Here is a 109,737-nt window from a genome sequence, read left to right on the forward strand (position 1 = left end):
AGCCTTTAGTTCAGAAACGCATCAAACCCCCAGAGTGCTCGTCTCCCAAAACACAACAGTCAGTGCACGTTTTCTTAAGACACAAAGATATCAGAGCCGGCATTGCCAAACATCTCACAGATCTGCTATGTCACCGAAGGGTAAAGCTTCCATTCTAAAGAGAAAAGGAAACCTTCTAGAAGAGATCTGTGCCTAGGTTGACAAAGAGGTTAACTGTGCGTAAACAGAGAGCAGGAGCCGTGTCCTGCTTTGTTTGTTGACACATACCCACTATATCCCGTTATTGGTTCTGACCAGAAGATGCTGGCCCAAAAAGGAGCATCAAAACTGATTATAGGCTAGAAAAATAGCCAAAAGCTAGAAGTCATTAATTTTGTGTTACCAACAAAATCCAGTGACAGAGCACCACATAAGGGAGGAATCCATGGTCATAATTTTGGGATGCAATGCTTTGCCCCTGTAAATATATCTGTGGATCTTTTCAAGGGCTTCTCTGTGGCATAGGGTGTACACCTTGAGCAATCGATGGAGGTGGTGTGACGAGTTTAGGCATTTGGCCACAGCCAGTGTTGAACTGGCCACATCCGTAACAGCCCACAAGGAATGACGGTCACCAGGAATGCCATCATTCCTTGTAGATGAAGGCAGTCACGAAAGGGCACAACAAGTGTGGGAGGTGCCAGGCAACTGACCGATTCACTCCAAATCCCAGACAGTGATTGTGTGAGCGGATAAGAGTGTGCACTGCCACCAGCTTGTATGACTCTACTACTATCAGTCAAAATATGCTTGCACTATGATCCCTGTGAGTTGCATTGGAGCTAGAGCTCCCCCGACCTTTTGTGGAAACCTTTTGGGGAGACAGGGAGAGAAAAGGTAGTTTTAGGCTACTGAATATAACCTGAGATACTTTGTGGGGTTGATTGGTTCAAGGTAGCATCCTTCAATTTGATTGAGGTGAACCACTCGTTGGGCTGAATCAACTGTAGTATTAAACGCACAGTGAGGATTCTGAACTTGAACTGTTTCAGAAAACTTAAGCCCAGAATAACACGTAAGGAAGTAGCGGCTGTAAGAATCACATAGAACAACACGTACTGGCCACCATCATCGTAACAGATGAGGCCACCAGCACACATTCCATTTCAGCGGGCTGGTCGCGTCGTTTGACAGGTCCATTTCTCCCACCTTACACTTTGGTAATGTGTTGGGTGCCATGCTGTAGGCGAGTTAGAGACATGTCCTCCCCACATGCCTTCCTCAGTCCCCTCCTTCTGGTTGGTGATTTCGGAGGTCTACCCCTGGACCTTTTGATCCATCTTACCTACATGTTTACCCGTCTCATCTCTCCACTGGCTTTTCAGACTTTCAGGCCTTTGACCTCTACCTTGTTCTGTGCATCTTCCACATCTTGTCAGCCATTGTGTCACCTGTGGTAAACCCAGCCCTTAGTGGTTTGTTCCACCATGAGCCCTCACCACAGAACCCACCCTCCAGCAGTCCAGCAGTCCAACAGTCCTTGCATAGAAAAACAATAAATTCCTCAAAGCTTTTTAACATAGTACTCAGTATTGAGTTTATATTTATATAGATGTCTTTTCCCCAAATATTGGATAAGACTTTGTGGCTCAATGGTTAGACGGGCCCCTTGATAAGAGGAATTAGAATGTGGTGTTCAAATCCCATGTTCTTCCTACCTTTCCTGTAGCATTCTTTTTAACTGTGCATCTGTTATAATTTTTTAAAAGATAAAGGCAAGAGTTTCATAGGATGTGGTTAATATAATAAATTATTTGAACAACAGTGTTTTCTAAATACAATCAGGATTCGATCTCATCCCAGTACCAGTTACTTATAAGTCCCTGATTCTACCTGCTACACCACCACTGATGTATATAGAGTTGAAAACAGAGTCCAGTAGAGGTCAGTATTCGAAAGTACCGAGATATGCTCTCATCATCTGAGAACTGGGGAATTCTGCATTTTGCCACAAAACTTTAGGACATCACATGATCAAACAAAGCTTCAGACATCATTAATCACCTGCTATTGTCACTTTGAAAGGAGCCTCGGTAGTGCTTTGAAAACTGAACAGTGTGTCGGAGTTTGCTTAAACGTGTCAATCTCTTTTAGATTTAAAGGTTGACTTAGGATAGTGCCTGTTCTGACCAACTTTATGCAGCTCCCCCGTTATGATAGCTGGGTGCTCACCAATCACTGGGTGTTCAGGATCCTACTAACATTTATTATTGGGTCAAAATAATACACTTTGTTTTCTTTTGAGCCACCAAAATTAAGAATCTAGAGAATTTAGCATAAACCATTAAAATGGATAGTAGCTGCAATAGGTTTCCAAAAAAGCAGTCTCATCACTATGAATCAAAAGGTTTTTGATTAATATTGATAAGAAGTAAATGTATTTACTTTATAATGTTTTTATAAAGTTACTCTCTCTTCAAAAAGAAGATACAAGCACAAAAACCCTCTCAGTAATCTTATTTTCTAAATCATGTCATTTCATTGACATTAAGAATGTTGCCTTATTTTTCAATGATCATATGCAAAGAAAACAATTTCATTACCTTTTTGATATTACTAAAGTTTTATTTATAGTAAAATAAAAGTTTGAAATATTATTTATGTCTGTGCATAGTCTGTATGAAAATATTTTTTAAAGCAAAAATTGTTAGCCATTTCATAACCAGAGCTACCTGCATACAAACATGCTATGGTTCAAGACTTCTTGAAATGCTGCAAAATGCTCCTGCCACGCCAACAAGTGAGCAACTCTAGATGATGCTAACATGTCTATCCAGATGTTTGTGTGTAAAATAGGGGGTGGACAAAATGTGTAGTGGGACCATTCCTCAAGAAGAAAAGCCTCCAGTTCTTTGAATCTAATTCACACTCTGTGCTTCAAAACATCCCATAAATGCTCAATGATGCTCAGATCAGGTGACAGGGGAGGCCATGGATGACATTTGACGTCATCCTGGTGTTCATAAAACGTAAACCCATACGAATGTAGGAAATTGGATGAAAGATTGCTCATCATACCACATTAATTCTTTCCATTGTACAGGGGTCCAGGTTTTGTGCTCCTTACATCCATTTATGAGTCTTTGTGTGTTGGCCTTTAGTACAAGCACTTTCTGAATAGCAGAACTGACATAAATACCAGCTTTCTGAAGCTCAATACGTAGAGTTTTTGTTGAAATGTATGTTTTGAGGCTCTAATTTTGGGGCATTTATCCTGTTAAGTGTCTGTTGATCCATGTCGGTCAGCTATGACTTGTGACAGCTGTTACTATTTGCTGATGCAATTTGTCCATGTTGGGCATATGTTGTCATTATTTTTTAGACTGTCCTCCTTGACTTATTCTATAATTTTACTATTTTAATTTGCACATTGACTATTTGGCCTCTTTGGAACACTATTAGTGGCCTAATGTTGCTTTGGAAACTAAAATAACAATGTGCTTCTGATAGCTGACACATAATTCGCAATCAGCCTAATGTGACTTCTGCAGCTGTGTTTGTAATTGTGATTTAGCTCCTTCAAAGCAACAGTCCTTTCCATGCTGTGTTTCTGTTATTTTGTTCACCCCCTCTAAAAAGGCAGCATAATGGGGAGTTTTACTTAAACATGTCATGGAGGCAGATCTGCCATGAAGAGGCTGAGCTAACACTCCAACTCAACTTTAATTATAAAATAATTGGTCAAATATCTAGCATTCAGACCATTTTAAATGCAAACGCAGCCTGGGCTTTACTGAGTAAAATAATCTCATTCATTTAGGCCTTGGGGGCATATCTGCTTCCAAGGCATGTTTAAGAGAATCTCCAACGTGCAAACACTGCATTATTCTACATTTAAACTACTTCTGATGAAAGCGCTGGAGCATTGGAGCCCTTTTAATTTCCTGCGTTATTATGTCTTGGGATGACACTTCTTATATATCACAAACCACATGGCTCTGTAGCAGACAGAAAAGACAAAGGACATAAAGTGACCCGGTGATTCTTGGCCCTACAGGACTAATCCTAGGTGAGGCACCAGACGGGCATTGCCAAAAATATCAGCTCTGACTTGTCTCCTATAATGTTTCAGGAGGTGGGAGAACACATAGTAAGGGATATTAGACCACTCCTCGACACAGAAACTCTCCAGAGCCTTCAGAGTACACAGTCCTTACTAATGGACTTTCCTCTTCAGCTCACACCAGTGTGATTTAGGTTAAAAAAAAAAAGCTTTATTTTATGGTTTTCATTTTGATTTGGAGGAATGCTTTGGATTGTTGTCTGGCTGGATGATCCAATACAGAACCATTTTTTGCCTCCTGGCTGAGTGAGACAGGTTTTGGCCTAAAATCTGGTACTTAAAGTCCATGTTTCCATGTATCTTAACAAGCTTCACAGGGTCTTGGTAAGTATAAAAGCCCATAAAATGCTCTTTTTATACCAAACCCAGCTCTGGTGTATTGCCAAAAACCTTTTAGTATGATCAGAATCATAGAACCTGGTTCCAATCAAAAACTGATGAGCCTAGACATTATGACCACCTGCCTAATATGGTGTTGGTCCTCCTGCCGAGGCACGGACTCTACAAAACCTCTCTACAACACCTTGAACTCCTTATCATGTTCCTCAAACCTTTCCCAAACAATGTGTGGCAGGGCACATTATCCTACTGAAAGAGGCCACTGCCATCAGAGAATACCACTGCCAAGGGGTGTACCTGGTCTACAATGATGTTTAGGTAGGTGGGACTTGTCAAATTAACATCTACATGAATGCCCGGACCCAGTGTTTCCCAGCAGAACATTGCTCAGAGCATCATACTTCCTCCACCGGCTTGTCGTCTTCTCACAGTTCGCAAAGACCAGGAAGTGCCCATTGTAGGCGCTTTTGATGGTGGACAGGGGTCATCATGGACACTGACTGGTCTGCAGCTATGCTGCCCCATACGCAGAAGGGTGCAATGCACTGTGTGTTGTGACAGATTCCTCCCTTAACATCATTAAAATGAGCCTTCCTGTCGGTTAGCCTTCCTGTCGGTTCAGACCAGATGGTCTAACTTTCGTTGCCCTCGTGCATCATTGAGCAGCCCAACATCCTGTCATCAGTTCGTGGTTCGTCCCTCCTCGGATCACTGTCAATAGGTACTCACCACTGCTGACTGGGAGCACCCCACAAGCCTTGTCGTTTCAGAGATGCTCTGGCCCAGTAGTCTGGCCATATTAATTTGGCCCTTGTCAAAGTTGCTCAGGTCTTTACTCCTGCCCATTTCTCCTGCAACCAACACATTGACTATGAGTAGCTCATTGTTTGCTTATCATCTAATCTACCCAGACCTTGACATGTGCCCTTGTTAGGATGATAAACATTATTCATTTCACCTGTGAGTGGTCATAATGTTTTGGCTCATCAGTGTAGTTCCAATGGCAATAAGCAAATTCCAGGCACTTATGTTTCTGGTTTGGTTACAGTGGTTTTTTTTGTCGCAACCCTTCCAAATAACTTGTTGGCATAGAGGTGGCATATACCTTTAGTTTTGGAAATTTGGTGACTCCAATATGGAACCAACTTCTGCAAATCTCAAACTGTGATTCTTGGTGATTTTTGTGCCACTTGAGCGTTCCTTCTCACTGGGCGAAGGGCAAAACACCCATGCGTCCTCTTCCAGGCAGGTTCATCACAGTTTCAGTTGTTTAACATTAATTAATATTGGCCTAAGAGTAGAGATGGGTATTTTCAAGTGTGTAGCTATTGTTGTAGCCATTGCCTGATTTGTGAATATACATCAATTAGATTTTGTTCATAAGATTTTCTCGGTGTGCCAAGAATTGTTGCGCGCACACACCTTGCATGGTGTGTCACCATGGGTCCCTTTGCATTCCCTCATCACTGAGTGCTTTTCTCCTCCGCTTGAATAAAAAATATTTCTCGATTATGATTTTGTTTTTCATATATAGCATATTTCAATGATTCAGCCTGCACAAGCGCAGTGAAATCCCATATGACACTTAATTTATATGAATATCATTAAATATTGTAGTTATCAGCTAGCCTGCTAGTTTAAACATTTAAGCTAACATAGCTCAACTGACTTTAGAACAGTCTGAATGGCCTGAATGTAACCTATGTTGTGCTTACATATATAATACACATACACAAACAACCGTGATGCAAAATCCTGCTGGGCATGCCCACAAGCAAGAAACTATGGGTGAATCTAGCGTGGCTATCCAAATTTCCTCTTGTAAGCAGCACCATTAAACTCCACAAGTAGTCATTTTTGAAAGCTACTGAAAACTATGCTTTGTGCAGGTATAAGTCACATGTCTCCATGCAAACTTTGAGGATATAATGCACTGCCTGTCCAGACAAGCCAGTATGAACTCAATCCTCTCAATTTTACAGTGACTTGATTAAATCCAACATATGCCTGTCCTGTCAATTATATTAATATTCAGTAACTTCACTAGGAAGAATTATGCATATCTTAAATGTGTGATCTTCACACTAACAGACAACCATGATTACATGCATGTGTAGAGTGCACTGTCGGCCTGTTAAAAGTTTTCATTTCAACTTCAAGCTAAAGTCTGTGAAAAAAGCTTGAGGACACAACCAGACAGGCCAGTATAGAATAAAAACCAAATTAGAACTGCTTCATTTTGGTCAGTGGTCACATGTGGAGTGTACTAACTTGTGGTTCAGCCTGGTAAAAGTTTAACAAAATGTCAGCATTATCTGGATAGGATGCCTCATTTCAGCTGATCACCGATGTACAAATAGCATGTGGAAAGTAATAGTCACAGATAAAATCAATGTTCCAGTGTGGTTGCCACCTGAGACTATTCTGAACTCTTTTGGATAAACATTTTCTGAAAAGGGAATCGTGGAAATGCAAACTGACAGTTAATCTGCACCTTAAATCTTAAAAGTTACTAACCTAACCAGTGGTGACCCAAATTTTGATTTGTAATATCAAACAATTTACTTCAATAGGAAACCTGGCTAAAACGAATAAAGGAAACCACTAGTAAAAAAAAAAGCAACCCTCTCTCTTTAAAATACAGTACATTCAAATAACCCATGCCCCCAAACAATGGTAAGAATGCAGTAAAGTTTTTTTTTTTTTTTTTTACAATCTTCAAGTTCTCCAACCTCAATACATTGTTGCTCATCATGTAGCCTACTTGTAAATATCAATGTAGTGGACCTTTTTATGGTATATTTGACCATACAGCCCCATACACAGACAACCTACTTAAGTAAACAATGTGTCTTACCATTGACAATAAAATAGATAAATGGAGGATTGTGCCAGAATAGGCTGTAACCACAGATGCAGCAAGGGGCATCTATCACTTTCAGTAGCACGGGTTTGTTAATGGACCTTTACCTCCATTAAGATACTGGTTCACATACACAATGTGTACTCAGTGTAAAGTCATGATAGTAAACCACCAATCATGAATGTATCTAGCTATAATGCAGTGTTTACATGTACATGACACTTCAAGCTGCCTGCTACTGTATATTGGCAACACATTACTGTCAAGATTCTCCTAATGATGATACCAATTCCTTTGAATTAGCAACACCAACTTTGTTCTTCATTGACACCACCCCCCACAGCACCCAACAGCAGTTACAAAAAAAGATTGAAATAAGTTGAGGTCAAAAGCAAATCTCAGATTTATTATGCCATGTCAGTGATCACTTAGTCAGCCACATCAACAGTTTGTCTTTGTGGTAGGCCTACTACTGTATGCACACTGCTCAGATAAGTGACTGTTGATTAAGAACTGAAAGAAAAAAGTAAAGCTGTGATTTGCATTTGACCTTTGTGTGCAAAAGTATACTCTTTATTCTTATATATCCAACTTTATTCTTACCCAATTTCCCCCATTCAGGCCCCGTTCAGTGGCTTAATACCACCGTTAACTGTTACATTTAGTCAATGCCCAACTTTCACCTGCAGGAAGAAGGCAACCAAACAAAAAACAGCAGAAAACAAGTTAATTTTCTCTTTTTTCTTGTTAAATAGTAATAAATACATGAGATGCAGTGGTTTATTTTTCCATTTTTTTTTCTGAAGCAGGAGGGTTAAAAAGTTTATCCATTTTTATTTATTTATTTGTCTGTTTTTCTTTAGCAGCAATCCGAACATGGTTGAAAGTGGAGATAGCAGCCGAGAGTAGTAGTTCACTTTTTCTTTTACTTGATGGCAAACAGCACTCACAGAGTGTCATGAAGGAGGGAGGGGGAGAAAAAATACAGAAGAGAAAGAAAAGAGGGCAGAGTCAGAGGGGCGTGGAAGGGGTAAGGAGGGCATGAAAGTGTCCCCTCAATGTACTCCTCCCTCCTGCTATAAATTGCCCTACCCCCCCAACAGAAACATGGGGCAGAGAGAAGAGAGCGAGAGATCGAGATAGAGAGGGGGATAGAGTGAGCAAGGTTTGGCTTAGCATATCCAGAGTTAATCCAACCCAAAATGTGTTACATTTCTGTAGTTTACTGTCCAAAACAAAAGTGAATAAGAAAAGACAGAGAGAAGGAGAAAGAGGGTGAAAGAGTCTGGTTAGATGGTGAAGTAGAAGGCAGACTATTTTTAAACAAACAACAGGGAAGCATTTTGGTTTTCCTTCTGGCAAAATGTTTTGTTGTTTATCATTCTTCTTTAATAATTTCCTCCTTTTGTGTCAAAGTTTCATTCCCCCTCTCCTCGTGAAAGCGGCTCACTTCGGCAAACGTTTCACAGCCTCCATATCATATTGTTTTTCTCACCGTGGTGACTACGTTTTTTGTCATTTCCTTTATTTTATTTCTATGATCTGTTTCATAGTTTCAGATATATAAGCCTGTGTGTCAAGCGAGAGAAGATTGGAATAAAAACAACCCAAAAAAAATTGTGTGTGTGTGTGTGTGTCAGGGGATGAGATAAACTGAACTAAAAGTTATGTTTGCTTGCTTGTTTCTCTGTGTATGCACAAATGTTGTCTGTCCATCAGTTAATAAAAAACAAACTTGTATAAAAGGGAAAAAAATGAACAAATAAACCACCTCTCAATTTAGCTCTCTTCTGATCTCCCACTTACCCTCCTCATGTAGTGATTTTTAATAAATTAAAAATGTACAATTAAACCTAGGACTTCAAAAAAACAACAAAAGAAAAATAAAATAGCATAAGGGTACTCGTGCCTCCCTATTCTTAACCAATTTTCACTTTTCAATCCATTCTTCTACCTCTGTGGTCTCCCTTCCAAAAAAAAAAAACAACCAAAACAACAGAAATCTCGCTGCAAACCTGCACTTAAATCACATAAAATCAAATAATATAATAACAATAATAATAAAAACAAACTTCTCAGAAACTTTCCATTTCAACTACTAAACCTTGTTCCTTTCCTTCAACAAAAGAAGAACAAAGAAACTGAAAAAAGGATAAAAATGGTTTCATAGCCTTCCCCCTCTTGCCCTCCCTTGACCTTCTCCCATGCAAAAAAAAATAATCCTTTGATATTTCAAAAGTATGTCTCTGTAACTCAGTATGTGTGGCCATACTTGTTTTGAACTTGAGTGTGTGTGTGTGTGTGTGTGTGTATCACGTATGCATGTTGAAATTGTAATGTTGTTGTTAAAATTGTATGGCTTTTGGAATTTGTTCAAGATTTATCAAGAGTTGGCTGCATTCTGACCGCCACCTCCTCCACTGCCGCACACACCTATCATGGCAGACTCCTCAGAATCCGGCCTCCCCACACCACCCCCTACTCCTCTGGGTGTGGGCCCCCCTGTGAGCATCCCGCCCCCAACCACGCTACCCTGGGGAGGGTTGTTATTGTTGTTACTGCCCGGGTAGCATGGGGGGATGTATCCAAGCCCAGAGGCAGCGACCAAGCTGTCCTGAGAGGCTGGAGGCTGAGCCAACTGTTGCTGGGAGCCGGCGGGGGGCGGCTGAGGGGCCATAACCGTCCTAGTCCGAAAGGCAGAGAGGCCCAGGTGGAGGTTGGAGGAACCATACTGGCTGGAGTCCAAGCTCGATGGGGGTGGCATGATGGAAGACGGACCCAGATGGTGGTGGTGGGTGAGGCTGAGCTCGATGCTGTCTGGCATCTGAGGGGAGGAGATGGGCATCAAGGGTTGGCCCTGCGAAGCCTGGCCCTGGGGCTGGTTCCCCTGCCCAGTCTGCCGCAGACCCCGCCCATTGCCATGATGACCGCCATAGATGGGGTGCGGATGGTGGGGTTCCATCATGCCCCCGATGCCTCCACCTCCCAGGAAGTGGCGCGAGTGCTGTGTGGCCGCCGGCTTGTGCAGCAGCAGCTGGGGATATGGGGGGTCGCCACCGCTACTGCCACTGTTGGACAGGGGACCCATGCCTCCCTCTCCTCCTGGCCAGAGGCGCAGCTGCTGCTGAGATGGAGCCTTTGAGGTGGGGGAAGTGAAGAGGAGAATATGAGTAGTTGAACACAGCATCTACCGTACACCACTTTATAAGGTACACTGGTTTGTTATTGCAAACAGCCAAACAGCAAATCATGTGGCTGCAAGTCAACATACAAAGAATAATTCGACCAGACATTAGAATGGGGAAGACGTGTGATCCAAGCAACAGTGACCGTGGATGGTTTCTGCATCTCAGAAACAGTGGACCTGGGACTTTCATACATGGGACTTTATCTCAAGAGTTTACAGAGAAAGCAGATCTAGATCAGAGGGCAAAAACCTGTTAATAACAGAGGTCAGATGAGAATGGCCTGACCAGTTCAATCTGACAGAAAGGCTACAAATTGTCCAATAACCAACAGTGGTGTGCAGAAGGGCATTTCTGAATGCACAAAGGGTTGAACTTTGAAGAACAGGAAGATCAGGCTACAGTGGGCATGTGATCACCAAAATTGGAAAATTGAAGACTGGAAAAACATTGCCTTGCCTGACGAATTTCAGTATCTGCAGCAACATGCAGTTGGTAGGGTATGAATATGACGTGAATCCATGGAACCATCCTGCCATGCGCCAAAAGTACAGTCCTATGGTGGTGGTGGTGTCATGATGTGGGGCATGTATTCTTGGCAAACACCAGGTCCCTCAATATCAGTTGAGGTTCATTTTAAGGCCACAGCGAACCTAACCATTGTTGACCATAGGCAATAGTTTATGGTCACAGTCTACATGTTTTCAAATAGATTCTTCCAGCACAGGCAGGAGGAGATGTTCAAGAGATGGAAAAGCGCATGGAGAAGGTCCGGCCCATAGTGCAACACAACCTGGAGGAGGCCCAGCGCCTTCAGCAGAGGACATATATCCGGCCCAATCTCATCTGGGGGTTCCAGCCACAGGACAAAATGCTTGGTTAGTGACCACCACTGCTTGCAAGTTCTTCACTTTCTGGCAGAGACTCTACACAATCGTAGGGCCAGTGAACTACAGGGTTCAAATTTCGCCATGAAGAACCGGTTGACCATGTAAACCTGCTCAAGCGCTGGGAAGAGGTTGCCATGGCAAGAACCTCGCCCCACACCAAAAGCAGGAACTTCGGGAGCTGGTGGACCGGTTTTACAGACATCAACCCACATCATCCAGCATCACATTCACACAGAAATGGGGTACTGGTCCACCAGTATCCTTACTAAATTTCTGAAGCCGGACAAAAAAGCAGCGAAAGTGACAAAATCTGGACATCCCAGGATTGATCGGCAGCCTACAGAACAATCCCATTGTGGTGGTAACAAAACCTGACGTCTCTCTCCAGTTCTACAACGACTTTAGCAGGCTCACTGATGTCTCCAGATTCCACGGCTACCCCATGGCCCGGGTGGTGAACTGGTACAGTGGCTGGTTGGACACCAGTACACATGGACATCTGAGGTAAATTCCATCCAGTCATTAATAAAGGCAACCCAATTTAACAAATCCCACAAAAACAGGTGCAAATTATTACAAAATCATCAGAGTAACTTCGGAGGGTCCAGCGTTCCAAAAACACCAGAAACTTGGTCTGTTTTGGCCTTAACCACAGGGTGTGTGCTAACAGATCACTTTACAATGGATAGCAGACAAACATGTTGAGAGATTGAAACCTCTGCTCACCTGTGGACTCTGCATCTCGTAGTCTGAGTGAGTTACTGCACTGTTGTAGTACCGGTTGCTGTACCGGTAATTCCGGTTGTCATTAGAAGAACCACTAGATCCACCTGAAAAGAGTGAGCGGGAAAAGACACCCGTCATTAGGAACAGATCACAAGTAGGTTATTTCAATGTACTTACAATCTATTACAGCTGGGACCATAACCTGTTGATGTGCTGCTTAACACTGTGCTGAAGCTATGGTGACTATCAGCTGTTACCATGGTGACTGGGAGCTGTAGCTCTGACAGAGAGGCTGCTGAGGCTGAGCTGTTGCTATGGTGACGGTGCACTGCAGGCTGTAGGGACAGAGCTGCGGCTGAGACTGAAATGACTAGGAGCTTGTTTCTGTGTAGCTGTTGCGGAGAGGGGCTGTGTGGTACTGGCTAAGATAAGTGAACTATCACCACTACAACACTGTACACCGCAGTGTTCCCCAAACAATATGTAGGTAGGAGGGATCTCCCTGACAGAAATTATTCACAGTGCTGTACTAACCAACGTAAAAGAAGAAACCAAACTACAAGAGGATTTCAATGTCTCTTAATCTAAGGAATCTAGTTGTTTTACAAAACAATAGTGGGATTTATACAGCGTACTTTAGAAAAAAGTACAGTGTACTTTTGCTGAGAAAATGTGCTTAGGCTGCAAATGTTTGGAAGTTGTTACATTTAGGTTTACCTCAGCAATGGTTTCTGATAGATCTTTCCCTATGAAATGAAGTGTGAGGGTGGTTTCTGGTAATGTATACTAACTGCTGTGTCCCGTACCGGAGCTGGACACTGAGCTGGTAGTGGAGGTGGAGTGGCTGTGGTCCATGGCTGGGCTGGTGGAGGTGGAGCTGCTGGTGTTGGTCCCCTCGTCCGTTGTCTTCTTGAAGAAGTTGTGCTGCAACGCGTAGAAGGGCGTGATGCGCGTCTTGGGGTCATAGTCCAGCATACGCAGGATCAGGTCCTTAAACTTCAGGTAATCGCAGGGAGCGTGTCCCTGCTCTCCGGCCCGCCTCCCACCAGGTCCTCCAGTCTCCACGCCCAGGATTTCATGGAGCCTCCGTGTTGCAGGAGGTTTGTACTCCTATAGAGAGGGACAGAGAAGGGAGAACAGAGAATATTGATGTAGTGTATGTACAGAGAAATGTTTTTATCCCTTTTTTCAACGCAATTAAGGACTTTGACACATGCAAACAAGCAAAGGATTTTGTTGAAATGGGTGATGGTTGGTTGAATACATTATCAATGGATGGACCTAAATTTACTGGTAAGATCAAATGAATAAGACCTCCCACATGTTCCTTACATAGTCTCCAGTCTAAGGACCGTGAGATCCTGGTCCTACAGCTAATGATTGGTTGGCACTGAATAATTCATCCGACTCCTAATCATTCAGTGAAAAGATGCATGGATGTAAACCTATATTGTATGTGCCTGTCTCTGAGGTGAGAAAGCTGGGGCCTCAACATCTCTACTCTTTATTGGACAAAATTAACTAAGTTCTGATCTACATTTAATTTAACTCCCATCCACCATCATCCAGGCTTTGCTTATCCTTTGTTCAGCCTCCATCTTTCATTTGCCTTAACCCCTTAATTTCATCCCAGTATCCCAGATAGAATTTTTAGAAAAGCTTCTAATAACGAATAACAACAATAAGGAGAATAACATAACAATAAGGACCATTGTAAACAATTATAGAGATGTTTCTGACGGTTTCTATGGGGTTCTAATCGATTAGATGATTATTGGAAAGAGGCTGAGGACATGTTTAGATTAGTGCAGAGTATGTAAAAATAGGTTAGAAATGAGAAGAGTGAGAAAACGCCACTTTTGCACTAACCTCGGCTTGAATTTCTACCACATAGAGAAACAATGTAGGAGCTTTTGGAACTTAGAAGGTGAAGATTTACTGCGAGACATCACTTCATATTCTCAGCTACACACAACTATAAGGCGTGGCTCCAAACTGAGCCAGAGGAGGGAGACAGCCTGCGACATTTGCACTCAAAATAAATTATCACATTTACCATAGTATTTTTTTCATAGTAAATCATTTTATTCTGAATTCAGGTATATCAAGTGTATGGTGAGGAAATTCTGCCAGTTCTGGGGTGGGATTCTAAGGGTTATGCTGGATATAGACTGAGAGACATGCCAAATAAAAAAGAGGTTTCATCTTAGGCTTCCATTCAGATTTACTTCTGCACAAATTACTTTCCAAAATCAACCTACCCCTGATTACTAGGATCAGATATTTTGCCTTCTCCTGCAGTTAAATTTAGGTTTGGGATTAGGAGTAAGGTAATATAAACTTCTTATATAAAGATCTATGGGGTGAGAGGGAAACCTGAAACTACTTGGTTGTGAGTGACAGGAGGGGTGTGTTTCAGAGATGAGATGAGACAAAAAGGTTAAGTAAGATCAGAGTTTTACTCACGGAGGCCGAGGGGTAAAGTACCTTCTTTATGTCCTTGTTCTTCTTGACGGTCCAGAGGCCGTCAGACAGCTTGTCAAAGTACTTCCGTGCTTTGGGAGCCTGATCCAGCATGTGATTGGGAGGGACTCCCAACACCTCCACTATCTTATTCATCTGATCCACCTGGAAAGACAAACACAGGGCAGGTGAGGGTCAAGTTATGCAGTAATGCCTGATGCTGTGTGTGTGTGTGTGTGTGTTCTCACATGTACCTCATTTGAGCCGCTGAAGAGGGGTTCTCCCGTGTGCATCTCCACCAGGATGCACCCTAGGGACCACATGTCGATGGCCAGGTCATAGGGCATGCCCAGCAACACCTCCGGAGACCTGTAGAACCGACTCTGGATGTACTGGTAGATCTACGGCAGGATAAGGGTGTAAAAATAGAGCAACAGAATGAGGTGGGGAGGAGGGTGCATATTACTCTAAAATTAAAAAAAATGACAGAAAAAAAAGGCGAGGTAGGAAGAAGAGGCGAGGACTGATGTATGTATGCATTAGCTGTGGTATGTTGGTTCTAGCAGCAGCTTCTCTGCTTTTTCCTCTTTCAAATTTGAGAAAAATCCACTGCTGGAAGGAGGCAGCATTGAAATAAAGATGGTGCAGTAACACTGTTCATCCACACAGGGTCAGGACAGTCTGAATATAAATATCTAAACTGGGTGCAGCAGAGCCGCTGGGATTCTATTCTTGAGCACTGTAGTGAGGCCCATTTCTTCGTCTTCCCAAGAGTCTTCAAAGACGGGCTGTAAATGTCAGTTCCTATTCAACCTGGCAACAGCCACCCTTCATAGCTCCTCTCCGTGTCTATTTACCTTCTACGGTAAACTGAGCTCCTTCTCTTGTGAAACAGGAGAGAGGGAAACATCATCTATGGGCTATTCCTGCTCTCTCCCTCATCCATTCATTCATTCATTCATTCATCAACCCCGCCCATCTCCCTCTTTCAGAGATATCCAGAGGCATCATCACACATTTATAGACATGTTACAGAAAAGGTTCAAATAAACAGAACATTTAACTGGTTTACAAGCAAGCTCACTTCCATCATTCTGCCTCTTACTATTCCCTTACTTACCCTGCGTCTCACTATACACAAATACCTCCCCACACACCCCAGTTACCCCCCAGCTGATGCCTTATTCAGGGGTTTAAGTGTCATGTGCTTGGTAACATGTAGTCTTCCAGCTCATTGCTTTCCTAAACATCACTACTCTCTGACGACCCCCCAGCAAAACACATTGGGTTTATTAGGATCCTATACATCTGTGTGCTGGGTTATAAAGCTGGTCTCCTCACCCTCTGGCCCAGTTGACAGGAACTGCCAAAGTCCACGATCTTGATGGCACTCCTCTTGGGGTTGCACAGGAGGATGTTCTCAGGCTTGAGGTCGCAGTGGATGATGCTGAGCTCGGGCGTGGCCAGGAACAGCAGCGCCGTGCACAGTTGCTGGGCAAACTTCCTGGTCAGGTTGAGAGAAACGCCACGGAAGTTGGTGTTGCGAAGGAGGTCGTACAGGTTGTAGGAGAGTAACTCGAACACCAGGCACAGGTGGTTCCGGAACATGAAGTGCCTCTTTAGGTGGACTAGAAAGGAAGATGGGGGAGTTGTTAGGAAAATCAAGCTGGGTATTCTGCTCTACATGGGTAGTGGTTGAGGTGACTTCCAGGGGGATAGTGGTCCCTTACAATGTAGAGCTAGGTGCTTTGACCACATAGAATAACATTTGGTCATATCAATTTCACTAATATTATTGTAATAGGTCAATCATCTTGCCCAGTGAAAAATAGGTAATTCTGTAATAATTATGAGAAGGCTACTGGATTGATGAGATCTAAGAGGGACAGTACCAATACATTTTAGTAGTTAGTGCAATGCAAAATTGCTAGATATGAAATAAGGACTTAAAACATAGATAGGAGTGTGTCTGTATACTCACCTATGTAGTATTTCATCTCAGTGTCGTGTTTGTTCATGAGCTCCAGCAGCCGCAGCTCTATTTGGGCCTGATTCAGGAAGGCTTTCTTGTTCTTTATGATCTTGATGGCCACCCACTCCTGTTCGTGGTGGTCGTAGGCTTTCACAACCTGGTAGTTGGCAAAGGTCACAAGTCAAATAGTATTTGCGGGAGGGGGGACAAAGGCTAAGCTCCTTCACAACATGTATTACTGTGTACATGTATTATGTGTATAGCACAGTGTATTCAAGAAAAGGAATGACCTTTTTCTTCTTACATCTGCTGAGACATACAGTACTTTAACCAACGATTTACACCTCAAACCATGTAGTTTTTGCACATTTCACAAGACGCATGTGCCACTATTTATTTGCAAGTTATTTTGCGCCAGTTAGAATGTGTTTTGTTTTCCTCAGTCAGCAGAATGTGCAGCGTTTGGAGAGGTCATAGAACCATGGTTACATGAGTAACCTTATTAGTGGGCAGGGACAAACAGTGGTAAAATCAGCTTCTAGCATTTCTGTCGCATCAAGCAATTAACTCTAGATTTTGAGCTGTTGGAACTATTACTGATTGTGACCCCTCCATAAAAGTTATTACAATCAGAAACTCATACATCTCTTCTGTAACCAAGCTGTGCGTTATTTAGAAGACTGATGAATCTGCACAGAATAAGTAAGGGAAACCATTTTTTATATTTCTTAAACAATCATTGACTGCATGAGATTGTCTGATAATTCCTCATGTTTTCTTGAACTTTCTGATTTAAACTGACATTCTACAGTATTCGATATGCCATGTCTTGCCATATAAAGTGATTTTATTTTTAAAATGTGACTACAACTGCTTTAACCAATAGATGTTCTTCTCCTCTACTTTCTTACTCCATGCGGTCCCCCTTGTCCTTTACTCTACCCTCTCTCCCCTATGACCACTGACCTGTCCAAAGGAGCCCTTGCCGATGAGCGAATCGATCTCGTAGCGGTCCAGCCACTTCTCCCCATTCTTGACGATATAGTCATAGTTATCGTCGTCGTAGCCGTCATTGTATACCTTCCGCTCCTTTTTAGTGCTCGAGTCCTCTGGGGGCACCTGCTGGGCCCGTCTCTTCTTCTTTGTGTAGTAAACCTAGATAGAGGGTGTTATTATAATATAACACTTTTATTTACTTTCTGGACACAGAAAGTGCTTTATATGGTAAGGATGAAGCTCAACTCATGAACTACATACATGAAGCATCAGGAACGAGGTGTATGTGCCCATTATGCATCCATAATGTAAATAGGACATGGTTTTTTAAATGAAGAATTTTACTTTTTCAGCTTGTTGTTAGATGATTCCTCACCCTGTAAGAATTATGTGGGCCAGGAGAAAATGTTATCCATGATTCAGTTCTTTAAGCAGAAAATGTTGATAACTTTATGCACAGCTAACAAAAAATGTACCGAAGTAATTTACGGGCGTGAGAGCATGTTTAGATTTCAATGGCAAAATCAGTTTTAAGTCAAAACCAAATATAGAATTGACTTCAGGTGATTTTGAGATTTTAAAACTAGTCCCGATTACATTACATTTTTAGCTACTGGTGGCTTAAGTTACCTGAAGTTTTAAAAGAAAACTGAACCATGCATTACAGTTTCTCTATGCTCATATACTTTCTTGGTGGAGACCCATCTAACATCAAGCTGAAAAAAGTGACATGTGATTTTTTTGGTGACAATAGGACACTTGTTTACATCCCATTCAAAAGATTGTACCTTAAGCAGGTCCTATAAAATTCTGTACTTTTTTGGGACCAATTCCAACTTTTTTTCCCCCTAATTCCGTGATATCAGTTAAATTTTTTTGCGATTCCGTTTTTAATATCACATCTTTATATAAAATGTCCTAGGGCAGTAGCAGTCCCGATTTCAGCAGTTTGTTTTTTTACATACACTGGCCCATAATTCCAAATAAGCCATCTACAACTGCCAGACTATATAGATAAAGTGAAATTCCAAAGCCACAAATATTGAAAATGTTACTGTGACATACACTTCACACAGTTGAGTGACAGACAGGCGGGCTGGTAGTTGAAATTAAGGGGCATACTATGCCCTAGTTCTCATAGATAGTAACAAAACAACAAAAAAAGTGTTAGGCCTAGAAATGTAATTCGACCTGCCTGCAACACACCCGCCTTTTAGACAAACAATATTTTATAACCCTAAACCTGCCTGCACCATAGATATAACTGTGGGGAATGGGGGTTAAGATCTGAGTCAACTAGCACATCACTACTGGCAGGTGGACCTGTTGGAGTGAGTTCTTGGTTTCTGGCAGCAGACTCTCGTGCCTGGAGTGCATGAGCATTTGTTTGTGTGGGATATCAGCCTCGACTCACATCGCAACAAAACATTAACATTATGCAGTAGGTGAGACAAGTTCTGCAAAAAGATCCACGTGGCACTGTCACACAACCACTGAGCAATAAGGAATGCATAGCCTATTGCACAAAGACCTCAAAGTTCTTCCAGATTCACAACACTTTTAGGAGTAGGCAAAATGAAGTAGTAATTATTATTATTACGTGACTATGTTAGGCTTTTTTGTTGAATTCCATGTGTATGTCTGGATTCCGTGATTAAGTCCGAGATCTCCCCAAGAAGGAAATTAGACAACCCTGCTTACTTTTTTAATTCAAGTCGTTAATGCATGTTGCAAAATACATGGGATTTCTGAAAATGAAGGGACATTTTGGAAAGACACATTCATAACTTTTTACAGACACATCCCTCCCAGCAAGTTAGCTGTCTGGTGATGTTGCCGTTTTGTGGAGATTAGCAGCCGCGCCCAGTGTGACCTGATGGCTGGCTGATAGACACACTCCACTCACCTCATTGATGTGCTTGTAAGTCTTGATCAGATCGACAGAGAGTTTTCTAAGCGGGGCGATGGCGGGATCTCGAAAACTTGGGGGGATCCTCCTCTGCAGTATGGTCATATCAGACAGCACCTGGGGGCAGGTGATAGAGTGGACAGGGATGTGAGATGTTTTCAGTAGGGGTTATAAGAAGAACACACAGGTCACTCTAGTAAAAACACAGGTCACTCTACAGTCTGAGTGTAAGGAGACATGTCTATCAACATTTCAGTGCATGCTCACTTGCAACAGACAAAACACTGTTGCCTGGCCACAGAAGGATTCAGGAGTGGTGGTGGTTGTAGCTGTTCATATTACAATCCAACAGGTCGATGCCTCGTCGAGCCCATTCAGTATGAGATGCTACTACTCACAAGTGTGATGAGTTGGCAGCGTTGGGGAATAGGGAACTGTAGTTCAACTAAATGTATATCTAGATCGTTTTTTTGTAGTCTATGACATTCAGATATATGTATGATACTTTTCCCCATAGTAGTTTTGATGTTATGAAGTACCGGTTCAAATAAATGTTCTTAAAGGTAAGTGAAGTGTAGTTATACTTTTTCCAGTTTGAAGTGATTGATAGTTTGTAAATTATATTTTCAGAGTACCTTCCCCAACTCTGAGTGTATGGCCTCTGTACAAAGGTGTGTGTTTGTTTATAGGGTCATTAAAAGGTCTGTTTCACTAAACAAAGCAGGTGACTTGAGTGACATAAAGGCGTTAGCTGCTAGGTACCTGCTGCTGTTCGGCCATGGAGTGGATGTTGCTGAAGGAGGGGTGGCTGTGCTGGCTCGACATGGTTGGCTCAGCGGGGGAGAAGCCCAAGGCGGCAGGCTGGCAGAGGGTAGAGGAGGGGGGCTTGCATCCTGAGCTGCTTCCACCTTCATAAGAGAGACGGGGGGTGGGGGGGTTGCAAGAGGTTTTCTGATGAGCACATCAAGGGATGAAGCTTTTGCATTCATCATGCAAAACATACACTGGCCCTGCTATGGGTGTTTGGCATTAGCACTGTATTGCAGGACACTACGCTTACACACACCCCATCAACAATGTGGAGCAGGCAGGTAAAGTGGGTACTCGGTAGCAGGGTACCACTCCACAAGGCCGTTTGACAGAATTGTGAACTGAAATATCTGTGCAGGTGTCCTTCTTCAGAAGTAACAGCATTAGCTCAGGTCATCCTGACCAGCCCAGAGGTGCTGTGTGCGTGCGCGCGCATGTGTTCCACACCTATGTCTACATTATGGGGACCTGATAAGTTAGGTTATCAAGGTTTTTAGAGTTAGGATTAAGGCTAGATGATTGAAAACATGGATTTCAAGTCCCCACAGGGATAGAACGAGGAGACCTGTGAGGAGATCAGCAGGCCACATTGTGACACAAACCAAGCAGAAATGTCTTTAGAACAACTGCTTTTAGAGGAAATTACAAGAAGTTGCCTCTTAAAAGACCAAATCACACTGTTGAACATTGAGCACTAGAATCTTCTGATTCTGTCAAGGGAGATACCAAAGATGGACAAAGTGGGTTTGGGCTCCAAAAGGCCAAATAGCTTTATCACAACACTATAGCACTATCCTACAAAAAAGGTCAAAGTGTTGCTTTGATTTCTCTTCAAATGACACCAGATGTGTTATTCTATCTGTATCCAAAGTTTGGCTAAACTTAGATTCACAGCAGTTTTGACACTTTCTTTTGCAGTCTTGACATTTTGCTTTGACTGCAGTTTGAGCATCAAGCTAAAAGCATGGTTGAAACACAGCAGGCTTGGTAAAAACAGTCCTGTGTGGTGGTGACAGCGTTGTGCACTCAAGCTTGATTTCCACCAAAGCCCAGACACAGCAGTTTGGAACGCTGGCTCTTGGGTAAACATGGGCCTCTGCAGAATTTTGACCTCACACACACTTATTTACAGAGGGGCTGGTCGCTTGCACATAAATATCCACCAGTTGTCTCAGCCAAACACCATGAAAACTAATTCCACTGGCATATAAACATACCACGCTTTGGCCCAGTTGTGGATGGTAGAATTTTTAAAGTCATCATCACCATTGTTCCATATCACTGTCCGACCCTCACTTCCCCCTTGTGACTGAGAAATGATTTGTTTGACTGATGAATCCACAGATCACCCTGCTAGCCTCCTGTACATGTGTCAAAACCAACAAATGAAATACATGTCTTCAGTAAAGTGCATGAAGAGGAATATAAAATGGCATGTATAAAATTGCAGAGGTACTTCACTGAAAATTATTTTATCACTGGCTTTTAAACCATGACAAGTAAGGAGTAATGGAGGTGAAATTCATCAACGACACAATACAACTTGAAATAGCCCACCAATCAATGGCCCTAGCTTAAACAAAGTGCAAAATGGCACATCTGAGCGCCATCAATTCTGAGTTACTGTATACATCCCCTCCCATCATAGGAGTCCCAACACTGGCAGGAGGGGGTTGAGAAAGGGAAGGGAAATATTACATAGGTGACTCATCTCAAACTGGTTTCTTTCAGATACACACACATCTGTATCAAGGGCTTAGAGAATTACAGTTAATCAACCTTTCAGATAAATACAACAATGTTTAGCTAAAACTGCTTCATATATGTTTATCAGTATTTGGCCATGCTTTGTGAGAGTCCAACAACACAGCATAGCTTTAAAAGGTCAAACTAAATTAAACAACACCTGTTATGTTATGGTTTTATGCTATACTAATGACAATAGGTGTACTAGCGCAAAGAAAATGGTAGAAAATCTCATAATGCACGGAAACTGCTGTTGTTATGAGAGGGCTTGTTCTGCCCTGGCCTCAGTTGGAAGGGATATGACGATAGTTATGAAGGCTAGCTGCCGAGCACTGAGAAATGTCACACTGTGCCTTTAAATGCTGAAGTGAACACATTGAGAACTTCCTGAGTGTGGCACCCCCCCTCCTCCTCCGTGATTGGCAGAGGCTCACTCCCTATCTGGCTGCTCATTGGCTGCTGGTATCCAAGGGCTGGACGGTGAGGTCTCTATAAATAAACCTAGTAGCTTATGCTGTATCAGCAACCCTTCCCACAATGCCACTCTCACCCTCCCTCTCCCTCACCCTGTCTGCTTGTTACCTCTTTCCCTTCCCGCCCTCTTTCTCTCTCTCTCACACCAAACCGACCAAAGCACTAACACAAATGTAGACTCTAATGGGGCTGGATATTAATTAAATACAGGCCTAGTAGGTAAGAGCACAAAGTCATCTATAGACAGACCCCCAGGTGTAAGGGTTATGCAAGTGTCAGATCAGAGTGGGTTAAAACCTGGCAGGGGTGTTAGAAATAATTATTTGCACCAATTAATCGACACCCCCCCACCCCAACCCACACCACACACACACACACACACACACACACACACACACACACACACACACACACACACACACACACACACACACACACACACACACACACACACACACACACACACACACACACACACACACACACACACACACACACACACACACACACACACACACACACACACAGCTGACCAAATAAAGCTGCCAGCTGCCAATCATTGTGTAACCATGGCAACAGACCAGCCCACTCCCTGTCTCTAAGGAACATGAAGGCAATGGGGTGGGGGTGTAATGCCAACAGCTGAACCCCTGTCCGTCCCTCCCCTCCTACCCGCCCCTGTCCCCGACCCCTCTCTTATTCCCTGTTAGGGTAATGGGAGCAGTGGTGCCATCGAGCTAAAGTTGGACACGGGAAAAAGCGGGGGGGAAAGAGATATGGCAGGGAGGGATAGAGGGGAGGTAGAAAGGCATGCTTCAAAGAAAAAGGAAGCTTTTCACCCACTGTACCAGTCACTGCTGTCCATTTGCCTCCCACTCAAGCAATGACACACTGTTAATGTCTGGCTAGTACACAGACACTAATAACACAGATTTACCACCACAACTATAAGGGCAAGAAGACCACAGCCACCTCTTTACGGTCTAGTCGGGGTCTCCCAAGCTCTCACACAGGCACACACAGCCTAGCCCGGTAAGAGCAGGGTAAAGCGGTACTACTGTCAGAAGTCCCGCTGTGAATGAAAAGATCACATTGACTTGGAAGACAGCTAAGATTTTACTTTTACCTACATGTTACTTAACCATTCAAAACAACCATGTAAGGAGTACTTTGTCTTGTGTCACTGCTGGCTATTCTTCTTCTGGAGCCGTCTCTGAGCCCAGTGAGTCAAGGGCATAGAGTGCAGACCAAGAAAGGGTAAGGGAGTGTAGGGAAAGGGCCAGGGGATATTAAGCCCAAGCCCTCGTGGTGGACACTGTCTGGGCCAGGTCAGGTCACTGAGGACAGTCATGCTCCGCTCTCCCGATTCTTCGGGGAGGCCGGCTCGCTGGCACTGAGGGACAGGCACAGCTGAGACAGAGGTACTACGTACTCTGACACTGTGCTTTTTTCACCCAAGCTGTGAGAGGGGAACATGTAAGAGTGAGCAAAACAGTGTGATGCTTGTCAGGTGTTTTTTAGTAAAAAAAAATAAAAAATGGAGTATCACAATGTCAAGTTCCATCTATTATAGCTAATATACTTTTATGTTCTTCCCCAAGAAACATCTAATTGTCCAGAAACTTAATGTCACTCAGTGTAAAGACATATGTACTGACCCTGAGTATTCTTGGGCTACTTCTCAAGGGTGAAATTCATACTCATGCTTCCACGTGCCGGAGCAATCCAATCAGGCATAGGGTGATGTCCATTTCCTGCCTGCAATGCCTGGCATGAACAGTGAAGATAACTGTCATGACAATTGGGGCTTGTTCGTCTGGTCATTGAACAATCTCAGCTGTTTCATTGAAGGGGCCATTTTTATTTGCCAATGCCCAGACAACCAGCTATAACTCTAACCTTCTCACTGGCCTGCTTACGGCGCTGGCGGGCAGCGACAAAGTGTTTTGTTTATTTGAAAGTAGTAAAGGCTCTTCTTAGTTTCCTCTTGACCACCCACACAAACTGACTGTTCCAAACTAGTCTATAAGCAAGGGGTAGAGCAGGGAGGAGAAGGGAAAGATGGGCTTGTAGCATTCTCGTAAAGAGAGACAGCCAGCATCTACCCTCCCCGTGCCTGGTAGAGTCAATGTGGAGAAGGAAGTGGAGTAAAAAGGATTATTTCTCAGGAAGGGAGCAAGAAGAACATGAATGAAATGATGTCTTGTGCTGCCAAACCAACCCACTGACCTCCCCAGTGATTCACAGAAAGCTATGAGTGGGTCTCCAGAGTGGAGGCATCTGTATCTGGGTGGGGAAGTGGGCAAGCTGCCAGGGAAGGTCCAACAGTTCATAACAACCGTTGACATAATGTGTTAAACAGAACATTACATAAGTCAATGAAACATCCTCTACTTCTTCAAGCAGCAGGTTTGTGACTCAAAAGGTTGCAATCTCAGGTGTGATTTCTCACTGCCATCAAAATACTAAAAATACAAATTCCCCATACTTAGTCGCCTGGCCACCGTGAACTTGAGACTCCCTAAAGTGGAGTCAATCTGGGTCGATCCCCCATCAAACAGGGACAATGGTAAACTGAGCACTCACATGTTGCATACAAATAAAAGTAAATTGCCTCTGCGATCAAACAGAATGCAAAAGGGATGATGACAGATCAGTTACCAAACAATTTCTGGCAGTGGTACCTCCTGCGATCTGGCTATACAACTTTGACTAAAGAGAAAGAGCTGATGAAGATGGGCACAGCATTTAATGCTTCATGTCTAATAGTTCATGTCCATCTTGTTCGACTGAAGCCAACTCTGCAGCATTGACAGGCTTGACATCCCCGATGACAAAGGGTGATACAACAGGAGGTACACATCAAACCCACACAATCCATGCAAGCTTTCCCATGACTGCTAGATAAGGTGGTCATGACTGAACAATGTACACTCTCGCAGGGCTAAACTGATCCCCATTTCCCCTTGAGTTTGAACCGTGAGCCACACCCCAAAGAAGCTTAGGTGCACATCTTCTCGTAAAAGGGGACTGTTCACAGCTCAGGGTGGCTGCGGGTTCTCTTCATTTACGGACTAACTAATTTGAGTGACAAGCTCTAATCAAGCTGAGCCCCAAGCTCCTTTGGTGGGCAACAGCCTGAGCAAGTCAGAGGCAGCAACAATCTTGTTCTGCATGCCAACAGGAACAGTTGGTCTGATACCTCAGGTGGAGACAGAGGGAAGAGTCACAAATCACCACTCAGGTGTTAACATAGCACAGCCTCACTGACTGCCTACTTTCTTTTTTTTAATACAAAACAATAATAATGACAGCGCTGTTGAGAGCCAGTGAGCTAGAAACAACGAAGAAAAACAACAGAGAGCCAGTAAACGAGAGAGAAAGAGAGCATGAGGGGTGGGTTCACTTGCTAAATGTTTAATGTAGTTTCCGTGATGGAAGTGGCTGTGTCAGCGTGGATACTCCTGTGAGCGATGCCCAACAAGGGGAAGCCGGGTGCAGAGAGGGGATTTGTTTAGCAGCCTGGAGATGTGGGACGGCCAGGGTTAGGCCACCACTTGGTCATGGAAGTACAGGCTACAGCACATTCATCTCTCTGACACTGCTGCTTGGCTTTATACTTTCAAACCTGCGTAATTGAAAGAGAGTGTCGGGGAGGCTGAGAGAAGGTTAAGATTGTATACCAAAAGAAGGGAGGTATTAAAGAGTAACTTAAGTGAGAAGCTGAACACCACAAGCACCGAGATTATTTCTGGGTCATCACAATCACTTCTACTGATTGCACCATTTCAGTTACATTCTTGGAGGAAGTTAATGATAACTTTAGTGTGTTGTTTACAAGTCAGGGGGGAAAAATTACTTGGCTGTATGCTAAACTCCAGTAAGCAAGCGGATGAGATGTTTCACCTTTAGACCATAAATTAGCACTGGAAACAAACAAGATCAAAGGGCAGCGTTGAAAACGTGGTGTTTGTGTGACTGCTTCAGATACTGCTGGTTTCACAGAGTCTCACACTCCAAACTCCAGTAACGGAGAACCAAACCAGAGATGTTTTATTTCTCAGCTATGATCTGGTCCTTGACTTCTCCTCATGTTTCTCTAATTAAGGAAGCAGAATAGTTGTTAAGCCTATGTGTAATTTCAACACTTCCATACAGAAAATGGATGAACCAGAAAGGACAAACTGGTTGTCAAGCATGTTGTTACATTTGTCTCCAACTTCAGTCAGTTAGTTACTCAGGGCCCTGAAAATAACTCAGTAACACACAGCAGCTAGCCGTGAGGACAAAAAAGGCAATAAAAAAAAGTTTGATAATTACATAAAACTAATAATAATGAACATATAAAAATACTACACTACCAACCACTATACCATTGGTAACAATAGGGTGTTAGTTAGGTTTAAATGTAACCCCTACACACTATGGCCACTTTTAGGGACAGCTCACTGGGTCATGAAAGGGAGTATGTCAGCAGGGGGATGGGACAGCAGGCTGGCGAGGGATACAAACAGCTCTTTTCTGAGCAATGCTGCAATCCAATTTAAGGCTTATGGGAGTGATTGCGCATTGCACTATTCTACACAAAGTTGTCTACCCCGAGAAACCCACCGCCATAGAAAGCCAGGAAGGTAAAATGTGCCCTATGTTGCACATCAAGGGCCCAGGCATGGAGAAAGTGCATTACTTCTACCTTTCCGCTGGCCTGAGTTCTAAGGCAGTGTCAGGGGTGGCGTTCTGTTACCATGCTGCATCAGCTCAGCATACTAGGATCATTGGAGGCGAGAGATGGTGTGTTCCTCCTCATAGAAACTTCGGATGGATTGAATGAAAACTTTCTTAAATGGGTCCAATAAAGTAATTAAGAGATCTAAAGAGGATTAAGTTGATAAATGATGGAAGGATAACTAAATTCCTTTCTGGAGCCTGTGCTAAACTGGGCAAGAATGGGGAAGCCTTGTTCCAAAGAAATCAGAAAATGTAAGGATAAACACTGCAAAATCTAAGGTCGTGCCCAAACTCATTTGAATTCACCGCGTTCGCCTCCCCTCATCGGCGGTTCGTCTTCTGTTTCTACCTTCAGTCTTCCATGCATTGGATAGCAATCACCATATCTACAAGTTATTTCCTGCCCTAACACAAACCTGGCAATTCACAGACTAAATATCACCAAAATTAAGGCATTTCTTGTCATGCTACTCAAACTAAATAGGCTACATCCTCTGTAATAACACAGCAATACGCTTGGTATTCAACAGTAGGTGTTGCTTTTGAGTGACCTGTATTGAGCAGTTGAGACTGTTGAGTATCTTTATCTTTGACAGATTCAGTGAAACCTGATAGGACACACAATTAGTGATTCCCCTGGAAGGGAGATTCCATCCACAAGTTGACTTAAACAGCTAAAACATGAATCTGTAATACTACTCATAAAATAAACTTTGAATTGCCCAAATGAAAAATGTTATGTAAGCCTATTAAATTTGAGGGGTACTTTCACTACAGTAGCAAAATAAACATAATCTAAGCCCTAAAAATAAGACACCAGTCCCCTAGAAAAGGATAGGACACATGGAGGTGAAGAAGGAAGGGCCCTATCACAGGGTTTGAGGAACAACATGCTGGTCAATCAAGCGGTTTTGCAACCTCATGCAAACACTCATGGAGTGTGAAACTCTCAAATTGTCTAGGATTTGCCAGTCACAGGGCTGTCATGGTAAACCACGCCAAAGTGTGAACCACACGACTCATACAAGTGAAAAACAGCTGTGCACAACATATCAGGGCTCCATCAATGTAAACACTGGGACCAAAGATCAATTAATTGCAGTAATGTCTGGGCAACGCTGACTTTTAACAAGAATGTATCTATTCCCACCACTGTTTGAACAAGTGGATGGAGAAAATGTGGGTCTGTAGAAGGGAGAGAGGGAAGTGGCCATTCTATATCTGGAGGGAGAGTGAACGTGTGCTTGAGTTTCTGTGATGAGTATTCCTGGGAATTGCTGTTCCTACTAAATAAATTAAAAGCTACATTTCTGGAAAAGATCAAGATTTAAGTTTTAACATTAGTAGGGTTGAGGTAGATGATAAAACAGTTTTTAAAACTTTTATTTAAGCCGGGAAATCTAATTTTTATTTTTGGCTGGGGAGACTACCAGACTTTTATTCACAGTGTTGCTCTGACGACATAAGTACATGAGGACCAAAATTAAGTCAGACACAGCACTTCATGATAGTTACACTGGATGAATTTGTAATTAAATAATTTCTATGTCAGTGCCAAAACAATTACAAGATAAGGTATCCATATTAGCCATGTTCGATTCTGCTTTTGTTAACCATGCATATGCTAGTCCGCCAAAGCACCCTACAACAATGGCAATGTTAAGTTCACCCAATGTTTATAAATCACCATAGAGCAACACCTATAACAGCTGGTCTACTGGTGCATCCTCTGACTTTATGGAAAGAAGTCTAGGTCTTTCCCCGATTCTTGCCCTTTTTATCGTTACGTCATTACTATAAGCTCAACTACAATGTCACAGTTTTATTGCCGTTCATGGCTTTTACTAGCATTGCAGTATTCTCCACCAAAGATCGCAAACTATGCAGGAACAGCAAACAAGTAAAAACTATGCATGAACAGCATATACTTATTTCTCAGCCAAGCGCTTTCAGAATATCATGTTACAACATTTCCATGACATCATGAGAGAAAAAGAGAGAGGGAAAAGCAGGTGTTTAAGGGCTAAGACGGTGTTTGTATGTTCAAGTGTGAGTACTTATACTCACAAACTAACAATATATGTGTACTAACTTTTTGTTGGTTTCCGGAGTAGGTGTGACTGAGTTGGTAAGTAGCGACTTTGCTCCGGGTTGTTAATCCAAGATTCGGTTGGCAAGTTTGCAACCATTCTGTTAGAAGGCTGCGGCTTCTCCTCCACTGACGAAGTGATCACCATCGGAAACTCTTGTGTGTTGGGCCACTATATCCCAGAAATCAAGTCAAATGTTATATGTTGGGAATCGCAAAAATTACTTTGGAAAACTTTGAGGATGCATCAAGTGTAACGTAGAGTCTAGGGGTAATCCGTCCCACATAAATCTTCATAAAACTCTGCAATCCAGCAATATACATCCAACAACAATGAAACTCAAGTTTAAACCGGAAAGGCAGGTATACATGAGGGTTTTCCACAAAAATATTTCTTAGTCATCAACAATTCAATCCTGAAGTGGTGGAGAAATTAGGAAACAACAAAACTAAAAAGGCACCATTAACTTCTTTCCAAAAAAGTTTCACGTCTTCTTTCCTCTGTTTTCCCTTTATTACTGTTTCTCTAAGGCAATGAACTGGGTTTCAGGCAACAATGCTTATTTCTGACGTAAAAATATAATATAATTCTTTAAACTATGTATTCTAATAATATTTATAGATATATTTCTTATGCAAGATATATGCTTCTCTGTATATATTGGGAAAATATTTGGTTACTCAAGTTTGCTTCCTAAGTGCGGCAGTTTCATGCATTGCTCCTTGGTGCTGAAAAGTGTAATTCCAGTCAAAGATGCAAATTAGTTACAGTCAAGTTGTAGACAAGGGTGAGATGTATAGCTGGGAGCTTGGCTGAGACAGGACCCCCACTTGGATTTCCAGTTTGGATAATTCAGCAGCTGACAAGGGCACCAGAGCTAAAGCTGAAAGTGTTTGTGGTGTGGGGGTCTTAATTTCCGACTACCACCATTTACCCCATCACTCTCCCTATAAATAGCATTTGCCTCTTATATTTCTTGTTTGTGTCCTACACTAAACTAATCAGCCAAAAAAGAACAATGTAAAACCAACGCAAACATCTGTGCAGTTTTCTTTCCCAGAACTTGAGGCTAATGACACCAAAGGTACAGTTCAGAAAGATAATTCATCCACAGTTTAAGCACTTTGTCTTTGTCTCCTCCAACAGACGCACAACACGAAAATCCACCCTTCCCCCTTGAACCCAACTAGCAATGTCCGTAGATGTCAACTGCTGACCTTAAGCACTGGCAGGTCGGAAAGGTGGGAGGAGTGGTATGGAACTAAAAACACGAGCGCCAAAACCATTAGTAGGTTAAAATGTTATCGTGTGCAGGAAGAGGAAATGAACACGTGCCTGAAAAAATAAATATGAAAAAGCAAAGTGCTGATGTGCAAGCGTATTTCCAGGCACAACAAAAGTAAAAAAGACAAAGAAAATACGTTCAATTTCTAGACGAGTGCTATCCGAAGTCTCTAATCAAAGGAGTGTTGGACGTCTCAGTTGATTCTCAAATAGAAAACTCAATTTTGATTTGCTTTGATGAGTCAGTACGCAGCAACAATGTATCCTTGTTCGCCTCTTCACTTAGATGGCAAAGTCTAGGTTAACTACAGTAGGTCGAAAACAATAATTATCCAATAGATCCAATCCGCACTCTCCCAGAGAATATTTTCTTTTAATTGACGTCTCCCTTCGGACATGACACTTCAATATTCCTGTTTTTGAATCCCTTCGTGAATTTAGATACAAAGTACATGTAGCAACTGCTGAAAAGGGGGGGTTTCCGGAAGTCCCAAAAGCAAAACGAAGCCTGCCTTAAAAACAAAACCCTATACGTTGAAGTTCAAAATAAACAAAAGCAAACGATTTTAATACTGTCACCTCCCTCTCGTATTCTACGCAGTCGTTCACTTCAACTCAGTTTCGAGCTTCCGTATGGAGCTCAGCGCGCTTCCTCTCGCTCCTCACCTCCCGTTCACACAACGAACTATATTTTCATTTAATCCTCTGCTTTTTTCGCAGAATATTCAACTCCGAGGTGGTGTCCTTCTCTGGCAGCTTTAACTCATATTCGCCCCTCACCCGTTTATTACTCCCTGTTGGCTATCCTTCCTCGCCGGCTTCGGATCCACACCCTGCGATGAGGATTGTACCAACAGCTATTCGAGCGAAGGGTGGTTGGTTGGGGGGGGGGGGGGGGGTTTGGGGGGTTGTGAGATACACTTGGAGAGCAGCTGAGCTGACGCAGCTCCAAGCCTAGAAGAATGCTTAACACCTAAACTACCCGGGCTACCTGGAGTTACAGTATAGCAGGGATACAAGACGCAAAGTTTGAGTTCCCTGATTATGCGAAATTACACGCGGGGTACATAATTAACGAGCATTCACAGTTGCATTATATAAGCCCTGAGACTTTTCGCATCCCCATTTTTCAGAGTAATTGCGCCACCAAGTCGATCCTCTCCATTTATAGTAACCCGGCATATTTATGTGTGTATCACACATACGTATACTGTATATACATACACACACGTCAACATATATATACACACAACCATTCATATGTTCATATACAAAAGGATTGCACTGATGTTAAGCCCCTAGGTGAACATGCCCGAAAATTTCTGCTAGCAATATTCACAGTTTCGGAAAAAGCCAAGAACCATACTCCTGAACAAGATTTAGCCTACATACTGTGGAGAGAAAAAACATGTCGAGTCATCTCAATAAAAATATGCAAGTTATAACTAAGTTATTGAAATGTCAAGCTTCTGACCATATATCCAGTAGGTATGTAATCAGTAAAGTAATAATTTTATAATATGAAATGTAACAGTACAGTATATAGTAAACATTAAACTGCAGCCTAGTGTTACATTTCTCTCAAAAGGCCTACTGGAAGTCATGATAATTTCTGAAAAATATATTCCTGTTCCTCAAGTTTAATCAGAAAACAATAACTAAGACAGCAATATGTTTGCTGTCCTTAACCAGGTCTCCTATTTCTTTAAGCACCACTATGTTCTACCAATCCTTGAGAATTATTTCAACTTCTGTGCTAAAGCGCGCACACTGGCAAAGCCCTTCCTCTCTTCTTATTGCTCCCCTCCGTCACTACACTCCCCCCTCTCCCTGACGCGCCTTCCTTGATCGTGAGCTCTACACACTCTCCACCCCCAGTGTGCGCGTTCGCAGGCTCTGTTGCTATCCGACGCGACGGCAGCTCGAGCGCGATTGGTCAGACAACGTCCCTTCAGCTGCTTGAATTGGTCAACTTGGATATGTGGGGTGGAGATGGAAGAGGAGGATACCCTGTCCCCTTGGCTCCTAGTCGACTCTAAACGCATCGTAGAAACAGAAGGACGCGCCCGCGGAAATAGTTGAAGACCTCAGGTAGAAAGATGGGGGACAACTAGGAAAATGACAAAAGTGGTAGCTCATGAAGTAATGCAAAGAAATGTGATACGGAAACGTTAAAGCATTTTATACCGAACCGTTTCCTATAGAAAAGTGACGAATTGCATACCTAATTGGTCACAAAACTCCACACTTGAGAATATCTGACACATACACTGCACACACTGTTGTATGTTTCCTATTATTGTTTAATGTGTTCATTATTTTTAAGTCAAATACATTTTATATATGTCAATAAAATATTAGATGTTCCTGGATATCTGAAAAGTTAACTAATCATAAGTTACATTTAAAACAATACTACTTAAAGTGATGTTGAGCTTTGTGACACAATTCAGTAAAGGGTAGGTTACAGGAGAATTTGACTTTTTTACAACTTTATGTCAGATGGTTCCTCACCCTAAAAGAAGTATGGCAATAAAACAATTTAATGTTCAACTTTCATTAAACAGCCTTTCCAAACTTCACATAAGTTTTGCAACTGCTACCAAAACAATCCAATCTAAGGACTAATCAGGGTCTGAGAGCTTATTCGTTTTTTTAAGTGGCCAGATCACCTTGAAGTAACATCAGACCAAATATGGACTTTATTTCAGCTGCTTTGGGTGTTTTAAAAAATATGCTTACACTGATCACATAACTTCCATTGATTCTTACCTACAATAGCTGTAGCTGAATTAAGCAGAAGTTTATTATAGTTGTTTAAAGAAAAGTGAATAAAGAACTTTCAATTGGCCATAGACTGTTATCCGGGTAAAAAAACAATCTATTTGAAGTTGAAAATTTAAATAATTTAGTTGTAATTATTCTATAACTAATGCTGTGATAACTTAGCCTTGGTATTTTAAAAGCTCTGAAAATAATTCCCCAAGACGTGTGGATCTGAAACAGCACTGGCTGTTCTCATGGAGATTGAGGGGCTGTGAATCCCTGCGCGTTCATGTTGCTTATTCCTTTCTCTATTCTCCCTGAAAAGAACAGCAACTGGAAAGATGGGAGGGGATTGTACAAAACAAGGTTAACCATGCCGTCATTCATCCTCCACGCTAGCCAGTAAATGTGCGTCTTCCCTCCTCAGGAAAAAAAGTCAAACTTCAATGCAGACAACTACTGTCGTCATGCAAGGCTTAGGATAGATTTCAGCACAAAACTTTATCAAACTGTGCTGGTGCTCTTTGAATGTCTCATTTCAATGAGAGCATGTTGAGGCAAAAACTAATCCCAATTACAGGCTATAGGTTAGGGATGTTGCTAAGGTGGTGGGTGTGCTTTCAAATCTAAAACAAAAGTAGAAACTGCATGCAGTATGACTCTACAAATACCTTTGTCGTAATTTAGGTTTATTTGCATTTTTACTGTTTATGCATTAGCTATGCTAAAGTGAAAACTTGTAACTAAAATGTTGCATAGTTTTGTTCAAACATGAATGTTCTCTAGGCCACAGATTAGGACATCAACCACGATTCCATTTTCTTCTGAACAAGAAAAAAATGTTAAGTGTTACTATACAAACATTGAAAAACCATTGTAGTCTAAAATATCGTTTTAACACACACCACACACACACATTTGTAACGTTAAAAAAAACGTGTACACTGCTTACAACGTAATTCCAAAATGCCAGGGACTTGACAGTCTATTTACTCTGATCTGGAGAAACTGACACCACAGTCTATTTATGGTTCTTCCGAAATATGACACGACTAATATGAATTACGAACATAGCCACATCATAATAGTATACTAAGCTTGGTTTAGCAATTAGCCAGCAAGTTTTCAATCTCCCCTTATCGTTGAACTGAGGCACAGCAAGGCAAGCACCCATTCCAAACCGAGCTGCTGCAGCCTGCTTGTCATTACTATTTTGATTGTATACGCACAAATGTATAGATACATGTGTACGTGTATGTTAGCTGGCTCTTGGGAGGGAATGTGACTCGATTCCAATAAATCACGTTTGCAAAGCTCCCAGACACCCGAGATTAAAAACGCAAGGCGAAGACTCCGGGACTCACGTGCCTTGCAGCAAAATTCCACCCGGCAACTACAAGCTGTACCATGGTAACAGCCCTGCCATTGGTCCCGGGTGCGTTTTGAAATGACCAATGGGAGGGCCGGCAGCGGGTGATGCGTGTTGCTAGGTAAACATGATGCAGTGGGAAGATACGGTAGTCGAACTCGACTGAAGAAGCTAGCGAACGCCAGAGGTACGGAGGGGTAACACAGCAGCGAATTACAATTACACTGCGGAGAGGTTGCTGGGTTGCGTTTAAACTCCAATAAAGCGAGTGAATATTTTTGATACGGTGTGTATACACAGTAGAGCTACATTTAATTTCGTCGATGCGTAGACAAAGAGACATGCACTGATTTTCCCCACCATTGCTCATTCTCACCCAGTGTAGAGTAGGATGGAATGCTTAGATACCAACAACGAATCACATGCTTCTCTGCTGTATTTTCAACCTCCCTATCTACAGGCAGAATATCCAAATATATATCATAGCTCTCATAGCCGATGCTGCCAACCCGCCTATGCGCCAGTAACATTCTGTCAACTAAATATGGTTACATGCCTCTATTTTTTTTATAGCCACCACATTGTCGCTGGAATGGATTACAATTAGCTAAAAACGAAGTCACTTTTAAAAACACCTAAAAGTTGTGCGGAAAGGGATGTGAATATTTATGTAAGTTATGTAGAACGTTTGCAGTATGTTAGACAACTGAAGGTTTTACAGTGTTACATCAAGCTGCAACTGGTACAAGCAACACACTGAATAGTTATCAACGTTTTTTTTATACGTTTCCTTTATACATAATGGCTCATCTTCTGGTACAACATGTTTCTCTGATTAACACAACAGGTTAGGATTAATGGGAAATGCTGTGGCAGAATTCCACCCTACAGGCATTTACAAAACAGGCAGCCTGCATTTATCATAGACATCAGTGATCTTGTGAATCTGAGGGCCAAGAAGCTCTGTTGCTCCTGTTTCCCAGTGTGTTATATATTGTACAGGAAAGTTTGGAATTACATGTGACAAATATGTCCCCCATGTTGCTACTGCCACAAAATATAAAAACAGACAGTCAAGCTGAAGCCTGAAATAAGTTTGAGATCCCTTTTCCATAAAAAGGACAGGTGTAGAGGTGTAAAAAGTGGGACCTGTTATTGGGAAAACACGATGGAGAAATCTGGGAAAAGATTGTCTTAAGGCAGTGGTCTTAAATCTCTCTTGGGGATGCCAGCCATTCAATTGTATTAGCATTCCAAAGCTAGCAAACCTGAATCAACTTCTCAAGTAATTATCAAGCCCTGTCTGCTTAATTCATGTGAGATAGTTCATGGCTACAACCGACCTGTGAGACTTCTGGGAGTCCCCAGGAGGTTTGAGAATGACCGTTATTATTTTGAGTTACCAGGTAACTGCAAATACAACATATATAATATTCAATACAGAAAGAATTTCAGGACGTCTCATAAATTATGACTTAATTTTAATGGAGAAGGGTAACCATGTTTTTGTTAATCACACACAAACAAAGAATGAAAATTGTGTTAAGTCAAACATCGCCTTCAGTGTCTGGTAATGACACCTAGAGGTCTCTGTTCTCCAGTAGGAAACCTGAACATAACTGAGGTTTCAATGTCTCCTGCTTAGAGTTAGGCTACCAGGATTTAATGTAAATTCCAATCAATTAAGGACAATTATTCTGTACTATAAATTATAATTTGTATCCCAATTTAATTATATTAATACTTTTTCCCCTTATTTTCTCCATCTTTTCCTTGTTAATTTTTGCCAGAAATGTGTAGCCTGCTATCAAGCACAAGCTGATCAACCCCCATTTGTGGCCATTACTGTATGTGTCTGTGTGCCTGTACAAAAGTGGGGAGGGACAATGACAGAGACAGACAGCTTATGTGCATCGCTTTGCACGTGTCTGTGCGCTTATGCCTGACTCTTTTCTAGAGAGACAGAGGAGAATCCCCACTGTTAATCCCTGATGAGTCTCTCCCTCCCCCTCCCGCGTGACCTTTCACCTGAAAAGCAAAGGACTATTCCTGTACAGAGAGACAGAAAGGACTGAAGAGAATGTGAGGTAACGGTTGCACATACCACTAATTGTGTCACACAGAGAACCCAATGCACTGGATACAATGTACATATATTCAATATTTGCCAATGTTCTGTTTAGGATATTCCCATAAAATGCAATGGCACAGATCCAATTGTGACAGTACGTCTTTGTGCAAAAAAGGTCCTCCTACACAAACTAAATTAACAGAATACAATTCACTTACAAATCAGACTACAGTCAAAATTAAATTATGGTAGTAGGAGGAATTTAAATAAAGACTTTGTGACAGTACCGGGAGTCAATGACCAGGATGAATATGCAGGTAAGTATATTAATTGCTAAGATACAGGCCAGAGGTGGCGACAATTGAAGAAGGCCTGGTGGGCTCTCCTTTGATGCCCCTTGTGGCCAACAGTAGTTACTTAACCAAACTACTAGCTGGCCACTGCCAGAGCAAGTGATGCCTTTTCTGACTACTACCAACAAAGTTTGTGTCTTGTAGGACAGTAACTCATTGTTCAAATTGCAATTACATTCACATGGATATCACTTGCATAACATTGCACAATGCTTTTTTTTTATTAATGTAGGGCATTTTGTTAGAAAAATCCTTTTCCTTTTTTAGCATAACCTGCCTGTGTCTTGTCTACAACTGAGTGAACAAACATTTTATATGGGTCCTAGGCTAGTGGTGTAGGACTGATAGCTTCCTAGGTTTTGCCTTAAGGGCGAACTAGATACAACTGAAAACACGAAGGTGAGTGTTAAGTGTCATTGTGCACATCATTTTGAACTTGTCAATTCACATTATGGTCGCAACTATGCTGCACACGCCAGTCTTTGTTTACCTATTTAACTAGTTTGCCTACAATTATCTTTAAACATATATTTGTTAGCCAGCTAGCTGTCCAGCTTCTTTCTGATAAAATTTGCAAAAAAATGACACCACTTTAAAAAGCTATAAATCCAAGCTGTATATTAAAAAGCTATAAATCCAAGCTGTATAAGAAGAATAGCTTTTTTTTTTTTATCAGTCAGGGTTCTTACAGTTTTCCAGGCTGTGTAGGCTCAAAATCAAAGCAGATAGGAAAGCTGTTGATTTTAACATTCAGCCCAAAACAATAGCTTTAAAAAAAGTCATAGGAAAAAACATGTGACATGCGGAATGACTCTACTTATTGTTCTACAAAGATAGACCCACTCAAATCTCTATAACATGTGTGATTGTTCTCACTAACCATGAACCTTTAATATTTGCATTGTCAGTTGACCAGATTTTCACACGTAGATGCGTCAAAAATTAGGTGCACTATGATGCCAATGACATGCACTGCCATTTGTTCTCTTTCATTCACTCACATGTATGAGTGCAAGTTATGTGTTTTAAGTTCAAGATATACTTTACGCAAACATAGTTATAATACATTATTGAAAGTATTCATAGTATTTTAATACACTTCCAATATACTCTTAATATTTTTCAAATGCATATTTGAAATAAATAATTTTTTTGTCATACAATTCCAAATAGATAAACATCACAATAAACAATTGGCATAGGGATTTCCAGTAATTTTAGTGTCCAAACTAGTGTATTAAAAATATATTGGGCAATCCAGTTGGATAACACACTGTAGTGTTTTCAAATAAAGACAATTATTAACTTGGAATATTGTCATGTGTTACTGAATTTCACCTTACAGGTAAACAAAAGCACAGGAGAGCATTTACACAAAAAAATCTATCACTTTCACATGCGCAATAGCTGACAATGCAGCTGGTTCATGTGAGAATAATGAAGTCTGCAGCTTTTCTTAGAGAAGTAACAAATTAGTGATGATGATTATTTAAGGTACTTGAACTCATCCCTCAAATACACATAACACAGCTATGTAAAATGTAGGATATGTTCTGTGTTGGACTATATGCCTGAAGAAACCAAAGGGTTCATTGTAATTTAAAAATCACATTTTTTTATGTTATGAACAGAACCAACACAAAGGCAATACTGAACACAGATCTCTTAACTGCTGCTGCCAGATCTCTTAACTTAACCCAGGAGAAAGCACTGACCACTCTTGCACACCCCAGCTGCACTTCTACTCACCTTGTCTACCCACTTCTCTCTAAAGAAAGCAGACAGGCAAATAATGAATAAATGTTAAACTGCTGTTAGAATGCTGACCAAATAGTTAAATCGCTTATTAACTGAATAACATCCACCTTCCTTCATTCAGGTCCGCTCACCTCAATGTGTCACGTGTATTTTCACTGAAACATCTTTGAGGATTAATAAGATTAGTAGGTAAGTGAAACATTCTACTTAGATGGTCAAAAACCTGTGTAGGTCAGCATTTTAAATTCGGAATCTGTCATTAAAGATACGTGGGAAGGTTGTGTCCTATGAAGTTTTAATACTTTTATACACTTAAGTTTAGCCAAATAAAAGCAATTTATTCTGGGGGAAAGACCGCACCTGGATGATGCAATTATTATGTGGTCAGGTGACATGGCGATTGCACATTACTCCGAGTAGGGCTGGGCAATAAATCGATTTAATCGATTTATCGATTTTGTAGTGTAAAACGATTTTTATTTTGCAAACTCGAGTTTTTTGCCACAATAGTTTTTCCGGACTTTTCCGCGTTTCGTCCTTGTGCGTTACCATAGATACTAAAAGAAGCGCGTAACACACAATCAAAACAACATGGCAGTGTGTAGTACTAGCAGAGAACTACTTCCAAAGAAAGGCACAGGAAACTCCGTAATTTGGAACTGGTTTGGTTTTGATGCAGCAGACAAAACACAGACGAAGCCTTGCTGCAAAATATGTTTCAAGGCAGTTGCTACTGGAAGCAGCAGTACAACAAATCTTTTCCAGCACCTGAGGAATAAACATCGCGAAGAATGGGAGAAGTGCAGCCGGCTCCGTAGCGAAAACGGCTCCTCTAGCACACCTGCTAAAAAGCAAACTACACTTCCTGAGAGCTTTACAAACTGTGTGCCTTATGATAAGAACGGAACGCGATGGAAAGCGATTACAGAGGCGATCACGTTTTATATTGCCACAGACATGCTGCCAATTTATTCTGTCGAAAAGCGAGGCTTTAATCACATGCTAAAAATATTAGATGCGAGGTACGTTGTCCCCAGTCGCAAGTATTTCGCCACTATAGCGCTGCCTCACCTGTACAATACAACTCGGGAAAAGATCCGCAGTGAGCTGGAGGAGATGCAGTTTTACTCAGCCACAACGGACCTTTGGTCCAGCCGGACGATGCAGCCATATCTGAGTCTGACGGTTCACTACATCAACACTAGTTGGACTCTGCGCAGCATTTGCCTTCAGACAGCGTATTTCCCCGACAACCACACTGGTGAAATAATTGCCCATGGCTTAAAAGACGCTCTCAGCTCCTGGGGACTTTTGGAGGAACGACTCGTCTGCATGACAACTGATAGTGGCACCAACATCATTTTTTTTTTTTTGGGATTCTACGCATTTTAACTCTTGAGGACAATCATAGCAATAAAGTTGCACTTTTGACACTATATCTGATGTCTGCAGTCATTTAAGTGCATTGAAAAAAAAATCGGAAATCGAATCGAAACTCGAATTTTTCTTTAAAAAATCGAAGATTTTTTTTTTTAGGCAAAATCGCCCAGCCCTAACTCCGAGTAGATTATTTAATTCCTTAATCATGACTCATGCCATAAAATTTTATAAGTCAAACTACCCGAATATTTGGGCGATTTGAGTCACTCGTTTATGCTCAATAATTTTGAAATATATGCATAGGGTGACACGTGAGAAACGGGACTGAGAACACCTAGTGTACTTGCTAATGGCAGTAAAACAATGTGTTTGATTATATTGTAAATGGAAAGTTAAATAAGACAAACAATTTTTTTACATCTGCATGCAATGTATTACAAATGTATCTCAAACATAACTAGCAATAACTTGACTCCTTTCACTCTTAAATAATAATTTACCAAAAGCTAAGCGCAGCCGGTGCCCAAAAAAAGTAGGTCTGATCTTTGTGTGCACAAATTTGTTTACAATGTTAGGGGATATTTCTGCTTTACCAGGATAGTTCATCCAACTGATCTGCATGGCAAATCAAAAAAGCTGATTAAACAGCATGATCATTACATAGGTTCTCCTTAAAACCCAGCCTACTTTACATTTGATGATTGACAAAGACACATAACATGGAGTGTGAGATTGTTCATGTGAGTTATTTTTTATATAGTAACAGCCATTTTGTTTTTGATTGTCATCTTGCATTTTAACTAATGACATTTTTATGTCTTCATTCAAGTCAGCATTCAGATCCATTAGTCAAGATTAGTCTATGAGGAGGATGCATGATTGCAGAAAGTTGTATCCCTGTGAGCAGATAGACATTACTGGCAGACATGATTGAGGAGCTAGCGGTCCTAAATAAAATGCTCCAGAGAAATAACCTCACCCTGCCCAAAGCAAACTGTGCATTGAGGTAGATCATGAAGAGGTCGGAAGCCCTGACATCCAGGGCAAAGATAGGTGGCAAGCTTGAGAGAATTCGGGGCCTAAGGCTCAGAATTGCGTCAAAACTATCCTAAATTTGTACTTACAAACAGAATTTTGCACACATCAGTCATTGTTTTTGGCTCATGCCATCATTATTTATTTGGCTCACTCCGTAATAGTAATAAAGCGTTGCTAACGAGATCACGATTACGACAATATTTTGACACTGGAAAATATGTTTTGAAATGAGTATTTGACAATCAACACTAGGCCTCCCATTGTCAACAGCTATATAGAAATGCTATTAATTTGGTTCTGCAGAATGAACGAATCATGCTGTGTTCACACTCAAGCATCTTTTTATGCATATCACCAGCAAATTAAGTGGACTGTTCTGTTCACATAATATTCTTGGGATGGTGATTTTATGTTGACAAAAGCACCATTCCAAGGTTCCCTTTTTCATCTGAGCATTTTAGAAACCCATAATTGGCAAATAAACTCCTATTGACTCCAACCTGTTGAGGGATGTGAATGGAAAGTATATAAACATGTCTGTTTTGCAGGCATTCCTAGGCTGGCTCATCCTGGGTGAGACTCTGCACTGACAATATCCAACTGAAAAGTGCCTGTTGCACGAAACCCTAGGGGGGATGGCAGCTGGATGCCCACTGAAATTGCATTTATCATCTTATTTTGCCTCTATAAAATGTGTTTAAAAGTAAGAAAACAGCAAAATGACATCTGCCACAACATTGCTTTCTGCAAATAAGTCCTATCTCTAACAATGCTCTTTATGAAATGCAACATATGGTTGTCTTGCATCAGAGTCAGCTTCCCATTAAATTTACCAATTTCTGGTTTTATGTTTAGTTATATTTCACAAAATTCTGCTTTATATGGATTCTTATCATTATAAATTAACTTGCATAGTGAAATTACATGAAATATTGGGAAATATCTGTTAGGAAACAAATGAAATGGATAATGATAATAATGGAAATAATAAATAATATATTTTCCAAATATACTAGTCTACATTTCAGAAGAAGTTCCCTTATGCCACCACTTGGCATGCTCACAGCTGCGTGTGAATTTATGAACATTCTCAAGCAAACATTCATATTGATAAATCACACACTTAGTGTAGACATGACTACGCGCAAGGATGACACAGATTTGTGCTTATGCACATTTAAAAAATGAGCCCCAAGGTTTGTTAGGATAAGAAACATACAGGTAAATTTAAGGACAGCGAAAATCTTATTAGAAGACATGTAATTCTCAATGAATAGACAGAATGTTGGTCAGAGACATTTGAAGGGCATTTCACCAAACATAACTATACTTAATGTACACATGATTAATATTAGCAATGATACATTTGTGTCATAAAACACAAGATCTCCACACAATCTTGAATGAGAGAATTTGAATCTGTATCGGTCAGTTCATAAAATACCACAACTTCCAGAATTCATTGCAAACATAGATACCGCCTCCCTAATAACATTTTGATAATTTTTTGATGACAAGAAATACACTTTTTAAACAATAGTTATATTTCGAACACCAACATTGAGCTGGATTATATGATGTTTTGTGCCTGTATGTAGTAAGTACAAACCAACAAAGAAAAATGCTCTTTCGTTTGCTAGGTGCAACTGCCATTAATGCACCCATAAGTAACTACAACATATATCACTTGTAAACACCAAATGTACATTTACCTAGCTTATAGGATACTGACTAACAATAATATAAATACACTTAACTGTAGAAAGGACCGTTTGCAATGATAACTTCCTTTTGACAAGCTCATTTTAGATATAAATTAGCCATATATAAAACTATGCTATACACCTTTGCGTCATATCCAGCCAAAACAAAAACATTAACATACATTCACAAGTAGAAAGGGCTAATAATTCATGCTATTAACCTTCCTCTATATCTGGTTGTTCTATAAAGGACACCACCATTTGTTGTACTAAATGTTTAGACAGTAGTTGGAATAACAGCAATGTAACTTAATTTGCATTTGTTAATACATTATGCAGTAGTACGCTGATCCCATATCTCAACAGTTACTTCCACAGGCATGATTTTTAATAAGCAAAACTCAAATCATTGGTAGTTATAACAACAGTAACTAGCCATATGTAAAAAAGTAGGCTGTACGTTTTACAGTAGATTACTAGCTACAGTTCTCAATAGGTAGCTTCTTAGCTTTGCTAAAATAAGCAGTACATTCCCACTGTTTGTTTAGCAAGAAGGCACAAATCAATAGAATTAAAATACTGCTTTTGTCCTGTTAAACCGTGGTGGTCCAAATGTGTTTAGTATATACACTCACCTAAAGGATTATTAGGAACACCATACTAATACTGTGTTTGACCCCCTTTCGCCTTCAGAACTGCCTTAATTCTACGTGGCATTGATTCAACAAGGTGCTGAAAGCATTCTTTAGAAATGTTGGCCCATATTGATAGGATAGCATCTTGCAGTTGATGGAGATTTGTGGGATGCACATCCAGGGCACGAAGCTCCCGTTCCACCACATCCCAAAGATGCTCTATTGGGTTGAGATCTGGTGACTGTGGGGGCCATTTCAGTACAGTGAACTCATTGTCATGTTCAAGAAACCAATTTGAAATGATTCGAGCTTTGTGACATGGTGCATTATCCTGCTGGAAGTAGCCAATCAGAGGATGGGTACATGGTGGTCATAAAGGGATGGACATGGTCAGAAACAATGCTCAGGTAGGCCGTGGCATTTAAACAATGCCCAATTGGCACTAAGGGGCCTAAAGTGTGCCAAGAAAACATCCCTCACACCATTACACCACCACCACCAGCCTGCACAGTGGTAACAAGGCATGATGGATCCATGTTCTCATTCTGTTTTACGCCAAATTCTGACTCTACCATCTGAATGTCTCAACAGAAATCGAGACTCATCAGACCAGGCATCATTCTTCCAGTCTTCAACTGTCCAATTTTGGTGAGCTCGTGTAAATTGTAGCCTCTTTTTCCTATTTGCAGTGGAGATGAGTGGTTCCCTGGTGGGGTCTTCTGCTGTTGTAGCCCATCCGCCTCAAGGTTGTGCATGTTGTGGCTTCACAAATGCTTTGCTGCATACCTCGGTTGTAACAAGTGGTTATTTCAGTCAAAGTTGCTCTTCTATCAGCTTGAATCAGTCGGCCCATTCTCCTCTGACCTCTAGCATCAACAAGGTATTTTTGCCCACAGGACTGCAGCATTCTGGATGTTTTTCCCTTTTCACACCATTCTTTGTAAACCCTAGAAATGGTTGTGTGTGAAAATCCCAGTAACTGAGCAGATTGTGAAATACTCAGACCGGCCCGTCTGGCACCAACAACCATGCCACGCTCAAAATTGCTTAAATCACCTTTCTTTCCCATTCTGACATTCAGTTTGGAGTTCAGGAGATTGTCTTGACCAGTACCACACCCCTAAATGCATTGAAGCAACTGCCATGTGATTGGTTGATTAGATAATTGCATTAATGAGAAATTGAACAGGTGTTCCTAATAATCCTTTAGGTGAGTGTATGTTTACCTTACTAAATTGCATGTTCTGCGATGGGACTATTGCGGATGCATACATCGCAATGTCGATGTTGAAACGATATATAATGCAGCCCTAATTACTGCCAGAAATTTCTGAAGAACCTTTAATGTTGCTGTTGGCCTTTTAATACCCTCCATGCTAAGCTTCCTCCTCGCAATGTCATCAGTTTTGGAGGGACGTCCTAATCTTCGCAATGCCTTGGTAGGGCTCTATAGCACAAACATTTTACTTTAATATGCAACTATAAGATGTGCACAAACTCATAAAATAAAGTATTTGCAAGTGAACTAGTACTGTTTGTTACCCTAAAAACTAGCTGCGCTGCAGTTTCATAGGCGGTGGCGCCCACACCTAGGGCGTATTTGCATAACAATTACATAGTATTACATATTTTCAAAACAGTTTGTGATAGAGCGATTCTGTTCTCTTTGCTGTTTCCACGAGACGCCGATGAAAATGCAGATGCGCTTTGTGTTTACATGGCACATTTCCTTGTTGTCGTCATCCTGTCCAAATGCAAACCCTTGTGCACCTGACCAATGGATGGGCTGTTGGGTGACAGCATCCAATGGAAGGCTGTTGCTATGCAGAATAGCTTATTCTACTTAATCAGGGGAAGGTATATGTGGTTTATTTGAACAAATCATAAGGTTGCTGGGTGGGTCATAAGTTTTGTTTTCTTCATTTGCTCAATCTGACTGTAGAAGAGGTTGTAGCAGTATGTCAGCTTAGCTAGCATGCTAACTTAGCATTAGCGAACGTTTTAGCATTGTGTCCTTGTGTAACGCTAACTTGTCAAAGACAAAGAAAGGATGTGTTTTCAACAGTTTTAGAAGGATTTTTATTAGTATTAAATGGCAAAAAGAAAAAAAATATTTACTAAATGTAGCCATAGTCCGTTACGGTTATCAAACGCTAGATAGCTGAGTTACCGGACAACAAAGGACGAATGCTATCAACAGGCTAATGCTAACGCAAGAACAGTCTGGTAAGTAACATCTAATAACCTATTTATCATAAAATAATGTAATACAAATGTGAACATTATAGATATTGTCTGCTTTGCGTATTTGGAATGGGAGAACTGTTCCACATGGCTGTGTGTGGTCTGAATTCAAATCATAAATAGAAAAATAATTATGGGTGTCATAATCATATTGTTCTGTATGCACATAAGGTGAATTATTTAATTGTTCTGTTCACTTTTATTGTGATACAATGCATATTTGTGTAAGAAAAAGGGTTTGAAAAGTGTTTTTGGAATGGCAGAACAGTTCCACAAGGCTGTTTGTGGTCTGATTTCAAGGATGAATAGTGACATAATTATGGCTGTCATAAACATATAGGACTGCTTGCACAAAAGATGACTAATTTCATTGTTCTGTTCACATTATTGTGATACCATGCATTTTTGTGCAAGAAAAAGGGTTTGAAAAGTGTTGGTGTAATGGCAGAACAGTTCCAAAAGGGTTTTTGGGCTGATTTCAATGAAAAATTGTGTCAAAAACATGTTGGACAAAAGGCAAATTATTTCATTTTTCTGTTCACATTCATTGTGAAGCCTTTTCTTACACAAATGTGCCTTGTGTTTGCACAGAACATTTGTATTGGGAGTATCACTCCGTATGGGTGTGTTATGGTCAGAATCCAATGATATATAGAACAAATCTGATTTTGCTTATGAAATTATTTACTTTATTGTGCATTTTTCCCTAAAACACTACCTTATAAGAACATTAACATGCATGCTTATATTAGCTGAGGTACTTTAGAATAATTTGATGCCAAATACACAATGATCGATTTACATTACATATTGTTTATAAGCCCAAATATAAAAGTAGTGACACCCAAAGATTTTAAGCATAGTACTCAGAGGGTTAAACAATAAGATTCCACAGATCTTTTGTTAGCTTCCTTTGGACCTTAACAGTATGCCATACCAAGAAACCTGCAAGGAAATCCTATAGGAACAGCTGATTTTATTCAGGTGGCAACAAAGGACCTTTGTACATGATTTGGAATTTGATTGGTTAATTCTGAACACAGTCACACATCTCCCATTGTAAAAAGGGCATTCAACCGATGTATTGACTGTTTTAGTTAGATTTCTGGAATTTATTATCTTTCTGAGAAATTATAATTTTTTCTTTCAATTAAATATTGTTGTTTTCAAGATTGTATTAAGGAGGAAAAAAGGTCAGTCATGAAATATAGTGAGTTATTACTGAAACAAAAGAGCATTTTCACATTTTCAAGAACAATGTGCAGACTATTAATGAACTACAACACCAAACAGATAGGCTTGTTATTTTGCTAATAATGTGTTGGGAGGGAAAAAGGTATTCTTACATAGCGAATGCTTGTGTTAGCTACATAGCTCTCTTGGTTTGATGCAGTGATGACAACTATTAATGCTACTAATGCTATTGCGTTAAGTATTCCTAGTTTTTTTTCAAGAAAAATTAGCTGGTGACTAATATTTAATTAAACTTTTTTTAATAGTACAGAAAGATATTTTTTCTTTAGGTATGTTTTATAACATTAAGAATATCATGGTCGTTGATCTTTAAATGATCACACCCTTACTAAAGACAACTACAACTGTACTGTAACAATTTAGTTGTGTTCCTAAACTAATGTGTCCACCTATATTTTAAACTTTTGTTTTTTTTCAAGGTGATTTAAGAGCATGCTGTACAATACCTCCCAAAAAGACATTTAGATGCCACAATGCCTGTTCCAGTCAACATTGCAAGACTATAACACTTAAATTAAGTCTGTATTAGTTCCTAAACATCTTATGTTCCTAACTAACATGTATGTTTTTATGTTTATTTTTCCCAGCACTGACATTTGCTGATTACCTAATTCATTGATTACAATGCTGTTACTTCTTAGCTGTGTGACTGTTTCACCTACACCACTTAAAATGTATGCACTTACTGTATGTCGCTCTGGATAAGAGCGTCTGCTAAATGACTAAAATGTAAATGTAAAAATTTAAATGTGAAAAAAGCAAGCCCCGTGAGCCTGAAATGCCTGATTTGGGACTGAGACTCCAATACTCTGTTTTGGCCATAATTCATTAATTTTCCTAAATACATTTGGGAGAAAAAGTTATAAGTAAAGTAGAAGTTAGTTTATATATTTTAGTTTTAAAAGACTGACCTACAAATGGAATCTCCCTTAAGTGTGTAACAACAGATTTAGTAACAAAGACAAATACATACAAGAATGGCTGCAGAATCTATTACTAATTTCTAATCTGAGATATTGCATTGATACACTAAATGAGCCATCCAACAGTGCATTAAGTTATGCAAGAACTATGAAAGAAAAAAGCAACAGATGTCTGAGGTCCTCTCAAGGCCATAAAAATAGTGCAATAAACCAAAAGGTCTCAAATAGTCATATTCTTCATATTCTTCACTGGAGCCCAACCCTACGCATCAGCAGCATTTCACAAGGTTCTTCATCCCTCTCATGTCCAGTGATTCACAACAAACACATCTGAGTATTGAATAACGTTTCATTAACTTCAGGCAAACGGGTTAACAAGCCAGCATGGGTTAATTGACATGGATCTGTCACAGATGGGGCCTCTACCTACAGAGGGAGGGGTTGTAGGGAATGTAGGTAAATGCAGATCCAATCAATACTAACTACTTATCATCACATTGGTGGGGTAATTGCCTCACTTAGAAGCACCCAGCCAGACAAGTGCTGCTTGCTGGTTGCCCTGTAACTGACCCATACCGGAAGACACAAGGATCATGGTTAGAAAATAGCTGCACAATTTAATTCCAAACGACAAGAGAAAATCTGATGTCTATAATTTCAACGATAATGCTTATGACAGTCTGCCAATGGCGTTGCTACTGTGGTTACTAGTTTGCCTTACAAAAGTCGGTTCTGGCTTTTCGCTATATAGGAAGAGTGCTGTCATTGAATTTATTTGAAGAGGTCTGACTTCAGCGGGCTTAAATGACTCTACTAGCAGTGCAAATACTATGAGATGTTACGCAACTCAGACAGAGCATCCCCCAAAAAGAGAAGGTAGCTCTTAGTTTCAGGGTAAAACGTCAAGCCAAGGGAATCCTGCAGGTGGTTTGAAAAATTGCTTATTTTGGAAATATGTAAATAAAGCTGTTGCATGTGAACTTGATAAAAACATATATTTTTTAAATCCCCCATCTCTGTCTTCGCAGTTAAAATTAATAAAATCCTTCTTTATTTCTGTTCCTTTCCTGTTTCCAGTTTATACTGCACATACGATGTGATTAAGCTTTTGTTAAACCAGCCATAATCTCAAGAAGCTCTGGCTATTTAATTCTTGGTGTGCCAGCTTAGAGCTGGCATGGTGGCTGGCAAAGGGTAGTCTATGTGCAGGCATGCAGGGACATAGACAAGCACTTGGCTGTCACTGTTGCGGGGAACAGTCTCACACTCCCACAGAGACAACAGGGCTTTTTACACAGTATGTGCGCAAAAATGGCCTGTCCTTGAAAAGACTGCCTGTGGCATAGCAAAAGTGCAGGCAACAACAGAGACATAAAACCTGCAAATATTCACAATCATCATAATAGCCATTGTCTGTAGTCTACTGAGCAGACAGAAAAGCTAGCTAATTAATTTATTTGGCCAGCGAGATAAATCCAAAGCCACTTACAATTTGTGAAACCCATTTATGCAGTAGGGCATTTTTCTAGGGCTGGGTTTTACCTTGGAGGAGACCAGTCGGCGGGGGTATATCCACCACTTGTCCCCCCGGGGCCATGATTTAAAACAACTAATAACTGACATTCCCATGTAACTACACTACACCTCTTAGGGCCCTGTTCCAAAACTTGGACAAAATGTATCCATTTCTTAGGGGAATTACTGATATGCCTTAGTAAAGATGAGCAAAAATGAACATTTAATTGTTGTTGATTTTACACAGAAAATATGGACAAAACTCTAACCTCTAATCAAGGTTAAATGAACCAGAAAAGGAACCAGGCAAGCCTTGCTTAGCCGGCCTGCAGTTAAAGGTTATGAATGCTATTGCTCTCACTGGATTCAAACCTGGGTCTCCCACATAAGAGGCAGTGTCTTTAACCACTACGCCACAGAGCTATACTTCTGCTGAGAGAGTTGGTATAGCATTTTGTCATGCATTAACATCATGCAAAGTTTGAATATTTCGCTAGACACCATTAAGCATTGTGTAAAATTGACTATAATTTCTTATTAAGTTCACCTCCACCACAAATAGCATTGATGAACTGTATGGCTTTTGCCACTGGCTGTGTTAACAGCTTATTAGCTATTCGTGAATGACATTGATATAATAACTATCAATATAGGTGACAATAACTGACTTTTTCATCAAGTGAAAAGACAAGAGAATCATGTAGCCAGCAAAGTTTTTGTCTATCCTGAACAAATCCTAATGCATAATTAGAAAATCCACCTGAAATAGTCAGACTATAACAGTAAATAGTTTTATTTTAGGTTTCTTATAACGTAGCTACTGAAGGTTGTAGCCAGTGAAGTATTTGTCCATCCTGAACAAATCCTCTTTTGCCTCTGGCCGTTTGAACAGCTTATCAGCCATTCTTGAATGACATTGATACAGTAACTATCAATACAGGGGACGGTGACAGATTTTTTCGTCAATTTTTTGCTCTGTGATGGGAGTTGAACGCAGGTCTGTATTTCCGTAATCCACGTCTCTAACCAATACACCATGTAGCAAGGGGTAATCAGTCAGTCACTCAGTGACATTCGCTCTTCTAGGCCAGCTCCACCTACGCGGTCCGGCAAAAATCCACCTCTAGACAATAGTTATTTTTACATTCTCCCTACCTAATTATGAGTGACTGGAGTTTTTTTTCAACATCATTATGCACCACAGGAGTATTTTTTTTTATAATTTCATTGCTTAATTGTGCTGGCTGTCATTTATGGGGGCAAAATTATTGTTGACTTTGTGATTTGCCGATTGCTTGATCACATAATGGTGGGTAGATATGGTTGTCATTATTCAATAGAGCCATTGGACATTGCAGGATAGCCAGAATTACATATTTTCTCTAGCTTTGTAAAGACAACAACCTGACAGGAGCTATATTCCCACTCTCGAAGGTGGGCTTTTCAAAAATGGAGCATTAATAGTTTGTAGAGACAGTTTCTCAGGAGCTCGCTAGCTAGTCTTTTTGAGATTGAGAAAAAGGGCTGCTTCTGCTTATTTCACATTACAAGAGCTGGGCATTGCTATGAATTCTGGAGTTTATGAAAATTGTGGTTCACTAACAATAAAGATGTAGATGAAATGTAGATGACCCATCTACACTGTTAAAAAGGCCAGTGGCATACGGCATACATAGACGCTATTTGTGGTGGAGGTAAACTTAGTACAAACGTTAGTCAGTTTAATTGTATCATTGTCATTCACGATTGCCGATTAACCCTCTGAGGACGGATTAGGCGGTAGCTCCCACGCCCGGGGCGTATTTGCATAACAATTACATAGTATTACATATTTTCAAAACGGTTTGTAATAGAGAGATTCTGTTTACTTTGCTGTTTCAACGAGAGTCCGATGAAAACGCAGATGCGCTTTGTGTTTACTTGGCATATTTCCTTGTTGTTGTCATCCTGTCCAAATGAAACCAAAACCTTGTGCACCTGACCAATGGATGGGCTGTTGAGTGACAGCATCCAATGGAAGGCTGTTGCCATGCAGAATAGTTTATTTTACCCAATCTGGGGAAGGTTTCTGTTGCGTATTTGATCCAATCATAAGGTTGCTGGGTGGGACGTAAGTTTTGTTTTCTTCATTTGCTCATTCTGACTGTAGAAGAGGTTGTAGCAGTATGTCAGCTTAGCTAGCATTCTAACTTAGCATTAGCGAACGTTTTAGCATTGTGTCCTTGCGTAACGCTAACTTGTTGAAAAGACAAAGAAAGGATTTGTGTTTTCAACAGTTTTATAAGTATTATTATTAGTATAAAATGGCAAAACGTAAAAACACTTTTACTAAATGTTGCCATAGTCCGTTATGGTTATGAAACGTTGGATAGCTGAGTTACCAGACAACAAAGGACGAATGCTAACAACAGGCTAATGCTAACGCAAGTACAGTCTGGTAAGTAACATCTAATAACCTATTTATCATGAAATAATGTAATACAAATGTGATCATTATAGATATTGTCTGCTTTGCGTATTTGGAATGGGAGATCTGTTTCACATGGCTGTGTGTGGTCTGAATTCAATCATATAGAAAATAATTATGGGTGTCATAATCATATTGTCCTGTATGCACATAAGGTGAATTATTATTTAATTGTTCTGTTCACTTTTATTGTGATACAATGCATATTTGTGTAAGAAAAAGGGTTTGAAAAGTGTTTTTGGAATGTTTTTGGGTTGAGGTACCGGGGTGGTTGATTTCAATGAAAAATTGTGTCAAAAACATGTTGGACAAAAGGCAAATTATTTCATTTTTCTGTTCACATTCATTGTGAAGCCTTTTCTTACACAAATGTGCATTGTGTTTGCACAGAACATTTGTATTGGGAGTATCACTCCATATGAGTGTGTTATGGTCAGAATTCAATGATATATAGAAAAAATCTGATTTTGCTTATGAAATTATTTACTTAATTGTGCATTTTTCCCTAAAACACTACCTTATAAGAACATTAACATGCAAGCTTATATTAGCTGAGGTAATTTGGAATAATTTGATGCCAAATACACAATGATCGATTCACATTACATATTGTTTATAAGCCCAAATATAAAAGTAGTGACACCCAAACATTTTAAGCGCAGTACTCAGAGGGTTAACTATTAAAACGGCCAGTGCCAAAAAAGGATTTGTTCAGGATATACAGATGCCGGGTGTCAGTATAGACAAGAGGCTATACTGACAGGCAGCAAATGAACAGTTCTGTATGTAGTGGTTAATGACTCAGTCTTTCACATGGGCGAACCAGGTTCGAATCTCGAGATGGCAACACTTTCTATTGTGGGCTGGCTGAACTAGGCTTGCCTGGTTTCTTGTATATACAGCATGGTGATTCAAAATGGTCCTGTAAAACATTTTTGTTCTAACAACAGCCAATCAGTGATACCCTAACACTTACAGCCAATCAGAGTGACACCAGTGCCAAAACAACATACTTCCATTATCTCTTTTGAAAAGACAGTATAATATTATATAACAAATTGAAATGTTCTGCCACTGGCAGATTACATGTGTCACATTTTCCAGCATAGTAAAAGTCAACATGAAAAAGATGTGTGCGCCTGTAGTAGCTTCAAGACTTCAGCATGTCCTGAAACCGGTGATAGTGACATTGGATTATGTGGCAACGGACGTCCACACATAACAGGTTATTCACATTACTCAAAGATTTGTTGTAGAGCGTGGGTTAAGGGATGTCACAATGCCAGAATTTTTTACTTCAATATGATACCAAATTACACGATTCTCGATACTCATTAAGACACCATGGCAAAAAAGTCCAATACATCAATAGATTATTTATTTTAAATGAACAATTAACCATTAAAGCATAATTTATTTATTTTTAAGGAACATATTTTTGCTTACTTAATTCTCTGACCAAACAGAATTCATAATGAGAGCATAAATCATCTACTTGATAAATGTGTATGAAATGGTTTAATACATTTTTGTGAAATACACTGCAGTGACAGCCTTGCAGCTAAATTGAACTTAAGGACTGGAGACAATCACGTCAAAAAACAGGCGTTTTGCTATGCAACTGTCCATTTCTTTTCACATCAACACAACATCCAGGGGGACTGGTCATTATGGGCAGGTGGGGGACAGCCTCACCTTTTGTCAACAGAAAAAACTGCAACAAAGTTATGTTATTTATATTTCTCGAAGATTATTTCCTATAATTTATTATCTATGAATATAACATCTTCCTAAATTGCATATAATTTGTGTTAGGATTTTATTTCATGTTCATTGGTCCCTTACTTGCTGCTTCAGACTGCGTTCTGACGATTCAAGTTCGCAGTAGTAGGCCATAGGCTAAGCGTTAATGTGGGGCTAGCCCCTCTCTCACAATGCAATGTACATCGTACGTGTGAAAATATTAATATGCATGCTCCGAATGTTAGTGTGATCAATGTAGATCACAGGAATTTGATGCCAAGTGGGGCTGACAGCCAGTAGCCCCACTACAGCGTCATTTCATATTTCAGACCTGATTGGCTGTCTTCTGTCTAAGTGCGAGGAGGGTAGATTGTCTTAGCTAGCTTGTTAGCTTCACAAATGCCAGATACCTTGATAAAATGAATAAGGTGGATTTCATACTCGAGCACCGGTTTGAAACACTTAATTTGGAGGAGAAACCTGAAGTAAAGCGACTTGGTGCCCATCAGCCATGGGATATTGTCATCACTCAAACTGCTAGTAAAAGTAACCTCGGATTTAACGTGGAGAGGTTTTTGAAGAAAAAGTGGCTAACAAGTTAGCATACAAAAGAAGGCACTCTTCTGTTTTCCATGTCTGCAATTTGATGGAAATAGCACTTGGTCAAGGACAGGTTCCAAATATTTGAAACATCTTTGAGAGGATTGCAAAACATGAGAGCAGCGGGAGTCATCTGGACAATGATGTGAAATTGGGCTTACTTGGAAGGGTGCTGCTCAATGCTCCATTGAGCAGCACAACAAACAGGTACATTCTCAGTCGGATCATAACATGTATTAAACTGTGTGGAAAATGTGAAACCGCACTGCGAGGGCATGACGAGTTGGTGGATTCCCTAAATTCAGATGCAGGCTGTAATGAGTGCAAACGTCCGAGGTGTACATACGCTAATGAAAGATACCCACATGCCCAGTTTGTTCACTGTTAGGCTCACCAGCTGAACCAGACCTTGCAGCAACTTTGTTCAGCAAGGATGAGCATCCTGAAGGTGTTTTTTTGCAGATTTAACTGCTTTTGCCACCTTTTTCTCTGGCGCTCCAAAACATGTTTTGGAACTTTTTTTCTTCCTTATACAAGAAGTTTATGTTTTATACTACACTCTGCAAAAACAGAGCATCGGTGCATCTGGTTTAGCAGTGCGCTCACCCGTTTCAAAGAGAATGTCCAGAATATGCGGAAGCAAACTGATGGACTGCCACTGTTCACGACGAGCCAGGCCGACGAGTAACCAACACAGCGCCGGTGATGAAGGAGGCATGCGACACAGTCATCTCCCAGGTGGAGCAGAGGTTTTCACGAAGTGACTACCTGATCGCTGCCAAGCTGGTTGACAGCTCAATCTTCCCACAATTTGTCCTGTCATTCCCTACATCTGAGCTTGACTGTGCGGTGAAACTATGGCCTCTAGGAAACGAGGAAAAGTTGAAGTCTGAGCTGAGCACTCTGTACAGCCACACTGAGCTTCACACTGGTAAGACAGCCCTGTCTCTGTTAAGATCCATCCATGAGAACAACTTAGGAGGCTTTTGCTGAGACCGTCACTCTGCTGAAAATTATCATAACACCTACGACGACATCCGAGTCAGAGAGGAACTTTTTCACCTTGAAGAGGGTAAAAACCTTCCCTTGCAATACCATGGGACAGCCGCGACTCAACGCATTGGCCATGTTGTCCATCGAAAGCCTGGTGATTCAGCAGCTACATGACTTAATACCCAAAGTCATCTAAAAGTTTGTCCAGAGGAAGAACCGCCATGCCACCTTTCTCTTCAAGTGAGCCCTCAGCCTTGGTGAGTGAAAGCATATTTTATCATCCTGCCTTTGTGGTGCTGGTCCGTGCATTGGTCATATTTTTGTGCTGTATCGATTGATATAGATGGTGACGAGTGTCAGTGTGTCCATGCTTATCTATTAAGGTTGTGGTCATAGAATGGATCTGTATCCCTAAAAAGTTGTCTTTCCGCTTCGTTGTGGCCTTCAGTGGTGTTGTGCTCATTGCTGTAAGCGTATGTAGGCAAATAGGCAAATTGGTTCTGAGCTTGGTTGCATTCCTAATTTAGGTTTGCAAATTTGACAGTGGTAATTTTACGTGTGTAAGAGAGAAGGAGAGCTATTACACAATAAGGTCTCTCTCTCTCTCTCCAGTATGTGTACTACAACACCTGGTAGAAGCAAGCCGCTCTGTCGTTAAGTGTTTTATGGAGCCACGCTGTTTGTTGATGTGTTAAATATACACATCAGTATCAAGAGGCAGTTTTGTAGCTTTACTGGTATGTATCCTATATTTTGAAATGGTTTGTGCCCCACCAATTTTATATAAAAACGCCACTGACAACATCATTATAAATCCATACATTATGCTAGCTGTGCTATATATTTGTTGCATCTATGTAATCTAAATGTACTTCAGGAGGCAAGATTATTAACTCAAACATACATAAACATCCAGGAGTTTGGGGGATACAACTTGTTCGAGTCTGAGACTGAATTGAGGAAAACAGTAACAAACGACTTACAGAATTGTCTCCACAATGCACTTTTTGTTATTCTTGCAAAGATTTAACCTAATTTTCTGACGTGTGCAATTATTCGTTGGTACAATCGATACTACCGAACCTGTTGAAAATGGAGATCAGAATCGTTTGGTACCGAATACTGCCGACCTGTAATCGAGGTATTGATTTTTGGGATATCCTTAACGTGGGTTTCAGACTGAAATACTCTACAAGTTATAATCCCTATAAAGCTAAAATGTGTAAAGAATACAGAGTCGGGAGATGGGATCCAAGCACAGAAGCGCAGATTATTATACAATTGCACAAAATGTGGCGCAGGATTCGTAGTCAAAAGCCAATATGGCAATATGAATCAAAAAACACTAAGGGTAGACAGTCCACGGAGGGCAACAGTATAAAAGGGAACAGGCAGGAAACAACGTCGTTAAACCGAGAAGCTAAGTTCCAAACCAGAGAGACCAATACCAAAGAATGACAAAACACTCAGAAAAGTCGGCAATACCTCGCAATCCCACAGGGGAACTGAGCTGACATGTATAGGGAGGTGCATATGGATAGAAGGGAGGGCATAGTTGTTCAGAATTCGGGTGATTGTGATCTAGTGTTGGGTTGTGAGTTGGGGAGTGTGCTGTGTCCGTGTGTGTTAGGAACGGGCTGGCGGCGTGACCGTGTCATTTCGGTTCTTTTCACATTTCACCATTAATTTATCCCATTTTAGAATCGCTCCAAATAATGTCTGTGTTTTATTTAGTCTTAATAACTGTGTAAATCTTGTCAGGAGGTGACACATTTGCTTCAATTATCTCTACTAAAAATATATTTAACAAATATTGATAAACGTCACCTTGTCCTAAAGAAATTTACAGTTGTGTAAATGCTGAAGTGGCGTATGCCACCATGATAAAACACACTTCATTCAAAGTGGATCTAAAAATCCCCTACGGAAGAAATTAATGTTTTAAAAACGCAAAGGACCACTTCTCGAGTTTTGGGGTTTATAGGGATTATAGGGCCCTATAATTATATATATTTTTTCTGTGATTTTGTTTTATACACAAACAACAAAAAAGAAAGACATTCTTAAGTTTATTTTAGTATTTCATTGCCTAAAGATTCCCACCCCTAGTTCTCATAGTGGAGGTGGTTATTTCCAGGATTGTAGATGTCTTTTCTACATAGCGATTGCCTAATTTATGTAAATTAATGTTTTTTGGAGGTGGAGCTGGTGAAGCGGGCTCTCATTTTCAAACTTTTCAAACTCTCCTGAGTATTTCGTACACTGCGGCACTGAACAGTAACAAAAGGATCAGATTATATTAAAGTGGGGAGGGACAATATAATGTGGTTGGATTTATTTCTCAATCCCTCTCTATAGGTAATGAGCACAGACAGATTAACAACAATAATAACATAAACATTTGTAATGTCCACTACATTAACTTACTCTAACCATTTCTCAATGTGCTCCACCTTATAATATTCTTTACCATATGTAAAGTATTATTGAACATGAAAACGAACGAGGCACGCCTCTGCTGGCCCGTATTTAAAAGGAATGAATGTTGTTGCCCTGGCAGGATTCGATCCACGGTTTCCTATGTGGCAGACTGTGTCTTTAAACACTACGCCATTTAAACAGCAGGTGTTGTTACACGTGATACATGTGAAGATGTGATGTCTGTTTACCTCAGCATTGTCAAACCAATTAGCCGAAACTCCACGGTTCTCAAAACTAGTTCCCTGCATTAGCTGACATCCAAACCAACAACAGGTATACTACATTCAACAATATGTTCCTTGTTCTGAACCATATTGAACTCTGAGGAGGTCCAGATATGACCTACGAAAGGTCATCAAAGATGAGTGATGGAACTGCACATTTTAGAGTGGCCTTTTATTGTGGCCAGCCTAAGGCACACCTGTGCAATTATCATGCTGTCTAATCAGCATCTTGATATGCCACACCTGTGAGGTGGATGGATTATCTCAGCAAAGGAGAAGTGTTCACTAACACAGATTTAGACAGATTTGTGAACAATATTTGAGAGAAATAGGCCTTTTGTGTACATAGTCTTAGATCTTTGAGTTCAGCTCATGATAAATGGGGGCAAAAACAAAATAAAAGTGTTGCGTTTATAATTTTGTTCAGTGTATTTCTTAATTCTTACTACGTAGATGTCATGTGCCATGTCACAATAATTTAATTGTTCAGAATGATGCTGTGTTATTCGGTGCATTTGATAAATAAACTTTGAACTTGAACTTGTTGGTGCAGTTCGTTCATCGCAATATAACTGTAAATAGTTTTACTTTAGACTTACTATAATTTAGGAATTGAAGCTTGTAGCCAGCAAAATATCAGTCTATCCTGAACAAATCCTAGGGCCTAATAAGTTTTGTCTGTGGCGAGGATCGAACACCGGTCGCCTACGTGCCTGTCCTCATCTCTAAACCACTACGTTATTTAACTATGAGTAGTCAGTCAGTCAGTCCATCACTCAGTCAGTCAGTGACTCAGGCACTCACTCAGTAAGAGACATTAGTTCTTCTTGGTCGGCTCCGCCTATGCGGTCCGGAAAAAAGTATTTTTGTTTCATTTATATTTTTCCCAATTGTTTTCAAAAACATACTATATACACCAATGACTTTTATTTTGAAGGCACAATACGAAAACTGAAAGTCCTATTGTTGCTGCCGAATGTATAACATTTCACCACAGACTTATTTTGAAAGGAGAATACGAAACTCTGAGGTCTTTTTGTTGCTGCCGAATATCTAATGTGGCTTGCATGACTAATTATTTTAGCCAATTGTAGCTATCAAGTTGTGACAGTTACCCTAACTAGCTACCTTTGGTTGTCGCTCAGGCGATGGCTGCCTACTTTATGTAGAGGGTGGAGTTCCATGAGATACACTGCCACACAACCACCAAGGAACACGCACACACAATGCATTGACAGCCGGCAGAGCCTGATGTTCTTTTCAAATCCACTGTACTTGAGGATCAAGCCGTCTTTTGAGAGGTTCGGGTTAGATGTGCAGGTCAGAGAGCAGGCTGTTAGCATAGTGGGGCCAGTTGATATCATACTCAGAGTAGTTAGCATAGTTTTCCACATTGAGACTGTCACTTGATCCAGGTTGAGCAAAGTAAAACAAAGTAGCGTTCACCAAAAGCAACTGTATTAGAATAAAGCCTTTCATTTTGGAGATGACCAAAAAAGACTGTTCTACCTCGTATTTCAAAATGGGATTACCTAATATTAGATCCCTTGCTTCAAAGGCAATTGCAGTTAATTAACTGCAAAAAAATGAAGAGAACACTTAATTCAATCGGGTCTCGATAAACTAAATATATAAAAGATCAAAATCTTTTTACATTGTGCAATTCGTTGATTACAAAATGACGTAACAACGGTCAATGGAAACCAAAATCACCAACCAATTAAGGTCTGGATTCCAAATCACACTGAAAATCTAAGTAAACAATTGAAATCACAGGCTGTTCCAACTTGCGTGAATTTCATCATGGCGACTCATGTGACAGTAGTTTGAATGGCCCCCATGTGCCTGTATGCACTCCCGACAATGTCTAGGCATGCTCCTGATGAGACGGCAGATGGTGTCCTGGGTGATCTCCTCCCAGACCTATATCAGGGCATCAGTGAGATCCTGGACAGTCTGTGGCGCTACTTGGCAGCGTCGGATGCACCTAACGTCCCAGAGGTTCTCAAATGGATTCAGGTCTGGGGAACGTGAAGCCCAGTCAATGGGATCAGTGCCTTCGTCGTACAGGAACTGCCTATACACTCTGGACACATGAGGCCAGGCATTGTCCTGCACCAGGAGCAACCCAGGGCCCACTGTACCAGTGGCCCAGTGCACCAAGTTCTGATGATGGGTCTGAGGATTTCATCCCGATACCTAATAGCAGTCAGGGTACTGTTGGCTAGCATGTGGAGGTCTGTGTGACCCTCCAAGGATATGCCTCCCCAGACCATCATTTAGCCACCGCTAAACCAGTCATGCTGGATGATGTTGCAGGCAGCATAACGTTCACCATGTTGTCTCCAGGCTCTTTCAGGTCTTTCATGTGCTCTGTGTGAACCTGCTTCGTCTATGAAGAGAATGGGGTGCCAATAGCAGACCTACAAATTCTGGTGTTCTCTGGCAAATGCATATCGAGCTGCAAGGTGCTGGGCTGTGAGCACAGGTCCCACTAGAAGATTTATTTTTCAGATTTGTCTTGCTGTCTCCTTACCCACAATGTCTACACAGTTGATTATTTTGATGAAACATGATGAAGCCCCATCATGTTTCCGACATAAGGAAGTGGATGACAGAGAATCTTTTGCTTTTAAAGAGATTTGTTGGCAAGATCTCACAGTGAACCTCAACGGTTGTATGGTCGTATCCCAAAAACTGAGACTTCAGCGTTACCCTCGACCCTGTGCTCTCTTTTCAAGAGTGTATCTTTGGAATGTTGCAAACATCAGAGACCTTGTATTGAAAAATGATGCAGAAAAACATATCCATGCTTTTGTTACTTCAAGATCAGACTACTGCAAACTTTTCTCTCCGGTAACACTTATGACAATAAATAAACTTAAGTTAGTGCCCAACGTGGCTGCTAGAAACTTAACTAGAATGAATTTTGTTTTGACACATTACTCCACTATTAGCCTCTTGGCTGGTTGCCTGTTACGGATAGGGCTGTTTTAAGGTTTTATTGATAACCTAACTAATCTCTCTGAATTGATCCAGCCATACATACCTACAAATATACTAAGATCACAAGCAGGCCTCCTTACTGTACCTAGAATTTCTAAACAAACAGCCGGAGGTAGGGATTTCTCCCATAAAGCTCTACTAATGTGGAATGATCTGCCGATTAAGGTGAGAGACGCAGCCTCAGTCCCAACCTTTAAGTGTATACCAAAGACTCATCTCTTCAGCAATGTCCATGATTAAGTGTAGTTTGGCCCAGGGTTGTGAAGGCGAGCAGAAAGGCACTGGATTTACAAGCCCCCCCTTGCTGTCTTTGCCAGACAAGCTCTCATCTCCACTGGGATGTCCTCTCTCTAGCGCCATCCTAATAGGGCCACAGTGTCACTGGATCTCCGTCTCAGCCCCGAGGTGGTTGGGATGTATCCAAAGAATGCTCTAACTTCTTTGTCTTGTTCTGTTTAAACTTAGGTGGACATGAGCCTTTGGACCTCACCTCAGGACTACCAAGCCCGAATGACTCGTAGCTGTCCCTGTCCAATATCCTTCTAGTTGTGTTGCAGATCAAGTTGCTACCAGATAATTCCTGCTTCCACAGCTCTTGCCCACCTGAATGTCCCTTTCTTGTCCACCTGGTCATGCAGCTCACTTGGATTCTGTTTATAGACTCTGGATACAGCCTACATGTATTTATGAATTATTATAATCTCTTTGTATAATAATCTTTACCTGGCACAGCCAGAAGAGGAATGGCCACCCCTCAGAGTCTGGTTCCACTCTAGGTTTCTTCCTAAGTTTCGACCCTGCTAGGGAGTTATACCAAGCCACTGTGCATTAACTCTGTTGTTGCTTTCTCTTTGGGGTTCAGGCTGGGTATCTGTAAAAGCACTCTTTGACAACTGCTGATGTAAAAAGTGCTTTGCAAAAAAAAAATTGACAAAAATTTGAATGATTATGCAATTTATTTTTCCTTTCCGTTGCATTAAATCTAAAATGTGCCAATACAGTTGCTTTAAAAGCAGATGTGAGCAGGTTGGAGTTTTTTCGTCTTTACATCATAAAGTTGTAGCATAGCTTGTATAGTTAAAGTCGAATGTAGCCTGCCAATTGCGCTCTGGTCACTGTCCAATTGGTTTACATGTATTAAGTACAAAAAACATGATTTATTCTATTCATCATTTATTTTACAATGTAGGCTACTGTTTTTACCTCAAATGTTTTGTACTGTCCATAGTCTACTTAAAAAAATTTATAATACTCATATTAAGTGAATCCAGATACATTTAAGAGACAATCCAGATACATCTAACAATACATTTTTCTCCCAACCTTAATAACAACTTAGTTCAAATCAATTGCAACTATAATGAACCTGCCTGGAAGATAACTGATGTGTACTTTGACCCCAAACAGTAAGGAGGATGGTTTAAAATGTCAAGAAGAATTCTCCAGGAATCAGAGAAGGAGAAATGCAGAAGTTGGTTCAATTATATAGTCACAACATCTTAAATTACTACTATCCCATCCATTCCAAGAAGTCATTAGTCTTGCTTGAAGAAAGCCTATACTCTTATCAAGACAAACAGTTTGTAGAGTTCCTAAACATCAGTGAAACTTTGATTGGGACGGAATTCTACGGTCATATGAAACAAAACATTTTCTTCTGTCCACAAATATCAGAGTTGGGTTAGAATGCACATCACTAATAAGAACATTGACAGGTCTTCCCTTCTTTATGATATGAGCTTCCGGTAGCTTTATCATGGACACCAGGCTTCTCTTTTAGGTACTGAGATGGGGCTTAGACCTTAGGTACTGAGATGGGGCTTAGAGCTTAGGTACTGAGATGGGGCTTAGACCTTAGGTACTGAGATGGGGCTTAGACCTTAGGTACTGAGATGGGGCTTAGACCTTAGGTACTGAGATGGGGCTTAGACCTTAGGTACTGAGATGGGGCTTAGACCTTAGGTACTGAGATGGGGCTTAGACCTTAGGTACTGAGATGGGGCTTAGACCTTAGGTACTGAGATGGGGCTTAGACCTTAGGTCTTAGATGGGGCTACTTTTTGCCCCCCATCCAATCATCGTATAATTCCCTGTGAACTCTTTTCTGAATCTAACAAAGTGGTGAAATCAATGAAGAAACATTATAACTGTGGTCTTCTGTGTTTTTTCTGGGGTCACAAAATAGAGGACATGAGGTAAGCAGAGCAGACTATTAAAACATTTTTGGACTCAGACCCTGGGTGAAATGCTTATCAAAAGCATGGTATAAGAACTCAGAGACGGACACAGACATGTCTGCTGTTGAAAGATGACCATTCTGGTCTGTTTTGAGAACCCGATGATTAAATAATATAGGCCAACTGCATCCATGGCTGTCTGTGTGGCATGTTTTCCGTCTAAAGCTGCTGTTGGCCCGTCTCTCCTCTTTTCCCCCAGTGCTGACCCACTTTTTGCTTCCTGTGAGGAGTGACCCAGCCAGCATCGTCCCTGTTACAGATCGTATACACTCTACACACTGCTCACATTGCACATCTGCTATCATTTGCCACAGAAAACACTCCTATAGACAGTGCACAGCACATGCATAGGTCCTCTGATCCATACGTTAAAGTACTTCACAGGGATACCTTTTGTGCCTGAAAAGGCATGCTGTAAGACAAAGGGACAGAGTGAGGCAGAGAAAAACATAGAGAAAAACTGGAGATATGTCATTGGTCACTGATACATCCCGACCACCATGCAATAGAGTTAAAGTGCAAGCATTAGGAACAGCATTCAGTCACTTTATCAGTGACAGCCCATTTAGAGCTATTGAGGAATAAGCAAGTGTCTCACTAAATAGCTTCCACCTCTCCCTTACAATCAGTGCGTAGAGGGAGAGGCACCATTATTGCCATTTAGGCTAGATAACAATACATTTGCTGTCAATACCGGCATCTGTTTGGGGAAAACAAACAAAGCAATGTTACATGCAGGGTCATAGCCTCAAGTATTTACATTTACAATGATGGCGCTATCAGTGAAGGAATCAGTTCATCTTAGTAAAGTCACAATGCCAAATCTGTCTGTAACACAACTCACACACTTTGCAAAAATCTCGGCGAGAGAAGCCACCAAACCTATATATGCACATCATTCAAACCCTCATGCAATACCCAAGATACGCTATATTGCTTGCTTTGAGTTCTGACACTGACATTGGTTTTGATACAGACTGGGCTGTCATGTTCATGACATTTTAGTTGATGATTGGTTGTGACAAATAACAGTAATTAATTATTTTAGTTGTCTTTTTTTCATTTTATGCCACCATTTTACACGCTTAAAGTCACAAACAGCGCAGCTCGACACAAGCATTGCTGGCAATGGCAGTAAAGTGATGGTTGAATAACTGCTACAGAGCCTGTTAGCTAACTCTCCACCACCTCTCAGAGCAGAAAGTATAAATTATCAAACATACAGTTCGTTTTACAATTAAATATACCCTTTCATCTAACCCACCACCATTTTTATATAGGTGTTACATTAAAAATATATATATTTAGAAAATGCTGTGTGTTGAAATAGTTTTAGACAAGTTCCAAATCATGAAATTCGACTTGCGTGACAGACCATGTCAAACCAAAGTAATCAGATGTAATGACTTTTATTTTTCAGCAGAAGGCATGAAAGGTAGCTAGAACTTTCTAGTAAACACTTGTGAGAAGACTGACCTGTCATTTGTAACACAAATAAAAAGGAAATAAAAAGTAATTGAACAAAATAGTAAGGTGGCCGATAATAAGGGACGGTGGCCGATAATAGAGGGTTGTATTTCTCAGCCACGTCGCTAAAAAACTAGCAGAAAATATTTATATTTCCACTGACATTTCAGAAAAGCTAATTAATGACATGCTAGGTAACATTATATTATAATAATAGGGGATTCTACCCTATCAACACAGACTTCAAATTATACACACAGAACTATGCATTTACTGAATTAGCCTCTATCGTACATGAAGTAAATCACCAGAATTTGTAAATATAGGCCTATTTAAGTTTTCAAAGTCAACAAATGTAAAGCCTTTTACGTTCAGACAGTCAGTTTTACACATATATTGTAACACTTTGTACACACATGTAGCTTTAAAATAATTTTTTGTAGGACATTGTGGTCAGGGATGGTGGATGGGCCACCAACCCTGACTCTAATGCCTGCAATTTCGAATCACAAGACGTGGGCAATGTTTTATTCTAACCTTATTCCCAACCTTAACAAACACTGGAAGCGTTATCTAACTTTAACCAACTTCGACTTCGAGTTCAACTGGTGAGGGATGTGTGATATTGCCTTTTTTCTCTAACCTTTCCAATAACTTTATTCCCAACTTTAACAACACTGGACGTGTGTAATAATTGCGACAGGTTGAGATACAGACTAGTGCTGTGATTCAAGCTAAATCAATCCATTCTACTTCCCTTACTTCTCTCCATAAGAGTGCTGGGAGGGAGCCCAAGTAACAGCACCACACCTCTGCATGCCCCCAACATCCTATTAGTGTCTCAACATAATACAGGCATGCAGATGCAGACTGGAGGAGGGAAAAATGGGAGGGAAGTTTTGTAAGTCACAGACAGAGTGGGAATGTATTAGTGGGGATATTAGAGAGGTAAGAGACAGTGAGGGGAAGAGTGAGTGGTAGAGAAACAACTGAGGGAAGTATAAGACAGGATGAGGAAGAAAAGTAGAAGGTCAAAGTAAGGTTAAAAAAAAAGAAAAAGGAGCAGGAGGCGGTAAGGAAAATGCATTATATTCACAACCAAAACCAAGAACGCTAATTTTCTAGATACTGCCATAGGGCATTTCCACAGAAACAATGACACTTGCCGCGTTTACACTGGTGCCAAACCCTGGTGTTTTACCCTAAAGTCCATTTTTTTTCTGTTTCCACTGACACTGGCCAGGACCAGTCAGCCACTAGGCCATGGCCGAGTAGCCCGACTCTCACTTGATGGCAAGCCCTGAACTTTAGGACTACATCCCTCTGAGCGAAATGGACGTCCATCACAGTCACATGGACGTCCTCGCTAGGGGGAACCCTCGAGTAGGTGTTTTAGCAGGACGGACGAGCATCGAGTGACGTTGAGAGGGATGTTAAGCCGGACGGCCGGGAGAGGCAACTAGATCCCTCGTAGCGACGTGGACATCCACCACAGCCACATGGACGTCCTTGCTAGGGGGAGCCCTCGAGTGGATGTTTAGCAGGACGGACGGGGGATCATGGGATGTTGAGCTAGACGGACAGCGATTAGTGATATTTTGTAATGCAAGCCGGTGGGGGTTACCATCAGGACGCGCACTGCAACCTGTTCCTTACTTGAGATATCTGCATTTCCTATTTTTAAGTTCTAAGATTTGTCACATATTATGTTTCATTAAATATAAAAACGTATCAACTGATAATAAATATGTATGAAAAGATAATAAACACTGTTTTGACACATTTGTTTTCAGCTTGTCTTTGAATTCTTTCAGTACTAAAAAATGGTTCATGGAGGTGTTGGAGGGGTCTGGGTTGGAGCCGCAAATCAGCCACTCCAAGTATGTGCACAAAGCAGACTACCTGGAAGATCCAGAGGAGGAATGGGAGAAGGTTATGTGGTCTGATGAGACAAAAATGTAGCTTTTTGGTCTAAACTCCACTCGCCCAAAACACACAGCCAGGGCAACTAAGGAGTGGCTCTGCAAGAAACATCTCAAGGTCCTGGAGTGGCCTAGCCAGTCTCCAGACCTGAACCCAATAGAAAATCTTTGGAGGGAGTTGAAAGTCTGTATTGCCCAGCGACAGCCCCGAAACCTGAAGGATCTGGAGAAGGTCTATATGGAGGAGTGGGCCAAAATCCCTGCTGCAGTTTCTGGAAACCTGGTCAAGAACTACAGGAAACATATGATCTCTGTAATTGCAAACAAAGGTTTCTATACCAAATATTAAGTTCACACCTACCTTGTTTGGTGCAGACTTACTAAACTTTTTGCTAAGTTTGGTTTATTAGGAAAATAAGTGAGAACATGTGTGCAGAGTCTTTAAGCAGAATCCAGATCATCAATACAACCAATTGAACTTTGGACATGGACAACCAGGTGGCATATAGATAACTGCATCAAAACCACAGACCCATGGTATTCAAATCTGTCCCTTGATGCCAGTTCCAATCCAATCCATTGCAAACCCCTAATCAGGAATAAAATTATAAAAATAAAGAGTGGAACTGGCTTTGAGGGAAAGATTTGAATACCACTGACTACCATATACCTATGTGGCTTTTTCGTTAACACAACAGAGACTGCACCAAACAAATTGTAAATAAAGAGGTAGGGAGAGCAAGAGAGAGGTGGGGGGGAGCGATCTTGCCTTGTAAAGGTTAAGGGGAAGGATTAATTTAAATACATTTAAATAAAAAATGATTTGGGTAATATAAAACACCCATAGCCAGTTACCTTCGGAAACCTGACGCACCATCTGTCTGCTGCCAGTGTTGTTTAATTCAGTCATCTTTGACTTCCTTAGCTACGCAACCACCAACAATAACAACAACTGTTGTCGAAAAAATATATTTCCCCCTGAATTAACTTTTTATTTTTACTTAGGCAAGACTGTAATAACAGTTTTAAATAGTAACAGTTATCCCCGATTCATAATAATATATTAAGCACTTGCTCATTCCTCTCATTATTGATAGCTATCTCCTTTCCATTTCCATTCTTTCCATTATTAGAACTGAACTTAAATTATTTTGGGGAAACGGTAATTAATATCAGTTACATGTTTATGTTAACATTTAACTGCAGAAGGCAGGTAATTACTACATCCACATTACATTTTGATTGACTGTGTAACGGTCGGTCATTTCTATGGTCTATGTATTTCTGTTCAACATTGTCAACGATTCACAAAACGCAACCACAAAGCAATGACAATTAGGGCCTACATTTTCCTGTGCATCGTGATGTTTCACCTCTCAAATAAGTAAATATTATAGCCTAGTTATTTGAAATTGGCTTCCTGACATAGCAAAACAAGTTTCAACACTCAGTTAATTAATTCATTAAAACATTTACAAGGATGATTCCTTTTATTTTCAAACATTAATATGCAATGGGATAACAGATATTTCTATCCATCCATTTTAATGAGGATTTTCTAATTAGGAACATGGATGGAAATGACAAAATATGACGTACAATACTAGTAAAAATATTTTACACACACTTGAGTGTTTTTTTCTTTTGTTGATCAGAGATGATGCAACACAGAAGCTACTGACAAGCTTTTGTCTATTAAATAAAAATATTGCGAAGTTTCACAACAGTGCATTGGTGCAAAACAATTCTAAACTAGATTTAAACATACTGAATTTAAAAAGCAAATACATATCAGTAAATTATCTGTGCCTATAACTTTCCGCAGAGCTGTCAAACACTCTTCTGCAGCCATGCGCTAGACCTCCTAACTGATGGTAACGAACATAACTTGTATGTTTGTTGAGACGTTTCCTAACATTGTGGTAAAAATCCCTCAGATTGGAAACATTATTTTGAAATAAAAATATTGTGCAACAAGTTTGCAACATGATTGCTGTCATTAAAAATATTCCCTTTTGGTTGTCCCCAATAATAGCTGACCCACGTTGCCTCAAATTAGGGATCCTACTTAATTTCAGTTGTTTCTCCATGTTTTGTGGATCTTTGTTTGTGCTATGTGCCTCTGTTCTCTGTTGTGCCTCTTCTTTAGTTTTTTTGTCCATACGACCAAATAAAAGGAATGTTTTCCTACTCCTGTTCAGCGCCTCGTGTCCTGCCTACCCTCAACCGCGACAGATCTGGCTCAAACACGACTTGCTATACCCATTCTATGTATTTCTATATTTGTGTATTTTCATGGGGTGGACAAAATAACAGAAACACCACAGAAAAGGACTGTTGTGTCACAATCACAAATGCAGAGGTCACATTAGCTTGACAGCCAAATAGCAGTTGTTATGTCACTAACAAAAAAGGCTTGACAATTAGCACCTTGATATTTGAGTTTTCAAAGCAACAATCAGACAACTAACAGAATTCCAAAGAAGCCAAATAGTTGTTGCCTGAATTGCAGGTCAGTCGGTCACAAAAACTGCTAAGTAATTCAATGTGTCTAGGCGAACCGTCTCAAATCATGACAGCATATGCCGAACATGGACATATTGCATTAACAAAGAGGAACAATGGTCGCAAGTGGAAGCAGACCGAGAGGGATAGACGGGCACTTAACAAGAGAGCTGCTGAACCCCCTAAAAGCACAGACTTAAATGAATACAATTGAATTAGGAACACTGCAACCTCGTCTCAACAAAAACTCTGTCATGAGCTTTACAAAGCTTGAATTTATGTCAGGGCTGCCATTTGGAAACCACTTGTATCCAAGGCCATCGCACTAAAACACGTAAAGGGCATAAAACATGGATCCCTGAGCAATGGAAAAAAGTAATATGGTCTGATGAGACATCTTGTATCCTATTTCCTGCATCTAGATGGGTTTTACGTTTGGAGAAAGCCAAAGAATGGCTTCATCCCACAATGTCTTCTGCCAAGTGGTAACCATTATGGGAATCTGTAATGGTATGGGCAACCATTTAGTGGGAGGATTGCTCTGCATGGTCATATACTCTGCCCTCTCTCAGTTTGGTTGGAGTTGGTGTGTGTCCCTTTGGTCTGGTGCTTGGCAAAAAGGGCAAAGTGGGAGAGTGTTTTCCAGCCTGGTTGGCCCTGTTCAGGGGTTATTGTCAGACGGGGCACCCTATGCTGCAAACAGTGTTCCCTAATGATATTCCAATATTCCATGATAATCTGCCAATACACACTGCCAAAAAAACTGAAGTGGTTTAATAAACACAAAGATGACGTCATACGACTTCCATGGCCTCCCTAATCTCCAGATTGGAACATTATTAAACCATTACAAGAAATTCCGGAGAGCAGAGTATGAATTAGACTTCCACGTCCATCATCCCTCAAATAATTGGAGGCTTTTCTTCGTGAAGAATGGTGCAATATCCCACTACACACAGTCCAGGAGTTGTATGACAGCATTTTAAGAAGCATTGGAGCTGTTCAAAAAGCAAACGGTGGACCTACTCCTTATTAGATCATTGTTATTATTATATTATTAGGTGTTTCTGTTATGTTGTCCACCCTCATGTATATAATGCAGAAATGGAGTCAAGACCACAACCCTGGAGACCCAGACCAAGACCAACAACCAAACCTTGGAGACCAAGTCCAAGACCCAGACCCAGCGGGTCAAGACCATTACAAGACCAAGACCACTTTGAACACAAAAAAACAAGACCCAGACTGAAACCTAAGAATGTTTTCCAAACATAAAACAATGAGAAAATAATATAAGGAAACTACTTTTTTGTAGGCCACAGAATAACATTGTTTTATAGACGTAAACATACGTTACTAGATTAAATTACTTTACTGATTATAACAGAAATTATTAAGTTGCAATTAGTTTTACTACTACTGAAATAAGAAAAGCACATCCATACATGTTATAGCTTACACTCACCTAAAGGATTATTAGGAACACCTGTTCAATTTCTCATTAATGCAATTATCTAATCAACCAATCACATGGCAGTTGCTTCAATGCATTTAGGGGTGTGGTCCTGGTCAAGACAAGTTCCTGAACTCCAAACTGAATGTCAGAATGGGAAAGAAAGGTGATTCAAGCAATTTTGAGGGTGGCATGGTTGTTGGTGCCAGATGGGCCAGTCTGAGTATTTCACAATCTGCTCAGTTACTGGGATTTTCACGCACAACCATTTCTAGGGTTTACAAAGAATGGTGTGAAAAGGGAAAAACATCCAGTATGCGGCAGTCCTGTGGGCGAAAATGCCTTGTTGATGCTAGAGGTCAGAGGAGAATGGGCCGACTGATTCAAGCTGATAGAAGAGCAACTTTGACTGAAATAACCACTCGTTACAACCGAGGTATGCAGCAATGCATTTGTGAAGCCACAACACGCACAACCTTGATGCGGATGGGCTACAACAGCAGAAGACCCCACCGGGTACCACACATCTCCACTACAAATAGGGAAAAGAGGCTACAATTTGCACGAGCTCACCAAAATTGGACAGTTGAAGACTGGAAGAATGTTGCCTGGTCTGATGAGTCTCGATTTCTGTTGAGACATTCAGATGGTAGAGTCAGAATTTGGCGTAAACAGAATGAGAACATGGATCCATCATGCCTTGTTACCACTGTGCAGGCTGGTGGTGGTGGTGTAATGGTGTGGGGGATGTTTTCTTGGCACATTTTAGGCCCCTTAATGCCAATTGGGCATCCTTTAAATGCCACAGCCTACCTGAGCATTGTTTCTGACCATGTCCATCCCTTTATGACCACCATGTACCCATCCTCTGATGGCTACTTCCAGCAGGATAATGCACCATGTCACAAAGCTCGAATCATTTCAAATTGGTTTCTTGAACAAGACAATGAGTTCACTGTACTGAAATGGCCCCCAGTCACCAGATCTCAACCCAATAGAGCATCTTTGGGATGTGGTGGAACAGGAGCTTCGTGCCCTGGATATTCATCCCACAAATCTCCATCAACTGCAAGATGCTATCCTATCAATATGGGCCAACATTTCTAAAGAATGCTTTCAGCACCTTGTTGAATCAATGCCACGTAGAATTAAGGCAGTTCTGAAGGCGAAAGGGGGTCAAACACAGTATTAGTATGGTGTTCCTAATAATCCTTTAGGTGAGTGTATATTCATGCTTTTATGTCACATCAAATAAGCAAGCATCTTCATGAAAAGATGATAATATTTTGATTTAGCTACTATAAATAAAATGTATTAAAAAGTAATGATGTGCATTGAATTATGTTTCTTATTAATTCAGTTCGGGTCAGTCAAATTACGGTCTGGGCCAGTAGATTTCAGACCAACTGGCCCGATATGGCCAGTGAGAAAAAAAGTTAGCATTGGACTGTTCAGGACCCTGCCAACTACTTTCTAGCCATGTTGCCTTATGTACTTCTGAGCTACTACCGCCTACTACTAGCTGTGATTGTTACCCTTCCTCAAATTAGTTCAGTGGTTAAGGTAGCGTTCAATTCACTTTTGTTTGCAAACAACGGTTAATTAATTTCTGTTATCTTTGTATTCACCATCAATGTGTTCACAAACATGGAAATATAGTACCTATGCAGGGATAGGTTGGCTTGAAATGTAATTCCACCATTACAGTTTTTTTGGATTGCTTACACACTAAAATTAAAAGAAGTACACTATTAGCTAAATCTTACACTCAAGAAGCAAAACATCAGCCCATATTTGCACAACTATAAGCACATTGTCAACCTCACACTTGTTGCAAAACTCTACACACAGTGATTTGCAAAACACTAAACACACTTAACATACATTACACACAAAAATCTATCATGAAGTCACTTCCTTGCAATACCAAAGCACTGACTGTCAAATTACCACACCGTCCAACCAATTGGTTCAACACAGTCATCAGGTGTGCAAACACTTGTTTGCTTAATTGTAAACACACCAATCAGGTGTATAAGCACTATAAAAGCAGCAGGTGAGTTCATCGGTCTTCAAGCACAATGGAAAGAGTCAGAGAAAGAGTAAGACGAGGAGGAGAACAAGGAGAACGAGGAGGAGGAAGGGGAGGAAGAGGAATCAACAGAGGAAGAGATGGAGGCCATGCTGGAGGTAGAGGTAGAGGTAGAGGTAGAGGAAGACAAGAAGGTGCTCAAAGAGGACTGAATCTGACAAATGAGATCCGCGCAACACTGTTTGACCACGTTGTCAACCACGGCCTGACGCTGAGGGAGGCTGGACTGCGAGTACAGCCAAATCTAAGCCGATACACAGTGGCAAGTGTGATAAGAACATTTCGACTGGAAAATAGGTATTGTAAAAATATCAGCACTTCTGTTACCTTTTCCTGTGAAATTACTGTACTATTGTATACTGGAACGACAAGGGGGAAGGCCTCCTATGTTCACAGAACAGCAAGAGAGGGAGATAGTAAACATGGTTTTGGCCAACAATGCTATGACACTCAATCAGCTCCAAACTAACATTGTCAATAACCACGCCAGTTTCAACGATATCCATCAGGTCTCAACATCAACACTTGCACGCGTCCTAAATAAAAACCATATTCAAATGAAGCAAATTTATCGAGTGCCTTTCGAGCGCAATTCCGAAAGGGTGAAATGACTGCAGCATGATTATGCAGAGGTATGTATTCACTTTAGCATTGTGATCTTGCATACTGTCTCATAATCTTTTACTGTAATATGTATACTACATCTATACTGAACTACACAATTTTGCCTGACACTGTTCTTCAGAGAGTTTTACGAATGGATGGAGAGGAGATCCAGCATGAGTTCATTTACGTAGATGAGCCTGGGTTCAACCTGACGAGCACACAAAGGAGGGGAAGAAACATCATTGGCCACAGGGCTATAGTCAATGTCCCAGGGCAACGTGGGGGTAATATAACACTCTGTGCAGCCATTACACAGAATGGGGTCCTCCACCACCATGCCCATATGGGCCCTTACAACACAGCACTCATACTTACATTCTTGGACCAAATGCACAACATAACAGCAGCAAATCAAATCGATCATATGCAATACATTGTTGTCTGGGACAATGTGTCTTTCCACCGTTCTGCTCTGGTTCAGAACTGGTTTCAGCAACATCCACATTTCACCGTCCTATATCTTCCACCATACTCTCCATTCCTCAACCCTATAGAATAGTTTTTCTCGGCATGGCGGTGGAAGGTATATGATCTCCGTCTCCAAGCCATGGAGGAGGCCTGTGACCAGATGGAGGTAGCAGCGATGCAAGGATGGATTCGTCATTCAAGACGTTTCTTTCCAAGGTGTCTTGCTAATGACAACATTGCCTGCGATGTTGATGAAATTCTCTGGCCAGATCCAGCTAGGCGAAAAGACAATGTCTATATATAATTTTTTTTTTTTTTACAGTAAACTTACAGCACAATACGTAAAGTGACATTTTGTTACAGTATTATGAATCTCCATGTCAACATTTTGGGCGTGTTGAGAAATGAATGAGTTTATTCAGTCTGCAACATTGGTCTTGTGTAGTGTTTGGTGTATTTACATTATATTTGTACTTTGTTGATGGTAGCCTACTCTAATCATAGGGAAGTAGAAGTGCTAAAAGTGTTTTAGGTTTATCACAGCAGAGTGTAACTCGTGCAAACAGAGTATAGTAATGTGAAACGTAAGTGTTTCATATGGTAACAAAGTGTGGTTTTTAAACAGAAGTGTATAGTTTTTACAAGAATGTTTAATTATGCAAAGGATCTGTAGTGTTTTGCTGATTGGGTGTGTGGTTGTGCTTATTGTGTGTAGTGTTTTGAAAACACGGGCCCTGTTATGAAAATCGTGCTTAAGCAATCCAAAAAAACTGTAAGATAAATGTTTTTGGATGTTCGCTAAATTTGACGATATTGAACTTTACTTATATATTCAATATTAGGTAGCCTACTCTGCCCCATTCAAGCAGCTGGCTCTCTCAAATAGTACAAAGGTGTTGTTTGTGTAAAACAGAGTTTTTTGGGCTTCATTTGCAGCTCTAAGTTGCTTCTTTTGGGCTTCTTTTGACAGTTGCTTGTTGCTCTCTGATTTCTGGCAACACTAGGTTGGAGTGCAGTTTAGTCTAGCATTTGCCATCTAGTCATAGACAATACTGCCTTCAATAGCATGTTCATAGCACTTAATTTTTTATAACAGGAGATTTTGGCCAAATGTATTCAACAACAGGAAAACAGAGCACACATATAAAACATCTACACAGGTTAAAATGCCAGGTTCTTGTGATGTAAAATAATGAGATATATCCACTGTAGCTACAATTAGCTTTGTAACCTGTAAGTTGATGATAACATAATGCAATGCATTTACTTCCTCAGATGCGACCATTCTTATCAATGATGGACAAAACATATCTCCCCATTCGCTATTCAAAAACTTTGTAACTGCATTTGAGCTTGATTTTGGTAAAATATTAATATAATGACACATGCAAGTATCTGACCATATATAAAGGCACAATACCAACTTTGACCGTGCTGTGTTCAATTATTTCCAAAACACACAGAGGTTCTTTCATTTCCTGAAAAGCTGAGATTTTGGAGATATGAGGTTTCCACCCAACATTGACGATCTTAAGTGGTTCAAAGGTCAATATACATGATCATTTGCAGGATTAAAGAAAAAATAACAATCACAGCCATGATGAAACAGTGGTAACTACTCAATATAATTCAAGAGAACTGGTCAATGACATGGTGTGGCAAATTTAGAATTAGCTAGTGACTGCAGGTTAGTGAGTGAACAAATGGAATTCTTCTAAATAAAAGAATAAAATCAGACTAAGAAAGGCCATAACCGTAATTCCCCATGTATAAACCTCACCATCAATTTTATAGCTTAGTGTGTATACAAACCAGAGTATTACCACACCCATACATAAACCACATTTGCCTAGAGATTTCACCTTTTGCAAAACCCCTCCCCCAAATAGTCCTTGTCCAATCCTACCTTAGCAACAAGTCAAGACTTGAAGAAAGTCCATCAAGCTTTCTTCGTTAAGGCTCAAAATGGTTAAACAGTGTGCCTCCGCTACGGCACCTGCTGCCAATCCGACAGCAGGTACCGGAAAAGTTGAGGGGCGAGTTTACAGTGACTTCTTTTGGGTTGTGAAATGTGTTACTCAACCTTTATACATAATTATTAATTAGACAACAATGTTATCTAATGCTGACATTAGTTATTTGTACTAATGTGACCATTAATATGACTTATTTCTACTACTATGTTAGCTAGATAGCTAGCTACCACAAATTAGCTTGTTACCTCGGGGGCACTCATAGGCTTAACTTTCTGCTGAAGTTGATGATGTGGACTGGTAAGAGATCAATAATAGCTATGCAAACAGAACTTACCCGGCAGTACAAGATCATGACTGGTCCACAAGGCTGTGCTGGTCGAAATGAGTCCATTGAGTTTCTCATTCTTTGACTGAAAACTGTATGCTTGTTTCAATTATTGTGTCCCCTTCCTTCTTTATCTGATTATTATGAAATAATCCTTCCACTGCATATTGCAATCCGTCAATTGCATATTGCTATGCCTCGATCTGGAGGATATCACAGAGGTTTTAGTCCAAAAAGAATCACTTACACTAACCGGTAATATGCTATATTTCCCCTCCGTGCTTGGCTGTTTCAAGTACAAACCCGATTCCAAAAAAGTTGGGACACTGTACAATTGTGAATAAAAACAAAATGCAATGATGTGGAAGTTTCAAATTTCTATATTTTATTCAGAATACAACATAGATGACATATCAAATGTTTAAAACTGAGAAAATGTATCACTTTAAGGGAAAAATAAGTTGATTTAAAATTTAATGGCATTAACATGTTAAAAAAGTTGGGACAAGGCCATGTTTACCACTGTGTGGCTCCCCCTCTTCTTTTTATAACAGACTGCAAATGTCTGGGGACTGAGGAGACAAGTTGCTCAAGTTTATGAATAGGAATGTTTTCCCATTCTTGTCCAATACAAGCTTCTAGTTGCACAAAAAGTCTTAGGTCTTCTTTGTCGCACCTTCCTCTTTATGATGCGCCAAATGTTTTCTATGGGAGAAAGATCTGGACTGCAGGCTGGCCATTTCAGTACCTGGATCCTTCTTCTATGCAGCCATGACATTGTAATTGATGCAATATGTAGTCTGGCATTGTCATGTTGGAAAATGCAAGGTCTTCCCTGAAAGAGACGACGTCTGGATGGGAGCATATGTTGTTCTAGAACTTAGATATAACTGTCAGCATTGATGGTGCCTTTCCAGATGTGTAGGCTGCCCATGCCACACACACTCATGCAACCCCATACCATCAGAGATGCAGGCTTCTGAACTGAGCGCTGATAACAACTTGGGTTGTCCTTGTCCTCTTTAGTCCGGATGACATGGTGTCCCAGTTTTCCAAAATGAACTTCAAATTTTGATTTGTCTGACCACAGAACACTTTTCCACTTTGCCACAGTCCATTTTAAATTATCCTTGGCCCAGAGAAAACGCCTGCACTTCTGGATCCTGTTTAGATACAGCTTATTTTTTGACCTATAGAGTTTTAGCCGGCAACGGCGAATAGCACGGTGGTTTGTGTTCACCGACAATGTTTTCTGGAAGTATTCCTAAGCCCATGTTGTGATTTCCATTACAGTATCATTCCTGTATGTGATGCAGTGCCATCTGAGGGCCCGAAGATCACAGGCATCCAGTATGGTTTTCCGGCCTTGACCCTTACGCACAGAGATTGTTCCAGATTCTCTGAATCTTTGGATGATATTATGCACTGTAGATGATGATAACTTCAAACTCTTTGCAATATTTCTCTGAGAAACTCCTTTCTGATATTGCTCCACTATTTTTCGCCGCAGCATTGGGGGAATTGGTGATCCTCTGCCCATCTTGACTTATGAGAGACACTGCCACTCTGAGAGGCTCTTTTTATACCCAATCATGTTGCCAATTGACATAATAAGTTTCAAATTGGTCCTCCAGCTGTTCCTTATCTGTACATTTAACTTTTCCGGCCTCTTATTGCTACCTGTCCCAACTTTTTTGGAATGTGTAGCTCTCATGAAATCCAAAATGAGCCAATATTTGGCATGACATTACAAAATGTCTCCCTTTCAACATTCGATATATTATCTATATTCTATTGTGAATTAAATATAAGTTTATGAGATTTGTAAATTATTCCATTCCTTTTTTTACTCACAATTTGTACAGTGTCCCAACTTTTTTGGAATCGGGTTTGTAGTTGCCACTTACAAAGAAGCTCAGCTTGACGTGTGTAGCAACTGTAAGATAGTCAGGGCTTTTGTGAAAGGTCAAATATGACTCAAACATACATTGTACATTAATATTAAACATCTGTCACCAAAATGTATTTGTTGAGGAATAAAATGTTTTTGAAAACCCTGTAATCCTAATTGTATCATATTTGCTACTTACATTTCTGAGACCTCTACATCATCTGTGAAGACGTTAACCGGTGGAAACGGTTTTAATAATGTAAACTTGTGTATTAACCGCACCCATTAATTAACCGCTGTGGTTGAAAATGTTTTCAAAATACCTGTATAAGCCGTGGTATATAAACAGGAAATTATGGTAGCTATGGTTAAATTTCCCATACCACCCCAAAAAACAAACGCACGCACGCCAAAACCTTATGACCACTCACATGGAAAGAAAATAACATTGATCATCTCTAAACCAGGGCACATGTCAAGGTCTAGGTAGATTAGATGGTAAGCAAACAATCAGTTCTCATACTCCACATATTGGATGCAGGAGAAATGGGCAGGAGTAAAGACCTGAACGACTTTGACAATGGATAAATTGTTATGGCCAGATGACAAGGACAGAGCATCTCTGACATCCTTGACCTCCCTGTAGGCTGACTCATCGTCACTAATTAGGCCTACCACTGTGGTGTCGTCTGCGATCTTGACGATGGTGTTGGAACTGTGTACAGGAATGCAGTCGTAGGTGAGGAGGGAGTACAGGAGGGGGCTCAGCGCACAGCCTTGTGGAACACCTGTGTCCCTAGGTCATGGTGTTTGTTGACCAGCCTAGAGGGGATGACCGTGTTAAATGCTGAGCTGAAGTCTATGAACAGCATTCTCACATAGGTATTGGTTTTGTCCTGGTGGACCAGGGCAGAGTGTAAAGCTATGGAGATGGCGTCCTCTGTAGACCAGTTCAATCAGTAGGCAAACTGTTAGTGATCCAGTGTTGTGAAGAGGCAGAACTTGGGAAAAAACAGTTTTCAGATTTGAGTGTTTGAAATCCCCTGCAACAATTTAGCATGAGCATTAGGTATGTAGGCTGCAGTGACAACAATGTATGTGAACTCCCAAGGCAAGTAAAAAGGCATTGCACTTCATCGTCAAGTATTCCAGATATGGTTGAACAGTGACTTATCTTAGCGTCTGTACACCATGCTGTGTTTACATAAATGCACAGGCCACCTCCTGTAGTCTTACCGGAGTCTAGTCTAGAGGCCTCCCTGCTTCGCTCGCCTTTGTTTGCGATCTCGACGCTGACTCCGGGCATTTCCTGACGGCGATGTCAATTTTGTCTCCCAGCGCGTCTTCACGATCTGCAGTGGAAGTTGGGAGTTGTCGAAAACTTTCTATTCTTGCCGGCTATATGGAGTGTATGTTAGGCTGTACTGAGTGAATAAACTAAGAACTATTAAGTAAATTCATGCTAATTTGATACTGGGTAGCTGCTGACCCTCAGGTAGAACACATGCCGCCATCTTGGTGGGAATATACATATAGGCTATTCACACACACACCTGTCAATAATGCAGAGGTTGCATTAGCTCTCTCAACGCAAAAATTTGCACTTTAAATTAGAATGCTGGTAAAAGTACGTACATGGTGAACTCAGGCATACAGAATGCTGTGCAAATGTAGTTTTCTTTATGTCTTCATAACTCAAAGGTTACAGTATTAAAACCAGAACAATATCATAGTGATTGTAGTCTATCGATAGTATGATGAAATACAAACGCTGTAAAATGATAAGCTCTGGACACACATTGATCTTTATTCAAGGAACACTTTATATGAATAGGATTTCCTTTTTGATGTAATTTGTTAAACATGTAACAAATAATCAAACTATGGATTAAAACAAACCCAAGGCGGTGAAGCCAATTCATTATTATTACTTCTATTATTATTATTATTATCATTGTTATTTATTTTTTTTCTTCTGACATTTTGGGTGAAAAATACAAATTCCTTGTGAGATAAAATTAAAAAGATAGTACAAACCCAATAGCCACAACTTCTGATGCAATGCCTTGCAAATCGTCATCATGGTGGTGATGTGAAATGCATCCAAAGTTGCCAACTTTTGAAGCTCACCACACTCACCCCATGTGACCTAGAGTCTTCAAAGTTGGTAGTTCAATCTCCTCACAAGGTAGATTTTTGCCAATGGGACACAAAGTCCACTATATTGTATATGCTGCCATATTGGATGTTGTGAAAATTGCTTCAAATGCCCATCTTACCAAATAGCCGAACTTCAATAGGCTGGATTTTTGGCATATTTGGACCAGGCTCTCTCAACAGAAGTCAATCCAGACATTCTCATGAAAAAATATGGCCACCATTTACCAATATTTTTTTTGCATGCATGGCCTGGTACATTAATCCATATGAATCAGATATGGATATTCTTATTGCAAAATATGCATTGGTATACATTAGGGATGCAACGGTACAGTGGGCCCATGGTTCAGTACATATCACAGTTTGTGGGTCACGGTAACAGTATGGTTTCGGTATGAATGACATCATATTAGAGGAGTTTCCAGTCATGGAGCCGACAGTGGCAAAACAATGCTTGCAGACTGTACTTTGTTTACGGTCTTACCCTCATCACCGTATTGAACACTGAATCCGAACTGTTCCCACACAGCAGCCTCTTCAAATTTGCTTCTCTCTGTCTTGCCAGGGGTCCCCATTTGTACATTAGAGCTGAGAGAATATTTGTTTTTAGTTTCCCCTCACTTCATTTGGCGCCTTGTACGAAGGTTTCCTACTGCAATATTATTGCAAATCGTCCATTAGTTGTTTTAGGGGGAGGGGGTTGCGGTCAACGCGATTGCCACATTTTGAGACATTGCTGTGGTGTAAAGATTGTCAGCCCTCAGGAGCCACCTTACAGCCTGGGGCCCCAAGCAGTAGCCTGCCTGTTCACAAGCAACGCGTTTGGTTCTGTGGATGTAAATCTACAACTGTGTAGTCTACAGCATAGTAAGCATGTTCTGGAAATTATAGGAAAATGACCGAAATATCAAAACTCCATAGGGGCGTCCTGAACAGTTTGATAACAATGTGTACCGTTGCATCCCTAGTACACGTTCAAAACAATCTCAAGACTGCAGGCACTTTAAGCTCGGGGCGCTATAAAATGCTAATGTTTATACTGGTTGATATCTCTTGATCATTTTGTCTTAGAGTGATGAAATACCGCGCACATGCTGAGGGACATGAATCTAGCTAAGCTGCAAGTATGTTCACACTGGCCAAATGGTGGCACTGTTGCACTGGAGAAAACATTCAAACAAGTTCAGTGTCTCATAGCGGCCATACTGTTTGAGTTTTTCAAGAGTTGAGTTTAACAATACGGGTACCTCAATACAATACACCAAAGCTGATGGATATCAGGCATGCTCTTGTGAAGAAATAGATGTCTAGAATTATATGATTTATTAAGCAGGTTCCTACTGAGGACTATCTCCCTGCAAAAAAATCAGCCCATGTATCACCTAGTTATAAACCACATATGATTTTGAGCTAAATAAGTAAAATAGCTCTGAAGTGTTTTTCAGTTTCATAATTGTTTAGTTGTTTAAAGTTCCAAAAATTATATTTTTCAAACCCATTTAGAAACTAAATGACACCATAGGTTTCAAATATCAGACTAGCTGGTCTTGAGGGTTAGGCCTAGTCCACACGTTCACGGCTATTTTTTCAAACGGGGGGTTTTCTAAGCGTTTTGGCCTTTCATCTACACGCAGCAGTTTTAGGTAACTGAAAACAGACATTTTGAAAAACTCTTTCCAGGGTGAAGATATTGAGACTCTGTTTTCAGTGTTCACATGTAGACAGGGAAAAAAGTTTTTGGCTTGTAACGTCAGTGTGCGCCGTTATCTTCTTTGTTAACATGAGGCGATTTTGTGCAATGGTGGACGTAGCCAAAATAGTGCTGGTTTTAATCTTATTAATTACTTGGACACATAGCTTAGCAACAAAGTTGCAAATCACCTGCACTGCATACAAAGGCAGCAATGAGAACATGTAGTTAAGGTTTGGATGATCAGACTTTTTGGATTACCTCTATTTAACAGTTAAAAAGTTGGAACTTGCCATTTGAAATTGAATCTCATGGTCAATACACATACATTTTCAGAATGTAAGACAACTTTCTTTCACCTTTTGACAAAAACATTCTGTGTGGAAACTGTGAAATCCTGTGATACGCAACCGCTGAAATCCGCGGTCATGAACCAAAAGCATAGACTGAATTTAATCAGTGCCTAAGAGAGCATCAGTTAATGAATGAAGAGTACTAGTGCATCAGTGAAATCCATATTCAGGGGCACCCAAAAACTAAATGTTCAATAGAAATGTATTCAAGACAAGCTACTGGAAATGAAGTTGCCCCCTACATAGGCAACTGAACATGCTGTGTTTCAGCCAATCGGGGTGGGAAAGGTGTATCTCAACATCAACTATGAACTTATGAAAGTGTCTCTCTCCTTCCTCCCTAAGCTATCAAACTCAAGAGTAAATCAATAGATGAATGGGGAAGGCCCTCTCAAGTGATCTCTGAAAAGACAAACAACAGAACAATTGCCTTACAAATGCTACTTTCACTGGAAAAAGAGCGAGCAAGCTGCTACCTGGAAATGTGTTACTAAATTTGAGTAACAGCCTGAATTAGAGATGGCTAACCCCATTTTGATCAATGCTAGACTTCAGACAGACCAAAATAACACATGCTAATTTACATGTGCAAATGCCAGCACAAATGTTTAACACATTCACACATTAATCAGTAAAACAATGGCATGAGTGGACCATGTGCACATAAGCTCTAACACTTCTTTGCAACATGACTGGAAGGTAATGTTTCAACAAAATTACTGAATCTTCCATGAGGATGCAAGCAGGCAAATATTCATCATGGAATCACAATCAAACACCCAGCTTGACTGAACTAGAGTACTGGTGATTACCTAGGATACCCCTCAACACCTATTTGCTGCACTTCAAATTTGTATAAAGGTTCAGTACACTGAAGTTAGTCAGTCCATTCTGAGCAGTGTGTCATTTATCAACCCCAAGATAATTCCTGAAAGGGATGAGAGGCAAGCGAATGGAAGACCACTGTATTTACAACATAAATGGATCATTGTCAAATACAGTCAATACTTTGATTCACAATTATATACCACAATAAACGACATTGACAAAATCGTTGGTAATAATCCATGTGACTTGAAGAACAGTGTAGATTTACTGAGAATAATAAATGTTAATGGTCCCTATGTATTAGGCATTTTGAATTGCTACAGAAGAAATAATATTTCCAAAGCTTACAGACAGAATACAGTAATCATAATGCAGATTAAAGCATACAAAAATCTGGTGGACATGTATGTAATACACAAATTCTTATGTAAATACCATTACATATGCATTAAGGTGTAATAATGGTTTCAATGCATTTCAATGGTAATCGTAGGTAACGAAGCCAACATTGTAAAGACTCAAAGTGAATCCATTTTGAACCGGCATTTCTACTTCAGCACCACAGCAAGAGGATTGCCCGTAATGCAACATTACATGGAAAATGAAGAGTGCAAGAGCTGGGATTTATGCTATGACTTTGCGATAAAATATATTGAAATTGGAAAACATCCCCAACAAATACAAACTAAGTCAGTAACGGACTGCATTTTGCAAGCTGAAGGCATTGGCAATTTCATCAGACACTGCACGTCCATCCCAATTTACACGCGTCTTGCATGTATGGGGGTAATGTCATTCTTCACACCGATTACAACTAAGAAAATCTATTATGGCATTCTTTAATGTAGCGATTTTTCATGAATCATCACGCAGAGGCATCGTCAGAGATTGCAACCATCCTCGCTGTCTTACTGAGGAATCCAAAACGCAGTTTGCAGCGATGCAGTGGCATTCGGGATAGCTCTTGAAAATATTGCATTAGCTAACTTAGATAAAACATTAGTGATAAAGAATGTCACCCATTATTCCTCAATTTGACCAGAGGTAGCCTAAGAACAGTGGACATGTGATGGATTGAAGGGAGGATATCCGAGTTATAGGCTACAATAATTAAATCGTAACCAGTCAAGATGAGCCATGCTCATGAACAGCTTGGCTACATGGCCAAAACTACCCATAGCAATACTGAGACTAATAGGCAGCGTGACATATTCTACATCACACCTGCAATGTTATTTCTTCTTCGTTATGCAAAAAAAAAAAAACGGAAGGTTAATCGGAACTGTCCTCGAATACATGGTAGCCGGCAATGGCCCTTCCATCATTCCAAATCACAAACAACCGCAACGCTAACGTTACTGATTATCTACATAAGTAGCACCGCGGAGAAAATGCACGCTAGACAGTAGCAATATTTGCCACAATAATAATCAATTAGCTATAACAAGTTGTAAGCCAGTCAAATGTCGTGTACAATTTAGGGAAATATATTCTGAACGAATTAAAACGGCGTTTTGATGCTTAAGTCTGAGGACATAGAATGACAAGGACGTGATCAATGTATGTATGAATGTCAGTAAATCACTCACTATAACAAATAATTACATACATGGTATCGGTTAATAAATACGTTTAGACACATTGACAGAATAAACCAGGCTTCTCTCTTACCTCAGGCGGGGGTTCGTTTCCAGCTTCCCGGAGCAGCCATTATCAGTATTCCCTCTCTCCTCCGTCCTAACCTCCACCACAGGTACCGGGCAGAATTAAAACCGGTAAACCACCCCCCCCCCAGACTTCCACCCCCTTTGACGGGTGAAATGTCCAAATAACGCGGGGTAGTGTCGTTTTGCCAATAAATTCCTGTCAAAACCAGTGTCTTCAGTGAGGTTAGTCTCCAAAGCGCAGTCCAGCACTAGCGCACGATCAAGTCAGGGGTTCGGCGCTGTCCGCCCCGCGCAGTGCAAGCTAGCTAATTTAAGAGGCTCACAGGTAACATATGTGGTACCACTTGGGGTAGCATTGAAATGGGTAGATTGTCACCAAACGACACGTACTTATTTTCTCACTGTTGATTTTCGTACCTTCTTTTAACTCTTCACGCATCCCTGAACTAGCAAATTGGCAAACATTGGGTTTATCGCAGATAAGTCTTGAAGGCTAACGTAACCGTAGCTAACGTTAGCTGGTGGCTAACGAACTAGCCTATATAATGTGTTAGCTATCGCAGTAGTACTAATATAGCAAGCTAACTATTTTGTCGCTTTTGGTGAAAGGGGGTGGGGTGCGAGGGGTTTTTAAATAAAAAATAAACGTTTAAAATAAAATTGGGGTATTTCCGTTGCACCGCTATAACTAGCGATGTGCATTCGCAAGGGACCCCCCCTCTCTGCCCGTTATTCTCTATCCCACCACACGAAAAGCGCGCACCTGACACGAAGCTCGTACCCAGTTATTTTAGTTGAATGTCCCCACAAAATGGCCGCCAAAACAAACCTGCGACAGACGGTAGTCATTTGGTCAAACTATTTTTTATTGGTAGAGAGGCTTTACATTATTGTACAGCCTCTTTATAATTGCATTTATTCTACAACGTGTATCAGTATTAAAACCGTTGTAATTATGCTTTAGGTAAGTTATCAAAAGTAGCCAGCATTGGCCGAGGTAGCTAACATTGCAGTTGTTAGCTTAACTAGATAGCTAGCAGGCTCTTGCCGGTGCCTCAAAAACAGCAAATCCGAACTTTTGCACCGTATCCAACTTTATCTAAATTAATACATTAACATTCACTGACATGCTTTATTACATTCAAGTTTTAATGTATATGTTTGCAAAACACTGGCACAGAGTCAATGCATGGAGGAAGGCTGACACCCAGCAGATGTTTGTCCAACCACTTATCTATTCATAATTATTTGTAGAAGCCATGGATTGTAACGAGAAACCTACGATTCTGAAAAGATTACTAAAAAGCAAGTTAAGAGATTGTGAAAATGACTCATTCACGCCTGGAAAGAGCGCACTACAGGCACATAATTACCCAGAATGCTCAGCGGTGTCCTATTGACAACGTACGGGCAGCAATTTGATGGATGACATCTCCCAAAAAGCTAAATTATTTGATAATAAATGTTAACCTGGGTAACTTAACCATTGTATTGGCGGTAGTCCGACGTGATCCCATTATGTGGTTATAACTACACTGGGGCAGGTTTATGAGAATACAGAAGGGTCACAATAATAAATTGAAGGGGTTAAATTATTCTTTTTTACTGTACTATTAACATAAACACGCCACTAATAACCAGGCATTTTCTGTCAATGTTTTAAGGTAATTTTTCAAATATGTTTTTCTACAAAACTGTTGCGAGTGCCTATCTCCAACTGACATTTACCCGTCGGTCAGTCTATCAGTGTGCATAGAGTTAGTCTCCTCATACTCACTTTAAATACTCGCTGTATTATTCCCAAAATTTAAACCACACTGGACCAGCTAATATTATTCCGGTATCGTTTTGTAAGGGAAAAGGAGTAGACAAGTTTAAATACAGTCTTGAAAACGTCCGCCCCATTAACATGATTGTACGCGAGCAGTAGATCGTTGGGCATTCCGAATATTTTTTGTAATCCGGCGCTTTCATTTGAAAGAGCAGTTTCATTTGGCTCCCGAACAGTTCTTCGTTTAAAATGCTTGAAAACCCCAGAACGATGAAATGTGCCAATCTGTAATGAAAAGCAGAAAAGTGAAGTAGCCTATGTTAGAGAATTGCACGTTCAAATAGGTTACATCTTACCGGTCAAATATATTAGATCGCCTTCACCCACTATTTATGGTTTCTGTAGTGCTGATAGGCAATCTTTAGTGAATCATTTGTAGCATATATGTAATGTTTTCAGTTTTTAAAAAACGTATGGGACTCAGGGAGCCAAATTAAGGAATGATTCACCAAATGCGATTCGGTTCCCAACATTTGCCAAAAAGAGCCGTTCATTCGTTAACGATCCATCACTAGTGAAGTGCAACCGCAGCTTTCTGAAACGTGTAAGGGTTGCATCGAAAAAAGTTAATTGCTTGAAGCTTTTAAATAGTGCACAATAGTGCCATCTACCGGTCAGAAAAAACTATCACGTGTTTAATATTTATGTAGACGCCTTTCCCTAATATTGAAAAGACTTCGAGGCGCTTGGTTAGCCGTGCACTTTGATAAGAGGAATACCCTTGCTTGTTCATATCCCAAGTTCTCTTTGCCTTTCCAGTTTGCATTTTTTAAACTCTCCATCTGTTAAAATGTTTTGGATGATAAAGGCAAGAGAGAATGTGCGAACAAACAAATTAGTTGAACAATACGTGTTGTTGCAGTGTTTCAAATGAAAACGTATTCTAAACACATCTCGATCTCGTCCTACTACTGGTTACTACTTAAGTAGTAGGCTACACTAACTGCTACGCCACCAGTTTAGTATAAAGAGTTGAACACTTGTACCTAAAATGGGAAATACGGAGTCCAATAGAGGCCGGTGTTTGAAAGTAACCAGACATGCTCATAGCATCTGAGAACTTGGGAAGTCTGCATTTTACAACTAAGCTTTAGAACAGCGCGTGAAGCTTCGGACGTCTGTAGTCTATGGATGAATTTTAGGGACTTTATTAAATAAATATATACACCATGAAATTATTAAATATAAAGGGAAATATATCATTTAAATGATGAATAAAACAATATATGTAATGGTGTATTTCTACATTTAACGATTTATTTCATATTTCGCGATATATTCATTTCATGCTTTCAGTCGTTGTGAAATCTGTCATTACTGATCTGTCACTTTCACCCATCAAATTTGGAAGCGCAGGCTCTACCGAATACTGCTTTTTGTTTGGTGAATCGACTTCATTGCCAGGGTTGCCATGTCCGCTTATTATAAGCGACTTTGGACTTCTTTCAGAAAGTTAATGGATATATTGTCTTTCGTGAGTTGCGTTTTTGGGGGTTTGTTTATTGTTTTGACCAAATAAAAGCTTTTACGTCCCTATGTACTGTATAGGCCTGTTTCTGTATCTATCGGGCTACTGCCGGCTACATGCTGTGATTGTTTCCCCTCCTCAAGTTAGTTCTGGTTGTAGAGGTGCGTTCAATCAATTCACTTTTGTTTGCAAATAACATCAAATTCATTTCCGTTAGCTTTTGTATTCGCCATCAATGTGTTCACAAACATTATGGAAATATAGTATAGCGCTCTCTCCGTTAGCTACAAAAAGGTCATGCAGTTAGGGCATCATAGTGCATAATGCCACAATGTGTATTAATCAGACCGGCGGAACGTTTTCAGCTCTTAACAAGTTCCCGTCTCTGTTTTGGGGGACAACAAGCGATACTGGCCATAGACATTGAAGTAAAATTTTACAAACAACACTAATGGAGAACCACCAGAATTAAGTAAGTTTATAATTGACCCACAATACCAGTGGGGAACCTCAGAGAGGGCCTAAGGATACAAATCTATATATATATGCACATTTTTTGTCTAAATTGTAATGATCCCCTATTGAATTTCTTCCATCTGTGTTGGAAAGAGTTAATATCCAATAGAACTATATTTTTTCTTTGGTAGCATCTTGGTAGAAATTATCTAACTGTGCTCAATGCTCATTGGCTAAGCCTTCATGCTTTGAAAAGAAGGCACCAGCCAATTTCATTGACTTCAAAAAGAGCAGCATTTTGGAATTACAGTAGAATCAGCCAATCACAACTTGTCTTGTAATAGGTGGGACAGTTGTATGAGGCCTCAAGGCCCTCTAGAGGGCCTAAGTAATACATCATAGTTTTCTGATGCTTGAGCCCAGCTAGCTGACTAGCTTTTTGCAGTGAGTGAAAGTAAGGATGGTGATGGGCTTGTCTGTCAGCCTGCTTTTTGTTGCTGTATCATTCATATTATTTTGAATACAATGTATAAAATATTATTTCAACTTTAGATCACTGGTTTTGTGGTAAAAACAAAGGTAATGATGTTGCAAGAGAAAGTACTGTGTACATGACATTTCTTGTGTGCTCGACAACAAATACAACACAACTTTTTTCTCTCTGACAGCATATAGTGTCCATGGTCTTGAAACAATGTGAGTAGTTGTATGGTTGAATTTATTCTGTCACTATTTGAGTGACTGTTTTGGCAAATGTTTCTTCGAAACAAAAAACTTATTTTTCTTCTAACATGGTTCCTGCTATCGATATTTGCAACAGTTTGCAGCATGTGAGCCACAACCGAGGCATGGCTGAGGATCATTTGACTCTTTCATCATAGAATTGCTTCTACATAGGTCTGCAAAAGAATGTAATGCTCTGTATACACAGGCATCTCAGTTTTCTATCTATAATATATGTCAGATCATTTTCCACTAAGGGTCCACCTCCAACAGTCATGGTTCACCACCTCAAAATATGTCCACTATGCCTGCCATAGAACACGTAAGATACATAGAAATGATTAATTGTTAATCAGACATAGCATAACTTAAGTGAGCTCTTAACTGATACAAAATGTATTCCACAAACAAGTGTGTAGAGACGCAAGTTCCCATAGCTTCCTGGTATTGTCTTCCCTTCTGTTGTTGGAGGTGGGGGATGCAACAGCTTGTGTCAGTGCCCACAGGAGTGGTGTGTGTGTGGTAGGTCGATAAAAGAGAACAGACACAAAGGTAGCGGATTACCCCTGGGGAAGGTTTAGTTGACAATTATCAGTTATACATACATAAAAATGGCAGCACTAACAAGGGGAGAGAAGGGCCGAATGAAGGGTGTCAAATCAAAGAAATGAAACCAAAAGAGCCCTACTCTTCCCCTGCCCCTTACCTGCCTAACACGCTCTAGCCTACCATCAAACCTACCTGCTACATAAACCAAGGGTGACACTCGCTCATATCTAACCTAGGGTGTTTAACAGTGGTCATCTACGGGCGTATTTAAACCCCAGGGTGTCATACCTGACCCTTCTCCAAAGGGTTGGACATACACGAGTAGCATGGAGGACAGAGTGTGGTGACAGGACAAATACAGGTTACAAAAGAAACTGAAATAGCGTTGGTCTCATCTCTCGAGCAAACAGCAAGTGTCCTCATTAAATAGGGTGCGCAGCAAATCACCAGCAGGTGCGGCCGCTTCAGAGGTCTGGTAGCTCCGCCCATCTCATCACCACAACCGCTGGCACCTGCAAACAAACACTCACCACACAAACAGCCACTCAGGCACCCACACAACACAGAACAAACAACATGGAATGTAACACCTTGGTATGGCTGGAACCATCCTTCTATCAGGATCTTTTTTAAGACATGGCAGGGGAACAAATTAGACATCAGGGTTTTTTGTTTTATTGTTTGGCATAACAAGTAGTATTAATTTAAGCCAGATGGTTTGTCTTGTTTACACTGTTGTAGTCTACATGGGATGCAGGGTTGGTTTTCCCCCCAAAAAAGGGGCGGGGAGATGAGCCTACTCTGGATGACGTATTACCGGTCTAACATATCAGCTGTTGCTGTGGTTAAAATATTCATTTCTTTATAGACATTTGGAAGTAAAAACAACCCTATAATATGGGCTCGATTAAATCTGTAAGGTAGAATACGTTCTGCGTTTTAAATATATTGCTAATTTATTTAACACCTTTTAATATTTCCACTTTTATTGGATCAGTTGCAGAGCTGATCACCAGACTGTTAATCGCTAATTAACGAAGTTAACATTTCTGTTAATTATTTAATGTTTAACTTAACTGTGAAAATTATTATCAGACTAATTAACTTCTGTTACATTTAACTTCCATTAACTCAAGTCTGCTGACCCAAAAACATAATAAAAATACTTTAAAAACCCTTTAGAGTCTAAGCCAATTTTTTGCTTCAGTCCAGAGTGGGGAATGAAATCAAATGCAATGCTTGTTGTGGTAAATATCTAAATACTATTTTCAAAGTCAAAAATGTTTTTCTCTGCAGTAAGATTGCGCGCTAGTTTCAAGGCTTCAGTATGATGGTCAAGAGAGAGAAAAAAAACACTCAGGAACCCTTATTACTCGTGTGTTGTACACATCATTTGTGATTGGCCAACAAAGAATCTCCAGTCTCTGTGAAATAGACTGGTAATTCTATGTTATGCTGAGACAAGACCTTCCAAACATGTTGTGAATTCAACATCACTTTACGTTGCCTCGCCTTGATGGAAAAGGATGACCTAAGTGAGACCAAAGGCTTTTTATTCTGCATTTGGAATGGCAAGGTTCATGTTTTTCCCCCAAAGGCTGGGGGATTTTGCTTGAGGGAGGGTCAACCATTTATATTTTCAGGGGACTTTATCCTCTGGATACCCCATGGCAGGGCTTGACATTGGCATTTGGCTGTGGCGTGTAACACAGTCACTCTTACTAGTCACTTTGGCGGGTGGCATTCTATACTATATCTATACACAGGGTTTTTCATGAATTCAAAGCTCAAAGGCAACAGCCTTCCCAAAATCTCGCACCGCCTCTGTGTGTTGGCATGGTAAAACCTGATTTTGCACTTATATACAAAATACCATCGAAACACTGCAGCTGAAATGACGGTAAGAGGAAACTTTTTCCATATTGAGGGTTGCTAGGTGGGATACGTTTCCTACACAATTGGAGTATTTTCCATGGGCTTGGGCAGGTCTGCAGCAGAATGCAGTTTATGGTCAATAAAATCTGGCAACCTTGCATGCAAGACCACACGGGTCCAGACATCAGCGAGATGAGTAATGTCGGAAAAACAGGTAGATCCTAGTTCTTTTACACCCAAGCATATACCATTAAAACTTAATAACCTCAAACTACATCTAATCCACATATACATATATATTTATTTATTTTGTATTTGTTTTACTTTTCAGGTGGATTTTAGTAGCCTAAAATGACAGATTTTTATTTAAAGTGAGATTGTGAGACAAACGAAGATGACTGGTGAAAAGACCATCAGATTAGGGTATGTACTATCACCAAAAACCTTAGGCTATATATGCAATATAGAGTAAAAAATATACATAATTAACATATTTAAGTTACTAACAATATAAATATATGAACGTGAAGACGCTGGATCAGTGACAGCAGCAGAGCCTAGTAGAGCTGAATGAAGTCGAAGGAGATTAACGATGTAGCAAGGATGAGGAAAAAACTTGACAAGCCTTCATTTTTTATGTAAGTCTATATTAACAAGAAGATAGCATAACAAAAATAGACAATATTGACTGCGATTAATTATAAAGCTGATGGGTGATTTCATATTTCTTTTTAAATAACATGTTAATAGATCTAGGTTATGTTAAGAATAAATATATTGCTTGCATATTTTGGTCATGTTTTGGGAGGACATTGTAGAATGCATTAGCTGCTCAAGTGGACAACAGGTGAGATTTGACATTATAATAGTATTTTTTTCAAGTGTGTAGCCACATTATATAAAGTATTTCACAGAGAGGTGTCTGATAGAGTGGGGTACCACCTTTGCCTAATAGTGACTGAACCAGTGAACAAGACAGGCTAAGATGTAGCACACCATAGTCACATTTTATAAAATAAAATGTAATTCCCCTAATGAAAATGCTAAGTGGCTAGTAACTTGCCACAGTGGCAGGTGAGCAAAAAAGTCAAGCGCTGACCCCATGTCATAAATAACAATCCCTAATCTAAAGACAAAAGTAAAGACTTTAAAAGTCTGCATTTGTCAGTTTTCCAATTGGGCCATTAAAAGCCATTGCAGATTTGTTGGCAGATTGCATCTACAACACAGGATGGCAGAGGCTTTTTGATGTGTTGTCCCAGAACCCGGCAGGCCCAGTGGATATTGGAAACACCTGCGGGCAAGGGAATGTGAGGCATTGTTTGTAATCACCAATGTCTGAGAGACTTTGCAAGACATGTAATGCAATGAAAATAATTACTTGTTTGCAATTCCCAGCATAAGAGAGTTGAAACAAGATGGCTGAGAAAGGTGGATGCAGGGTCAAATAGAAAAAAAAAATATCATCCAATCGAACCTCTGCAAGTCTCCATGTAGCAAATCATTGGTGTGGAAGATTAATTATGTATAATATATAAATTCCATATTAATGAAGCATGCCTCAAAAGTATACAAAATGGCTATTATTCCCCACAAACGTTGCTTCTGATCAGGACAGTGACATTTTGAAATGTACCTATTTTCCAGAACATTCCAGATAGAATGTTTGGAGTGTGCCGAGTAAACACAGAGTAACTTCTAGAACTCTCCAGTAATATAAATATTAGTATAAAGATGGCTGCGCGTGTGCATCTCTTGACTCATCGTCTACCCAGTTTTTGCAATTTAGCAGTCATTTACTTAATATTTCTTAGCTTACTCACTCAGTACACCCTAGCATACATTAGATACAGCCAACAAGAACTAGACATCAGAGCACAATGCACTGGAAGAGTTTTTGACAGCTTTCACCCTCCGCCAGAGATTGTAAAATGCTCCAGGAGACACTATTCACATTGCCAACTAGTGGTGCCGAGGCGGTGGCGGCCTTCACTACCTAGCCTTTTCCTTGCGAACATACAACGGAGAATCATCTCACAAATGGATTATGGATTGCAGCATCATGATTTTCACAGAAACGTGGCTTAACAACAACATACCCGACAATGTAATTGAGCTGGATAGCCGTGATATCTTCAGAGCAGATAGGATTGAAATGGACTGCTGTAAGATAAGAGGTGGTGGTCTGTGCATTTATGTAAACAAAACATGGTGTACCAACTCTAACATAACCGGGAGTCATTGCTCAACCAATCTGGAATACCTGACGATTAGATGCAGGCCTTTTTACTTGCCTCAGGAGTTTACATCTATTGTTGTAATGGCAGTCTACATACCCATGGATGCAATTGCTAAGCCAGCAATGAAAGAACTACAGACTGCCATTAGCAAATAGCAGACAGAAGACCCAGATGATGTTTTGGTGATTGCTGGGGACTTCAATCTTTCTAATCTTAACAGTTTTTCCCAAATTCCACAAAAATGTCTCCTGCCCCACCAGAGGAGACATTACACTAGACCATGAGTACACAAACATTCCAGAGGCTTACAAAGCCATTCCCCTCCCTCAATCTGACCATCTCTCACTATTCCTACTACCAAAGTAATACCAAAGTACCAAAGTAATTACCCCTCATTAATAGTGTGAAGCCATCAGTGAGGTCAGTCAGTGTGGCCAGAGGGGTCAGACTCACTTCTACAGCACCAGTTTCAACACACAGACTGGAGTCTGTTTGCCACTCAAGCCACCTTTGACTCCTATATGGACATTGAAACATATGCTTCCTCCATTCTGGCTTATATCTGCACCAACAATGTCACCACCCAAAAACTAATAAAGACCTTCCCCAACTACAAGCCGTGGATGAACAGAGATGTCCGACAACTGATAAAGGCACGAGACACTGCTATTAGATCCAGCGATGCAGAGGCCTACAGCTCATCCAGGGCCAACCTGAAAAGGGGCATAAAGATGGCTAAAAATGACCTCAGACTGCGGTTTGAGAAGCATTTCAACAACTCCGAAACCCGACGTACTCAATATGCCACTAGCCCAGGCGGTTGTCCCAACGATGCTTCAAGACAACAACCATTGTGCCAGTGGTGAAGCAGTCGGCCGTGTCTAGCCAGAATGACTTCCGTCCGGTTGCACTCACACCCACAATCATAAAGTGCTTTGAAAGACTAGTTCTGGCCCCACCTCAAGTGCCTCCCCCAACACTGGACCCCTACCAGATTGCCTACCGGTCGAACAGGTCTACAGAGGACGCCATCTCCACAGCTCTACACACTGCCCTGACTCACCTGGACAAAAACAACACCTGTGTGAGAATGCTATTTATAGACTTCAGCTCAGCATTCAACACAGTCATTCCTGCTAGGCTGGTCAAAAAACTCCATGAACTGGGGATCAGCCCCTCTCTCTGCAGCTGGACTCTGGACTTCCAACAGACCCCAGTCTGACAGGTTAGACAACTTCACCTCCTCCATCCTGAACACTGGTGTACCACCAGGCTGTATGCTGAGACCCTCTCCTGTACTCCCTCTTCACCCATGACTGCGTTCCTATACACTCCTATATGTTCCAACACCATCATCAAGTTTGCAGATGACACCATGGTGGTAGGCCTGACTAGTCAGCCTACAGGAAAGAGGTAATGTGCCTGGTGGCATGGTGCGCTGACAAAACCTGGCCCTCATTGCAAAGAAAACCAAGGAACTAATTTTGGATTGCAGGAAATCTAAAAGTTGCAGCCACGCCCCAGTCCTCATCGAGGTGGAGTGTGTATCCAGCTTAAAATTTCTGGGTGTCTACATCTGAGGACCTCTCCTGGACCCTCACCACCTCAGCGCTGGCCAAAAAAGGCACAGCAGCACCTGTACTTTTTGAGGAGGCTGAAGAAAACCTGTCCGTCCTCCAAGATCCTCATGAACTTTTACTGCTGCACAATCAAGAACATTCTGACAAACTGCGCCACAGTCCGGTTTAGCAGCTGCTCCATAGCTGACCATAAGGCCCTGCAATGGGTGGTGCCCAGCTTCCTGCCAATGCACACCTCTAATGCAAACAGTGTCTGCGTAGGGTGCGTGGGATCATCAAGGACCATTCACACCCATGCCAAACTGTTCGCCCTCTTTCCATCAGGCAGGAGGTACAGGTCTCTTCAGTCCCGCACCAGCAGGCTTAGTAAGTTTCTTTCCATCCACTGAAACCCTGCTGAACTCTGTGACCCATCACTTACCCTACACCCCCACCTCTCAAGGACCATGTTTCACTACTCCCCTGTACTACTCTGACACTGCCTGCCTTGCAAAGCCTGATAATGGAAGTTCAGTGGTTACATGTATGTCTACCTCAGGAACCTCACTGCTGCCATCTCTGCATTTCAATTGCACATGCACCTTGTACATTCAATTTGCCTTTTTTGCACATTTAGAATTGCCATAGCATTTTATTTCTTTTTTTAAATGTTTGTATATAGTAACTTGGAATTCATAATTTGGCAAGTCTCTGGCTTCAGGTTCATGTTGTGCATAGTGCATTTCTTATCATTGCTGTAAGCTACTTTGCACATCTACACATTCCACTGGCAGGGGCGATTGGTCATTAAGGGCAGGTGGGGCACAGTCCATCAACCAAGTCAACCAGAAAGACCATCAACCAAATTGTTATTTTTATTTCTCAAAGATTACTTCCCATAATTTATAATCTATGAATATAGCATCTTCCAAAATTGCATATCATTTGTGTTAGGATTTTATTTCATGTTAATTGGTCCTTGCATTGCTGCTTCAGACTGCATTCTCTCGATTCGTGTTCGTAGTAGTAGGCCATACACTAAACATGAATGTGGGGCTAGCCCCTCTCTCACAATGTAATGTACATGGAAAAATATTAAAATATAAAAAAAATATTAACTTGTTCCCACTGAGATATGTTGATAACGCCAGCTAAATTCAGGGCAGCAATTTGATTCACAGCTGTAGCAACGCGACTGCAGTTGGCCGCTTTTGAAAACCACGGGGTAGTAATTCTGCTGAACAACGGTGTGTAATGACAGAAACCAGAAAACATTCGGCAGACCAATCAGAACTCGGTATGTCAGCATGTCCGACCCCCTCTTTATCTCAACCAATCATGTCTAGGAGGAAAGGTCCTGTATTTTCCTGCTTAAACAAGGGTTTGCGTTTTATATTTTATTTGCATTTACATTTTGCATACTAGTTTATTAAGTCACATTAAAGTTCACATGATCAAGAAAGCATTTCTGCAAAAAAGACAATGTCCCAGAACATGTTTTTCTTCTTACAAACGGCTCTCCTGAAAAGTTGTGACATACGACATAAGCAGTTTCCTGAATCCTGTCATATTTTATCATCCTGCCTTTGTGGTGCTGGTCCGTGCATTGCTCAGATTTTTGGTATGGATCGATTTATAATAGTGATGGTGACAAGACAGAGGCGGAGCTTAGCTTTCTTTCCCTCTGGTGCGCAACTTGGTTGCTAGATTTAATACTCCTAAAATGTTACCTATTGTTATTTTGGCATGGTTGAATGTTTAGTGAGGTCACAAACAGTTAACATTGTATGGCGATTTTTATCCCCATACAAGTCTCAAATCCCAAACGCTTTGAGGGATTAGTTTCAGGATCAATAACAAAACAAAAAATCCACAGTAAAATTGTCTAATCTTGATACAATCTACAGATACAAGTGCGTAGTTGACAATTAAAACTTCCAAAATGTTACCTATTCATATTTTGGCATGGTTGCATGTTTAAGTGCAGTCACAAATAGTCAACATTGTATGGTGATTTTCATAAGAATTGTATAGGTTTTTGGCCATATTTTGTTTGGAAAAAGATAGCGCTAAGACACTTCACATGCTACTTCAGACTTAGCCCCCAGTTGACATTTTCAAAGCACTCAACTGCCAATCTTTCATATTTTAAACAGAGGTCAGGTGTCGTTCCATAAAGATGAATTGAACGCTTTGAAGGTTAATTTGCAGGATCAATACCAAAATATTCCACTTCTTACATCCTATAGATTGAAATGTGTAGTTGACAATTACAAATTTCCAGAATGTGACCTATTGTTATTTTGGCATGGTTGCATGTTGAGTACGGTCACAAGGAGTCAACATTGTAGATCGGTTTGGTAAAAATTTAATGACATTTTGGCCATATCTTGAGCTTGGGAAAAGCTACAGCTTCGCCATCTCACCCATTTTGTCCGACATAGCCCCCGTTGACATATTCAAACATCAAACCCATATCAGAGAAAACAGTAGAGGTTTAGCTCAAATCCCCAAATAAATGACAATATAAAACTGCAAGGAACTAACACAAGAGCTCTAAGGAACAGCCTGGCAAAGTAAAAAATGACAGCATCAGGTTGTCAAAATGTTATCCACCTTTGCAAAGTCTTCAGACATCAGATGGATGCATGATCATGCAATCTACCAAGATTGCAACATTTTATAGATTTAACACAAAAAAAATACAGTAATAGCCATGCATCAAGATAAAAAAAAAATATATTGAATTATTTATTGGAGAGAAAAAAAGATGGTCACCCAGAGGCCCTACAATACATCAAGAGATAGGGTGAGAGGAGTGCAATTACACAAGGAGGATTCTCTCACTCCCTCCCTCTGTATGTGTACTACAACACCTGGTAGAAGCAAGCCGCTCTGTCATTAAGTGTTTTGTAGAGCCATGCTGTTTGTTGAGGTGTTAAACATCAGTAGCAAGAGAGTATTGTAGTTTTACTGGTACGTATCCTGTCTTTTGAAATGGTTGGTGCCTGACCAATTTGACATAAAAACACCACTGCCTTTATGGTGTTTCTAATTAAAACATAGAGTGTATGTGATTGTATCTTATTTATTCCAACACAAGACATGGCCAGAGAAAATGTTTTCATGAAACATGTCATACAACAGGTCACCAACGTATGACTGAATTAAAATATATATATACACTCAATACTCAAACATCTTTGAAGATACACCAACACTTCTCAAAAGCCAACAGTTTATACCAGATGCAGCCTTCAGACAAATGTTTTAAATCTTCAAGTTTGGTCTGCATTCTGGGCCAGTTCACTTCTTACTCTTAGGGGCAGGTCTGTAAGAAAGTATGCACATTACAGATAAGGTTACACCCTTCAGATTGTATTAATTATTTTGATGCTAACTGAATTTAAGCAAAAAAATTCAGTCAGCCATGTCAAACAATGTGAAAATGTCCTTACCTGTAGATTCCTACAACAATGGCGTGATCCCTCTCATAAGGCTCCAGTGTCAACTGCTCCTGGGGCTTCATGTTTTCTGAGCCCATCTTCTTCACCTCTGCAGCAAACACAGCCTCTGGTGCTGCAGTTGAATCAATGCAGTTTGCCTAAAGGAGACAAGGCAAATCTACTTCAATCTCTGCACTAGAATTACAGGCAGATATGTTGCATTCATGACAACGTGGGAAATTACAAGTAAAAAACCAATGGGATGCATACAAGGGTCAAACTTGAGTAATACAGAGACTAATTGCTAACAATATATAAACCATAAACAAAAAGGTTTGTTTAGATAAAGTAGCAGTCTATGAAAGATAAAGTAAGCATTCATAGACTGCTTACCTTCTCTTTAAATATGGTTGCTGAAAAAGCAATTAAGTCAGAGGTCTCAAACCGGTTCCACAGAGGGCAGAGTGTCTGCAGGTTTTCGCTCTCACCTTGTACTTAACTGACTAATTAGGTCACTAATTGGTTCATTTCTACCCCCACCTGGTTGTTTAGGTCTGAACTGGGAACCAATTTAAAGGAAAACCCAAAAACCTGCAGACACATTGCCCTCCGTGGAACCGGTTTGAGACCTCTGAATTACGTAATTTCCTTTCATTAGCCATTTAGCACTCATCCAGGCTGCCTTACAGGAGCAATTAGTATCAACTGTCTTACCCAGTTTACAGTGCTTGCTCTAGGATACAATCAAGCAAACCTTTCATTTACTGGTCAGATGCTCTAACTGCGAAGCCAGTTAAAGCATGTTGCTAGTGGCATTGGACCTTGCACCCCACTGGTGGTTTGCCTCAGAAGCTAAGCTAGGATGGTACCCTGGATAAGAGACTAAATCCCAATGCTCCAAGATCATGAAGGGGACACTGCTCTGCATAAGGGGCCATCTATCAGATGGGATGTTAAACAGGCGTTGACTATGGCCACTGAACATTTCAGTGCACTGACTTTCGAAGTAGGGGTGTGTCGTGGCCAAATTTCCAATCTGGCCATTATACCAAAATGGCTAACTAATCATCCCAAGCTTCCAATTAGCTTATTTACCCCATTATTTCCCAGGGCGTTGCTCTAAATTAGGATTTGTTCATAGTCAATTTACCTGGAAAACCTAATAAGGAGACTTGAAGCAAACTGATGTCACTGTATGGAAAGTACAAACAAGGGCAATAGGGCATGTTTCCTACAATTAAACAACCAATGTCTTGTCCAATGTCGTGACAAATTTGGTTAAAAAATTTGATAACAGCAACCCAGGTTGCTCCTCAGAGTATCCACACTGCTTTCAAATGCCAAAACAATGTTGCACCATTAAAAGGAGCATTAACACAGAATACCACACCTACTCAGTCTCAATTACCTTAATTGAGATGACAAAGTGCCCTCCGTTCTTGAGGAAATTGTGAGCATTGAGAGCAACAATTCTGGTCTGATCGGGCTGGGCCACATCAGCAAAGATTACATCTACCATGCCTGCAAGAAGGCACAGTCAGAGTTAAGCATTTAAGCATACATTATTAGCTTGAATATTTCTATGCAAGTATTATAAACAAGACGAACCAACAAGCATGCGGTATTTGTGTGGATGCCGAGCGTCCTCAATGATGGGAATTATGTTGGTTCTCTTTTTTGCAACGTTGAGGAGATCACGTCCTGACCGGTGAGAGAACTCCACAGCATACACAAGACCCTCCTGCAACAGAAAAGTATATAATTACATATACCGGGGTAAAAATCGTTAAGGAGCGCACTGTAACCCAATAACAATTCTGAATAGATTACTTAATACACTCACAGGTCCAACAATGTCAGACACGTGGGACACCGTTGTCCCTGACGCAGCTCCCAGGTACATGACCTTAGCACCAGGTTTGATGTGGATCTGGTCAACACCACCCAATATGGCTGCTGCCAGCTTTGACCGGAAAGGGTTCCATGCTCTGTACTCAATCTTTGTTTCTCCTTCTTCAACGTTCATCCTTTTTTCTCCATAAACAGACTCTCCAACCACCATATTCTTTGTCACCAAGGCATCTTCCTTGCCCCGGCAGATAAACACTCCTTTCATTGGAAAGATTAAAAGAATTACACAACTCTCCAAAAATCTTTGGATGGCTAGTTTAAGAAAGGGTCTGTATGTATTAAACAATACAAACAGTGCAACTACAGGCCTCTGCTGGAGGCAGCGTGTATTGCTTTGTTGCCCAAATTGTCTACTCACCTTCATGTCTATGAGGCTCCACTGTGACTTTCCTGCCTGCCCCAAAGCCTCCACGCCCCCCTCTACCCCTGGGGGTGCCACGGCCACCACCACGGCCTCTGAAGCCACCCTCACCACTTGGAGACCTAAATCCACCTCCTGTAAAAGGCAAATCATACATTGCTCCAATCAACCTCTTCCACAAAATCAAATCTGTTAGTTGCAAGACATTGGCTCCACTTCAATTTTTAAGTGGGACAACTGCGAATTTGTTAGTTTAGACACGCAATTTGGGCACAAACATGTATGGGAAATCTCTAGATGAGAAGTCCCATCTTGCAAAAAATAATCACTACATGACCAATTGCTGTTACCGACAGAAGCACAGCAATTGTCAATCAACATTTGGCCACAATAGGATTAGAGATTTGAGGGCCGACAGACAATACACTAGATATATCGTGATTCTATGTAAGAAAAGACAATAAGCTCATAACAGGCATGTTCTCTCAGGATTCCCTAATTACTCACACACTGTATGCACATGATGACCCTTTACTACTGTCTCTATGCATCTGTTTTGGAGCTCCAGCTAATGGAAAAGATGCAATACTTACTAAAACAAATGTTCTAACATCATAGCATTAGGTAGTTATTTTATGATCTGGAAATTAGGTGGTTACCAATGTGCAATGAATTATAGATCAGTTAAAGCTCTCTGCACTGAACTGATTGAGTGTGAAACTACAACAGCCCAGCCAGAGCCTTCTACAGTTTCACAGCACGTGATACAGGCGCTTGTCGGACATTTAAATTTGCAATATGCACTTACCTCTGCCTCTGAATCCTCCTCGTCCACCTCTATCTCCAAACCCTCCTCGTCCACCACCTCTGTCTCCAAAGCTCCCTCTTCCTCTGAAGCCTCCTCTCCCTCCTCGATCACCACCCCGAGGGCTGAATCCTTAAAGTAAAGATTAAGAAAAAAGGAGACTGTCGGTCTGTGTCCAGTACAATAAATAACTCAGGCATTTGGTCGATTTTTTTACTCAGTGTAGCTTCAGACGTTTATTTCACCAACTGTGACCATAAATTTACTTCTGGGACAAAGAACAACAACTTGGAAACAAAACGCGGCATGTTGGGACGCACACGTGGTGAGGCAAAGCAAAGAGCAACGTTACAGTATACCTAGCTAGTTATACAGTGTAAGGCAATGGAAAACTACTAAAACGACCACATTTAAAGACAAAAACGAGAATGTGTAATTTGTGATGTGCGAGTATTAAGTTACCTAGATAAGCTAACTAGCTATATTGTATGAGTGTGCGAGGAACACGTGTTTAGTTTGTGCCATGCGGACTATACCACCGCAGATACCGTAAAGTGAAAACACTAACAGCAGACAGTATAATCACATTAATATAAACAGCGAAATTAGTGAAAATTTGTTGACCACAAACTCTTCGCATTTGAAAGGGTATACTGTAAATGCACAGTTTATCCTATAACATTAGGTTGAAGTTGTATGATACAGAAATCAACATGGCGGCTGGTGCTGCTCGTTGCGCCAGGCCAGACCACGTAAACCACAACGAAAATATATTTTACTAAAATAAAACAATGTATCCCTGTTAAGATACTAAATAGTTTAAACAATTATTACCTGGTCTCATATTTGTTGGCTGTTTTCGGACTCCAAATCTGGAACAACTCACGCAAACTTGTCCAGGTTCTCTTGTTCGCCTCCAAATGAACTGAAAAGACCAATATAAGCTCGTGTCCTCACACCGTCATCAAACTCATCGTTCCCATGATACACCACGGTCCAGATAAATCCGATAGCATGTTGTATCCACTAGGTGGTGAGATAGGCATTCAGATCCAGTTCCGTTGACCCGCCTCCAAGCCCAAGCCCGAGTCGGCTAGAGCTTGTGGAGCTGTTGGAAATCCTGCTCAACGCTCTCCAAGCGAAGGTTACGCTCCGCTCCGCCGCATCACGTCTTTCGAATCCCTCCACTCAAAACATGTAAAGGAATTGCAAATCACATGCTTTGAAATATTAAGCGCTCAGCATTTAACTAGCGTATACATTGTGCATAATATCTGTAAAAAACAATTTACTTGGAATTAAATAACAATGTTATGCTAAATATCTGTCTATAGTTACTTGTAATTCAAAATTTGGCAAGTCTCTGGCTTCAGGTTCATGCTGTGCATAGTGCATTTCTTATCATTGCTGTAAGCTACTTTGCACATCTACACATTCCACTGGCAGGGGCGATTGGTCATTAGGGGCAGGTGGGGCACATTCCCATCTGTTGTCAACAGCAAGAACATCAACCAAATTGTTATTTTTATTTTTCAAAGATTACTTCCCATAATTTATAATCTATGAATATAGCATCTTCCTGAATTGCATATAATATAAAGGCCTGAATTGCATATAATATAAAGGCTTATAAAGGCCTTTATATGGTCTCTCAGTCTAGTTCTGTAGGCTACACAATCATGGGGAAGACTGCTGTCTTGACAGCTGTCCAAAAGACGACCATTGGCACCTTGCACAAGGAGGGCAAGACACAAAAGGTCATAGCTAAAGAGGCTGGCTGTTCACAGAGCTCTGTGTCCAAGCACATTAATAGAGAGGCGAAGGGAAGTAGAAGATGTGGTAGAAAAAAGTGTACAAGCAATAGGGATAACCGCACCCTGGAGAGGATTGTGAAACAAAACCCATTCAAAAATGTGGGGGAGATTCACAAAGAGTGGACTGCAGCTGGAGTCAGTGCTTCAATAACCACCATGCTCAGACATGCAAGACATGGGTTTCAGCTGTCGTATTCCTTGTGTCAAGCCACTCTTGAACAAGACACAGCATCAGAAGCGTCTCACCTGGGCTAAAGACAAAAAGGACTGGACTGCTGCTGAGTTATGTTCTCTGATGAAAGTAAATTTAGCATTTCCTTTGGAAATCAAGGGCCCAGAGTCTGGAGGAAGAGAGGAGTGGCACAGAATCCACATTGCTTGAAGTCCAGTGTAAAGTTTCCACAGTCAGTGATGGTTTGGGGTGCCATGTCATCTGCTGGTGTTGGTCCACTGAGTTTTCTAAGGTCAACGCAGCCGTCTACCAGGAAATTTTAGAGCACTTCTTGTTCCTGCTGCTGACCAACTTTATGGAGATGCAGATTTCATTTTCCAACAGGACTTGGCACCTGCACACAGTGCCAAAGCTACCAGTACCTGGTTTAAGGACCATGGTATCCCTGTTCTTAATTGGCCAGCAAACGCGCCTGACCTTAACGCCATAGAAAACCTTTGGGGTATTGTAAAGAGGAAGATGCGAAACGCCAGACCCAACAATGCAGAAGAGCTGAAGACCACTATCAGAGCAACCTGGGCTCTCATAACACCTGAGCAGTGCCACAGACTGATCGACTCCATGCCACACCGTATTTCTGCAGTAATTCAGGCAAAAGGAGCCCCAACTAAGTTTACATGCTCATACTTTTAATGTTCATAATTTTCAGTTGGCCAACATTTCTAAAAATCCTTTTTTTGTATTGGTCTTAAGAAATATTCAAATTTTCAGAGATATTGAATTTGGGATTTCCATTAGTTGTCAGTTATAATCATCACAATTAAATCAAATAAACATTTGAAATATATCAGTCTGTGTGTAATGAATGAATATAATATACAAGTTTCACTTTTTGAATGGAATTACTGAGATAAATCAACTTTTTGATGATATTCAAATTTTATGACCAGCACTTGTATATTAAGAATTAGTATTTGTTTGAAATTGTTACATTTTAGCACCTGTAGAAACTCAGTTCTCAAAACAAGTATTAATGTTCCCATAAAGAAAAAAAACAAATATGGATTGTATGAAGTATACATTTTAATGTGTACCATATCAACAGTTCATATTCATTAATAAATGTATATCTTCTGTATTACATTAACATGCTGTTGAATCTTTCATTTTGTCTGTATGGTGCTTACTAAAACGAATTTGCTTATTAAGGGCAATACAAGATCAACAAAAACAATTGATATGCATTGCAGTGTTACCAGTTGTTGATACATTTAATTCACAAATTATACATTTCATATTTTGACATTTGTGAATTAACCTACAGCATATTGATAGGCAGAAAATCAGGTAATATCCAATAAACATTTAATTACATGTAGCTATTACTTAATGCAGTTGGTTGTATTTAAAAAATATTGCATGGATCACAAAGCATCTCCCTAAAAATTGCTCCAAATCAGAGTGACCCAAAGCAAAAACAAATGTACTTTTATATCGGCTTGGCCCATGCTCTGACCAAAGGTACATTTTGATTGTTGACCAGCAAGCACGATAACGCAAATAGTTGGTTGATGCTGCCTGAGACGGTCAGAGGGATGACTGTCAAACAGCATGTGCTCCTTTGCTCTCTGAATCATTCTATTGACATGCACCCTTAGCCTGGCAATGGATAGGGTCTCCTGAATTTATATTGCCTGCTCCTGGTTCGCCATTATTAAGGCCATATCCAGGGCTGCGGAATCATGGCATGCACAGTGATCATGCGTCTAGATTGGATCAGAAACTGCACAGTCTATCGTTGTTAGCGAACATTTCTCGCCTTGTTCGTCTTCCTCTGTAGGGGCAGGGTGTTTCGGTCGCCTTTCCCAAATAGCAGGTCTGTTTTGAATATGACTATTCCATGCGAAGACGGTAGAAACGACACTTTTTTTTAGGTAGGCTACCACCGTCCTCCATCTTTCCCCTCAGCGAATTAAGTCACTGGAAATGAAATGTGTATTGCACATCTTTGGGACATGTTAATATCACGATGTACTGCCACCAACCGACTTTTTCTGACCTCTTCATTGATCGGGAATCAATGTTCATTACCTCCTTCGCGGGGCAGAAATGTAATCTTGTAAAAAAAGTCGGCTGATAAGTGTTCACGATAGCTAGCTAATAATGAGAAAAATAACGTAAAAGCGCCCGAAGTCAGTGCCGCGGTATGAAGTGACATTTATATTTTGTTTAAAACCCAACTAATTACACTTAGCACTGCCCCTGTGGGCTGCAGCACAACCGTTGTGAGTGACTTGAAATGCAGCGTTTCTGCAAATGTTGTTGTGTTTTGAGCTAATGCTGTTGTGTTCTGGGCTGATGCTGTTGTGTTTTGAGCTAATGCTGTTGTGTTCTGGGCTGATGCTGTTGTGTTCTGGGCTGATGCTGTTGTGTTCTGGGCTGATGCTGTTGTGGTGTGACCCGATGTTGTTGTGTTCTGGGCTGATGCTGTTGTGTTTTGGGCTGATGCTGTTGTGTTCTGGGCTGATGCTGTTGTGGTGTGACCCAATGTTGTTGTGTTGTGAGGTAATGCTGTTGTGTTGTCACTTGGTGTTGTGGGTTGTTGATTGTTTTGTTAAATTCAGCGTTTTTATAAATGTTTCATTTTTGTTAATGTTGTGTTTTCAACTTTGGTTTGCATCGCTAATGTTGTTTTGTTGTGCACCCGAGGGCCACCGTAAATTGTGCCTGCCATATAGCTTTTCTGTAAGTTTAGCAGCATTAACATCTCCATAGAGATTAATTATATATATAAATGTTAATTTCTCAATTCATATAGTGATGTGTCTGTGTGTTGTCTATAGAGGAAATCTGAAGGAAAACAAAGTAAGTGATTTTATTAATAATTAAACAATGTCTGTGATTTAGCATCAAATAAAAGTAATGCAATAGAATCCCCAATAGGACATTCATATTTCCTCCCAAAAGAAGTCCGGATCACATGTATAAACACTAAAACAAGTTCTTCCTACAGCGCATTTTCAAAAATGTTTAATGCATTAATGTTTCTTTAAATAAATAATATTCAACTGACAGCAAGACACACCTGTCTTGCGACTCGGACTGTTTTTCAGATCCATGTTTAACAGAGATTTACGCTTTGTTTTAATCTCTACTCATATTTCTGATTGTGTTATCATGTATTTTTCGAAGATTTTCATGCCCAAGTAGGCAGAAAATACATGTCCTGTTTTCTTGCTCCACTTTTATTGAATCTTTTATAGCCTATTTAAACTATTAACCAGATCAGTCTCTGTTGCGCTTTTCTTTGCTCTTCGGCACTACATTTTTGTTCTAAATAAATAAGAATGCTAGAATATAATAGGGTGATCCGTTAATGAAAAGACAGTTCACAGTGTCCATGTGAAGGTTAAGCAGTACACATTTTAAAGCCATGTAAATTCGCCAAGAGAACTGAGTCGTTCATCATTAACGGATCACTCTTTTACCAGAACTGACTGGAGGATTTATGCCCCAGGTCGCTGTGTGTTCGATTTTGATGTTTTTATTTTAAGAAGATAGGATTCATCCATAACGACTCATATTTAGTCAACTATTTTTGAGTTCTAATTTTAGGAAGAGGAAGAGAATACACCTGAGATGCAGTGGTCATGCTTCATATTTGATGACCGAGAATTGGATATAACGGAATCATTAGTAAATAGGTGACAGTTGGCTGTAAGGTAGTTTTAGAATACCACCTAACAGGAAAATGATGGTTTGGCTATCTCTGGAACTGTCTCACTTATCTGCTTAAGTACAAGATAATGCCTTCAAACGTGTGCTTTATCTTAAAGCAGTGCAATGACCCCAAACATAGTGCCATAGCAACTAGGGGGTTGGGGTAGTTGTCCAAAATGTGGGACATTTCATGACTTCAAAATGCAAACTACAGATCAAAACCCTTTTGAACGGGCCTTTCATCTACTAAAGATTAGATTTAAATCAAAAATACCTAAAAATAATTAATTTTGAATCCTGAAAATTTCTGAAGTACAGGACTGACAGAACATCACCAGAGAAGACACCCAGCAAGTGGTGTCTATGGCCAATTATTGCAAACCAGAGGCACATGTTTCATTATACATGAGTGGGATGTGTGTTTGTCCTCTTTTTGAAAATGGCACATTTTGACCCCCCTACTTTTTAGAAAGTTCATGCACACGGTGCTGGTTATCGTAGTAGAGGCTGCCGTTGCTACTAGCAACTGTGATCTCTGGCTCATGAAAGTTTGGTAATCTAGCTGACATTACCTCCAGCTAACGTCCTTCCATAACATATGAATAAGGTAGAATAGATTGAACGTGGTTTTGTTAAAATAATTATTTCTTGATTCCAGATTTATTTTCAGATAATAAATGTACTTCAATGAAAATGTTTCAAATTTTTTCAGTGTAACATTAAGCTAATTTACAGAAAGGGGAAAACATTTATATCCCTTTTTTACTCATCTATACATGGGGAGCCAATAATTGGGGAGGGTACTGTATCCATTTTAATCCAAATGCTGAAATTCTTGCCTGAGACAAAAAATGACACCATCCAAAAACATATGGAGTTCATTGTATGGTAATGCTAGAGAAATACTTGGAAATCAAGTTAATATGCTGAAACACTTCGATTTTAAGAGCCAAGTGTTTCCACTGAGTCGGTTCACTGAAAAATATGTCCTTAATTAGTTGCTAGCTATAGACACTATAGGATTCCACAGAGGCTGATATGCTAGATCCAGGCTTGTTGGGTAGTGCTGCACCAGTTATCTCTGGAGCTGTAACGCAATATACACTGCTCAAAAAATTGTAGGGAACACGTAATTATCACAGTATAACACCAAGTCAATTAAACTTCAGGGATATCAATCTGTCAAGTTAGGAAGCATAAGCAATTGTGAATCAGTGTCACCTGTTTTGGTGCAAATTCAAGTGACAACAGGTGCACTGGAGAGGCAACAGCAAGACAACCCCAAAAAAAGGGAATGGTTTTGCCGGTGGTGGCCACAAAAAGTTGCTCTCTCCTTAACTTTCCTGGCAGATTTTTCTCCAGTTTTGCATTTTGCTAGTGTCCTTGTCACTACTGGTAGCATGAAGCAGTACCTGCAGCCCTTTCAGGTTGCACATGCAGTGAAGCTCCTCCAGGATGGCACATCCAATGGTACCCTGACTGCTGTTAGGTACCGGGATGAAATCCTCAGACCCATCGTCAGACCTTAATCTGGAGCGGTGGGCCCTGGGTTCCTCCTGGTGCAGGACAGTGCCCGGCCTCATGTGGCCAGAGTGTGAAGGCAGTTCCTGGATGACGAAGGCATTACACACTACTGAGTCACATTATGAGTTGCCATGATGAAATTCTGTTGGAACAGCCTGTGATTTCAGTTGTTAACTTAGATTTTCGGTGTATGTTTGAATCCAACCCTCAATCGCTTGGTGTTTTGGTTTCCATTGACCGCTGTTACGTCATTTTGTTGCCAACAAATTACGCAATGTACAGTAAAGATTTTGATCATTAATATATTTTGTTTATCGAGATGATGTGTGTTTTAAGTTTAATAAAAAGATTTTGAGCAGTGTATTTAAACATTAATTTCGGGGGTTATCCTTAAAGGTTGGAAAAACAAATGTGCACCTCTCTGATACATTTTGTCCTATTATCTCTTAATTGTCATCCCTAAAATCCTGTGGTCATTGGTAAATAAGTAGTTACATTCTTTATTTATCAGACAATTCCATTTTGAACAGATTTCAATCTGGG

The 109,737-nt window shown here is 40.5% G+C and overlaps 2 protein-coding genes across 6 annotated transcripts; both read right to left on the reverse strand.

The window, feature by feature from the left end:
• Window positions 1-7,683: 7,683 nt before the first annotated feature.
• dyrk1b (dual-specificity tyrosine-(Y)-phosphorylation regulated kinase 1B) lies at window positions 7,684-85,474 on the reverse strand. 5 transcript variants are annotated; one of them, XM_010885092.5, is made up of 11 exons: window positions 84,745-85,474; window positions 20,208-20,353; window positions 19,443-19,562; window positions 17,507-17,695; window positions 16,550-16,697; window positions 15,910-16,196; window positions 14,823-14,969; window positions 14,572-14,733; window positions 12,897-13,215; window positions 12,106-12,209; window positions 7,684-10,440 (listed from the first exon to the last, which is right to left on the reverse strand). In XM_010885092.5, exons 2-11 carry the CDS (start codon window positions 20,268-20,270, stop codon window positions 9,688-9,690), a joined length of 2,292 nt encoding a protein of 763 aa, XP_010883394.1. In that variant the 5' UTR covers window positions 20,271-20,353; window positions 84,745-85,474; the 3' UTR covers window positions 7,684-9,687. The 5 variants fall into 5 exon arrangements, with proteins under 5 accessions (XP_010883394.1, XP_010883393.1, XP_010883392.1 ...); XM_010885091.4 differs by lacking the exon at window positions 84,745-85,474 and adding an exon at window positions 29,296-31,432 and having other exon boundaries at window positions 12,912-13,215; window positions 14,593-14,733; XM_010885090.5 differs by lacking the exon at window positions 84,745-85,474 and adding an exon at window positions 29,296-31,432 and having other exon boundaries at window positions 14,593-14,733.
• A 12,319-nt stretch (window positions 85,475-97,793) lies between these two features.
• fbl (fibrillarin) lies at window positions 97,794-102,942 on the reverse strand. The gene is made up of 8 exons (XM_010885086.5): window positions 102,799-102,942; window positions 101,968-102,096; window positions 101,157-101,294; window positions 100,731-100,996; window positions 100,496-100,628; window positions 100,296-100,408; window positions 98,900-99,045; window positions 97,794-98,772 (listed from the first exon to the last, which is right to left on the reverse strand). The coding sequence occupies exons 1-8, from the start codon at window positions 102,806-102,808 to the stop codon at window positions 98,748-98,750; spliced, it is 960 nt and encodes a 319-aa protein (XP_010883388.1). The 5' UTR covers window positions 102,809-102,942; the 3' UTR covers window positions 97,794-98,747.
• Window positions 102,943-109,737: the final 6,795 nt, after the last annotated feature.

This window comes from Esox lucius, chromosome 20 (genome assembly GCF_011004845.1).
Source record: "Esox lucius isolate fEsoLuc1 chromosome 20, fEsoLuc1.pri, whole genome shotgun sequence".
In the NCBI taxonomy this organism is placed as follows: Eukaryota; Metazoa; Chordata; class Actinopteri; order Esociformes; family Esocidae; genus Esox; species Esox lucius.

Bases quoted from the DNA above. Each gene is read 5' to 3' on its own strand.
- dyrk1b (XM_034288810.1), bottom strand. From the start codon at position 29,440: ATGGTGATCACTTCGTCAGTGGAGGAGAAGCCGCAGCCTTCTAACAGA. The intron at 16,698-17,506 runs GTCAGTGGTCAT...GCCAACTACCAG, and splicing joins GCAAGGGCTCCTTTGGACAG to GTTGTGAAAGCCTACGACCA. The intron at 16,197-16,549 runs GTGAGTATACAG...CTTCCTTTCTAG, and splicing joins TGAGATGAAATACTACATAG to TCCACCTAAAGAGGCACTTC.
- fbl (XM_010885086.5), bottom strand. The intron at 101,295-101,967 runs GTAAGTGCATAT...TGCCTTTTACAG, and splicing joins AGGAGGATTCAGAGGCAGAG to GAGGTGGATTTAGGTCTCCA. The intron at 100,409-100,495 runs GTTCGTCTTGTT...GCCTTCTTGCAG, and splicing joins CAAATACCGCATGCTTGTTG to GCATGGTAGATGTAATCTTT.